Genomic DNA, 144,179 nt, shown 5'->3' on the forward strand with positions numbered 1-144,179 from the left:
AGCCTAGTACTGAATTATGAACTGTTTCATTCAGATCAGTTTTCTGGCAATGTTAAAACAAAGTCACACAACTTTCCCTCGGATAGGTGTTACATACCAAACATTTGTCATTTTGACAGAAATTCAACAACACTCAGACTTTAATACCCTTCAATAAAAGTGATATTTACATGCTTGCAGCCAGTGGGGGTTATATATAAAAACTGCTGCAACATAGAACTGTGCAATAAAATGAAAACATCTTTTATTTTTGAAAGCTGCGCTTACAGTAAACGTGAGCATTGTAATATGATCGGTTGCTACAGGTAGATATGAATTTCCACCAACTGAAGCTTGCGCTAAGACTGTCCCGTGATTGTGAGTTGCAAATTCCCGAAGTCAATTTAGCCACTGAATCAATATTTCCCTGCATGTCTTAAAAATAGAGGAACCCCACTAGCCCCTTGGGAGCACTCTGCTACTAAATAAATTGGAGCGCCATCTGATGATGTAGGTCTCGCAGAACTCAGATACTCCTTAGCGGAACTCAGATACTCCTAATATTAAGTTATGTTTGTGCTAAACTACCAATCATTGCATTTGTTATGGTATTTGGCATAATGCCAATGTACTGCATGTCTTGGTAAAACATGGCTATTCCAATGATTCCGGTGACAGGAGACCTAAACAACCCCAACATTTTTGGAACACTAAGCATGTACTGTAACTGTAATATGTACTATTGTCACCCAGGTCACCTATCACATATTAATCTGGCATATAGCCTAAATAGTATGATTATAGCCCAATCATGATAACTACAGTATAAAAATATATTGCCAATGTTGTCTATTCTGAAATCTGCAGATATTTGTGTAAGAAAATAAGAGGCTAATGTGTTTTGACGAATGAGCCAGACATACTTCAAAGGTCTGCTTTTCATTGCGTTACTTTCTATTTAGTGATTATTTGCTCAGGGTTGCCATCAGAGCTGTAACTAGACTTTTTGGTGCCCTGTGCCATAAAGAGCATTGGCGCCCCCCCTCCCCTATTTTTCAAATAGGGACATAAGACGCGCAATCGAAAAAGGGCCATAGCCCCATAGGGAAGGGCCAGGGAAGAGATAGGAGAGGCCAGGAGATGCTGGGGATAAAAGAAGAGGAAGCTACAAGTGAGAATGATAATAAACAGAAAATTGCCAGGCCCAAACAGCGCCCCCTGACCTGCGGTGCGCTGTGCCATGGCACTGGTCGCACTACCCTAGTTACGGCACTGGTTGCCATGTTATCATAGTAGGGCAATCATTTTTGTTACCCCGTTAAGCCAAGGATTACATTTCCTTTTTCCAGGAATACCAGGGATAGACCAGGAATAAACTCTAACTTGGGACAATCCAAGTTCAGTATATATTTCTCATAGGGCATATAAACTTAGATTAATAATGTGAAGACCTCTGTATACATCTGTCATCTCTAAAAGCAATAGCCTAACATGTCAATGACACAATGAGTCTTAATGGACTGTATTTATCCTACAGTTTAATATAACCAAATAATGTTTCTTATGAATATGTGCAGAAAAGTATATAATGTTTAGTGGTAGAAGGAGCATATCTCTGCTGTGTTCCTGCTGTGTGTGTTGTGTTCCTGAAGGTTGTTAATGGTATATTATCAAGAACCAGTGGCGGATTTTATCTAGGGGCTACGGGCCTGCAGCCCCCCCAGTAAAATCCACCACCTCAATGTAGTCAGTGCAGTCCGTGACTGCACTGGCTACACTGTGACTGGCAGTGGCTTCCTATTGGAAGTGCTTTCTGCCAATCATGCACATGACATGTAACACCAGGGGAAGGTTTCTCTTCGACCTGGGACTTTCAGTGGAAGCTGCTGCTCTGCCTTTTGGGCAGCCCTACAAAGCTTCTAGGGGCTGCAGCTGATGGAGGACCCCAACCTCCCGATTTGAACACCCGCGGGCCACTTCAGCCCTCTCCCATCACAGAATGGATGTAGACTTCGGGGTCCGGCACTGCCGCACAGATGCGGCGGTAGGGGTCCTCAGCCTCCAGATTTGACCACCCGCGGGCCACTTCAGCCCGCGGGTGGAACAGCGGGACAGCACTGTCCAGCTGAAATCGGGATGTTCGGGAGGGGTGCGCCCTCTATGGGTGGCGCCCCTGTTCGGCCGCACTGGTCAAACACCCCTAGAGCCAGCCCGTTAAACAGTGGGGAACAGTTGGGAGAACAATTGCAAAAATGCGGCGTAATGCCACCCCTCCCATTGGAGTTGGTTGCCCCCTTTCCCGAAGTGGGCTTAAATAAAGTCATCAAGTATGTTTCTGCTTGATGCACCATTCGATGTGTAGCACACTTGCCTACTCTCCCAGAAGGTGTGGGAGACTCACGATTTTTCAGGTAGTCCCACGCACCCCCTGGAAGAGTTGCTGGAACTACCGTATTCTGCCCACTTTCTAGTGAAGTGGGCAGGTTGGGGAGATAATACCGGGAATCGCCATTTACAATGGAGGGCCGGGGCTAAAATGAAGCGAATTGCATAATTTTAGCTTCGCCCCCTCCCCACAGACATTTTGCCTTGATGAGGGCTGGGGTAAATGACATGAGAGTCTGGCACCGCCCCCTAAAGTGGTCATCTGCATCTCTTCCCAGAGAGGAGACTTTAAAAGTGGGTAGTATGATGTTGTGTAGTAATAATCAGTAATTGCTGTACTGGGCTTTATGGTGTTATACACAGTATGGACATTTTAGAAACAGCGTCTATTGTAAGTTTGTTTTCTTCGGCAAGATATTCATCCTTGTGACATTTTATTGCATTTATGCCTCTCGCAGTCGCCTCTTTGGTTTGTTATGGACACTGCTCTCCCAATTATATACTCCAAACAGCAGGAGACACAGCTTTTCATCAGGACAAGCAGAAATAGAACAATGTGACATGTGAGCAGACATCTTGGCAGTGACTACTTTATCACATCTGCTTGCGTCTCAATCCGGTTGAAGAGAAAGAGAAAAGTTTGGTTTGGACAGATGGCCAATCACAGCTGTACAATAGAGGACTCTTATCCTAAGCTAAAAGGTACATTCACTCAAAATGTTCTGTCCTGCTCAGATCTTTAGGGCTGTATAAGTACAATAGAAAGAAACAAAATGAATGCGATTGTGATTTTCTCTGCATTTCGGGAATACTTCATTACTTTAAGAACTAGAGATGTGCACCAACCCCGTGTTTTGGTTTTGATTTTGGATCCGGATTCTTCTTCGTGTTTTGGTTTTGGATCTGCATTTACAAAAAAAATTAAAAAACAGCTTAAATTATGTAATTTTGACCTGTTTACATGCAAACCAAAACCCGAGTTTGCTTTTTAAATCCAAGTTCCAAACCGCGGGAAAATCCGAAAAGGGACTCGGTTCGTCTCAACACCCCAAATTGGTTCCGAACTCAGACTCGGTTCGACTTGGAATCCCTAAATTCAGTTGCTGTTGGTTCTCTGGGAACCGAACAAGCACATCTTTAATAAAAACTCATGAATTGGGCTAAGCAACATGCTCGAGTTGCATTTAAAAGGTAAATAATGATCTAGTGAAACTGCTCTCTGTCCCATTACCTTTCATAAATGTAGTCTTTTAAAATACGTGTAGGCTGGTGACAATTCTTCATCTTCCATCCAGGCCTGGCAACAGGGGTCCAAAAGGGGAACCCTGTACCGGACCCCGAGATTAAGAGGTACCGTGGCCCCTCAGTAATCCTGGGAGCCCAATTCCCCTGCCTATACCATCTAAATATCCTTCCTATAAACCTCTAAGAATAACGCTAATTTGCGTACGCAGTCTGACCGCAATTAAAGACAGGAGTGGAATCTGTGGTTCCAACGCACAAGTATTATTCAGGTAAAAGTACAGTCAGTTACACGCAATTGATACATACACAATTTAGGCGTAAAAGGAAATATTACAGACCCAAGTACAGTATACATACGCTGCGCCTCCGGACCCAGAGATAGACCTCAGGCTAGAGACCCTCAGTACATACAGCATTCAGCATGGACTAAAAAAACAGTATTCGGGCACATGTATTTATCCCCCCCAGACTAAAACAGGACAAAGGGGAAATTTCCTGCTGATGTCATTGGTTCCCAGAGGAGAACCATATGTTACAGCACATTTAACAGGCTGGTTCAAATAGACTCCCCCTGCCTCTAACAGCAGGGGAATCTTTCTAATAACGCCTCCTGTAACATTCCAACAGCTAAACATTTTGTTGCTTGTAAGTTCTGCAATCCGTAACTTGAGTTTGCATGATGCGATCTCTTCACCGATAATACCAGAATGCTGTAAAAGACGTACGCATCAGAACAAGACCAAACAAAACTTGCTTATCATGTATAATACCTTAGTTATCAAAAACCTTTATTTCTCAGCATTTAAACTAAAATAACCAACTTAAATCATACATTTTGATGCTTATGGAACCTTATGTGTGAATATGAAATGTGTGAGTATTCGGGGTTTGATATAAAGACATATTTAATGTGTGTATGAAGATGAGTGCATTTGTCTCTAACATTTTAGCATGCTGTGCCAGATAGTTCTACATGTCCTGTCAGCAGGCCCTCCCACCTTTCCTGTGTCCAAAGGGAAAAACCTATTTTGTTCTCCTAGACTCTTGTGTGGAATGCAAATGTATTATCACCTCAAGCTGTGAAATTTGGGGCCATCCTGTCTAGGATTCAGACAAATCCAATTGTGTATATCAATGCCTGGATTATATTACAATTGCCACAACTTTACTTTATCTGCATCCAGGGATTCCCAATTTGTATGTAAAACTACCCATTGTCTATTTCTATTTACTTTTACTCAGAAAGCTTGTTTTTCCAGTTGCCCTTGGTAGATTAACATTGCCATCTGTTCTTAGCTCTTGAGTTGTAACTTGAAATGACGTTGGTCATAAAATGGCGTCTTGCAGATTCTTGTTTCTAAAATGGAGACTAGCTGCCATTTGCAAGATGGTGTCGCGCACGCTTCTATTTTAAACTGATCTTGTCTCAGCTAATAATCCAGTTTTGACATCAGCAGTGCATAGCCACAGGCAGAGAGAGGGAGGCTGGCAGCGCGCATGATGTCATGCCGCTGGATCAGAGAAGAGCTGGGCCTGAGCCACCAGGGAAGAGGAACAGCGGGTAGCAGGTAAGTGTTGGCTGGGCTGGAGAGACATGGGTCAGGTAGTGGTTAGGGGGGCTGGAGATGAAGTGGCAGGGTATGGAGCTGAAGACACGGGATGGGGCTGTTAGACACGAGGTGGGGTGAGGCTGAGAGACACAGGGGCTGGGGTTAGGCTGAGGGAAAGGGGCTAGGGTGAGGCTGAAAGACAGGGGCTGGGGTGTGGCTGAGAGACAGGGTGAGGAATGAATCTGAGAGATACAAGGTGAGGAGTGGAGCTGAGAGACACAGGATGGGGAATGAAGCTGAGAGACATAGGGTGGGAAATGAAGCTGAGAGATACAGGCTGGGGAATGAAGCTGAGAGACATAGGGTGGGGAATGAAGCTGAGAGATACAGGCTGGGGAATGAAGCTGAGAGACAACATGGGGAATGAAGCTGAGAGACACAGGGTAAAATGAAGAAGCTGAGAGACACAAGGGGGAAGGGTATGGGTGAGGAATGAAGCTGAGAGACACAGGGTATGGAATGAACATGAGAGATGTGGGGAATGAAGCTGAGAGACACAGGGTGTGGAATGAACATGAGAGATATGGGGAATGAGAGACACAGGGTTGGGATAGAAGCTGAGAGACAGAGGGTGGGGAATGAAAAGGAGAGATACAGGGCAGGGAATGAAAAGGAGAGATACAGGGCAGGGAATGAAGCTGAGAGACACAAGTTGGGGAATGAAGCTGAGAGACACAGGGTGGAGAATGAAGCTGAGAGACACAAGTTGGGGAATGAAGCTGAGAGACACAGGGTGGGGAATGAAAAGGAGAGATGCAGGGCAGGGAATGAAGCTGAGAGACACAGGGTGGGGAATGAAAAGGAGAGATACAGGGCAGGGAATGAAGCTGAGAGACACAGGGTGGGGAATGAAGCTGAGAGACACAGGCTGGGGAATGAAGCTGAGAGACACAGGCTGGGGAATGAAAAGGAGAGATACAGGGCATTGAATGAAGCTGAGAGACAGGGTGGGGAATGAAGCTTAGAGACACAAGTTGGGGAATGAAGCTGAGAGACACAGGGTGGGGAATGAAAAGGAGAGATACAGGGCAGGGAATGAAGCTGAGAGACACAGGGTGGGGAATGAAAAGGAGAGATACAGGGCAGGGAATGAAGCTGAGAGACACAAGTTGGGGAATGAAGCTGAGAGACACAGGGTGGAGAATGAAGCTGAGAGACACAAGTTGGGGAATGAAGCTGAGAGACACAGGGTGGGGGATTTAAAAGGAGAGATGCAGGGCAGGGAATGAAGCTGAGAGACACAGGGTGGGGAATGAAAAGGAGAGATACAGGGCTGGGAATGAAGCTGAGAGACACAGGGTGGGGAATGAAGCTGAGTGACACAGGCTGGGGAATGAAGCTGAGAGACACAGGGTGGGGAATGAAAAGGAGAGATACAGGGCATTGAATGAAGCTGAGAGACAGGGTGGGGAATGAAGCTTAGAGACACAAGTTGGGGAATGAAGCTGAGAGACACAGGGTGGGGAATGAAAAGGAGAGATACAGGGCAGGGAATGAAGCTGAGAGACACAGGGTGGGGAATGAAAAGGAGAGATACAGGGCAGGGAATGAAGCTGAGAGACACAGGGTGGGGAATGAAACTGAGAGACACAGGGCATTGAATGAAGCTGAGAGACACAGGGTGGGGAATGAAGCTAAGAGACAGAGGGTGAGAGGATGAAGCTGAGAGATATAGGGGGAAAGGGGGGGATAATGCTGAGAGAGTTTGTGAGAAGTGTGGGGAGGGAATTCACAGGGACAGAGCTTTCTCGCAAGCTCCGTCACTGCATGCAAATTTTAATACATTTATGTGATATTTTCTAAATTTGCAATGCAAACATAGGTGAGTACAGTATATCACACCACAAGCACATTTTACATGTGGATTGTGGTGAATAGGCTGCTAAAACACTTGGATGAATTACAGTGTACCAGACCTTAGTTTGCTCCTTAGTTTACTGCTTTGCTGAATTACCATACGCCAGTCTTTGGCTTGCACTTGTCTACCCTTATATTAATTTACAGTCCCATGTGCCAGTACTAGTCCTAGGCTGGCATCTGACTACTGTTATAACTATAATCTGCATACCAAACCTCTTTTCTGCACAGTCACCCATTCATTGCGACCAGCTCCAGACCAGATCTGCACTTACTCTTACATCTGCGTAAGCCGCATAAGGGCTTCTGGCCTAAAACACAATACTATAGGGGACATGTATCAATAAAGTAGAGTTCATAGATACACGCTCCTATCGCACAGGTGTTCCCATGGTCCCTATGTAGCTGATCAAATTATGAAGATACCCCTATTATCCAATTATTTAGTTTATGTTAATACAGGTTGAGTCTCCCATATCCAAAATGCTTGGGACCAGGGGTATTTTGGATAATGGAATATTCCGTATTTTGGAATATTTGCATACCATAATGAAATATCTTGGGAATGGGACCCAAATATACACACAGAATGCATTTGTATACACCTTATACACATAGCCTGAAGGTAATTTTATACAATATTATTAATAATTTTGTGGCTCAAGCAAAGTTTATGTACAGAAATGAAATTCATTTATGTTTTATATACAATACACCTTCTACACTCAGCCTGAAGATAAGTTTATACAATAATTTGTGTCTTAGACAAAGTTTGTGTACACTGAACCATCAAAAATCAAAGGTTTCATGATCTTAGTCATGCCAAAAAAATTCCGTATTTCGGAATATTCCGTATTTCAGGATATTTGGATATGAGAGACTCAACCGTATATTCAAGGGGGTGCTACCACTGGACACAGTACAAGTTACATAGCACAAGGAGAAAAAAGTGTGTACGGTATTGGATGCACTAAATTAAAACATACCTTTTAATTCAAACATCTAAAATTCAATCAATTCCATATAATATACCAGCGAGTTTTAAAATAATTTTTTTTTTTTAAATTATAAAAAATTATAGAAAAAGTGGAAAAAGAAATAAAAAATGTTAAATATTAAAAAATTTTTACAAAAAACTGTGTGTCTTTAAATTGTCTTCTTCACAATTCAAAAATATAAATTAGTCTGCTCGTCATTTATATATGTGAGGTAAGTATCTAGTGTTTATTCATCTGTCCTTTTAAATTAAACACATATATGAGATTCAAAAAATGTTCTTTATTGATATCCTCGATATTATGGCAATTGCCCACCAGTGGTGTCATGGGTATGTATATATATATATATATATATATATAAGGAGAACATGATATAGACATCTCTGAAAGCTTATAATAGCAAATTCCTATTTCTCCTTTATTTATATATTGCACATAAAAAAGTTTCCCTTGGGACAGAGGGCCTGATTCAGACCCGGTCGCAAGTGCTGAGCGTTCGCAACCGGGTCGATGGTGGCCCAGAGCGCATGCGCACGACGGAGCCGGCTCCGTCGTGCGCATGCGCGAGACCCGGATAGCGACGGGCAATCCGTCGCTCCGGGTCTCGCACCAAAGGGGGCGTGCTGTTGATGTTGAGTGACAGCACGCCCCCTTTGGTGGGCGGGTCGGGGGGTTCCTGCCCAGATGGAGGCGTTCCCATGAGAACGCCTACCATTTGGGGGCGGCCCCACTGACATCACAAGTGATGTCAGTGGGAGAGCTTTCGGCTGTTTGAGCCGAAAGCTCTCTGGGACTTGCGGCCACGAGACCCTACCACAAGGGTCTCGTCGCAAGCCAGATGGTCGCGATGGTCTTGACCATCGCGACCATCAACTTGGCCGCTCGCATTAGTTGTGGGTGGCAACCCGCAGCCATGCGAGCAGCCAGGAGGCCGCTTAATAAAAAAAAAAAAAGACGCCCAGATTCAGAGCGAGCGCTCTGTCAGAGCGTCCGGCTCTGAATCAGGGCCAGATTCCTCTAATATAGAGTAGGTTTTCCAATTAAATAATATGTAATAGTCCACTCAATATTTACAATAATATAATATATTCCTAGATGTCTGCTATATATGTTGCTCTCAACATTACAGTCCACCCTATTGTAATAAGTACTATAGATTATATCACTGTGTGGGTTGTTTCAGCCTGAAACAATATACATAACAGCTCACACAGATCAGCTTGGAGCTGCTGGTGACTTGGGAGACACCGCATTGCTCTGCAGGTTGGGAGTACAGATTCTCTTAGGGCTCTTACTACAATCATCATTTGTAATGCAGATTGTAGTGTGATATTACCGACTGAACTCGCATTGCAAATTCAGCCAATATCACAGGGATTTACTACAAATCTCTTGCAGGGACAGAGCTTGCGATAAAGCTCTGTCCCTGCGAATCCACTCCGCACACTTATCACTGTATTTTCACAAAAAATACCGTAACAAGTGCCCACGCATGCGCCGTCCGGCCATCGCTAAGCCCTGCCCTCCACGATCGCAAACCCCCCTCCCTTAATTACACTTACCTGCAGTGATCGGTGCTCCGGTGATGTCCTCCGTGGCTCCAGTCAGCTGACATCCCATCCTGCACTGGGACCCGGTCAGGCAATGACCGGGCCCCAGTGCAAGATGGGAGATCAGCTGACCGGAGGCAGGACCTCACTATAGATCTGATCAGTGGTCCCTGGACTCAGGTAAGTTTTTTTTTTTTACAAATTTTTTTTTCCATTTTTTTGGCAGTGATCAGCGTGTGGTCTGTTTAGACTACACAGTTGATCACTGGGGCTGGCTCCGGGCTCTGCCCATTAGAGCAGAGCAGGAGTCTGGTAACTGGGGAAGACCCAGGATAACGCCACCTCCAGGTGGCGTTATTATCACAGGGCTTTCCCAAGTATTTTTTCACAATTTATTTTTAGTAACTTTGGTCAGATCACATTTCCCATTACAATTATGGGAAATGCGATCTGATTACTAAAAATAAGTGATACTTAGGGCTTGGAGTAGAATTTTACGAATTCTTCTCCAATTGCCCTTTAGTAACTATAGGTGATACTAAAATAATGTGAAAAGGGTGTGAAAACACAATACAGCCTTTTTCACTTTATTTTAGTAAAAATAATGTTAATAAATAGAGCCCATAGGGCTCTATACCCAACCCCTCCCCCCCGTGGCTGTCCACTGCGGCGCCCGGCATCTGCTCCATCGGGATGCCGGGCGCCGGTCTCCCGACATCGGGCAAATGACAGGCGTCTAGATTTAGACGCCTGTCATCGTCCCTAGTCGGGATAAAGCAGTCTGGAAGCCGGCGGTCTGCATTTAGACCGTCGGCTTCCAGACTACATCCCAACTGTAGTGTTGAGAGCAACATACAGTATAGAGCAGACATCTAGGAACATATTATAATATTGTAAATATTGAGTGGACTAATACACATTATTTGATTGGAAAATCTACTCTATATTAGAGGAATCTGTCTCAAGGGAGACTTTTTTATGTGCAATATATTAATAAAGGAGAAATAGGAATTTGCTATTATAAGCTTTCAGAGATGTCTACATCATGTTCTCCCTATGAATGAGTATCACACATATATATACATACCCATGACACCACTGGTGGGCAATTGCCATAATATTGAGGATATCAATAAAGAAGGTATTTTGAATCTCATATATGTGTTTAATTTAAAAGGACAGATGAATAAACACTAAATACTTACCCCACATATATAAATGATGACGTGCAGACTAATTTATATTTTTGAATTGTGAAGAAGACAATTTAAAGACACACAGTTTTTTGTAAAAATTTTATATTTAGAATTTTATATTTCTTTTTCCACTTTTTCTATAATTTTTTTATAATTTTTTTTTCTTTTTCTTTTAAAACTCGCTGGTATATCATATGTAATTTATTGAATTTTAGATGTTTGAATTAAAAGGTATGTTTAAATTTAGTGCGCCGAATACTGACACACTTTTTTCTCCTTGTGCTATCTCACAGCTACCAATCAGCTTTTATCTGTCATTATCTAGCACAGTCTATACAATGACAGTTACAGTAGAAGCATATATAGGTCAAATCGGCAGAACGGGGAATCGGTACTGTACATGTAAAGTACGGGATGCCTGCGCAGGATCCGGTGGTCAGAATCCCAATGCCGGCATCCCGACAGGGTTAGTATACCGACACCTGTCGGTCGGTATGCTAAGTACCCTCTCCCTACACCTAACCCTCCATTCCTGGTGCCTAAACCTAACCTCCCCCCTAGTGCCTAAACTTAATCTCCCCCTCCTCACACCCTAAACCTAACTCTTCCCACTTAGTGCCTAACCCTAACCCTCCCCCTAGTGCCTAACTCTAAGGGCAGTTGGGATGACGCGCTGGGATTCTGACAGGTGTCGGGAGTCTGGCATAGACATTCTGAGCAGTCGGTATTATGACTGTATCTCCATCAGGGAACAAGAAAAAAATAAAATGGAGGAGAGGGGGGTTTAAGAACTCCAAACTATAAAGAGGGAAATCACTCTCCATTCCAGAATATAAGACTGAACATGAAACAACCCCTGCTAAATCCTAATAGGCTACACACAATCCTCAGACCTGTCAATTAAAGGACTATCCTAACCATAACTCCTAATAGCCCCGTCTGTATTGTTGCTACGAAGCCTATGTGTCTTTGTGCCTCCAAGCTCATTACAGTAACCCAGTTAACTTTATTATATATATATTTCACCCAGACCACTGGTGGCCATTACTACCATTCATTTCGCTAAATAGTGCAATATGACGTATCACTTTTACAGTAATACCTGCACTTATAGGCATCAGCAATCACAGAAACACATCTCATAGTTTATCAATACCAATATGTGCTTTCAAACTCTCTTACTGCAAACGACTCTGGTGTCCTCAAGCTCCCCCTAGCTGTCACCTTCATTATCACACTGACATTTTTCTAAGCAGAACAGATGAGACATTTTAGAGTTTTATTGCTAGATGTATCAAACCTGTAGCAACCAGTCAATTAACTTCTAGTACCTATCTTTTTATATAATGCACTGGATAAATGCTAGCTAAAAGCTGATTGGATGCTATGGGCATTGCCCCATTTGTCCTTTTTAGGTTTGAGACATTAATTCCTTGTGTTCCAATACCTTTCAATGGCCTTTCTTCAGATGAGATATTACAGGGTAAACATTGAGGGGGATATGTATAAAATCTTGGAGAGAGATAAAGTGGAGAGACTTAAAGTACCAACCAAAGCTCCTAACTGTCATGTTACATACTAACTGTAATGTTACAGGCTGTGATTGAAAAATTACAGTTAGGAGCTGATTGGTTGGTACTTTAGCTCTCTCCACTTTATCAATCTTCAAGGTGTGTACAGCAATATTGAGGTAATAAATTCTTGTGCCAATCCTGTTCCAAACATATGGATCCGTCTTAATAAGTCCACCAATTCCTTCCAACACATAGAGTTCCACTAAACTCCCCATCACCTGATGGGTGTCCCCTCCTGACAGTACAGGGTAAACCGACAATATTATGGGGTCTATTAACTAAGCAGTGATAAGAGACAGAGTGAAAAGTGATAAGGTGCCAGCCAATCAGCTCCCAACTGTCATTTTTCAAACACAGCCTGTGAGATGGCAGGTAGGAGCTGATTGGCTGGCACCTTATCACTTACTTATCACTTTTCACTCTGCCTCTTATCACTGCTTAGTACATAGACCCCTATACCTTGAAATAACGACACTGAGACTTGCGTAAGGGGAAAGGAAGGTCCGCTTTATTTATTTATATATAGGCTAAAAAGCTATTTGAACTATAAAATGACCTGTAATTGAACTAGCTAATAAGAGAAAGAAAAGAGACAGACACAGTATGGTGGCACAGAAAGAACGGCCCCACAATGCAATATCACCAACTGCATACTCACACCCATCTTCTACATAAGAGGCGATCCGCCAGCACATTATCCTGCCTAAGGTACCCACCTCCCGCCCAATAACACAATGTGAGGCCCACCTGGACCGGTGGTACCACTGACCCCATTAGGGTATAATCAGCCTAAGTGTATTGAAAGGGAGACACCTCAAGGCAGATGGCGACTACACCCGTTCTTTCCCGCCACTAGAGAGCTGACACCACAATAAAGGGAGGGAGGGCGTCAACGAATCCCGGAAGGCTGCCTAAAATGTCTGACAAGCAGCAAAAGTAAAATGGCTCTTCAACTCCGCCCCCAACACACTGAAGGCTGAGAAGTCTATGTACTAAGCTGTGTTAGGGGATAAAGTGAATGGTGATAAGGTACCAGCCAATCAGCTCCTGTCATTTTTCAAACACAGCTTGTGACATGGCAGTTAGGAGCTGATTGGCTGGTACCTTATCGCCGCTCACTTTATCTCCTAACTAGGGATGTGCGCCGGACCATTTTTGCCGGATTTGGATTTGGTTCTAATTCGTCGTCCGGCTTTGGATTTGGATTTGCCAAACTGCGGTGACTGGCTTTGGATTTGGATTTGGATTTGGATTTGGATTTTTTTACAAAAATTGACAAAAAAAGCTAAAATCACATAAATTGGTCTTTTTTTTCTTCCTAGAGTATTATTAACCTCAATAACATTAATTTCCAGTCAATTTAGACCATATCACAGCTTATAATATTGTTTTCAACATTATTGGCCAAAGGTTGCAGTGAGCTGACTGGTTACTAAGCGACAAAGCAGCGGCACAACGACACAGACACCACAGTATAAAGCACATCTATGACACATTGCCACACAGCAGTGGCAGAAATGAAAAGTAGTGCACCCACCCAGTGGGGTACGGCCAGCAGAGTCACAGTACTTGTTTACAAAGTGGGCTACGGCCCTAGGAGTCACAGTGCACAATCTTATTAGCATTACACCGCACATAGGGCCTGATTCACATTACACCATAAAGTAGTGTCTCTTATTTATGTTACGACACACAGTAGTGCCCCTTTTACACAATGCCCACAGTAGTGACCCTTTTACACAATGCCCACAGTAGCGGTGTCCCTTACACAATGTCCCCCAGCAGTGGTGCCCCCTATGCAGTCCCCTTAGTAGTACGGTCCACTATGCAGTGCCCCCAGTTGAATGCTCCCCAGTAGTATGCCCCCCATTAGCAGGCCCCCCCAGTAGTATGTCCCCCATTAGCAGGCCCCCCCCAGTAGTATGCCCCCCATTAGCATGCCACCCAGTAGTATGCCCCCCCAGTAGTATGGCTCCCCCAGTAGTAGGCTGCCCCAGTAGCAGGCCCCCCCAGTAGTAGGCTGCTCCAGTAGTAGCCCCCCCTGTAGTATGGGCCCCCCCTGTAGTATGGCCCCCCCTGTAGTAGGCCCCCCCAGTAGTATGGCCCCCCCCAGTAGCAGGCCCCTCAGTAGTATGGCCCCCCCAGTAGCAGACCCCCCCCCAGTAGTATAGCCCCCCCCAGTAGCAGGCCCCTCTGTAGTATGGCCCCCCCAGTAGTATAGCCCTGCCCAGTAGCAGACCCCCCCCCAGTAGTGCAGACCCCCCCAGTAGTATAGCCCCCCCCCAGTAGCAGGCCCCTCTGTAGTATGGCCCCCCAATAGTGCAGATCCCCCCCAGTAGTATGGCCCCCCCAGTAGCAGACCCCCCCCAGTAGTATAGCCCCCCCCAGTAGCAGGCCCCTCTGTAGTATGGCCCCCCCAGTAGTATTGCCTCCCCCAGTAGCAGACCCCCCCCCAGTAGTGCAGACCCCCCCCAGTAGTATAGCCCCCCCAGTAGCAGGCCCCTCTGTAGTATGGCCCCCCCAGTAGTATAGCCCCCCCCCAGTAGCAGACCCCCCCAGTAGTGCAGACCCCCCCCAGTAGCGCCCCCGGACCTTTGACAAGTAAAAAAATAAAAAAAATAAAACTTACCTGTATCCCCGCTCCCGCGCCGTCCGCTCTGTCACACGCTGAGGAGGGAGCCGGAAGACGGAGCTCATGTGTGAGCTCCAGCCGGCTCCCTCCGTGCAGCAGCCAATGAGAGTCTGTGTGACTCTCATTGGCTGCTGTAACAAACACACAGCTGCCGCTGGCGGCTGTGTGTCTGTGTCTGTGTAGGGCAGAGCGCTATCACTGCGCTCTGCCCTACACGCGAGGAGACCTGATGTCGGATTCTCTAGTGAGAATCCGACATCAGGCGGCCGCCGTTCGGCCCCGAACGGGGATCCGAGTCAGGCGGTGAACACCCGAACAGGGTTCGGGTGGACTCGGATCCCCAATGTTCGGAGCGGTTCGGATTCCACAGAATCCGAACCGCTCATCTCTACTCCTAACACAGCTTAGTAAATAGACCTCTAAACTCCTAACCCCACCTGCAATCTCAGATCCTTCACAAGTAACCCTTTCCTGGACGGCTGTGATCACCCCTAGTTTCGGGTGTTAAATCACCCCCGTGCACATTAAATGCACTAAGTCTCCCTTCCCAGAAAAACGATAGTTCTCAATAAGGAAAGTATGTCATGAAAAATAGAAAACAATGTATTAGGGATGATACTGGATCCTTATATACACCTCGTGTAGAATCTGAAAATAGCGCCGATCCTACAAAAATGAGGAGAGGGGTGTCTTATGTGTAAGATTAAGTATGGTCATCTGTAGTGGTCATCAGAACACACCTCAACCCCAATGGACACCACCACGAGATGTAAAGTAAGTAAGGTAAGTAGGTGATATTCACATCAAGGCTCCTTTTCACCACAGAACGAATGTTCACCACACAGATAAAATGGCGTGTAGTGCTCACACTGCAGCTTACATGCAAATGGCCGATGCAGGCAGATAAGGGATTCTTTCCAGTCCATGTAGATACAGTATGTGGATTCACAGTACACTTATAGGGAAAGGAATAAAACACTTCTCATAGGGGAGAATATCCAAACTAAAATACAATTTATTAAAACATACACCAAATGGGGAGCATTTCCTGTACCAGACAGATGTAAACAATCCCTGTATGCATGAAAGTGGTTGGCAGTGCCCATGCAGTCCCTATAGAATGTTATGGAGCTGCAATGTGCCAGTAGCAAAACTTTCTAGAGCTTATGCCCAATACAGGCTCCAGAGAAGTTTTGCCTATGGTCTTCTTACCTTGTGAATTCCCTGAGTGGGTTCAGAAGGATCCCTCTCTGTTCCCCCTATGGATTGCACATGCGATAGAAGTTCTCTATTTGTAAAGGATAGCTCTTATCAGAAGATGGCGTTAATAAACGCCGGTATGCATACAATTAGGGGCGGGATGTATTGTATTGAAAATGCGATACATGATATATATCGTCCTCAGTGTCATGGCAAGGCACACCTGGGCATGCGTGACATGTGAATGTGAAAGGGTTAATCATATTCAACATATATCCATGTGGTCTAAAAAATTCTAATACCTCCCAAAAATCTATTTCACCCTCACTATTAAACACAAAGGGCCTCATTTATTAACGAGTTTTATCACCAAAACGAGTGATAAATGTCACTGTGTATGATAAATGGTGCTCCAGCCAATCAGCTCCCAACTGTCAACTGTTAGAAAAATGACAGTTGGGAGCTGATTGGCTGGAGCACCATTTATCATACGCAGTGACATTTATCACTTGTTTTGGCGATAAAACTTGTTAGTAAATGGGGGCCAAAGTCCTGCCACCAAAGAGCTGACTTCAGCTACTCCCTGACCAGGGACTTAACTCGACCTAGGGGCAACATTTTCACAGGTCCTCCTAGGGCCCCCCTCCCCCTCAGCAACCCCCCACCCCCACCCCGCACTCTCTCCTTCCCTCTCCCGACTTATCTCTGCTCCGTGGTCTGGTCGCGTCTCCCATCAGCAGTGTGCTGCGCAGGCAGGCATATCTCTTCTCCCGGTCGGTTCCATCTCTGCTCACTGACTGATGCTAGGAGGAGCCATGGTGAGCCTGCAGGGACATCCCTGGATCACGGTCACTCCTCCTCTCAGTATCAGTCAGTGAGGACAGACAGAGACAGAGCCGTCCGGGAGGGTAGATGTGTCTGCCCTGTGCAGCGCAGCACACTGCTGAAGGAGGACGCAAACACAACTGGCCTGGCACCGTAGGTGTAGGAGGAGGGACGGGCCCCGGAGGTGGCCTGTGCCCCATAGCAGCCGCACCCCCTGTACCTGCGGTAGTTACGCCAGTGTCCTTGACTTATCCAGCAATGCAGATACAACATAATTTCATCAGAGGTAGCGTAAACTAAACAATTCCCTGCAGAAATGTATCACCAGTGTTTTACCATACAGTGTTAATATAAAAAGTAAAACAACTACATAATATAGTGGTCCCTATTATAGGGGCATAGACAATTGGGTGCGATGTTTAGCGAGGAAAAATCCTCGTGCGAAATTTAGGAATATCGTTGGTATGCGCGCTCCCGATACCAATGGTATTTAATAAAAAAAATAGTAGTCGCAGGGTTTTCAGCTCAGAAAAAAAGAAAAGAAAGAAAAAAAAAATCTTCACCCACCTGGCCGGGGGTCTCCGGTGGTCTCTGCGGCTCCCTGTGGCTTCCCCTCTCTCTTCTTACTGGAGAGGGGGCTGCTGGGAGACCTGGGGGCTCTTCGGAGGCTCCAGGGGCTGGTGGGAGGGGCAAGGGCTGCTGGGAGATGTAGTTCTCCCAGCACTCATTCCAGGGGGGCCACACATACACTGGGGGTCACACACACACACACAGTCACTCACTCATACACAATTACAAGCACCACACACACTGCATACTCACCCTGCTGCAGAAGAGATGGCTCCCGACGCTGGATGCAGAAGACAGCACTTCGGAAGGTGAGTGATTAAGGACTAATTAAGCTAATTTGAAACCTCCAATTGCTTAATTAGTCCTCAAGCGGGGGGTGCCGCCGGGGTCCCAGAGCAAGTCCCACTGATTTTTCCTAAAATTAACGATTTTAGGAAAAATCACGCTTGCTCTGGTGGTGCGAGAATAAAAACCTCCTGGCATGAAAACAAAACAAAACACGCACCTAATTAAATAGCAAAAACCCACATCTGCAGGAAAAACCTCACAGGTGCGGGTATTTTGCTATTCTTGCAGCCAATTGAATATGCCCCTTTGAGCTCATGACACCATTTTTTGATTGTTATGGCCCCCTCAGTTAATTGATAAATAAAAATATTGCCTCCTTTAATGTTTACAGTACATAATAATGCTCCCTGCTAATTAAAAAAAATATATATATTGTTCTCCATTAAAAAAAGTGGGGGAGGGGGGTGTAGTTGGGGGCCTAAATCAATTACCTTTACTTTTATTCTATCTCTATCAAAACACAATCCGTTGGGTTTTAAAACAAAAACACACTGAACGCATGGACTGAGGCCCCGATTCAGAGCCGGACGCTCTGACAGAGTTCTCGCTCTGAATCAGGGCCGTCCTTCCTGATTTTAGAGCGGCCTCCTGGCCGCTCGCATAGCTGTGGGTGACCACCCACAGCTATAGCGAGTGGCCAAAAGATGGTCGCGATGGTCAAGAATATCGCGACCATCAGGCTTGCGACGAGACCCTTGTGGTAGGGTCTCATCTGCCGCAAGCCCTGGAGTGCTTTTGGCTCTATCAGAGCCAAAAGCACTCCCACTGACATCACTTGTGATGTCAGTGGGGCCGGCCCCAGACGGTAGGCGTTCTCATAGGAACACCTCCGTCTGGCCAGCCACGCCCCCAGCACGCCCACCAAAGGGGGCGTGCTGTCACTCACCATCGACAGCACGCCCCCTTTGTAACGAGACCCATACTGACGGCTTGCCCGTCGCTATCCAGGTCTCGCGCATGCGCACGACGGAGCCGGGTCCGTCGTGCGCAAGCGCACTGGCCCAACATCGACCCGCTTGTGAGCACTCAGCGCTCGCGAGCGGGTCTGAATCAGACCCTGAGTGTTTTGGCTTCCAGTCGCAGTAAGAGTTAATGACAAGGTGTCCTCCTATATTACAGTATAGATGGCCAGTAAACCTGGAACCATCTCAGTTTTTGATTAATGAAACGTCAATTTTCCAGCAATTTTCAAATCTGCAGCTTGATACTATAAATCTGTTGGGCTCTATTCTTCCCTGGCAAAAAATCATGATGGTGAGGTGTCTTGTAGGGGTTTCTAAACTTAAAATTTTCAAGATTTTGGTGCTTTTGGGTTTAGTAAAACAACTAAAACTTATAAATATTTTAGCAAAACCACCCTTCAGTAGATTTACCATATGTTCTTGATTCAATTAAACATGGTAGGATTTTCTGAACATATACATATGAAACATGATTATGTTATCGTTATTACTAGGAGTGAAACATCATCCCTATATGTTCTTTATGGGGCTTGTATATGTCATTTACACATGTTATTTAGTATTTTGTTATTTCCAGAGGTTACACATACTGTATTGTAGGTATTCAGGGGTTTAACTCTATTTGAAGGAGTATTGCTTTGTCAGTTATGTTTCCTCTACTGAACTTGAATTGACCCAAATTTGGTTCTCTCTGACAAATTGACTTTTAGCCAATGCTTTCGGGAACGCTTAACTGGGTAAAAAAATGGTGCCAGGGTAATTAAAAATATTGCAATTGGGGTCAGGGTAATTAAATATATTTTAACATCAGCAGTTATAAGTACTCTAAAGCTAGGTACACACCATACCATGGTGTGATATGATGTATCAATACAACGTGCGTGCCATGCACACTGCACAGTCCATTGTATGACAGCGAGATTCCTCTTTACATGCTGCATGTAACTGTACCACGTCGTTCATTGCATTGTCCCAACTGTGGTGCAGAACAGCAGATTGGATTGATTCGATGAATGAACACTATGCAATGTGTACAATATATCGCTCCGATCTGCATAGGGATACATCGTATAGTGTTCAAGGCACCACTCACACACCCTACTTACAACCATGTGATAGTGGAAGAATACATGTACTGTAACCATGACAGCAGGATGGGTTAATTATTTTTCAGTGTAATGTGTAATGGTTACATGTGGTAACTGGTAATTAGCATTGTAGTGGGTGACAGCAGCATGAGATAATTATTGCACTCATAGGTGACGATGGCAGCATGGGGTAATTATAATGAAATAATATGTTATTTTGCCGTAATATCTTATTTTGCTATACTCAACTTTGTACCTTGGTTATGAGATGAATAATTCAATTCCTCCAACGTCCTAATAAGTATATATTGCACCTCTCCCATTTTCCTTGCTGCGGGAGATATTTAAGGATGTATATGTTCTCTGTGGTGCCTCAGAACCAGGACCATATTTTTATGAGATTATAAATATGGACAGTAATCTTACAACCACATGTTGGATATGTAAGATAAGTAAAGATATCCTGTCATCTACTTTATTATTATATTTTATTTATTTAGCACGGCTAAGTGTGTGCAACACTGCCCAGAAGCTTTATATGTAAATTAGCAGAGCCACATCCACAAATGATGATTAGACAAAACAACTGTTATGGTTGATAAAAACAAAAAAAGGTTGTAGCTAAAAGGAAATAAGTAAATAAAATCATTATAAAACAATAGTAAATTGCCCCCAGAATAGTGCTTTGAGACATATCTGCCTACACCTGTATAATAAGCGAGAAAGCCTGTTTGTCTGTCTGTCTGTTTGACTTTTTGTCCTTTATACACGGCCAGAGTTTTGGACCTAGCTCCACCAAATTTGGCAGGGTGGTGTAGTTTGACCAGGATTAGTTTTTTTTTTTTGCCAAGGTTTGAACTTCGTTAGGGCCACACATTCTCACACAAACCCAAAAAATGGGGACACTCTTAAATTACACAGGTTCCAGTGCTGGCCCCAGTGGAAATGGGCAATCTGGCAAATACCTGTGAAAAAGCTACAAAAGTATCATTTTAACCTCAGTCTGAGCAAATTTCATGACTCATGCAAGTTCATATTAAACTCAGAGCCTCTGTGTGTGCATGCAAGGGCGTAACTACAACTTTGTGGGCCACATAGCAAGATCTTAAAAGGGCTCCCCCGAGAAGTTAAAAAAAACTCATACATTTGTCCCTACACAGAGCCCATTCATATTATGTACAAAATTCCTTTATTGCGAAAAGCAAAAAAAGAAGAAAAAGACAAATATGTCTTTGTGGGAGCACTCGTATACAAAAATTAAAAGTGTGATGTATACAGAAATGAAGTGAAAATAAAACTTAACATTTATTGAACTACTTATTAAGATGAATTCCCATCAAGGGTGAAAAAAATGTAAATAGGTATCAATCCAATGAGAGGTCAACGTACCTATATGAATCAAAAAGTATCACAAAGCATGTGTAAATAAATTGAATATCATGCTATATATAAAAGTGACCTTATACTCGATCTAGAATGACATGAAGTGTACACACATAGCAACGTTTTGTCATAATAAACCCTGAAGGAAGAGAAAGCAATTAGCATAAATTGAAAAACATATAATATATATATATCTCCTGCAGGGATATGATATGAAGTGTGCACACGCGGCAAAATTATTCAGATAATAAACCCTGAAGGAAAAGAGACAAAATTCTTGTGAAAAACATAATATATGTCTCCTACAGGGATAAATGCCTACTCCAAAGTCTAAAATTGTATGACAATGAACAGCCTCCAATTGTGTTCACCTGAGGACAATGACTGGCAACATTAATGGCTGTTACACAGAAGGTTTCCCTTGTTAAAAAAGGGAGTTTCAAGATATACAAATGTAACAGATAATATTAGGCAGTTATTCAGAGCCGCAATGAGGTAACAGCAGATATTAATAATAAGACCTCTTGCTGAACTCTGTTGTTATAGACACGGTATAAGGTGTAATGTAACCAATATTGGATGTATATATCACGTGTTGGAGGAAAAAAGTTAGATCCAGGGAGATGAGAAAAGCGACTAGCCAATTCTGCTTTCCCCTGTCTTGGGATCAAACAGGGGATGAGAGAGAGGGAGTCGCTTGCCCTGGAGGAAACAACAGAAGTGCTTCTGCTGTCTGGGGAATCCGCCGCGTCTATCTCCTGTTAACGCTGGGCATTGCAGGAGAAGTCGCCGACTTCCTCCCAGATGAGAGAGCACTGCGAGGGAAACAGAAGTAAGTACCTTAGTTAAGGTCCGTGTGCAGGGGGGCTGCTGGAGTGGTGTGTGAAAATGATGCTGCTGGCGCAGTAGGACGTGCGTTTCGCCGGGAGGCGGACGATCAGGTGACCAAGCAACCCGGCGAAACGCGCGTCCTACTGCGCCAGCAGCATCATTTTCACACACCACTCCAGCAGCCCCCCTGCACATGGACCTTGACTAAGGTACTTCCTTCTCTTTCCCTCGCAGTGCTCTCTCATCTGGGAGGAAGTCGGCGACTTCTCCTGCAATGCCCAGCGTTAACAGGAGATAGACGCGGCGGATTCCCCAGACAGCAGAAGCACTTCTGTTGTTTCCTCCAGGGCAAGCGACTCCCTCTCTCTCATCCCCTGTTTGATCCCAAGACAGGGGAAAGCAGAATTGGCTAGTCGCTCTTCTCATCTCCCTGGATCTAACTTTTTTCCTCCAACACGTGATATATACATCTAATATTGGTTACATTACACCTTATACCGTGTCTATAACAACAGAGTTCAGCAAGAGGTCTTATTATTAATATCTGCTGTTACCTCATTGTGGCTCTGATTAACTGCCTAATATTATCTGTTACATTTGTATATCTTGAAACTCCTTTTTTTAACAAGGGAAACCTTCTGTGTAACAGCCATTAATGTTGCCAGTCATTGTCCTCAGGTGAACACAATTGGAGGCTGTTCATTGTCATACAATTTTAGACTTTGGAGTAGGCATTTATCCCTGTAGGAGACATATATTATGTTTTTCACAAGAATTTTGTCTCTTTTCCTTCAGGGTTTATTATCTGAATAATTTTGCCGCGTGTGCACACTTCATATCATATCCCTGCAGGAGATATATATATATTATATGTTCTTCAATTTATGCTAATTGCTTTCTCTTCCTTCAGGGTTTAATATGACAAAACGTTGCTATGTGTGTACACTTCATGTCATCCTAGATCGAGTATAAGGTCACTTTTATATATAGCACGATATTCAATTTATTTACACATGCTTTGTGATACTTTTTGATTCATATAGGTACGTTGACCTCTCATTGGATTGATACCTATTTACATTTTTTTCACCCTTGATGGGAATTCATCTTAATAAGTAGTTCAATAAATGTTAAGTTTTATTTTCACTTCATTTCTGTATACATCACACTTTTAAATTTTGTATAAGAGTGCTCCCACAAAGACATATTTGTCTTTTTCTTCTTTTTTTGCTTTTCGCAATAAAAGAATTTTGTGCATGTGTTCAGCACAAATTTTGAGGAGGCACCACCAACCTAGAATCATTTGATAATTGTATCTCAATTATTATTATGTTGGTATTTTTTATTGCGTCATAGTGACTCTCTTTAAGCGTCACTTGAATTTAATTACTAGTGCGGTCTCATCCCTCTGTTTGCATATCCCATTCATATTATGTCACACAGAGCCCATTCAAGTTATGCCACACAGTAGTACCCCTTATACACATTATGTCACACATTAATGCCCCTTACCAGAGCCATAACTAGACTTTTTGGTGCCCTGTGCCATAGAGAGCATTGGCGTCTCCCATCCCCATTTTTTAAATAGGAACATAAAATAGTGCACCTGAAAAAGGGCCATGGTCTCACGGGGAAGGGCCAGGGAAGAGATAGGGGAGGCCAGGAGGTTCTGGGGATGAAAGAAACAGAAGCTACAAGTGAGAATGATAATAAACAGGAAAATTGAAAGGCCAAAACAGCGCCCCTTGTGCCCTCTGCCATAGCACTGGTCGCACTACCCCAGCTACGGCCCTGCCCCTTACACATTATACCACACAGTAATACCCTTTACAGATTATGCCACATAGTAGTAGTGGCCCATATAACACTTTTTCCAAACACTTGTAGTGCCCCTTACACATTATGCCCCCCCCCAGCAACTCACCTCCCTATGACCCTCCAGGAGCCTCTCACCTCCCCCTGTATGCCATCAGTAGCCAGCAGGTATGGATTACAGCTGGCACACCGGCAGGCAGTAGCTCGCATGGACAGACAGCACTGGCACAATTTGAATCTGGCCCCACTGCTGATTCCCTGCCAGTCAGCAAGCTCTGATTGCCTCGCGACCGGCGGTGCTGTCTCTCCGTGACTGCCTGCCCAGACAAACAGACAGACAGATACGCTTTCTCACTTATTATATAGATTATTATTGTATATTTATGTTTATAGCTGAATTTAATTGTAACATCTCTCTGCATATTTAAATAAAACTATGCAGATTGAAATGATAGCTATTGTATTATTGCTGGATTCCATGTGCCAGGAATCCTTCCACCGTAAGCCCATTGTTTCCACTAGTTTCAAACAAATGTGATTTCTTATCGACCTCTCCCCCCTTCCTGCCCAGTGCTTCTCCGTAACACGCTCTCATACCGACGCGGCCTCTTTTGTTCCTGTCTCCAAGTGCAGTGTTTAAGCAGGTGTGGTAGGCGCAGATTAAGCTGGCAAAACATTTCACCAGTTCATTCAGTTTAACAGCTCTTTGTAACAAAGTTCACGGAGATGAAACGACTCCTGAATTAAACACTTTGCCTGCATCCGTCTACCGCTATCTACCTGGGAGCCGTAAATTGTTTCTGAAAGGCAGCAGATTATCTGATATTAGGATATTACAATAATACATACCCTGGAGACTGGCTGAAAATAGATTTAGACGAAGTATAATATTCTCTGCTCTTGTGTGTTATCCTCAGTGAGGAGTGGACCCACGACCCAGGTATTGTGTTGAACAATTGCATTTATAGAAAGGAATTCAGCTGCTGACGGATGGGTATTAACCCATGAATTACAGGCCATTGCAGCCCATAGAAGAAATGAACAATCCCACGTTAACTTGACTTTTTAAAGTAGATTTTGTTTTAAACCCCAATGTATGAGATGTACACCTACATGAAAGTAATTAATTGGTATTGTTTAATTTCACAATGAGTTCACATCACAGACCTCACATGATTGGGAGCTGGGTGATGCTTCTGCTGATATATTTAAGGCACAGAATTATGAATAATGACCACTTACTAAAATAAATGCAAGGAAGACCACTGCTGCCTACAATGTTACCAACAGGGCTGTAAACAGGGTCAGGGAGTGGCACACAATTTTTGGGAGGCTCCCGAATGAATCGGGAGGGTAGGCAAGTATGGTCTAGTCACCTGAAATTTCCAAATGAATTTGAGAGAAATCTGCAGGCTCCTGGGACACTGGGCAACACTCTTGCCACATGCCCACTTCTCCTGTGAGTCGGCGATGCAGGTCAGTGATTACATGGGGCCAGATTCAGAGATGTAAGCTAACCTGATGGTTAGCATACATCACCAATGGTGAGTGGTCTGCGCAAGCGCAGGACTCATTCAGCACATGTGCAGAACGGGTCCTGCGATCTCGCTCGCAGTCCCTCCCAAGCCAATGACTGACATGTTGTGGCATTTGGGGGGGCAGGTTGGGGGCATGGCTGGCCACCGTTCCAGGAAGTTGGGGCGTGTCGTCCCCATTTCCTGAGCGGGACAAGGCCAGGGTCTGCATCGGTGGACGCAGATTTCCTGGACCCGCAGCTGCCTGGACCCGTTCAGGCTGTGGTTAGCTTCAACTACCGCAGCCTGGCCAAAGAGGCAACTATTGGTTGCAATGGTGATCCCAAGCAGGCTGGGTTGGCAAATGCAGCAAGGAGGTATCTGTTTCCTACAGACACCTCCTTCTGCATTAGCATTTTTGATGGACGGAGTTGGACAGCCTCTTGTTTGCGGCTCTGCAATCCCGTCCATCTCTGAATCAGACCCATGACTCTCAGTGAATGCTGCTATGAATGTGATTCGCAGCCTTTCATTTCTAGGAACGATGATTGAATTTATAGCACCATGCTCCCTCCCCACCAACCTTGGCTTTCCACCACCTTGGGGGTGGGATGCATCAAGCCCAAAATGTGGTTAAAACTCTGAATAACACCCCATGTGCATCAAGCTCCTGAAAGTTTTGCCCCATAGGCAACGCCTAATAGAAACATATTGGCTTCTCTCTGCTGCATTCCCCAAGAGGGTCCCAATAGGATCCCTCCCAGTGTTCCCTGTGGCTCGCGCATGTGCTGACTGATGTCCACGCACGCGCAGAAGGACTCCCCGGTCATAAACCTCTCTTCGCAAAGGACAGCTCCTCTCGGATTTAATGCCGCTCTGTATGTGGTAAGTGGCAGGATGGATTGCATTCAAAATGCGATGCGTGATACATCCCACTCTTGTTAACAATTTATTGTGCAATATAGAGCACGGCTAGACCCAACCTGTAGGAAATCGCAGCATTAGACCATTCTAAGAGCTAGACCAGTGTTTCTGAAACCCAGTCCTCATGGCCCACTCACAGTCCAGGTACTAAGGAAATCCATACATGAGCACAGGTGGAGTACCTTAGTCAGTTTGATTTACTGACCTATGCTGAAGCAGGGTTATCCCTAATGTCTGGACTGTGAGTGGGCCATAACTAGGTTTGAGAAACATTGAGCTAGACCAACCTGCAGCCTATTAGTACATTTAGAACAATATCAAGCCTAGACCAAACTGCCGGCAGAGAAGCATTAGAACATACACTGAGTTACACCAACATTGTGGGGTCAGACTATATAAAGAAGATCCAGGAGGTTGATATGTTGCATCAGTGCCCTGTGCCAGTCCCACTCCCTTTGAGTTTTCCAGAGTCTCTTCCCCTCATGTCACGTCTCCCCAGCGTTCCCTTTCTCTCAGGGTTCCAGGCGGCATTTTGAATTTGGCGCTTGCCCTGCGGACCGGCAGCCAATTAGGGGCGGGGAGGTGAGTGCTGCAGATGGGAGTGCTGCAGAGGGGAGGTGAGTGCTGCGGAGGGGAGTGCTGCAGAGGGGAGGTGAGTGCTGCAGAGAGGAGGTGAGTACTGCGGAGGGGAGTGCTGCAGAGGGGAGGTGAGTGCTGCAGAGAGGAGGTGAGTGCTGCGGAGGGGAGTGCTGCAGAGGGGAGGTGAGTGCTGCAGAGGGGAGGTGAGTGCTGCGGAGGGGAGTGCTGCAGAGGGGAGGTGAGTGCTGCAGAGGGGAGGTGAGTGCTGCGGATGGGAGTGCTGCAGAGATGAGTGCTGCAGAGGGGAGGTGAGTGCTGCAGAGGGTAGTGCTGCAGATGTGAGTGTTGTGGAGGGGAGGTGAGTGCTGCAGATGGGAGTGCTGCAGAGGGGAGGTGAGTGCTGCGGATGGGAGTACTGCAGAGGTGAGTGCTGCAGAGGGAAGGTGAGTGCTGCGGAGGGGAGTGCTGCAGAGGGGAGGGGAGTGCTGCAGAGGGGAGGGGAGTGCAGCAGAGGGGAGTGCTGCAGAGGGGAGGTGAGTGCTGCAGAGGGGAGGTGAGTGCTGCGGAGGGGAGTGCTGTAGAGGGGAGGTGAGTGCTGCAGAGGGGAGGTGAGTGCAGCGGAGGGGAGTGCTGCAGAGGGGAGGTGAGTGCTGCAGAGGGAAGGTGAGTGCTGCAGAGGGGAGTGCTGCAGAGGGGAGGTGAGTGTTGCGGAGGGGAGTACTGCAGAGGTGAGTGCTGCAGAGGGGAGGTGAGTGTTGCGGAGGGGAGTACTGCAGAGGTGAGTGCTGCAGAGGGTAGTGCTGCAGATGTGAGTCTTGAAGAGGGGAGGTGAGTGCTGCAGATGGGAGTGCTGCAGAGGGGAGGTGAGTGCTGCAGATGGGAGTACTGCAGAGGTGAGTGCTGCAGAGGGGAGGTGAGTGCTGCGGAGGGGAGTACTGCAGAGGGGAGGGGAGTGCTGCGGAGGGGAGTGCTGCAGAGGGGAGGTGAGTGCAGCAGAGGGGAGTGCTGCAGAGGGGAGGTGAGTGCTGCAGAGGGGAGGTGAGTGCTGCGGAGGGGAGTGCTGCAGAGGGGAGGAGAGTGCTGCAGAGGGGAGGTGAGTGCAGCGGAAGGGAGTGCTGCAGAGGGGAGGTGAGTGCTGCAGAGGGGAGGTGAGTGCTGCGGAGTGGAGTGCTGCAGAGGGGAGGTGAGTGCTGCAGAGGGGAGGTGAGTGTAGCGGAGGGGAGTTCTGCAGAGGGGAGGTGAGTGCTGCGGAGGGGAGTGCTGCAGAGGGGAGGTGAGTGTTGCGGAGGGGAGTACTGCAGAGGTGAGTGCTGCAAAGGGGAGGTGAGTGCTGCAGAGGGTAGTGCTGCAGATGTGAGTCTTGTGGATGGGAGGTGAGTGCTGCAGATGGGAGTGCTGCAGAGGGGAGGTGAGTGCTCGGATGGGAGTACTGCAGAGGTGAGTGCTGCAGAGGGGAGTTGAGTGCTGCGGAGGGGAGTGCTGCAGAGGGGAGGGGAGTGCTGCGGAGGGGAGTGCTGCAGAGGGGGGGTGAGTACAGCAGAGGTGAGTGCTGCAGAGGGGAGGTGAGTGCAGCGGAGGTGAGTGCTGCAGAGGGGAGGTGAGTGCTGCAGAGGGGAGGTGAGTGTTGCGGAGGGGAGTGCTGCAGAGGGGAGGTGAGTGCTGCAGAGGGGAGGTGAGTGCTGCAGAGGGGAGTGCTGCAGAGGGGAGGTGAGTGTTGCGGATGGGAGTGCTGCAGAGGTGAGTGCTGCAGAGGGGAGGTGATTGCTGCAGAGGGTAGTGCTGCAGAGGGGAGGTGAGTGCTGCGGAGGGGAGTGCTGCAGAGGGGAGGTGAGTACAGCGGAGGTGAGTGCTGCAGAGGGGAGGTGAGTGCAGCGGAGGTGAGTGCTGCAGAGGGGAGGTGAGTGCTGCAGAGGGGAGGTGAGTGTTGCGGAGGGGAGTGCTGCAGAGGGGAGGTGAGTGCTGCAGAGGGGAGGTGAGTGCTGCGGAGGGGAGTGCTGCAGAGGGGAGGTGAGTGTTGCGGATGGGAGTGCTGCAGAGGTGAGTGCTGCAGAGGGGAGGTGAGTGCTGCAGAGGGTAGTGCTGCAGATGTGAGTGTTGTGGACGGGAGGTGAGTGCTGCGGAGGAGAGGGGAGGTGAGTGCTGCGGAGGGGAGTGCTGCAAAGGGGAGGTGAGCACTGCGGAGGGGAGGTGTCCTGCAGAGGGGAGGTGAGTGCAGCGGAGGTGAGTGCTGCAGAGGGGAGGTGAGTGCTGCAGAGGGGAGGTGAGTGTTGCGGAGGGGAGTGCTGCAGAGGGGAGGTGAGTGCTGCGGAGGGGAGTGCTGCAGAGCGGAGGTGAGTGTTGCGGATGGGAGTGCTGCAGAGGTGAGTGCTGTAGAGGGGAGGTGAGTGCTACAGAGGGTAGTGCTGCAGATGTGAGTGTTGTGGAGGGGAGGTGAGTGCTGCGGAGAGGGGAGGTGAGTGCTGCGGAGGGGAGTGCTGCAAATGGGAGGTGAGCACTGCGGAGGGGAGGTGAGTGCAGCGGAGGTGAGTGCTGCAGAGGGGAGGTGAGTGCTGCAGAGGGGAGGTGAGTGTTGTGGAGGGGAGTGCTACAAAGGGGAGGTGAGCGCTGCGGAGGGGAGGTGTCCTGCAGAGGGGAGGTGAGTGCAGCGGAGGTGAGTGCTGCAGAGGGTAGATGAGTGCTGCAGAGGGGAGTTGAGTGTTGCGGAGGGGAGTGCTGCAGAGGGGAGGTGAGTGCTGCAGAGGGGAGGTGAGTGTTGCGGAGGGGAGTACTGCAGAGGTGAGTGCTGCAGAGGGGAGGTGAGTGCTGCAGAGGGTAGTGCTGCAGATGTGAGTGTTGTGGAGGGGAGGTGAGTGCTGCGGAGGAGAGGGGAGGTGAGTGCTGCAGAGGTGTGAGCTGTAGAGGGGAGGTGAATTGAGTGCTGCAGAGGGGAGTGCTGTGGATCTGAGTGTTGTGGAGGTGAGTGCTGTGAAGGGGAGGTGAGTGCTGTGGAGGAGAGGGTAAAGGTGAGTGCTGCAGTGAGGTGAGTGCTGCTGGATGAAGAGATTTAAGACAAAATGAGAATAAAAAAGGTTGTGAGGATATTGTTTTTCTTTATTTTTATTGTTTTTTGCTGTGAATTTCCTTCCCATTGCCTCATTTAGAGGTATTAAAAATTTGGCACCATTGCAATAAGTAGATTTTGCTGTAGACTGCTTGGCATAGGTGAACTTTAATTATAGACAGCCTGCATATAAATAAATAATAATGTGAGCACTAGAGGCGCTGTTGCATAGCAGGTAGGTGCGCTGCAGCTGCAAGATTCGAAGAGCCAAGTTTAGGCCTGATTCAGAGATGTATTTATGTATTTACAGTTTCTTATATAGCGCAGTATATTCCATTCGGCTTTACAATTGGAAACATTAATAGAACAAAGCAGGGTAATAGCAGACAGATGTATAGGTAGGAAGGCCCTGCTCGCAAGCTTACAATCATTAATCCGAGGATGAACGCACATCTCCGATGTTGAAGAGTCTGCGCCAGACCCATTCTGCGCATGTGTGGAATGGGTCCTGTGATCTCAATCAAGCAGTAGCGTGATTGACATGCTGCAGCATTTGGGGGGAGGAGTGGGGGTGTGCCTGGACGCCATTCCTGGAAATGGATGTGTGTCGCCTCCGTTTTCTGGGAGGGACGAGACCAGGGTCTGCGTCGAAAGGAATGTAGATTCCTGGCTTCTTGCATGACCAGGCACCGGACAGGCTTCAGTTCCCGCAGCCTGACCAAAAGAACAACCATTGCGACCCTCGGTCTGGCTGGTCGCAATGGTGATCCCAGACGGCGACGGCGGTCGCAGGGCTGGGATCGCAAACTCAGCAGGGAGGTGCCTGACATCTCCTTCTGCATTTGCATCTGAGATGGACGTATTTGCAAAGCCGCTTGTGTGCGTCTCGTGTGTCAAATTCATTCATCTAAGAATAAAGCCCCATGTCTGCAGATTACAATATGGGCAGCCCACCACTACAGTGTGTACCTGCTATATTGAGCATCTATCATCAATGGATTATAGGTAAACCAGACGTCCCAACACTAGCAGACAGGGCCGGCTCCAGGGGTCGGAGCACCCTGTGCCGGCTCTCTGTAGTTACCATAGGTCATGCCTCCTACGTGACGTTATTTGGAGGCGTACCTGCATTGGCACGTCTCCAAACAACGTCAGGCTGGGGGGGAGCCTCACTAGCTGGGCTTCCCCCAGCCCTCTCCCATCGCTGAATGGATGCCGCGCACATGCACGCAGCATCCATCCAGACTCCGGGGTCTGGCACCGCCACACAGCTGTGGCAGTGGGGGTCCCCAACCTCCCGATTTGACCTCATGCGGGCCACTTCGACCCACGGGTGGATCGGGATGTTGGGGAGGAGTGCGCCCTCTATGGGTGGTGCCCCTGTTCGACGGCACTGGTCGAACACCCCTGGAGCCGGCCCTGCTAGCAGAATACCAGCATTGTTGACCGCTAAAATAGCAGCAGATGATATACAGCCATTCGATTGATTGTACACTACTGAAATGCACGATAATGTTCTTTTTTAAGTACATAATTTGATACAGTAACTTGGAATTCGCCACAGGTAATAGCTGCAGTTGTTTACACTGCATTTTCTATTGTAAATGGCTTATTGCGGTAACTACAGAGCATATTAAATTGCCATTCAAGGGCCCCCAATGAGTCTTTGTTTTTAATTTTACATGGCTTTAATAAGATGATGTTTTTGTTTTGTTTTTTTATACAAAATGCTATGAGCAATTCTCTGGGGAATATTACAGTTTTAAAGTGTGGAGAATATAATATATATATTTCTAATCCTTGCATTTTTATTTTTTTAGTTTATGACACTGCAGTAGCCAAAGTCTTAGAAAAGCATAAGCAAAAATTCTGCAAACTAATGACCAAATTCAACACGAACTCCAATTATAAAACAAGACTTTTAAAATGTTCTAATTCGCGACTAGAACAAATTGACTGTGTGGGCTTAATATATACAAAGCAGAACTCTGTGGTAAAGGACCCTAAATGAACCTCACACCAAGGGGCTGATTCTCAGTCTCCTGCAAAGTGGCCGTAGTTGCGGGCACCTGCGGAAGCCTGATTTACTAACATATGTTGCTATGATGAACTGTAGGGCTGTGCGTCTGCAGCTGGAGGCTGTGCTGCTTATTGGTTTTACATCGGCTGCCGCAGCCAACATCAGGAGATCAGGAACCGGCGTCCTTTCCCCGTTTGCATGGCTCAGAAACACACGGAGCTCTTCATATGCGCACCAGGGGAGCAGAGAGCCGTCCGGACCCGGGGCGTGGTCTAATCATGGGAGGCGTGGTCACGTCCCCACAAGATAAAAAATTGCAATAACAAAATAATTTTTGCCCCCCACACCCACAGGCATGTGAGACTGCTGCACCGTGAGCATTCCCCCAAGTACCCGCTGCCCCCCCCTCTCTGCGCCCCTGCATGACACTCCTACAATACAGGGCGGTCTGTTCGTTCACATTGTTGCTGTCAAGTTACCACCCTGAAATTCCCAATTTCACGGATAGACAGATCTGGCCGAACTTCGCTCGAATAATAATAGGATGGAGAAATACAAAAATGCTTCAAATCGCACCTGCGCAGGTGATGTATGCAAAAGCTTACCATTTGCGTCAATGCACAGAGGGCCTGATTCAGACCCGGTCGCAAGCACTGAGCGCTCGCAACCGGGTCGATGGTGGCCCAGAGCGCATGCGCACGATGGAGCCGGCTCCGTCCTGCACATGCGCGAGACCCGGATAGCAACGGGCAGTCCGTCGCTCCGGATCTCGTACCAAAGGGGGCGTGCTGTCGATGTTGAATGACAGCACGCCCCCTTTGGTGGGCGGGCCGGGGGAGTGGCTGCCCAAACAGAGGCGTGCCCATGTTAACGCCTCCGTTTGGGGCCGGCCCCACTGACATCACGAGTGATGTCAGTGGGAGAGATTTCGGCTCTGTAAGAGCCGAAATCTCTCTGGGGCTTGCGGCAACGAGACCCTACCACAAGGGTCTCATCGCAAACCCGATGGTCGCGATGGTCTTGACCATCGCGACCATCTTCCTGGCCACTTGCTATATCTGTGGGTGGTCACCCACAGCTATGTGAGCGGCCAGGAGGCCGTTCAAAAAAAAAATAGCCCGGCCCTGATTCAGAGCGAGCGCACTGTCACAGCGTCCAGCTCTGAATCAGGGCCAGAGATCCATCTGTCTAACTCAGAATCAACCCCCAGATGTACACACTGATTATATGCAGCAAAGCTCAGGGTGGGCCGAGGTGGAAAGTTTGATGCTTGGACTCAACTCCTGCTCCGTCACCAGTTGCCCACTCATGAACTGGAGGGGTTCATTAAATGATGACGGAGTGGTTCAGGAGTAAAGCGTGGTACGCGTCTTACGACGGTGCGACCCAGCGATGCGGTAATGTTATGTAACGATTCACAGAGCCGAAACAGGGAGGGGAGCAGCTGCAGAGATTAAGGGGCACAGCTACAGGCAATAGGCAGCGTGCGGCTGTGCACAGGAGTGAGAGTGCTGGGCCCCAGTCATCAAAGTAACCAAAATAAATGCTAAATGTAGATGAAATTCTGAATAGAGTTGAGGATAAATAAGACTGATGTTTTTTTGCTGAATGTTGTAGGTATGACAGCCTTGTTGCTGGGTAAGTTTCTGTGGTCAGCCGGTGTGATAAGCTAATGTCAGTGAGGGAGGAGGAGTTTTAGGACCTCATTCAGAGTCAGTCGTTGCGGCCGCACGGTCATACGCATACGATGTTTTTCTTTCTGCGCCTGCGCACGGCTAGCAGTGCGCATGTGCGTACGAGCTCTACCGATCAAAAATACTGTCGGTCATAGGGCTTCCGACACGGAAGTGTTGGTAAAGTTGATTGACAGGAAAGACCGTTTGTGGGAGTATACGGGGGTGGTGGTCTGCAAACGGAGGTGTTCTTCAGCGTTTCCAGGCATTTTAGGGGAGTGCATAAATTACCTGCTTCGTACGACCAAGAATTGCGGATGCATGAAAACGTCACTCTACGAACAGGCTGATCGTCCAGGCTAAGGTAGGCAAGAAGCGTCCGTAAGCCACAACAGTACAATCGTTAATCTGATGTTTCCTGCGATGTTTCGATTTGGAACCACACAAACCAAGCCGCTAAGATTGCTGCATTGTAACTATTAACACTGCTAATTACCTTGTAACTCATTTCACTTGCGTGTGCATTAGGGAATTCGTAACACAAATGTTTCTTTGTGCTTTTTAAACAGTTTTTGGATAAAACAGTTTTTAAAGCATCTAGCATTGTGTTTTGTGTAGCAGCCTTTTCAGATACCACACTTTTTAAACCCTGTATACATTGATATAGTTAAAGATAGACATTTTTTTTTTACATTTTGTTTTTTTATTTGGAAATTTGCCTTTCATCACAATGTAAATAAAAATTGTTTCGGCAACATATGCAAATAATTATTTTTTTAATTTTTAATACATTTTTTTTTTAAATTTGTTGAATAAAAAAAAAAGAGCTTGAGACATTGGTGACAAGAAATATGGGGACTGGACAAGAGGTGATGGAGGAGATATCCAGGGCTACTTGCGTCGTTTGGCCCGACTCGGAGGAAGAGGTAAGCTATGGACAGCTGACTGGCGTGTAACACGCCGACTGGCCTGGCCAGAGGTAGATGGGATTTCCTCTGGCCTAGGCATAGGGCTCTCCATACTTGCGGGGGTGGCTGTCGGGCTGCCAGAGGTGGTGGTCCTGGGAGGAAGGGAGTCTCGCTCCATCATGGCAGGTGGGTTGGCCTGCTCCTGGGTATTGGCCAAATGATCTAGGGCCCCAGCAATGGTCACCAGGGCCACCGCCACCCTCACCAGAGTGGTCTCCATCCTCAGAAGAACACATCTGTTCTCCTGAGTTTGGGAGACCAACCTGGTGAGGAGAGGCACTGCTCGGTCTGATGGTTGCCCTGGAGTAGACTCCACAGGGTCCCCAGATGGAGTACTTGGATCCTCCCCTGCAGAGTCTCCATCTGTGCTGGACCCAGACCTGACCTCAGGAGCAGGCACTACCTCCTCGGAGTCTGGAATATAAATTAAAATAAAAATTATTTGTTTTTCCCAAAAAAAAAGCATAGACGTTTGAGCTTTATACTTTTTGTCTAACAAAATTAAATTACCTTCTTGCACATGTGGAGCGTTGAAGTCAGCCATGTCAGTGTCCATAGTGGACACGCCGACTATCTCCTCTTCCATCACACATCCCTGAGCCAACGTCTCCAACCTTGTCAAGGCCAGCTCCTCAGGGATGGGACCACCACCTGTACCAGCATCATGGTCCACCCTACTCCATAGCTTCCTCTTCAGTTGGTATTTGAAATCCGTCCATCTGTCAATGTTATTTTGGAAATGTAAAGTGTTAGTTTTTTTAAATAAGATCAAGCTTTGGACTTCAGTACACTCACAATATCATTTTCTTACCGTTTTTTTACGACTTTCTGTGTTCTGTAGGTTGGCCCCACAGCATTAACAGCCCTGGATATCTCCTCCCAAATCCTGTCTTTGGCTCCAGCCCACATATTTCTGGGTGCATTGACTAGGTTCTCCATTGTCATGGTCACCAATGTCTCAAGCTCAATACGTGAAAATTGCAGATTTCTTGGCCTTGGCCTCCTCCTCCTCCTCTACTGGTGGACTTTGATTCCCAGCACCTACAACAATTTTTAAAAATTAAAAAAGTTTTTACATTTTTAAAGGGAAATATGACCAGTTCTTGTGTTGTGTAAAAAATGTGATTTGCACTTACCTGGCTCAGTTGGCCTCTGCTCACCATGCTCCTCGCTTGACATTCTGCTAACCTGTGAGAGAGCATGAAGAATACTGCTTGTGCAGACTTTTTTATAGATGTGATCGCATCCCTGGATTGGTTACCCATGCATCCTCATTTCCCTAACTACAAATGCACACCTTACCTGCATTCCGTAATCACTGCGTGGGTTGTGCTAGATGTGAGCGCATCCCTGGATTGGTTACCCGTGCATCCTTATTTCCCTAACTACAAATGCACACCTTACCTGCATTCCATAATCACTGCGTGGGTTGTGCTAGATGTGATCGCATCCCTGGATTGGTTACCCGTGCATCCTTATTTCCCTAACTACAAATGCACACCTTACCTGCATTCCGTAATCACTGCGTGGGTTGTGCTAGATGTGAGCGCATCCCTGGATTGGTTACCCGTGCATCCTTATTTCCCTAACTACAAATGCACACCTTACCTGCATTCCGTAATCACTGCGTGGGTTGTGATAGATCTGATCGCATCCCTGGATTGGTTACCCGTGCATCCTTATTTCCTTAACTACAAATGCACACCTTACCTGCATTCCGTAATCACTGCGTGGGTTGTGCTAGATGTGATCGCATCCCTGGATTGGTTACCCATGCATCCTTATTTCCCTAACTACAAATGCACACCTTACCTGCATGTTTCAATAATTGGGGTTTGGTTTCTTTATTTAAGGCAAAGCCAAATGTTCCCTTACTTGTGGGTTGTAGTTGGAGTGTTTGGTGGTGCAGGAGGTGTTTGCTAATAGTTAAATAGTTTGAAGTTGATTGAGAGGTGCTTGTGTGTGTTGTTTGAGAGGTGTTTGTTTGAAGTTGATTGAGAGGTGCTTGTGTGTGTAGTTTGAGAGGTGTTTGTTTGAAGTTGATTGAGAGGTGCTTGTGTGTGTTGTTTGCGAGGTGCTTGTGTGTGTTTTTTTGAGAGGTTCTTGTGTGTGTGTGTTTTTTTTTTTGTCATTTATTTTGGTTGTGGTTTTTTGTTTTTTTTTTAGGGTTGGTTTTTTTTTTGTGTTCCTTTCTTTTTGGTGGTTATATTTTGTGTTCCTTTCTTTTTGGTGTTTGTTTTTTGTGTTCCTTTCTTTTTGGTGGTTATTTTTTGTGTTCCTTTCTTTTTGGTGTTTGTTTTTTGTGTTCCTTTCTTTTTGGTGTTTGTTTTTTGCGTTCATTTCTTTTTGTTGGTTCTTTTTTGTGTTCCTTTATTTTTTTTTTGTGGTGTTGGTTTTTGTGTTCCTTTATTTTTTTTTTGTGTGTTTTTTTTTTGGTGGTGGTTTTTGTTTGACAAATTTGATTGGTTCGGACTTTGAAAAACCCCGTTAATTTTTGTGCTTGATCCGGTGACTTGTTTGGTTTGGTTGGCCGGGCTTTTGTCTTCTTCCAAAATCCAACGTTATTCGAAGAGTCAAGTAAGTGTGCCAGCCTACTACATTTTGTTTTTTATTTATTTGGGATCAACAATCCTAAAAATCTTTCATTTTTTGAGACTATTTTTTTTTTAAATATTTATTAAAGGTGCTTAACACTCCATTTTGGACTTGAATCAGGTAAGTGTCTATTTATTCTAACCTACACTTATTTATATTTTTTATTTCAATTTTCTTAAAAATTTTATTTGGAATATTGTTTATTGATCTATTTTTAAAATGTAAATGTGTACATTTAACAACAATTCATATTGATGATTTTAAAAATTAAGCATGGTTTTAACACTAAAAGTAGTAATATTGGTTTGACCTAAAAAAATTTAATATTTTTTTTTTATTCCCTCTAATTTTAAAATCGTACAACAAATATACATGTAGTGATTTCCGAAGATGGCACTGCCCGACCCTGTAAGAATATGCACCATTATTATAAAGCTAAGTATTTGTGCACAAAAAAACAAAATACACTCTGTAGAACCAATTAAAAATATTAATTTAACTTTACAGAGCAATGTTGGACAGCTAATAGTGGCCATGTTGACTCCCACCAACCTTCCTCAGCCTCCTCCTGGGTGTAGGCATAGGAGGCGTGCAAGGGCCAAGATATATAGAACACGTGTCACCCTTTTCGGAATGCCTGATGATGTTGTTGTAACCACTTATCGCCTGCCTCCAAATATTATCCTAGACACTCTTTCAATAATAAAGAATGATCTAGAAAGTCAGATTAACATTCCTACAGCAATCTCACCACTTACAAAGTTGTTGGCAGTGTTACATTTCTGCGCCTCAGGGTCCTTCCAAACCACTGTGGGGCTGGTGGGTGGCCTCTCCCAGCCCTCATTTTCACGGATCCTAAGGCATGTGCTAGATGCATTTCTCAATCATCTAGCACATTTTATTAGTATGCCTTTGGATACAGAAGCCCTTGATGTGTAAAGCAGAAGTTTTTTAAAATTGCAGGCTTTCCACACATCATAGGGGTAGTGGATGGCACTCACATAGCACTTCAGCTCCCTGCATGCAGGGAACAAATATATAGGAACCGCAAACATTACCATTCCCTAAATGTAATGGTGCTATGTGATGCCTCCCTCCAGATCCTCTCCCTGAATGCCAAATTCCCAGGCTGCAGCCATGATGCATATGTGATCCAGCATTCAGGGATTTGGGCCAAATTAAGCACACTGTAAGCTGGTGATGCATGGATTCTTGGTAAGTAAAAATCCAGTATGTAATTCTAGTAATAGTGTAAACAGGTTCTCATGGTAAATGTATGTATCTTTTGGTGTCCCATTTCCATCAGGTGACAGTGGATATCCTTGCACGCCCTGGCTGCTGACTCCTTATTTGACTCCCACACCAGGGCCCCAAACTCAGTATAATGCCACATTTACTGCCACCAGGCATGTGGTGGACCGCTGTATCGGCCTTTTAAAGGGCCGGTTCCGGTGTCTCCATCACTCTGGTGGTGGACTCATGTACTTGCCGGATATGGTTTCTCGCATTGTGGTCCTGTGTGGGATTTTACACAACATTGCAATAAGGAGTCGAGTACCCATGCAGCCAGAGGATGGCCCCTGGAGGAAGGTGCTGTGATGCTGTCGGGGGTGGGGGCAGATGCGATGATGTCGTTTCATGTTTTTTTAGGTAGGCATATTTACATTTTTGGAAAAAGAAAATACAATTTTGCAAAATGTATTTTAATGTGTACCTTTTTCTTTTTTTTTTTCCTACCAACAAAATCACAACACTTTCCAAAACCTGCTAAATAAATGGAACCCATTGGCAATACACTGTATGTTTTTGGACAAATAACACATTTTGCACGGATATCCCCCAACATGTTTAGTTAATTTGCCTTTTGTTTTAGTAATTGATATGTTTCCCATTCAAAAATCTGTTTGTTTTTTACTATAGTTGTTTATGTTTGACTAAGCCAGATGTTTTATTTGCCCAAACCATGAGGACATTTGTTATGTGTGAATCTGTTATGAAATTTTTGTTACCATTAAAAGCCTGTTGGCAACATGTTTGTTATGTAATAAATGTTTTAAATGAATTAATAATGTTGTTGTTTGTTTGTTTGTTTTAAAAAATTGTAAGCCATTTTGAGGTGTATATTGTATGCCAACCCATAATTGAAAAATAAACAACATTACTGCAAATGTTCTTAAGGTTTACTAATACATTTTTTAAGTTCTTACACTATGGAAAGGCACCCACCTTTGGTCCCCAATTTTTTTACATGCAGAATTACACCCTTTAATGTGTGGCAAAAAAGAGGACAAATGTTGGGAATACAAAACTTTATTTATTTTTTTTAAAGTGTCATAAAAATGTAAATACAAACAAAAAAAAAACTACACATCCTCCAAATGCCCCAATAATCTTTGTAGGCAGCAGAAGGCCTGCATTAAATAGCCTGGGGTCTTTCTCAGCTCCTCCCGAATTTCCCTCAGGATGTGGGTTAGATCTGTGGAAAATATAAAAATTTTGAGGATTAAATACTTCATTACAATTAGAAACATTTGAACATTACACATTATTCAATGTACCAAAAAGTGTTTAAAGACACTGATTGTACGGTGTGTTTGTAAGTATCAGACACACAACATTATTAATAGTTTTCAACTTTTATGTCGTTAAACTAATTTGAAACCCTAACTATGTGGCATAAGCCAAAATCCACTATGATGATGTTACAAATAATGGGAGGTGTATTCTTAAGTCATGATGGCCATATCCTTAAAACACAATGCACGTATTCACTTCTAGAATGTTGTTGATAAACCAAAAATAGAATGTGTTTGTTTGCTATGTAAAACATCACTTTGCCTAAGTACATTAGTACATTTTAAACACAGTGTACACAACATCAACAAGGGTAGTCTGGTTCCTAGCACCTTGCCAAGTTTGGTGACATGTTTTTTTATATTGTAAAATACAAATCCAAATGTAATCTTTATTTCCTAAAACTCCAAAACATTTTTTAAAAACCACTAAACCTATATTTTTGTGGTCCCCAAATAAAAAAAGGGCCAGCCACTAAACATAAGGTCGTAATTCTGAAAAACAGCATTACTGCGCAATGATGTTGAACCCCATACAGCAAATTTTTAAAACAACAAAAATAGGTCAGAAATTTGTACAATTACATGGATAACAACAACACCCAAAAAAAACCCCCCAAAAAACATACCCTGAGAGTGTTCCGACACAGCAACAGATGGTGCCGGAGATGCTTCGGGTGAGGGAGAATATTTGGGAGTGGGGAGAATGGTTGAAGGGGAAATGGAGCAGGAAAGATCACAGGGAGGGGAGATTTGCGACATTTGGTATGAGTGGGCAGGGGAGGGAGGAAGACTTGGGGAGGATTGGAAGAGGGAGGGCGGGTTACTGGGGGAGTATGGTAGTGGGGAGGGAGGGCTGGGTTGAGGAGATGCAAGTGAGGGCTGCTGGTTTACACTAGCATGTCTTTGCACTCTGCGTGCCCTTCTCTGTCTCCGCTGTGCTTCTAAAATGTAAACATAAAATCAAAAATAAAAAGTTTAGAATTTCGGCTACACAATACAAGTACACATTCTGTACAATAGGGACAAAATACAGGAGGGTTTTTTAACATTGACTAAAATAATTGGCAAAGGAACATACATTACTTTTAAACAAACGCATACTTACGTTTGCGTATTTGCGCCCGCAAATTCATGAGGAGCGCAGGCGACCGGCGGTGCAGGTCCAACCAGCGCCTCTCTAATTGGGCAATGTTTCGCCTATACCCTGCTGATCGGAGGGCTCGCCTCACCTCCGCATAGGCCGCCCGCTTTGTGTGATTCTAAATGGGCGGCACAGCCTGGGTAATACGCCTGTCCAGGATGTTTACAAGGACAAGCAACTCTCTCCTGGTAAACGCTGTGGCTCTCATGATGGCAATGGCCAATTTTACAGAAAACATGAAATATACATGGGGTACAAAAAAGATGATTGGCTAAAATATTTACACTTTCCTCAAAAAAAACACTATTGGCCAATCCTTTAATCATGTGTCCCGAAAAATAAGGTCACATTTGATTGGCTACAACATGCAGTGTGCAATTGCAAACATAAGCGTGCAAATGATCCTAACGCAAAATGCACATGCATTTATAAATTTTACAATATTAGCAAACGGATATTCACAGTTAATAAACCTTACTTTGTTTTTCAAATTGTGTGAAAAAAAAATAAATGGAGAAAACAACCACGAAATGAACAATTTTGAACGATTTTGCATGCCCCCTATTAGTTGCTCCCTCCAGGCCTTTATCCCCCATCCCATCCACATCCCTTTTAGTGCTTCCTTCAGAAACCCAGTCCGTCTCCCCCCGTGTTTTAGTCCCAACTGGGGCGGCGGTGGTTCCCGCGCCCGTCATGGCTGCAACGGGTGCGGGCATGGTCCCGGCATCCCCCGCTACCCTGGGTCTCCCTCCACCCATGCTGCATGGGGTTTATCACTTAGACCCTCTGGCCCGCCCCCCCCCTCTCTGCTGCTACATCGCCTGCGGCGGGGGATCCGCGCCCATCGCTGCTGCAGTGGGCATGGTCATGGGTCGGGCATCATGGAGCTCGGGTATAGCACCCCCAGTTTTTTCCTCCGCTGCTGTACTTCCTACTGCCCCCTATTTTGCCACTCATGCTCCGGCCTCTACTAATGCCTATGCGCCGTACTTTCAGCAGCCCCTTCTGTTCTACCCATATTTCCCACCCTGGTAGGGTTACGCCTTTCATAGGGATTACTCTCATTCCTTGATACCTGCAGTGTCTAGTTCCGCGCAGACGTGAGCGACCCTAGCGACTCCTCCTCCCCTACCACTTGTCACTCCAAACCCGTGCCTCACCCGTCTCCTCCAGTAGCAGGTTCTTAAGTCGCAGGAGATCGCAATGGAGAACAGGCGGCGGTTCAAGTGGTTCCCGTGACAGGTCCGAGCGAAGTGAATAAGTCGGCGATGCAGTTAGGACTCCTCAGATGGCAGTGGATGAGGCGACTCCGGGACCCTCTGGTTCTGGTGAGTATGATGCGGTTTGTTCTTTATCCTCTGATTCTTCCTCTGATTCTTCCCACTCTTCTGGTTCACCAGCGGGCCCACGTAAGATAGGCAGAATGGTTGCGCGTCGCTTGGCCAAGAAGTCAGGTAGTGCTGCTAGAACGGACGCAGAGATAGGGAGTAAAGAACAGGAAGCTGGGGCGGACACAGGGCCTAATTCAGACCCGCTCGCTCCAGAACCGCCCACATAACCTTCATAGCTTCCATGTCTAATTACATCCCCTTTCACAGTCCACACACAACCTCACACATTGTCTTTCTTTCACATCCTCCTGACATTTGGCCGACATTCCTGTGTGACTGGATCATGCAGCCCACCAAGAAACTCTGCAGTCTGCCTGGACCAAATTGCAATATATAGCACCTATCCTTGTGTATCAGTGCCTATTTCCTTATAGATTGCAAGCTTGCGAGCAGGGCCTTCCTACCTATATATCTGTCTGTTATTACCCATCTTTGTTCTATTAATGTTCCAATTGTAAAGCGCAATGGAATATGCTGCGCTATATAAGAAACTGTTAATAAATAAATAATAAAATAAATAACTGGTTAAGGCTGGCCCTCCCATTTGTTTAGCTTCTCTTAGCAGATGGCTTCAGTTATACCCATGTAGGGAAGATTCCTTGTTCTTGTTGAACGGTTTTTCATTTGGTTTTCAACTGCCTATAGAGGGTCCGTTGATAGTTAGAGCTTCTAGTAACTTGCGCTCCGACAGAGATTTCCCTGAGGAATTAAAGGATAAAGTAGGAAAGGAGGTCCTGCTGGGTCGAATGGAGGGTCCTTTCCCCTGTCCTCCCTGGCAGGATGTCTGTATTTCTCCGGTAGGTGTTGTTCCCAAGAAGGTTCCAGGAAAGTTTTGATTAATTCAACATCTTCATATCATATCCTCCTGGTAGTTCGGACAATGATGCTATCCCTGATATTTTCTGTAGAGTTGTGTATCAATCGTTTGATGAGACTTTGGATTTGGTGCGCAGTTTTGGTCATAGCGCCTTGTTAGCGAAATTAGATATAGAATCAGCCTTCCATTTATTGCCAATGCATCCGGAAGCTATGAAGTTTATGGGTTTTCGCTTAGATTCAGGTTATTTTTGGATAAATGTTTGCCAATGGGCTGCGCGGTTTCCTGTGTCTATTTTGAGAAATTCAGTTCCTTTTTACAATGGTGTGTTCAGGCCGGAACAGGGCAAAGTGGCATGGCTCACTATTTGGACGATTTTCTCTTTATAGGTCCATGAAATAGCGAGATCTGTTCTTATCTCCCTTTTTCTGCTCAAGCTTTGTTTCAGGTTTTGGGAGTACCAGTTGTGCATGATAAAACAGAGGGTCCTGTTTCTTGCTTGACCTATTAAGGGATTGAGATAGATACAGCTGCGGGTTGTTGTAGGCTGCCCCGAGACACGGTGGATAAATTTCTAGCTGTTTAGAGGTGAAATCAGTTAGGCTAAGTAGGGTACAGTCACTGCTAAGTTCCTTTAACTTTGCTTGTCGGATAATTCCAATGGGTAGAGTGTTTTGCAGAAAATTGGAGAGGGCCACAGCCGGAGTAGTCAGGCCACATCACCATGTTCGCTTATCAAGTGAGATCAAAGATGATCTTCATGTTTGGACCAGGTTTTGGGTTCATTTCAATGGTGAGCGTATTTGGCCTTCACCGCCGCTAGCTAACAGCATGTTGCAACTGTTTACTGATGCGGCCGGATCGTCCGGTTTTGGGTCCTTTTTCAATGGGGAATGGTGTGCTGCTCCATGGCCGCTAAATTGGCGCGAGGAAGGTTTGACGAGTAATTTGTTGCTGTTAGAGCTGTTCACGATTGTTGTAGCGGTGGAACTTTGGTCTGCGTGACTGAGTAACCATCATGTAGTTTTTTGGTGTGACAATTTGGGTGTGGTTCATGCCATCAACAACCAACATTCGTCTTCACCCGTGGTGTTGTGTTTACTCCGCCATTTAATATTGCGCTGTTTGGAGGCTAATATCAGATTTAGGGCCAGGCATGTTCCGGGGGAAGTGAATGAAATTGCGGATGCTCTCTTTCTTTCGATTTGCACGGTTTTGAGCGATTGTACCATCAGCTTCTAATGTTGGTTTGGTGTGCCCTTCCTTTGTGTGGCAGATCATCAGGCCGGCTTAAAAAGTTTGGCACTACAATCGTTGGCTCCATCCATGCTATGAGCGTACTCTGCCACCTGGCGTGACTGGTGTGCTCATGGTGCACTCCCGAGCATGGTTGGTAAGTCTCCAAGTGAGGTGCTTTCCTCCTTTGTTTGGGAAAAGTACCAGCAAGGTAGATCGAGGGCCTTCATGGGATCGGCTCTGGCGGGTGTCTCTTTCTTTTGTAAATTGAAAGGTTTGCACGATCCGACCAAGTCTTTCATTCTTGTTAAGGCATTAAGGGGATGGTCGAAGGGGTCCCTTCGCTTGAGTCGACTCACGTCGGCCTGCTGACGTTCAGTTGTTATCAAATCTGTAAGCAGTTATGGAGCGGGTGGCCTTGAGGTTTCCCTTTTCCGGCTAGCTTTTTCAGTAGCATTTTTTGGGGCTTTCAGGGTGAGTGAATTGTCGGCAGTCAATAAGACATCCACTTCCTCTGGGCTGTTGTATAAAGACATTGTTTTTAGAGAGGCGGTGGTTCTTTGCAAACTACGTTTCTGTAAAACAGACCAGACAGGAAGGGCTAAATGGGTTACGCTTGCGCAACATAGGGATTTGACTATCTGTCCTGTACAATTAGCTTCAAAGTACATGGAGTTGCGTCCAGAAGGGGGTCACAGTTGTTGGTACATTTGGACCTTAAGCCACTCACTAAATTTCAGTTTGCCGCTGTCTTTAAACAAGGTTTATCGGAGCTAGGTGTCAATCCGACAGACTGTGGTACGTATTCATTTCGGATTGGTGCGGCTATGGCCACAGCGCTGGCTGGAGCATCTCCCACGTCCATTCAGCTGGTAGGGCGTTGGCAGTCAGCTGCATATAAGAAGTATGTGCGTTGCGATAAGCTGTAGGTGCGCACCTGGCGACAACCCAAAAACTTAGTTTACCTGTCAATCGTTGAACGGCTAGCGTTCGACAATTGAGGATGTGAGGGAATTTTTTAATTTTTCCTCCCAGTAGCCATGATCTGACCCATTTTGGTTCCCGGGTAGGTTTTTTAGTTTTTCTCCTTCACTTGGGTTACTGTTTTCTCCCTGTTATGCATCAGAGCTAGTTAGTTGCTATATGTTACTCACCAGATAATTACTCACCAGATAGTGAAAATGAAATGTACAAAATCAAGGTGTTTTGCAAATTGCTTCACTGCTCTCTCGACATTTTCCAAAATCAAAGCATATGTGTACCCATACAAATGTAGCCAGCATCAGACTGACATAATTTCTACACTGGCGGAATGCAACAGTAGGGGTGTGCGCCACCGTGGCACTGACAATGGATGTTACCACCCGTTGGAATTGATGTATGTTCAGGTGTTGATACTGCAGAGTTATATAGGCACACACCAGTGGATGACTCAAACTATGATCAGCCCAGTGACTTAACCACCAAGTCACTCACACAAGTATATGGTCCTTGGACCTGATTCAGACCCACTCGCTACATGCGATCGCTCGCACCCAGCGAATGCAAATTCGGCTAAGAGACGGCATGGCAGGCACTCACTCAGAAAGGCATGGGCTGTGCAGCTGTCAGTGAGGCAGGGATATGCCACTGTAAGTAAGGCAGGGATGTGCAGCTGTCAGTGAGACAGGGATGTGCAGCTATCAGTGAGACAGGGATGTGCTGCGGTCAGTGAGATGTGCAGCTGTCAGTGAGACAGGGAAGTGCCGCTGTCAGTGAGGCAGGGATGTGCTGCTGTCAGTGAGGCAGTGATGTGCAGCTGTCAGTGAGGCAGTGATGTGCTGCTGTCCGTGAAGCAGTGATGTGCTCCTGTCAGTGAGGCATGGATGTGCTGCTGTCAGTGAGGCGGTGATGTTCCGCTGTCAGTGAGGCGGTGATGTGCTGCTGTCAGTGAGGCAGGGATGTGCTGTTGTCAGTGAGGCAGGGATGTGCAGCTGTCAGTAAGGCAGGGATGTGCAGCTGTCAGTGAGGCAGGGATGTGCTACTTTCCTTAGAGTAATGTCTGTATGAGTGATGCTATTGTTTACAGTTGGATTTGTCATATGACAGTTTTTAATTTAAGCAGTAACGATGGGAAGTGTGCGGCCATTTGGAAATAATGCTCAGTCATGTGATCTAGTGTATCCAATCATGTTAGTGGGAATGCTGTCATTATAACACACTACTTTACATGGGAATTTTGCCTCTAGGCCACGCCTGAACCATTGCTCCAATCTAATTTTTCCCTTTGACTGGCACATCTACATAGTAAGACCTTTATTTTGATACCGCAACAATATTTTTATGTTCAGCCTTAATATTTCTCACAGTAAAAAAACCTTATAGAATTAATATAGAGATTTTGATCAATTCCATTTATTGAGTTGGTTGGATTGATAAAGAGAATCATTATAAAAGGATCATAGAGAGGTGCAGTAAAATATAATTTATATAATATAATATGATTCTACTGTACGAGTTTTTTTATCAATGTGTCCAACTTACAGTACTGTAAATTAGTGATCCCTATAAATGCTCCTCCACTTGCGTTAGGATTCACAAGGGGAAGGGATGGGATAAGCAGAATGTGGCGATGGCACCCGTTTTAAACGTACCCGATTGGATGACTAACAAGACTCTGCAAATGATGTCAATCAACAATGCAAGTACTGCCCATGTTTTAATCCATAGAAGTTTCATAAATCTTTTCCCCTGTGCAAAATGTTTAATGACAAAGTTGCCCAAATATACCCATTAACAGGGCTGTGGTATACAGTATGCCTAATGGTTTAGCATTCAGGAGTGGGCAATAAGCGACCCTACAGGTGTTGCTGAACTACAAATCTCAGCATGTCTTGCAACAGTTTTAGCATGGTGAAATAGCAAATCTATGGAAGGACATGCTGGGTTGTGTAGTTCTATAATAGTTAGAGGGCGGCTTATTGCCCACCCCTAGTTTAGATGCTCAGTATGACCGCTATGGGGGGGAGAGTTATGTTTAGGGCACCCGGGGGGACTTAGGGTTAGGCACCCCCCCAGGAGGTTAGGGTTAGGCTAGGGGGAGGGATGGTTATGGTTAGGCACCCCCGGGGGACTTCGGTTTAGGCGTTGGGGAGAGGGGTTAAAGTTAGGCACTTAGAGGGGGTAGGTTAGGGTTAGGCATTTGGTGGGGAGGTTAGGGTTAGGCACCCCTAAGGGAGGGTTAGGGTTAGGGGGGTTGGTTAGGTTAGTTTATACTTACCTTAAGGACGATCAGGATTTCCAGCGCTGTCGGGCTTCCGCTGCCGGGCTCTGCTCTTTTGTCGGGCTGCCACAGCTGGGAATCGATCTGCCGGTCATGCGGCAGCCGGGATCCCATTCCGAATGCATCTAAAACAACAAAACAAGTCAAAGCTCAGTGGTCGGTGAATGGTATATTTCTAAACGACAGGGGAACCCAGCATTTGTACCCCTACCCTTCAGATGACTGATAAAAAAGAGTAGAATAGACATCTCTTTTAAAACACATCACATCACGCTTTGGTGCTATCAGCTGTCACAAGGACAATATAATTTTATATATTAATTCTTTTCTCTTGAGAAGAATTGAAGCGATCATATGACTTTGGAAATCATTGAATCTCATGTGTATTCATATTTTAAAAAATGATTATGGGGTTTAAAATGAAAAACCAAAGAAGTAATAATTGATTTATGAATCTCTTGGAGAGAATGCTAAAGTTAAATATATTAAATTTTCACAGGTATTTGAAGCCTATATTAAATACAGATGACAAAATGTATTGAGCTTTATTTTGAAAAATAATATTGTGTGCACACGGAGTTTCTTCTGAATTTTAAACTTTGCTGCAAGAAAGTTTCTAAACCATTTATAGATAATGTATGTACATATGTGTTTCCACTTTCCATATAGGATATATAAAGCACAGACGGGAGGAAACAGCTTGGTACAGCAATAGAGGGCTGTCCATGTTCACTTCTGTTTATTAGATTGTATTTGCCCTCCTTCAACTTTTACTTAATAATCACATGTCACCTTCCTTACTTCCTCGCACCATGGTCTGTCTACCGAAGAGAGCAGATTTCTGACACATCCAAAGTCAATACAATCATAAATCATATCATAAAAGGTCCTTGGTGAAAACATAGGAAAAGATAATTGACTATTATTTATTAAATAGATATGAGATAGATAGAAAGATAGGTAGACATGAGATAGATGGATGGAAAGATAGATCAGTGGCGTAAACAGGGTATTTGGAGCCCAGGGCAAGATGAAAAATGGAGCCCCCTCTAAGGCGCGCGCACCAATGGATGAGGTCACATGCCACAAGGGGCGTGGCCACTGAAAAATGGGGCCCTTCAACATGACACACACCCCTTTCTGGTCACTCTGGGAACATTCCTTTTCATTCCATATGCACCTTAATACCTGAGTAGTAATGCCCCTCTTGCAATGCCCACTGTAGTAGTGCCCCTTATGCAATGTCCCCAGTAGCAGTGCCCCATGTAGTAGTGCCCTTTATACAGTGCCCCCAGTAGTGCCCTTTATACAGTGCCGACAGTAGTGCACCCTTATACTGTGCCCCCCTATGCAGTGCCCCTTCTACAGTCCCCCTATGCAGTGCCCCAGTAGTGGTCCCCCATATGCTGGCCCCCAGTAGTGCCCTTTATACAGTGCCCCCAGTAGTGATCCCCCTATACAGTGCCTCTTATACAGTGCACCACGTAGTGATCCTCCCTATTCAGTGCCCCCAGTAGTAATCCCCCCTATGCAGTACCCCCCGTAGTGGTCCTCCCTGTTCAGTGCCCCCAGTAGTGATACAGTGCACCCGGCCAGTAGTGCACACACACACAGACACACAGACATACATACACAAACTGACTTACCTGAATCCCTGCTCCTGCTGCGCCCGTGGCTGTCTCCTCCTCCATCCTCCCGCTTGGTACTATGGGAGAGACGTCATAATGTCTCTCCCATTACCCACTTTAAGGAGCCGGAAGGCGGAGCTCATGTGCGAGCTCCAGCCCGGCTCTGGCAGTGGGCACAGCAGCCAATGCTAGTCTGTCTGACTCTCATTGGCTGCTGAAACACACACATCGCCACAGGGTAGTACGAGTGTACTACCCAGTGCCAGCGGGGATGTGTGTGTAACTCTGTAGTGCGGACCGCACTCACTGCCGTTTGCACTACACTGACCGACTAGGGTGGATCTGTACTGTGGCTGGTGGCACACACACACCCCCCCGTGCCGCCGGTTCCACGACGCCCAGGGAACGAGCTCCGGTGGCCCTGCCCTAGTTAGGCCACTGCGATAAATAGATAGATATGAGAGATAGATAGATATGAGATAGATAGATAGATAGATAGATAGATATGGGATAGATAGATAGATATGAGATAGATAGATAGATATGGGATAGATAGATAGATAGATAGATAGATAGATAGATAGATAGATAGATAGATATGAGAGATAGATAGATAGATAGATAGATAGATAGATAGATAGATAGATATGGGATAGATAGATATGAGATAGATAGATAGATAGATATGGGATAGATAGATAGATAGATAGATAGATAGATAGATAGATAGATAGATATGAGATAGATAGATAAATAGATAGATAGATAGATATGGGATGGATAGATAGATAGATAGATAGATATATATGAGAGATAGATAGATAGATAGATAGATAGATAGAAAGATAGATATGAGAGCTAGATAGATATGAGATAGATAGATAGATATGGGATAGATAGATAGATAGATATGAGATAGATAGATAGATAAATAGATAGATAGATAGATAGATAGATATGGGATAGATAGATAGATAGATAGATATGAGAGATAGATAGATAGATAGATAGATAGATAGATAGATAGATAGATAGATAGATAGATAAATAGATATGAGACATAGATAGATATGAGATAGATAGATATATATGAGAGATAGATAGATAGATAGATAGATAGATAGATAGATAGATAGATAGATAGATAGATAAATAGATATGAGAGCTAGATAGATATGAGATAGATAGATATGAGATAGATAGATAGATATGAGATAGATAGATAAATAGATAGATAGATAGATAGATATGAGAGATAGATAGATGGATAGATAGATAGATAGATAGATAGATAGATAGATAGATAGATAGATAGATAGATATGAGAGTCCAGAGCACAGGGCTAAGGAGGCGGCATCGTCACTTCCTTGTGGCACCAGCATCTGGCTTCCAGGCTGCCTGGCATAACACCTGCAGCCTTGAGAACCACTGCAGAGTTGCTCAGCTCCTTCCTAGTCCCATCGGCACCTCTCCATGTTGTGACATCACATATTTGCAGGCAGATTAGCAGAGAGCGGCTTTCAGTGTGGTTTTGACCGTATTTCTCACATTGCTGCATCCCACCCCCTAACCAACAGCGATTTCTGTCTCTGAAAGCCTGAAGCCTCTAATTTACATACTGTACTTTGTGACAATGTTTCACTACTTGAGGGCTCATGCCCAGATTGCTAGTTTTCTGCACATCTAGATTTGAAAGGGGGAGAGACTGCACACCCTAATTTTAAACATAATAAGAGGTGCTACCAAGCTGAGACTTGTAGTACAATGCAGGGGACAAAGAACACAGGTGCACACTCTAAATACTAAGAACAATGATAATCAAAATAATCCTGATACACTCTACAATTAAAGTGGAGTATAAGGGCTCTATTTACTACAGTACATTGCGAATTCAGGCAATATCACAGGGATTTCCTACAAATCCCTTACAGGGACAGAGCTTGCGATAAAGCTCTGTCCCTGTGAATCCCCTCCGCAGCCTTATCACAGTATTTTTGCAAAAAATACTGTGACAAGTGCCCTGCACATGCACCGACCGGCCGCTGCTGCTACTCCCCCTGTTGCCAAGCCCGGCCCCAGTTTCTAAGCTCCCCTCTCTGCGAACACAGACCCCCTGCGACCCCCCCTCCCTTAATTACACTTACCTGTAGTTATCGGGCCTCTGGTGATGTCGCTCCGGTCAGCTGACATCCCATACTGCACTGGGACCCTGTTAGGTGACAACTGGGCCGCAGTGCACCATGGGAGGCCAGCTGACCAGAGGGAGGACATCACCGGAGCCCCGATCTCCGTTCCCTGGACTCAGATAAGTTTGTTTTTTTTTATAATTTTTTTTGTTTACTTCTTTTTACAGTAATCAGCTTGCGGTCTGTTTAGACCACACAGCTGATTACTGGGGCCGGCTCCGGGGTCTACTCTGCCCTTTATAGCGGAGCAGGAGTCCAGTAACCGGGGGAGATCCTGGATAACGCCACCTCCAGGTGGCGATATTATCACAGGGCTTTCCCCGGTATTTTTTCACACTTTATTTTTAGTAACTTTGGTCAGATCACATTTCCCATTACAATTGTGGGAAATGCGATCTGATTACTAAAAATAAGTGATACTTAGGGGTTGGAGTAGAATTTTACGAATTCTACTCCAATTGCCCTGTAATAACTATAGGTGATACTAAAATAATTTGAAAAGGGTGTGAAAACAGCATTTTTCACTTTATTTTAGTAAAAATAATGTTAATAAATAGAGCCCTAAGTGAGGTTCTTAGTACATGTTTGCCCATCCACCATGTCAAGGTGAACCCCATAAGATGGGTCCATAACATCCCTAATACTAACACATTAAGTTAATTTATCCAGGACTTACCTATACTAGTACCCATTCTAATATGTAGGCAGCAATGTAGGAACCTGTGCAGATTATTAAAAACACCTAAGGGCAGATGGGTGGGTTGCAATTACCAAGCAGAAGGAGTCTTAGCCTTCAACTGTACAATAAAGACAAAAATATAGTAGAAATGGAAGGGGGCTTGGACTGCACACCCTAATTTTGAACATAATAAGAGGTGCTACCATGCTGAGACTTGTAGTACAATACAGAGAGCAAAGGGCCTAGTGCCTAGCATAGCGCTCGCAAGCGGGTCGATGGTGGGGTACTGTGCACGCACAGCATGCGCTGTGTGCATACGCAAGCCCCGGAACGAGAGAGAATTTCTCTCGCTCTGGGGCTCAATATGTTGATCGACAGCTCGCCCCATTTTGTAGGCGGGGAAGGGGGGTGGCTACACAAACGGAGGCATTCCCGAAGGACAGGAGCAGCTTAGCGAGCAGCCAGGAGGCCGCAACAACAAAAAAAACGCCCTGATTCAGAGCAAGCGCTCTTCAAGAGCGTTCAGCTCTGATTCAGGCCCAAAGAATGCAGGTCCACACTGAGTACTAAGAACAATGATAGTCAAAATAATTTTGATAAACTCTACAATTGAAATGGAGAATAAGTGAGGTTCTTAGTACATGTTTGGCCCATCCATCGCGTCAAGATGAACCCCATTAAATTTAAAGCAAGACAAGACATGTAAAACTGGAATCATTATATAGTGACTAGAACCTTAAATTGTGACTTGCTCATTAGGGAGAGATAATGTTTGTGATTTCCTTCTACACTGTGGGCACCTCAGGTTACAGCAGAGAGCAGCTGACTGGAGTCACAGAGTTGCTCATCGGATCACCAATCGCGATCCACTGGGTGCAGGCACTGTAAGTATTTTGTTTTTCTTTTAAAAAACATTTCTTTTACAGTGATCAGTTTGTGGTGTATTTAGACTCTCAAAGCTAATCACAGGCGCTAAAACTCTTAGTAAGGTCAGGGCGTCATTTCAAGCGTGAAAAGTAAAATTTACCCGCCAGGGTCCGGGTGACAAAAGCCCTAGACCGACCAGGGACATCTAGTCCCGATTTAAAAGATGGCATCGGGTGATGCCTGCTCTCACCTTTGTATGTCTGCAGCGCTGGAGGAGATCTTCCCAATCGGTCAAAGCTTTCTGATGGGACCTGAGTGTGCCAGAATCGAGGGACCACTCACCAACTAAACAAGTGTCAGGTGCCATAACCTGTCCCATTGTTAGCGTCATAGCACACCAGCAATCATACTCTCGGCACCTCGCACAAGATGGTTTGCAGGCAGCGCAACACGAGTTGAGAAAGCAAGCGCAATACAAAATGAGGCCCATTGACCATTTATCGTATGCACTACCCCCAGGTTATCACACCTTAAGGTAATTCTCTTATTGCGCAACCCCTAAGCTCCAAGAAACAAATGGTCTCTAGTAACACCTCTTGCAAACCACTCATCAGGCCAAGGGACAGCACACCAGGCCCCAGGGTCAGGCTGCAGGGGGAGACAGGGTAAGGCTGCGGGAGAAGAGGCTTAGGGTTAGACTGCGGGAAAGGTGGGTTAGGGTACTTACCTGCATGTGTCGGGATTTTCATGGCCGGGATTACACTGCCGGGATTCTGACCTCCGGCATTATCAGTGCTGGGAATGCATACCCAGGCATCCTGCACAATCACTGCAAGTCTCGTCGCACGCAGTGAGTACTCAAACTGCGTATTCCGTCGCATTGGCTAGTTTATGCATGCCCATGCAGCGGCGTTCAAACAGACAGACACACCTGCGTTTCTATGACCACTCCCCTGTCACCACCCCCAAACGCTCACCGCCTGTCACTCACTCTGCGATGGATGCCTATGTGTGTACGTTATCGCAGTGCGATCACAGCGCATGCGCAGTGTGGTGCGGTGCATACGCATGTGCCGCACTGAACAATTGGCCGATCTGCGTACACGGTTGCAGTTGCACAAGGTCTCTTTCCACTGTATCACTCTCCACAGCTCAGTACATCTTCCCCACAATGTTTTACAAGAAGCATCAATACTAAGCAGTATGTGAATAGGAAAATGTTTTCATTAAGGAAGCACAGCTGTCCTCATACTTAGGGGTCTATGGGCCTGATTCAGAGCCGGATGCTATTTGCGCTCGCTCGTTCATAAAAAGGGGCCAGCTATTTAAATTGAGCGCTCGCTCTTTGTGTTCTGTTGACGCCTCTATGTCTGAGTGAGCGAACGAAACATGCGCTCGCTATTTTGTAAAGACGCCCCCTGGCCGCTCGCAGCCTACGTCATCTCCGCTATTTATTTGATTAATCGAGTACATCAAAAGGCATCTGAACTGTTCGCAGTGCTTGTGGTAGGATTTTCCTACCGCAATCATGCGAACAGTTCAGAATAAAAGACAACCAAGTGACGTGGTCGATGACGCTGCTTTGTTAATTATGCACACCCTTAAAACACCCGTTTTGACCGTTTGGCACGCCTGCGTTCGGATCACCACTCCCTGTTTTCAAGCACCTTCCCCTGTTACCACCCACAAACGCCTCATCCTGTCACTCAAATTAGCAGGCACTCGCTATTTTGCGAGCGCTCGATTTCCGAACGCAATGACTGGTTGGCGCATGCGCATTATGACCCATACGCATGCGCAGATGTGCCAACATCACTCGGAGCGAACGAGCGGCCACTTATGAGCGGCTCTGAATCAGGCCCTATATACTAAGCAGTGTTAGGAGACAGAGTGAAAACTGATAAGGTCCCAGCCAATCAGCTCCCAACTGTTATCTCACAGGTGTTTGAAAAATGACAGTTAGGAGCTGATTGGCTGGCACCTTATCACTTTTCACTCTGTCTCCTAACACTGCTTAGTAAATAGACCACATAACCTGTGGGCCAGATGGACTAAGCTCTGAAAAGTGATAAACCACCAGCCAATCAGCTCCCAACTGTCATTTTTCAAACACAGCCTATAACATGACAGTTGGGAACTGAGTGGCTGCTCGTTTATCACTTTCCAGAGCTTAGTACATCTCCCATGAGTATGATCAGGACTTTGCTGCCAGCGGTGTCCGATGTGATATACCTATCTGTAAGGCAGCTAAATTGTAACCAGAACTGAGGTTTTATTAGAGAATGGAGAAAAGACATTCCTTCAATTTTGCTAATTGTTTAATGCAGAGATAAAAAAAAAGAATAAAGGTTTATTTGCAAAGCAAAAATGCGGTCTATCCTCGAAAACATCTCTCTGTGTACGGTTGCCGCATTTTATAGTAACGGAGCCATTTAACAAGGAGGTACCACAATTAGATATCGGAGATATTTGCCACGGTTCCCCTCTCTATACTTGCAAAAGCAGTAACTGTTTTTTCTAAGCAGACTGCAAAAAGGCCCCATTTCTCAAGTTCCGAAATGCTTATCTTTACAGAGCCTGGCCCCGTTGAAAACGCCATTGTAGCCTATGAACAAAATGTATGCATTATTTTTTGGATGGCTGCGCATGGAACCTGGGGGTAAATTTACTAAAATTTGATTTTGTTTTCAGTTCGATTTTGCATTCGATTTTTTATGAAAGGATTTACTAAAGGCAAAATCGAATGTCAAATCGAACAGAAAAAGGAATTTGAAATGAAATAGAATATCTGAAAAACATCGATGTTTTCACATAGAGGACAATAGGATCCCTTCATTTACTAACATTTGATTGGTAAATCGAATGAAAAACGAACTCAAACTCAAACTGCAAATCCCCAAATGAATAGAAGAACTTCATGCATTCATTTTCAGCATGAGCAGTTCGATTTGACACAGATACATGCATACATCAGCAGCCTGCACTGTTTTTTACTTGATTAGTGCTCTCTTGGCGCCTGGTAACTTTATTTATTTAATATATCAGTGAGATGCATGTATGTATCTTACTGTAAAAAGCTTGGAAAGAGTTAATGTTAAAAAAAAAAAAAATGACTCGGGGTCCCCCCCTAAATAGACAACCAGCCCCAGACTTTTCATAGCCAGTCCTGGTTGTGTAAGTATAGGGAAAAAATTGCATAGGGTTCCATCCGGTACTTAGCACAACCAGCACTGGGCTCTGATCCAGTCCTGGTTCTGGAATTACAGGGGGGAAAAAAGCGTAGGGTTTCCCGGTAATAGGGGCACTGTGAAAGGGCTACCCTGACTGTGGCAACAGCCTCCCACTAGGAATGGTCCAATGCTGGTTGTGGAAATTACAGGGGAAACCTATGCCTTTTTTCCCCTGTAATTCCAGAACCAGATCTAAGCCCAGTGCTGGTTGTTCTAAGTACAGGGGGAACTCTACGCAATTTTTTCCCTGTACTTACACAACCAGGACTGGCTATGAAAAATCCAGGGCTGGTTATCAAGCTTGTTACAGTAAGATACATGCATGCATCTCACTGATGTACGCATGTATCTTTGTGAAAAAGAACTGCTCATGCTGGAAATGAAAGCATGAAGCAGTTCTGTTCATTTGGGGATCTGCAGTTCATTTTGGAGTGGGATTTGCTGTTCGATTTGGACATGAACATGCAAAATCGAACAGCATATCCCTTCTTAAACTGAAACAAGATCGAATTCGAGTTGAAAATCGAAATCAAAATCCATTGTTAGTAAACTTGAGATTTGCTAAGGGAATTTGCTGTTCGAGTTCAATTCGATCTTAGGAGATTTCAGAGATTCATAAAAATGAATCTCAAATCGAACCATAGTAAATATACACCCTGGAAGTAAAGTCATAGCGTGAGATGTGTTTTCCGAGCAGATTTTTCTGCGTCTATCCCATCATTAAAAGCCTCAAAGATTAATTCCAAATTCCTATAATAAACATCATTAAGAGATGTTACTTTTCAGGGCTTAAAGGCAAAAAAATCATAAATAGGCCCCTAGGGGCAATTAGCAGAACATATTACTTCCATTGTGCCAGCTGAAGTGTTAGGGCTCGATAGGTAATTAGCCAGCTGCCTCTGTACGTTATACAGTACATAGTGTGGAGTATAGTATATAACATTGCAGCATAGTGAAAAAAAAACTCACCTGGGTACGTTTATAGTCTTTCATATATCACTGTGGCATACACTGCAATTAATCATTTAACACAGCAAAGCACACATGACAGTTTCTTGCAGAAGTTGCAGAAGTAACAAGGTGCTTGGAGGAATGACAGTTTCTTGCAGAAGTTGCAGAAGTAACAAGGTGCTTACTCCGCTGCATCATGTGTAGAGTCTAGGGGGTAAACTTACTAAGAATCGAGTTTGGTTGAGTTGTGTTTTTTTTAAACTCGATTTGCATCGCCAAAACTCGGGTCAGTTTTCTTTTGTTTGTTTTGCAAATTTACTAAGAAGTGAGCTTAGCTGAAAGTGAGTTTTTTGATGGTGAAGCAAATCGAGATTTCTCCCCCCGAGTTGCAAGTGAAGATGAGATTACTCCCCCGAGATTGCAGTGTTTCCTCTCTGCAAATCTCTCCCGAGCTAGCAGCCTGCACATATCAGTGAAATATGTGCTTGCTGCTTGTGTGTTAGACCTGTAAAAAAGGATTAATTTTTAGTAAAAAAATGACATGAGGTCCCCCTCAAAAAGACTAACCAGCCCCGGAATTGTCAGCCTGTCCTGGTTCTTAAAATTACAGTGAAAAAAATGTGTGGGGTTCCAATGTAAATTAAGAACCAGCACCAGGCAGCAGGGCCAGAGCTGGTTTTAAATATATGGATAACATTCTTGCATGAGGTTCACCCTATATTTAAAACCAGCTCTGCACCCTTTCTAGTGGGGAGACTGATGCCGCAGCCAGGGGAGCCCTTTCACCTGGCTCCCCAGCTGAAGCATCAGCCCTGACCGCTAGTCAGCCCAGGCCAGGGATCCCTGGGGAGTTGGGGACCCCCCCAATAAAGCGCTCCATTCAGAGGGGGAATGGTCCCCCTCTCCAGGGCACCCTTGGCCTAGACTGATAGCCCAGGGCTATCCCCGCCACTCCTGGGCGGTGGGTGACGGGTTGATAGTATAGGTGTATTGTGTCAAAATTAGAATATTTCACATTGTCTATACAGTGGAACTACAGATCCCAGCAAGCCTCCCCCACATGCTGGTACTTGGAGAACCACAAGTACCAGCATGCGGGGCATTAAGGGCTCAATGGTAAGTGTAGTTCACCTATAAAGAAATGTGTAAAAAAACACAACACACACCTTGAAAATAAAATTTTATTACATTGGCTAAGTCCACGTGGGTCCCAGCCAATGAGCGGCGGCTAATGGAAGCCGCCGCTGATTGGCTGATGTCCCGGCAATAATGATAGCTGAATCCCTGAGCTCTCATTAGCGTTACTGTATCAACATGCTGATGTATGTATATTAGATAAATATGTTTGATACTGAAAGTTTGTTCTTGGACTCTCTACTTCACCATATACTATAAACCAGTGACGTTATACTGTATACAGCAGTAGGGTCAGCCATATATAGTGCATATAGTCCAATTATAGTGTTTATTATTAATACTGTATTAATTACATAAACTATCCAGTGTATAAGGAGTCCAATGTAAACATATATGTCAAGGGCGGTGCTAGGATTGTGGAATGGTGCCTTAATCAAGAAAAAAATAAACATTTATCTGAGACGGGCAACTGCTCTCTTGACGCATTTGACGGATTACTGTGGTCGTTGGCAATGTATACAGTATGTGTGGCATATTACCCACACACTGTGGCTCTAGTCATGGCAAATAGCCCCTTATTAACATGAATAAAACTGGGAGCAACAAAACTAAGTTGTTATATTGCACTGCACAATTTGATGTGCGACATTTGTGCATCTGCGTGCGACTGAGTCTGACTATGTACGAAGCGGTCCCACCTTTTTCTCACGCCAAGCTCGCTTGTGCTTCAGAATCATTTGTGACTTTGTACATGTTTAAAACTAAGGCCCTCATTCAGAGCTTCTCGTAAGCGGCAGTACGCTCGTAGCGGTCCGATGTTGTCAAACCACGCATGCGTCGGTGTAACAGTGCATATGTGCGTACGGCTTATTGCGATCATTTTTCCAGTCGTTCGTCGAATAGCGAACAGGAAGTGACATGTCAAATGTGATTGACAGAACAGTCCGTTTTGGGGCGGTGACGGGGGTGGAGATGGGAAAACGCAGGCGTGTCGAGGCATTTTTTGGGCGTACATACATTATCTGATGCGAACGGCCAATGTGAACGGAAAAAGTCATACGTCACTGTCTGATCCACTTTCCATTCAAACTGCTCGCTCAGCTTGTGGTCTGGTATTCTCTACCACAATGGCGATGGTTTGCCGATTTATCAATTGAGACCACAAAAACAATCAACTTAGAATTGCAAACAAGCTTGTAATGTGTTTAGCAAATCTTTTTTTTTTCCAAGCACAAAACCGTACGCAGGTGAACTACTCAGCTGCTAATTTCTGGATTAGACAATCAATTAGCTTACCAATTTTTGTGTAAAATATGTGTATTGGTTTATATTGTCAGCATGTTTAGGTTATTGCTTCATTTTTAAGGGGCCAAGAAAAATGTTTTTTTTTTAGGTTTGCAAAGTGTTCTTTAAAACTCCTAAATAGATTTTAACCCTTTGGTTTCTAAATCCAAAATAATGTTTAGATTTCCCAACTATTGTTTTTGAATTTTTATGCAGGATTACCTATTAACCAGCTTTTGAAAAATGTCACAATACAATTGAGCAGATTTGACAGATGTTTTATTTTTCATACACATTTTTTTTTTATGTGTAATTTGCATATTTCACATCAGAATAACGTAAATAAAGATAAAAAATAATAACAAAACACACAAACACAAATAGTGGCAGTTGGCCAACACAAAATAACACAAATTAAAAACAATTCACAAGGAGAGGGAAGTTTTGGCCCTTAAGGAATATGGGGCAAGCACAGAAGGATTGTGGGAAAATTAGCCAGTGCTGTCATTGCCTTTTGCCACGTTTGGCAGGGGTAGGGAGTGAGCCTGACTGTGTCCGGGAGGTCCTTCGGCTGGCCTGTCCAGAGGCAGATGTTGTGGCCTCTGGACTAGGCATAGGGCTAGGCACATTTGGAGGGATGGCTGTTGTTGTGCCCGAGGGGGAGGGACCTGATGTTCCGGCATGTGCTGGCGAATGAGCTGCTCCAGGGCATTTGCAATCCTGATGTTAGCCCCAGCATTGTCGGCCAGGGCCTGAGCAATGGTCACGTTGGCCACAGCATTTTGCTCCATGGCCTCCGCCACCCGTAGCAGACTGGCGTCCATCCTCTGCAGAATCTCCGTGTGGTGATCCGATTTAAAATTGAGATCCGTGAGGAGGACCACTGCCTGCGAGGGGGATTGCCCTGGACTGGCTTCTGCAGGGTCCCCAGTCGGATCTACTGCTTCCTCCCCTGCAGAGCCAGCAGAAATTCTGACTCATCCGCCTGTGTCTCTGTTGGAAAAATGAGAAAAGAGTAACATTACAATCTACGTAGTGTCACAAACACATTTCTGAGTTGGTAACATTACAACATTTACCAGGGACAACATGAGGAGCCGCAAAGTCTGGCATGTCCGTATGCATGTTGGACACGCCAAACACCTCCTCAGGCTGCACACACCCCTGTGCCAGCTCCTCCAAATCATTAAGCTCCAATGACACAGGGGTGGGACCCCCACCTGTCCCCCTTGCATGCCTAGCCCTATCAGACAGTTTTGCTTCAGCCGATATTTGAAGTCGCTCCATCTGTGGATGACAAAGTTGCCGTTATTCCTGCTGTATTTGGCCCTGTAACCAATTTTTTTTTAATGTCGTTTTTACGTACCGGCGTTTGACCTCCGGGGTTGTACGGACCAACTCACCCACCCTATTGACAGCACTGGCTATATCATCCCACATTTTCCACTTCTGGCTTGCACCCATATTCCTATCTGCCTGTGGCAGGATGTCAGTGCACCTTTGGACTAAAACCTCCATCTCCTTTCTTGTGAATTGTGGCTGCCTTTTTTTTTTCGTAGATTTTGTTGGCCTACTAGGCCCAGCAGCCTCTGACATGGCATCCTCCACTCCTTGTGTATAAAACAGATTTTAATTTGTGATGTCAAACGTTCACAAAAGTAAGGTTTAAAATAATCCTTTTACCCCAAAAATCCCAATACTTACCGTGCGCCTCTTGCCCCGTGCTTTGCTGCTAATTAGACATTTTTGTCTTTCAAGTCTCACTACAGAAGACCGTTTTGGGATTTCCGTGACGTATTTATACCTGCGTCCGCATTACTCGTCCGCATCATTGATTGTGCGCTCCTATTGTCCGTCCTTAATTTGACCGGGAAAATAAACACTATTTATGGCTTTGGGTGACTGGAGTCGTGGTGGCGGGTGGCGAATGGTGGATTGTGTTTGTGGATTTGGCGTTAGTTGGAGTTTGTTGGAGTTTTTGGGAGAAGTTTCGGATTTTTTTTAAATTTTTTTGGTACAGTTTCTTTTTTTTTACGTACGCTTTTTGTTTTTTGGATTTACATTTTTTTTACTTATTTGAGTAAGTATTTTCCATAAACTCCTTTAAAAATAATCTTTTTTTAAAAAAAATGTTAGTACTTATTTTTTTATTTTTTGTCTGTTACCAGTTATTTTGGCATTGCCCCCGTGAAGTTTTTGGACTTTGGTTTATTTGTCAGTTTTTGGTAAGTCATTTTTAATGCCTGAAGTTACAGTTTCGATGTGTTGGTGTTCGCATATGTTTGGCTAAGTAATTTGTAATTGTTTCTTTAACCAATCCTGTCTTAACACGAAATATAGCGTACTCTTTGGTGTAATATTGTTTGAGTTGTATGTAATTTTGACCTCCTTAAAAAATTAGCGCACTAATGTCTCCTTATTCCCCATGTAAAAATGCAAACTATTTAGCGCACTAATGTCTCCTTATTCCCCATGTAAAAATGCAAACTATTTAGCGCACTAATGTCTCCTTATTCCCCATGTAAAAATGCGAACTATTTAGCGCACTAATGTGTTTTTTGCCTAAAATTTGGACATTCTTGTTTGTCCACTAAATGTAGCGTGCATTTCCTAACTAATGTGTGCTCCCTTCTATCTTTTAACGCATTAAAAAAAGTGTTTGGATTCAGATCTGACAAATAAAAATTCTAAAACGTTTTTCTATTTTGGAAATGTAGGTTGTTGGACTCATGACAATACCCCGGCCTGTAAGCATCTTTGGCTTTTTGGCAAAAGATAAGTAGTTTTTTAGTTTCACATTTGACTCAAACATTAACTACCTGGCTTTCCATTTCAGGTTGATGTTGGTCGTATTATCTTGGCCATGCTTCCGGAACCCGACCAAGCTCAACCTCGTCCCAGGCATAGGCATCGTAGGCGTGCAAGGCCCCAGATATATAGAACACGTGTCACCCTTTTTGGACTGCCCGATGATGAAGTTTTAAGACGATACCGTCTTCCTCCACAAATCAACATAGACACTCTCTCATTAATAGAGAGTGATCTTGAATGGCAAATTGACAGTCCTATAGCAATACCACCACTTACTCAATTAATGTCGGTGTCACATTTCTGTGCCTCAGGATCCTTTCAAACCACGGTGAGAATAGTTGCCGGAATATCCCAATCCTCCTTTTCAAGGATCCTGAGGGCAGTGATGGAGGCCCTTTTCAAACACCTCCATCATTTTATTAAAATGCCATTGGATATGGGTTCCCTTAGTGTGGCGAAGGCCAATTTTTACCAAATAGCTGGCTTCCCACACATCATAGGGGTTGTGGATGGCACTCACATATTTAGGAACCACAAGCACTATCATTCACTGAATGTAAAGGTGGTATGTGATGCCTCCCTCCAGATCCTGTCCCTGAATGCCAAATTTCCCAGGAGTGCACATGATTCCTTCGTCATCCGGCAATCAGGGATTTGGCCTAAATTAGACAACCTACAAGCTGGTGATGCGTGGCTTCTGGGTGAGTGGACACCTTTAGTTGAAACAAATGCAAAGCTTGATACACAATGATCCTGATTGTTGTATTTGTTTTTTCACAGGAGACAGTGGTTACCCTTGCACGCCCTGGCTGCTCACTCCTTATTTGGCTCCCACACCAGGGCCACAAAGTGAGTATAATTCCACACTTACAGCCACCAGGCAGGTGGTGGAGTGCTGTATTGGCCTTTTAAAAGGCCGATTCAGATGCCTCCATCGCTCTGGTGGCGAACTCATGTATTTGCCGGATATGGTTTCGAAAATAGTGGTCCTGTGTGGTATATTTCACAACATCGCCATAAGGACTGGTGTCCCAATGCAGCCAGAGGATGCCTTGCCTGAGGATGGCCCCCCCGAGGTTGGTCGGAGGTCAATATGTGGGGGGGCCATACGTGATGATGTGGTGGCAAGATATTTCAGGTAATTATAGTCAAACATTTACTTAATTGACACAATGTCAACATGTACGATTGTAATATGCCTTTTTAATATTTTGATATTTTTCTTGTCTTCCTTTAAAATCCACCATAAACCGATGACTACTACCTGCTCCACTAAATTGTGTACATGTGGCCACATTGGATCAAACTTTGGGAACAATTATTTCATCACCTCATTTGTGGATTTATGTTGGCCTGCTACTTATTTCAACAGTTCTTGATTGTTTCTTTTGTTGTTTGCTTTTGGTGTTGGTTGTTTTTTGTAGTGTCTTTTCACTGTGTGAATTGCTTGTCACAATTCACTTTCTGTATGTGTTTGGTGTGTATTAAATTTTTGTTTGCCCTTAAAAAGACTGTTTTTTTAATAATTACAAGCACGTGTAACCTGGCACAAAAAATGCCACCCTTCGTAATGCCTAATCCTGTAATGTGTGAAATGGTTGTCTTTGAACATGCTTTGGTTCTTTCAAAAAATAACAAAGGTATTATGTTGAATCAGAATGTTTTCTAAACTAGGCCTAAGCAGGTTTCATTTTCTATTTACATTACCCACCCAAAGAAAAACAACAAAATGTTTGAATTTCTACAAAACTATTGGTATGGTGAGGTGTTTAATGTGGCAGCTTACATACTTACTAGCGCTTTGTACAATCTAATTTACCTTACTTTTCAAGAACATGATCAAATAGTCGACTTATGGAAGGTTAAACAATGTAATATTTTCAGACAAGGAATGAGACTCGAGAAAATACAACACAATTTTAATTACAAAAAACACTTGGGCATAATAACAAATTAAAAACAAATCAGCTCCGAAGGACCGCCGCCATGTGGTCAAGGACCACTAGCATGCCTATGACGTGGCCACGCAAGGCGGCCAATCCCTCCTGCATAGAATGCAGCCGCCTCTGGTCCTCTGTTGGGAAAAAAAAAGGGATCCTTAATAAAATGACACCTTACATTATAATTTTACAAAACAAACTAAACCAAAAAAACTAGTTTAAACAAAGATCCAGTTGTGGTGAAAAAAACAAAGTACTGGCAAATGCAAAGATGGTATAAATACTAAATGAAAAATGAACATACAAAAAGGCGACCACAAAAAGGACGAAGTACCCTTGGTAGGGTAAACAATAAATACCCAAGTATGAGTGTTTGGACATGTGTGATATGTATCTGTGGAAAATAAGACACAATAGACCCCTAAGTGAGCCAGTCCTGGTTTAGGAAATACAGGGGAAAAATAGTGTAGGGGTCCCCTATTTTTCAATAAACCAGTGCCAAGCAATTGAGCCAGTCCTGGTTGAGGAAATACAGGGAAAAAATTAATAGGGTTTCCCCGTATTAATTTCAACCAGCACTCGGCTCTTACTAGCAGGGGTGTAATGTCACATCCAGGAGACACACTTGATGGGGTCCCCTGGCCAAAGCATTAATCACCCCACACTAATCTGCCTGGGGTACCCTGGCCAGAGATCCCTCTCTAGGGTACCCTAAGCAAAGGCTGAAGCCATGGGCTATTCCCCGCATCCCCGACCGCTGGATGCAAGGTTAATAGTGTTAAATAATAGACAAAAATTAATATTGTCTTTTATAGATAGAGTACAGGTCCCAACAAGCCTCCCCCGCATGCCGGTACTTGGAGAACCACAAGTACCAGCATGCGGGGCATTAGGCGACAGCTGGTCCCTCTAGTCCCCCTGTGATAGAAATATTAAAATGATGACAAGACACATTGTAAGTTGTAATATTTTATTACACATGTACTCACTCACACTCACATTCACCTGCACTCACACTGCATACTTACCTTGTCTCTTACACCAGTCTGTCTCCTTGTCCAGTAGAATCCACATTCGCTGTAAAAAAAACAAACACACTCACCCACCCCTTGTGTCAGGACCCCTCCGGTCCATGTTGGCATCCATGGACTTCGAAAAATAAAAAAAACGAATACGCGGAAGGTACTTACCGAATGACGGGTCAGCCGCCGCATTTCCCATAGACTTCACTGATGGGAATGATCTAGAATAACCCCATGATTCCCACCATTTCAGTCTATGGGGGAAGCGTTCATTGGCTAATTTGCCTCTATTAATTTTGTGCATTAATTAGTGATTTGGGTGCGAGTTTGCAAACATGAATCTTTGTAAATTTGTGCTTTGCAGTGATGTCAATGTTACTCCAAGGGTGTTTGGTTCGATGGTGAGATGCAGTGGTTTTTGCGAATTAGGGTTTGATAGTCAAGCGATATTACATACACTGCACTATGTATGGCTGGCCCTACTGCCGCATATAACAGGATACTGTGATCACTGGTCCTGTATATGTCTGATGTATTACATACACTGCACTATGTATGGCTGGTCCTACTGCCACATATAACAGGTTACTGTCATCACTGGTCCTGTATATGTCTGATGTATTACATACACTGCACTATGTATGGCTGGTCCTACTGCCGCATATAACATGTTACTGTGATCACTGGCCCTGTATATGTCTGATGTATTACATACACTGCACTATGTATGGCTGGTCCTACTGCCGCATATAACGTGTTACTGTGATCACTGGCCCTGTATATGTCTGATGTATTACATACACTGCACTATGTATGGCTGGTCCTACTGCCATATATAACGGGTTACTGTGATCACTGGTCCTGTATATGTCTGATGTATTACATACTCTGCACTATGTATGGCTGGCCCTACAGCCACATATAACATGTTACTGTGATCACTGGCCCTGTATATGTCTGATGTATTAAATACACTACACTATGTATGGCTGGTCCTACTGCCTCATATAACGGGTTACTGTGATCACTGGCCCTGTATATGTCTGATGTATTACATACACTGCACTATGTATGGCTGGTCCTACTGCCACATATAACAGGTTACTGTGATCACTGGTCCTGTATATGTGTGATGTATTACATACACTGCACTATGTATGGCTGGTCTTACTGCCACATATAACAGGTTACTGTGATCACTGGCCCTGTATATGTATGATGTATTACATACACTGCACTATGTATGGCTGGTCCTACTGCCACATATAACATGTTACTGTGATCACTGGCCCTGTATATGTCTGATGTATTACATACACTGCACTATGTATGGCTGGTCTTACTGCCTCATATAACATGTTACTGTGATCACTGGCCCTGTATATGTCTGATGTATTACATACACTACACTATGTATGGCTGGTCCTACTGCCTCATATAACAGGTTACTGTGACCACTGGCCCTGTATATGTCTGATGTATTACATACACTGCACTATGTATGACTGGTCCTACTGCCACATATAACGGGTTACTGTGATCACTGGCCCTGTATATGTCTGATGTATTACATACACTGCACTATGTATGGCTGGTCCTACTGCCACATATAACGGGTTACTATGATCACTGGTCCTGTATATGTCTGATGTATTACATAAACTGCACTATGTATTGCTGGTCCTACTGCCGCATATAATGGGTTACTGTGATCACTGGCCCTGTATATGTCTGATGTATTACATACACTGCACTATGTATGACTGGTCCTACTGCCGCATATAACATGTTACTGTGATCACTGGTCCTGTATATGTCTGATATATTACATACACTGCACTATGTATGGCTGGTCATAGTGCCGCATATAACGGGTTACTGTGATCACTGGTCCTGTATATGTCTGATGTATTACATACACTGCACTATGTATGGATGGTCCTACTGCCGCATATAACAGGTTACTGTGATCACTGGTCCTGTATATGTCTGATATATTACATACACTGCACTATGTATGGCTGGTCCTACTGCCGCATATAACGTGTTACTCTGTTCACTGGTCCTGTATATGTCTGAGGTATTACATACACTGCACTATGTATGGCTGGTCCTACTGTCACATATAACAGGTTACTGTGATCACTGGCCCTGTATATGTCTGATGTATTACATACACTGCACTATGTATGGCTGGTCCTACTGCCGCATATAACATGTTACTGTGATCACTGGTCCTGTATATGTATGATGTATTACATACACTGCACTATGTATGGCTGGTCCTACTGCCGCATATAACATGTTAATGTGATCACTGGCCCTGTATATGTCTGATGTATTACATACACTGCACTATATATGGCTGATCCTACTGCCTCATATAACGGGTTACTGTGATCACTGGCCCTGTATATGTCTGATGTATTACATACACTGCACTATGTATGGCAGGTCCTACTGCCACATATATCAGGTTACTGTGATCACTGGTCCTGTATATGTCTGATGTATTACATACACTGCACTATGTATAGCTGGTCCTACTGCCGCATATGACAGGTTACTGTGATCACTGGTCCTGTATATGTCTGATGTATTACATACACTGCACTATGTATGACTGGTCCTACTGCCGCATATAACGGGTTACTGTGATCACTGCTCCTGTATATGTCTGATGTATTATATACACTGCACTATGTATGGCTGGTCCTACTGCCACATATAATGTGTTACTGTGATCACTGGCCCTGTATATGTCTGATGTATTACATACACTGCACTATGTATGGCTGGTCCTACTGCCGCATATAACAGGTTACTGTGATCACTTGTCCTGTTTATGTCTGATGTATTACATACACTGCACTATGTATGGCTGGTCCTACTGCCGCATATAACGTGTTACTGTGATCACTGGTCCTGTATATGTCTGATGTATTACATACACTGCACTATGTATGGCTGGTCCTACTGCCGCATATAACAGGTTACTGTGATCACTGGTCCTGTATATGGCTGATGTATTACATACACTGCACTATGTATGGCTGGTCCTACTGCCGCATATAACAGGTTACTGTGATCACTGCTCCTGTATATGTTTGATGTATTACATACACTACACTTTGTATGGCTGGTTCTACAGCCGCATATAACGTGTTACTGTGATCACTGGTCCTGTATATGTCTGATGTATTACATACACTGCACTATGTATGCCTGGTCCTACTGCCGCATATAACATATTACTGTGATCACTGGCCCTGTATATGTCTGATGTATTACATACACTGCACTATGTATGGCTGGTCCTACTGCCGCATTTAACATATTACTGTGATCACTGGCCCTGTATATGTCTGATGTATTACTTACACTGCACTACGTATGGCTGGTCCTACTGCCGCATTTCACATGTTACTGTGATCACTGGTCCTGTATATGTCTGATGTATTACATACACTGCACTATGTATGGCTGGTCCTACTGCCGCATATAACATATTACTGTGATCACTGGCCCTGTATATGTCTGATGTATTAGTTACACTGCACTACGTATGGCTGGTCCTACTGCCGCATTTAACATGTTACTGTGATCACTGGTCCTGTATATGTCTGATGTATTACATACACTGCACTATGTATGGCTGGTCCTACTGCCCCATATAACAGGTTACTGTGATCACTGGCCCTGTATATGTCTGATGTATTACATACACTGCACAATTTATGGCTGGTCCTACTGCCGCATATAACGGGTTACTGTGATCATTGGTCCAGTATATGTCTGATGTATTATATACACTGCACTATGTATGGCTGGTCCTACTGCCGCATATAACATATTATTGTGATGACTGGCCCTGTATATGTCTGATGTATTACATACACTGCACTATTTATGGCTGGTCCTACCGCCGCATATAACATGTTACTGTGATCACTGGTCCTGTATATGTCTGATGTATTACATACACTGCACTATGTACGGCTGGTCCTACTGCCGCATATAACAGGTTACTGTGATCCCTGGTCCTGTATATGTCTGATGTATTACATACACTACACTATTTATGGCTGGTCCTACTGCCGCATATAACGGGTTACTGTGATCACTGGTCCTGTATATGTCTGATGTATTATATACACTGCACTATGTATGGCTGGTCCTACTGCCGCATATAACATATTACTGTGATCACTGGTCCTGTATATGTCTGATGTATTACATACACTGCACTATTTATGGCTGGTCCTACTGCCGCATATAACAGGTTACTGTGATCACTGGTCCTGTATATGTCTGATGTATTACATACACTGCACTATGTATGGCTGGTCCTACTGCCACATATAACAGGTTACTGTGATCACTGGTCCTGTATATGTCTGATGTATTACATACACTGCACTATTTATGCCTGATTCTACTGCCGCATATAACGGGTTACTGTGATCACTGGTCCTGTATATGTCTGATGTATTACATACACTGCACTATGTATGGCTGGTCCTTCTGCCGCAATAATGTGTTACTGTGATCACTGGTCCTGTATATGTCTGATGTATTACATACACTGCACTATGTATGGCTGGTCCTACTGCCCCATATAACAGGTTACTGTGATCACTGGCCCTGTATATGTCTGATGTATTACATACACTGCACTATGTATGGCTGGTCCTACTGCCACATATAACATATTACTGTGATCACTGGTCCTGTATATGTCTGATGTATTACATACACTGCACTTTGTATGGCTGGTCCTACTGCCACATATAACATATTACTGTGATCACTGGTCCTGTATATGTGTGATGTATTACATACACTGCACTATGTATGCCTGGTCCTACTGCCGCATATAACGTGTTACTGTGATCCCTGGCCCTGTATATGTCTGATGTATTACATACACTGCACTATGTATGGCTGGTCCTACTGCCGTATATAACAGGTTACTGTGATTACTGGTCCTGTATATGTCTGATGTATTACATACACTGCACTATGTATGGCTTGTCCTACTGCAACATAAATCAGGTTACTGTGATCACTGGTCCTGTATATGTCTGATGTATTACATACACTGCACTATGTATGGCTGGTCCTACTGCTACATATAACAGGTTACTGTGATCACTGGTCCTGTATATGTCTGATGTATTACATACACTGCACTATGTATGGCTGGTCCTACTGCCACATATAACAGGTTACTGTGATCACTGGTCCTGTATATGTCTGATGTATTACATACACTGCACTATGTATGGCTGGTCCTATTGCCGCATATAACAGGTTACTGTGATCACTGGTCCTGTATACGTCTGATGTATTACATACACTGCACTATGTATGGCTGGTCCTACTGCCGCATATAACGTGTTACTGTGATCACTGGTCCTGTATATGTCTGATGTATTACATACACTGCACTATGTATGGCTGGTCCTACTGCCGCATATAACAGGTTACTGTGATCACTGGCCCTGTATATGTCTGATGTATTACATACACTGCACTATGTATGGCTGGTCCTACTGCCACATATAACAGGTTACTGTGATCACTGGTCCTGTATATGTCTGATATATTACATACACTGCACTATGTATGGCTGGTCCTACTGCCACATATAACAGGTTACTGTGATCACTGGTCCTGTATATGTCTGATATATTACATACACTGCACTATGTATGGCTGGTCCTACTGCCGCATATAACAGGTAACTGTGATCACTGGTCCTGTATATGTCTGATGTATTACATACACTGCACTATGTATGGCTGGTCCTACTGCCGCATATAACAGGTAACTGTGATCACTGGTCCTGTATATGTCTGATATATTACATACACTGCACTATGTATGGCTGGTCCTACTGCCTCATATAACATGTTACTGTGATCACTGGCCCTGTATATGTCTAATGTATTACATACAATAAATAGACACAAAAAAAACATCTTGCAAAAATTACCCATTTTCTGGGATTTATGGCTTTGATACTTTGATAAATAGACCCCAAAATACTTTATTTTGCATAATGAAAATCATGAGAAATTGCGTGTTATTTTTCTGTTATATAGACATTGATGTCTTGAATCATCAAAATCCAACACGGGACTAGTGAACTAGAAAGAGTTAAATGCCTTCCCTTTACTATCCCCTTTCTAGAGTAGAGTAAAGCCTTTCTTAACATTCCAGTCTGTGATTTGACAGGACAGGCATTGAAACTGGAGAATGCTACAGTGTTTGTAGTTCTGCTTCCTACACCGAGTTCAAATGTAACTATTCTCTGCTAGATTATGGTAGCAAAGGATTATGCTAATGTGGCATATAGACAGAAACTGGCATTTCTCAGAGACGGGCTCGGCAGTCGGGCATGAATCAAAGGCTGGAAACGGAAAATCTCTACATGAATTCAGGGGGAAAAGTCTGTTGAAAAGATAAATGAATTGCAAATTTGTTATGAAATGGTTGAACATTTAGATACAAGCACTTGAATTCAATATTTATCTATGCTCGTAGCCAGCTCCAGGTATGTCGAGATGAGCTGACATTTCTACAAAGTATCCATCACTCTTTGACTCATTTGCTGATCCACAAAGGGCGAGGCCGTATATTATAATGGCTGCTCCGGTACAGTAGCCAAACAAAAATCCAGCTTCCTTTTACCGCTATTCTTGGGAGCTCAATGGGTTTTCTCAAGAGAGCTCAGGTGGTTGGAGCAGATAGGGAGATTAACAAAGAGTAATGTGAAGCTTCGGAACATGTTTTACGTAACAATGACAAAAATCGTCTGTTGTTTCCTAACTCAGTATAAGCAGCGGTAATAGGTAATACTTTAATGCACAACACACAAAAGTGGCACGCTTCAATTTAAATGTGCGCTCCGTCATTCTGTATTATGTTTGCTCATATCTAACTGTACGCATGGGTCACATGCCTTGGAGTCTAATTTCAATGCAAATACTGTAATTAAATTAAAGCGTAATTACATAATAAGCAATTCAAATGTTACCATGCGCACCATCATCTAATATGTTCCAAGGGCCTGATTCACGGCCGCTTGCGTTTTTTCTTATTTTTGTTTCGGCCACCAGGCCGGTCGCAAAGCCGTGGGTGATCATCCACAGCTAGTGTGAGCGGCCTGGCGATGGCCACGATTATCGCGACCATCAGGCTTGTATCAAGACCCTGCGGGAGGGTCTCGGCTCCTGCAAGCCCGAGTGGACTTCATTCTCTAATAGAGCAGGAAGTCCACTACTGACATCACGAGTGATGTCAGTAGGGCCGCCCACAAATGCAGGCGTTCCTAAGGGAACGCCTGCATTTGTGCAGCCACCCCCCCCTCCCCAGCTACAAAATGGGGCGAGCTGTCAATCAATATTGACATCCGCCCCGTCTTGCAGTGAGGCCCGGAGTGATGGAGCTGCCGTTGATCGCTGGGGCTTGCACATGTGCACGCCAGTGGTGGCGCATGCGCAGTGGGGGAACATCGACCCACTTGCGAGCGCTGTGCAGTGGCGAGCGGGTCTGAATCAGGCCCCAAATGTCTAAGCTTAATATCTACAATGTGGAAGAAGCATGCCAGTTTTTCTGGTTACTTAAGAGGAATGACTTATAGGCGTAGCTTTATTCATGTACATACTGAAATGGTTACCAGGAATGCGATATATACAGTAGCAATGCTTGTAGCTAAAAACTTACATGTCCGCTGAAGTCCTCCGATAAATGGCCGCTCTGTGATCCCGAGAAGCAGTGCGAAGACAGACATATCGGGAGCCCGGTAAGTTTTCTTCACCCTGTGCATGCGCTGGCAGTGCTTTGTGCTCCAACATCCACTCGCGTCATAGTCTGGACATTGGACACTATGGGCAGTGTTCAATTTGAGACATCATTTTTGCCTATTGTCTTTTTCCCCGAATTCAATTACATTGACTTTCGCCAGTGCGAAAAGTCAATGTAATAAAACGGGAATAATTTTACGCTTGCATTTAGCAGGCAAAAGAAAGTGCAGAATTGGGGTTTAGGGGTGCAGGCTTAAAAAATAATAGCCTGCACCCCTGTGAATGGCCCCTAAAAAAAGATCTATGTTAAAAGAAGTTTTTTTTTTAAATCGGGACACTCCAAAAAATTAATCTCAATTTTAGGGTAAAAAAAAAAAAGTGGGAACAAACCCTAAACTACCATAATAGATTCCAGAGGGGTTCCCAGGTATGCGGCAGGTGCTTTCTACATTGCGGGGAGTTGCGGCAGGTGTATTTTTGAAGAATTTTAAAAAATAATTTTAGGGACTTAAAAATATGCTTGCACCCATTTTCATGTACCCCAAATTTGATGGCCATAGTTATTACTCCCCAAAAAAGCTAAGTGCTATTCTTCACTACTTCTTCATAGCCACATTTATGCACCTGCGGCGGCTATTTAGAAAACCGACTTCCTTCTGCAGGCAATAATGGGGGGACCCATAGTGATCCCCATATGTCTGTACAATGTAAGGGGGGTCCTAGGATGATTTCCTGAAAATTCACGTTTTTTTTCTCGCCAATCCAATTATTGCCGGTTACCGTTTTCGCCTACTTTGGAAATGAATACGGGAAATAGCGGGCACGTGCATGATACTTTTCTGCCTGGAAAACAGGTAAAGGAGGCGAAAAGTCCAGCAGGCAAAATGTCTGGACTTTTCGCCTCAGATTTAGTACGGGCACGCACATGTATATCACCCTTATCCCAGTGAACCACCCATATGGGGATGGAACAAGTCACTGGGGACTGTGTCATAAAACATCCATAGCGTTTTATAACAGACTGGAGGCACAACAATAGCACTGTGAGTCTGCTACATTGTATAATGTACTCTGATTCTAGTGACCAATGTAGCGAGTCTGCTACATTGTATAATGTACTCTGATTCTAGTGACCAATGTAGCGAGTCTGCTACATTGTATAATGTACTCTGATTCTAGTGACCGATGTAGCGAGTCTGCTACATTGTATAGTGTACTCTGATTCTAGTGACCAATGTAGCGAGTCTGCTACATTGTATAGTGCACTATGATTCTAGTGACTGATGTAGCGAGTCTGCTACATTGTATAATGTACTCTGATTCTAGTGACCAATGTAGCGAGTCTGCTACATTGTATAATGTACTCTGATTCTAGTGACCGATGTAGCGAGTCTGCTACATTGTATAGTGTACTCTGATTCTAGTGACCAATGTAGTGAGTCTGCTACATTGTATAGTGTACTCTGATTCTAGTGACCAATGTAGCGAGTCTGCTACATTGTATAATGTACTCTGATTCTAGTGACCAATGTAGCGAATCTGCTACATTGTATAATGTACTCTGATTCTAGTGACCAATGTAGCGAGTCTGCTACATTGTATAATGTACTCTGATTCTAGTGACCGATGTAGCGAGTCTGCTACATTGTATAGTGTACTCTGACTCTAGTGACCAATGTAGTGAGTCTGCTACAATGTATAATGTACTCTGATTCTAGTGACCAATGTAGCGAGTCTGCTACATTGTATAGTGCACTCTGATTCTAGTGACTGATGTAGCGAGTCTGCTACATTGTATAGTGTACTCTGATTCTAGTGACCAATGTAGCGAGTCTGCTACATTGTATAGTGCACTCTGATTCTAGTGCCCAATGTAGCGAGTCTGCTACATTGTATAGTGCACTCTGATTCTAGTGACCAATGTAGCGGGTCTGCTACATTGTATAGTGCACTCTGATTCTAGTGACCAATGTAGCGAGTCTGCTACATTGTATAGTGCACTCTGATTCTAGTGACCAATGTAGTGAGTCTGCTACATTGTATAATGTACTCTGATTCTAGTGACCAATGTAGTGAGTCTGCTACATTGTATAGTGTACTCTGATTTTAGTGACCAATGTAGCGAGTCTGCTACATTGTATAGTGCACTCTGATTCTAGTGACCAATGTAGGGAGTCTGCTACATTGTATAGTGTACTCTGATTTTAGTGACCAATGTAGCGAGTCTGCTATATTGTATAGTGCACTCTGATCCTAGTGACCAATGTAGTGAGTCTGCTACATTGTATAGTGCACTCTGATTCTAGTGACCGATGTAGCGAGTCTGCTACATTGTATACTGTACTCTGATTCTAGTGATCAATGTAGTGAGTCTGCTACATTGTATAGTGTACTCTGATTTTAGTGACCAATGTAGCGAGTCTGCTACATTGTATAGTGCACTCTGATTGTAGTGACCAATGTAGCGAGTCTGCTACATTGTTTAATGTACTCTGATTCTATTGACCAATGTAGCGAGTCTGCTACATTGTATAGTGTACTCTGATTCTAGTGACCGATGTAGCGAGTCTGCTACATTGTATAATGTACTCTGATTCTAGTGACCAATGTAGTGAGTCTGCTACATTGTATAGTGTACTCTGATTCTAGTGACCAATGTAGCAAGTCTGCTACATTGTATAATGTACTCTGATTCTAGTGACCAATGTAGCGAATCTGCTACATTGTATAATGTACTCTGATTCTAGTGACCAATGTAGCGAATCTGCTACATTGTATAGTGCACTCTGATTCTAGTGACCAATGTAGCGAGTCTGCTACATTGTATAGTGTACTCTGATTCTAGTGACCAATGTAGCGAGTCTGCTACATTGTATAGTGTACTCTGATTCTAGTGACCAATGTAGTGAGTTTGCTACATTGTATAGTGTACTCTGATTCTAGTGACCAATTTAGTGAGTCTGCTACATTGTATAGTGTACTCTGATTCTAGTGACCAATGTAGTGAGTCTGCAACATTGTATAGTGCACTCTGATTCTTGTGACCAATGTAGTGAGTCTGCTACATTGTATAGTGTACTCTGATTCTAGTGACCAATGTAGTGAGTCTGCTACATTGTATAGTGTACTCTGATTCGAGTGACCAATGTAGTGAGTCTGCTACATTGTATAGTGCACTCTGATTCTTGTGACCAATGTAGCGAGTCTGCTACATTGTATAGTGTACTCTGATTCTAGTGACCAATGTAGTGAGTCTGCTACATTGTATAGTGCACTCTGATTCTAGTGACCAATGTAGTGAGTATGCTACATTGTATAGTGCACTCTGATTCTAGTGACCAATATAGCGAGTCTGCTACATTGTATAGTGTACTCTGATTCTAGAGACCAATGTAGCGAGTCTGCTATATTGTGTAGTGTACTCTGATTCTAGTGACCAATGTAGTGAGTCTGCTACATTGTATAATGCACTCTGATTCCAGTGACCAATGTAGTGAGTCTGCTACATTGTATAGTGTACTCTGATTCTAGTGACCAATGTAGCGAGTCTGCTACATTGTATAGTGCACGCTGATTCTAGTGACCAATGTAGTGAGTCTGCTACATTGTATAGTGTACTCTGATTCTAGTGACCAATGTAGCGAGTCTGCTACATTGTATAGTGTACTCTGATTCTAGTGACCAATGTAGCGAGTCTGCTACATTGTATAGTGTACTCTGATTCTAGTGACCAATGTAGCGAGTCTGCTACATTGTATAATGCACTTTGATTCTAGTGACCAATGTAGCGAGTCTGCTACATTGTATAGTGTACTCTGATTCTAGTGACCAATGTAGTGAGTCTGCTACATTGTATAGTGTACTCTGATTCTAGTGACCAATGTAGCGAGTCTGCTACATTGTATAATGCACTCTGATTCTAGTGACCAATGTAGTGAGTCTGCTACATTGTATAGTGCACTCTGATTCTAGTGACCAATATAGCGAGTCTGAGACATTGTATAGTGCACTCTGATTCTAGTGACCAATGTAGCGAGTCTGCTACATTGTATAGTGCACTCTGATTCTAGTGACCAATGTAGCGAGTCTGCTACATTGTATAGTGCACTCTGATTCTAGTGACCAATATAGCAAGTCTGAGACATTGTTTAGTGCACTCTGATTCTAGTGACCAGTGTAGCGAGTCTGCTACATTGTATAGTGCACTCTGATTCTAGTGACCAATGTAGCGAGTCTGCTACATTGTATAGTGTACTCTGATTCTAGTGACCAATGTAGTGAGTCTGCTACATTGTATAGTGCACTCTGATTCTTGTGACCAATGTAGCGAGTCTGCTACATTGTATAGTGTACTCTGATTCTAGTGACCAATGTAGTGAGTCTGCTACATTGTATAGTGTACTCTGATTCGAGTGACCAATGTAGTGAGTCTGCTACATTGTATAGTGCACTCTGATTCTTGTGACCAATGTAGCGAGTCTGCTACATTGTATAGTGTACTCTGATTCTAGTGACCAATGTAGTGAGTCTGCTACATTGTATAGTGCACTCTGATTCTAGTGACCAATGTAGTGAGTATACTACATTGTATAGTGCACTCTGATTCTAGTGACCAATATAGCGAGTCTGCTACATTGTATAGTGTACTCTGATTCTAGTGACCAATGTAGCGAGTCTGCTACATTGTGTAGTGTACTCTGATTCTAGTGACCAATGTAGCGAGTCTGCTACATTGTATAATGCACTCTGATTCCAGTGACCAATGTAGTGAGTCTGCTACATTGTATAGTGTACTCTGATTCTAGTGACCAATGTAGCGAGTCTGCTACATTGTATAGTGCACGCTGATTCTAGTGACCAATGTAGTGAGTCTGCTACATTGTATAGTGTACTCTGATTCTAGTGACCAATGTAGCGAGTCTGCTACATTGTATAGTGTACTCTGATTCTAGTGACCAATGTAGCGAGTCTGCTACATTGTATAGTGTACTCTGATTCTAGTGACCAATGTAGCGAGTCTGCTACATTGTATAATGCACTCTGATTCTAGTGACCAATGTAGTGAGTCTGCTACATTGTATAGTGTACTCTGATTCTAGTGACCAATGTAGTGAGTCTGCTACATTGTATAGTGTACTCTGATTCTAGTGACCAATGTAGCGAGTCTGCTACATTGTATAAAGCACTCTGATTCTAGTGACCAATGTAGTGAGTCTTCTACATTGTATAGTGCACTCTGATTCTAGTGACCAATATAGCGAGTCTGAGACATTGTATAGTGCACTCTGATTCTAGTGACCAATGTAGCGAGTCTGCTACATTGTATAGTGCACTCTGATTCTAGTGACCAATGTAGCGAGTCTGCTACATTGTATAGTGCACTCTGATTCTTGTGACCAATGTAGCGAGTCTGCTACATTGTATAGTGTACTCTGATTCTAGTGACCAATGTAGTGAGTCTGCTACATTGTATAGTGCACTCTGATTCTAGTGACCAATGTAGCGAGTCTGATACATTGTATAGTGCACTCTGATTCTAGTGACCAATGTAGCGAGTCTGATACATTGTATAGTGCACTCTGATTCTAGTGACCAATGTAGCGAGTCTGATACATTGTATAGCGCACTCTGATTCTAGTGACCAATGTAGCGAGTCTGATACATTGTATAGTGCACTCTGATTCTAGTGACCAATGTAGCGAGTCTGCTACATTGTATAGTGCACTCTGATTCTAGTGACCAATGTAGCGAGTCTGATACATTGTATAGTGCACTCTGATTCTAGTGACCAATGTAGCGAGTCTGCTACATTGTATAATGCACTCTGATTCTAGTGACCAATGTAGCGAGTCTGATACATTGTATAGTGCACTCTGATTCTAGTGACCAATGTAGCGAGTCTGATACATTGTATAGTGCACTCTGATTCTAGTGACCAATGTAGCGAGTCTGCTACATTGTATAGTGCACTCTGATTCTAGTGACCAATGTAGCGAGTCTGATACATTGTATAGTGCACTCTGATTCTAGTGACCAATGTAGCGAGTCTGCTACATTATATAATGCACTCTGATTCTAGTGACCAATGTAGCGAGTCTGATACATTGTATAGTGCACTCTGATTCTAGTGACCGCTTTATGAGCTTCCTGTTAGGGGATGGAGCGGTGCACTGAGAACCAGTGCCTTGAATCTCTGAAGCAGTGTCACTTGAAGTGTCCTTAGGATGCTTCAGACATGCACACCGCTGCCCTAAAAGCCCCCCGGAGCACTCTGAGGATCCCAAGGCATTGATGTAATTCCCAGCTATTTTCATAGCCCCCCCCCCATATGACCTCACTTGGAGGGGGCATGACCTGGGGTGGTGGGACTTTTTGTTACGGTGCTATTGTTACTTATGAGTAGGCTCTACAAACACAGCACTATTTGCGTCATGTTTGACGTCAATTGCTCTTCGCGGCAATGACAAATTCGGTTTCGTCCAAATGCAAAAAACCATACGCAGATTCAGGAAAGAAAGGAGCCCCTCCATGCAATGTGTTAGAAGAGAAGAGATCACTGATGAGATCACGTCACCTCTTCTTCGGGACCTCGCAGCGCTACTGCGCATTTGCGATGTGCTGACCACACAGTCAATGCTGGGGAGGGTTCATAAAGAACACTCTCACGGTAATTTCTGCAAAGTGTAGTCTATAGGCTGCAGCAGCTAATGCCATCTGAAGATGGTGTTAGCTGGAGGGCGAAGCTCCGGAATACTTGTATTCTGACAGTCTAAAAGCCCCCACAGAAGCTAAGAGCTGCTTCTGCTGTTGTAAATGGAGGGGACCGCGGCAGGGGATACTTGATATGACTATAGCCTGCTTATATCTAATTCTCATATTTAGAGCTGTTAAACTCTAAGGCCAGTTTTTCTGTAATAATATCTATTGACAGTCGGTTCTTTTGAGGGCTATTCAAAATAGCGTTGGACCCACCTCTTTGTGTCTGTCATTGTGTCTGATAAAAAGGGGAACACATTACTAACCGTCTTGCCTCTCTGATTCACTTGAACCTGATCCAATAGTAACTTTTGGTTATTACATATATACATTATCTTCTATTCTCCCTTCTTTGGGGTTTGGATCAATATATTGTTAATATAATAGTGTAATAAATTATGGGCTCTATTCATTGTGTTAATTATCGGAGTCTGAACGGACCCACGATAATTAAGATTCCAACTCATGGCAAGCGCCGGAGCAATTCATCATTGCTTGAGTGTGGACACAGCTGCTATGAAAATCAGCTGTCTCCCTGAATCTTTTCACTGCTACTTTTGATGAATTTCTGTCCCCATACTACTGTATGGGGACATCAGGAGAGAAAGGTAAGCAGGAGATATATGTGACACTAGTGTATGGGGACAGCAGCCATTCCGGGAGAGGAAGGTAAGCAGGAGGTAAGCGTCCTTAGGATGCTTCAGACATGCACACTGCTGCCCTTACAGCCCCCCTGGAGTATTCTCAGGATGCTAGGGCATTGATGCAATTCCCAATAATTGGCACTGCCCTCCCCCCATATGACTTCACATAGTATCTATGATACTAGTGTATGGGGACAGAGGGCCATTCCGGGAGAGAAAGGTAAGTAGGAGATATCTGTGATACTAGTGTATGGGGACAGCGGGCCATTCCAGGAGAGAAAGGTAAGTAGGAGATATCTGTGATACTAGTGTATGGGGAGAGCGGGCCATTCCGGGAGAGAAAGGTAAGTAGGAGATATCTGTGATACTAGTGTATGGGGACAGAGGGCCATTCCGGGAGAGAAAGGTAAGCAGGAGATATCTGTGTATGGGGACAGCGGGCTATTCCAGGAGAGAAAGGTAAGCAGGAGATATCTGTGATACTAGTGTATGGGGACAGCGGTCCATTCCGGGAGAGGAAGGTAAGCAGGAGATATCTGTGATACTAGTGTATGGGGACAGCGGGCTATTCCAGGAGAGAAAGGTAAGCAGGAGATATCTGTGATATTAGTGTATGGCGACAGCGGGCTATTCCAGGAGAGAACGATAAGCAGGAGATATCTGTGATACTAGTGTATGGGGACAGCGGGCCATTCTGGAAGAGTAAGGTAAGCAGGAGATATCTGTGATACTAGTGTATGGGGACAGCGGGCTATCCCGGAAGAGGAAGGTAAGCAGGAGATATCTGTGATACTAGTGTATGGGGACAGCGGGCCATCCTGGAGAGGAAGGTAAGCAGGAGATATCTGTGATACTAGTGTATGAGGACAGCGGGCCATTCCGGGAGAGAATGGTAAGCAGGAGATATCTGTGATACTAGTTTAAGGGGACAGCGGGCCATTCCAGGAGAGGAAGGTAAGTAGGAGATATCTGTGATACTAGTGTATGGGGACAGCAGCCATTCCGGGAGAGGAAGGTAAGTAGGAGATATCTGTGATACTAGTGTATGGAGACAGCGGGCCATTCCGGGAGAGGATGGTAAGTAGGAGATATCTGTGATACTAGTGTATGGGGACAGCGGGCCATTCCGGGAGAGAAAGGTAAGTAGGAGTTATTTGTGATACTAGTGTATGGGGACAGCGGGACATTCCGGGAGAGAAAGGTAAGCAGGAGATATCTGTGATACTAGTGTATGGGGACAGCGGGCCATTCCGGGAGAGAAAGGTAAGCAGGATATATCTATGCCACTATGCATTTGTTAGTTGTACAGCAAGTCAGCGGGACGCCAAAGGTAAAAAAAGGCAAATCAGTAGTAGATATTGTTGTGGGCTCACATCTAAGGCAGAAGCATTGGCATGTTCAAATATATAATATTAATAGCATTTCCTTCCATAGCCACATAGGAAAGCACAAACACATGCAGACCTACAGCGTAGCTTCCACCTTACAATCGCTCTGAGATTAAGCTCACAGGGTCATGCACTTCTTAAGAAAGGAAGAAAGCTGTTCTCTATTTATAATACATGGGCTTAGAGCCATATTCACGTTTGGGCACTTTTAAAGAATTTCATTAAATGCCTTTTAAAAGCTTACAGCATTAATGTATTTACTCACATTATTTTATGAGCATAGCCATTCCGCAAATTGAGGAAACCAGAGGGCTCCCTTTTAAGAATGTATCTCTAGATACAATTAAAATGTTATAACAATTTAATTTCCCAGGGAGAAGTCGCTATATTTTGCATTTATACATATTATTTGCCTCTACTAGAGGAATAATCATCAACATTCGCATGCCGATAAGTCCCATATTTTTCCTATTCAGAAATTGATTTTTTTAGAAACCTTGGTATACAATGCCACAGTAAATAATGATTATTTCCTATAGTAGAGCCTGGGAATACAACGTGATAAATCTGCAAATATGATTAGTAAGTAGCTGCGATCCATCATAAAGGAAACGTCTATGAAATATAAACAGAAGGCAGAGAGCCTGGTGTATTTTACTGTGATTCCATTTGCAAGGCCAGGAGGGAAATTTTGCATAATGGTTTCGGTCAATAGCGAAACGTCGCCTATAGGCTTTATTATTATTATGTTAATAAATAAGATTCATTAATTGTATCTCATATTATGCCTGCCACTATGTAGGTAAATAGCCGCAGTCTGCAATGGGAATATCAACGTGGTTGAAAAGTATTCAGAATTTTTTTTTTGTACAAATAAACCTTATTGGGGAGATGTACTAATCCTTGGAGAGTGATAAAGTACCAACCAATCAGCTCCTAACTGTCATGTTATAGGCTGTGTTTAAAAATTGACAGTTGGGAGCTGATTGGTTGGTACTTTATCACTCTCCAAGGCTTAGTGAATCCTTAACTCACTTGGGATGGGATGTACTGGTGCTAAAATGTGGCAAAACTCAGAATACTGCCATCTAAAGATAATAGAAGCCTATAGGGTTCTCACTACAGACTCCTCTAGAGGGATCCAATAGGATCCATCCCAGCGTCCCCCGTGTCTCATGCTGTGCAAGACTTCCGCGTCATAAACCCAGAAGTCCTCTCTTTTCAAAAGAGCTGTCCTTTGCGGTTTTAATCACAATCGTACATGCATACCGGCATTTATAATTCCACTATGTATGTGGTAAGTGGCAGGATGTATAACATTCAAAATGCGATGCGTGATACATCCCACCCTTGTAAACAATCAATTGTGGAACGGCTAGACCCAACCTGTGGGAAATCACAGTATTGGACCATTCAAAGAGCTAGAACAGTGTTTACGAAACCCAGTCCTCATGGCCCACTCACAGTCCAGGTACTAAGGATATCCAAGCATGAGCACAGGTGGCTTAATTATTACCTCAGTAGTCAGTTTGATTTATCCACCTGTGCTGAAACAGGGATATCCCTAATGTCTGGACTGCAGGTCGGCCATAACTAGATTTCAGAAGCACTGAGCTAGACCAACCAACAGCCTATCAGTGCATTAGAACAATATCAGGAGGACTAGACCAAGAAGCAGGCAGAGTAGCATTAGAACATTCAGTGAGTTAGACCAACATTGTGGGCATAGGCGAAACTGGGTGGCGGTCCGGGGGTGCACTGGACCACCTGTTAGCCCTGTACATTGATCTGCCATATAGTATCAGGGACGCCATCAGGACTGGAGTCCCAGGCTCGCAGAGAGAGGGAGGCCCAGGAGGCAGCAGTGCAAATTTCAGCCAGGCTGTCTGCTGCAGCTGGGCATGGTGAAAGAGTGCCAGCGGCACTTCCAACATAGCGCCGGCCGCGAACCTGCCCTGTGCCACTCTCCCACCATGTCTAGCCATCCCTGTTCCCCCAATAAGTCCAGCCTTCCCTGTCCTACACTACCCCTTTGTCTAGCCCTCCCATCCCTGTGCCCCAATAAGCTCCAGCCTTCCCAGCCCTGTGCCCCCAAGGTCTTGCCCATCCCTAACCTGTGCCCTCCCATTAAGGTCCAGCATTCCATGCTCAATGCCACACCCACCGTGTCTAGCCAATCCTATGCTCCCAATAGGTCCAGTCATCTTTGTCCTGCACTAGCCCTTAATCAAGCCCTCCCTGCCCTGCATCCCCCTGGTCCTGTCTTCCATGTCCTGTGACCCTTCAGTTGCAGCCCTTCCTGCCCTCCCATATCCAGACATCACTGGTCTCTAATATATTGCCACCACCACCCATATTTCCCCTGTGCCCTTCAAAAACCACTTTTTCCTTCTTCATCCCTTACCATCCTCCTCCTCGTCTGCTGAAGGTGATGGAGTCCTACTGGCCAACAATTAGAAGCGACATGGAGAAACCTAGGCATAGCAGGTAAGCGCTATCTTCTGACTTTAATATTTTTTTCACTCTTACGCTGCTATCGCTGCTATCTCACTAGCAGGCCACCTGCCCCCTGTAATGCTAGTATATATATATATATATATATATATATATATATATATACATAATATGTGATAGAATTTTTTTTTCCAAGAAACAGTAACACAATATCTGACATGGTTCTAAAACTGGGACCACCCATTACCATATCTCTAGTTTTGCCTATGATTGTGAGGTAAGACTATATAAAGAAGTTACAGAAGGTTGAGATGTTGAAGTTTTGTAGTTGAGGTGAACCATTTTCCTCCCTGTAAAATGACCTGAACATTACGAGTAAAGATGCTCCCTGACCCCCGAGTTTTGGTTTTGGATCTGGATTCATCTTCATGTCTTGATTTTGCAAACCTACCCTCAAGTGTTTTGGTTTTGGATGTTGTTTTTTTTTAATGGATACAAAGTTTTCAAAAACAGCTAAAATTGCAATTTTAATTTTTGCAATACAAAACCCGAAATTCAGATTTAAAATCCAAATGACAAAACTGCAGATAGATCAGAACCGCGACTCGGATCTTACCGGATGCACGAAATTAGGGTTGGATTTGGATTTCTGGAGAACCGGACTGCACATTTCTAATTACAACTTACAAGTACCCAAGAGGTGCTGTTTAATAAGAGTTGCACTGTGCTTTTAATGGGCCGCCTTTACACCCACCAAATACACTTTCATGGGAAAGCTCAGACACATTTCTATCAATGTAATAAATACATTCCTACACACAAACCTGACATGTGATAAAGACTGATTTCCTCTCATTCTCATGCTTAATATAAGACATAAATGAGGCCAAGGTGAGCAGCGTTTTAGGAGAAAAAAATGTATTAAACGAATTATGTGATCTTTAAGTGGCAATAAGCAGGACAATAAAGTAATACAGTAACCCTTGTAAAGGCCGGTACACACATGGCCCCTGCTGATGATATCGCCCATTGGACCTGCATGCAGGTCCGACGAGTGATGTCACTGACAACGTGCGGGAGATCGCATTGCCAGCGACATAGCAGGTACCCACTGGCAGTCTAGTGTGTACCCGGCTTAAGGCCCTCATTCAGACCCACTCGCGAGCGGCTGTCCGCTCACAAGTGGGTCGATGGTCCCCACTGCGCATGCGCATGACGGAGGGAGCTCCGTCGTGCGCATGCGCGAGATCCGACGAGCGAAGGACTTTCCTTCACTCGGAGTGTCTCATCAAAGGGGGCGTGCTGTCGATGGTGACTGACAGCACGCCCCCTTTGGTGGGCATGCCGGGGGCGTGCCTGCCAGACGGAGGCGTTCCCAAGGGAACGCCTACCGTCTGAAGCCGGCCCCACTGACATCACTAGTGATGTCAGTGGGAGTGATTTTGGGTCTGATAGAGCCAAAATCACTCCAGGCCTTGCGGTTGAAAAACCCAACCGCAGGCTTTTGCTCGCAGTTTTGATGGTCGCGATGGTCAAGACCATCGCGACCATCATCCTGCACGCTCGTATATGCTGTGGGTGGTGACCCACAGCTATACGAGCGTCCAGGAGGGCGCTCCATATTAATGGAGGTGGGCCCTGATTCAGAGCGAGCGCTCTGGTCAGAGCGTCCGGCTCTGAATCAGGGCCTAAGTCTTTTCACATTCAGTCAGCACACAAAGTAGTATAACACTAAAATTCCTGGCGCTGGTAATACATATAAAATATATTAATTGATACCTGCTGCAAGTAATTTAGGGTCTAGTTAGGACCCAAAAGATACAAAAATCTCTAGAAAGTACACAATAAAAACAATAATCACTGCGCTGGTATTAATTAATCTATAATCCAATGACTCCAGAATAATATGGTGAAAAGTCTCCTCTCTATTATGCAAACAGGAGGCTGGTTTCAATTATATCACATAGGTTTTATTCAAACACAAAATAAATAAATAAATAAATATATGCACACATATATCTCAATTAAAGGTCACATAAATAACAGCAATAATCTCATGAGATAATTTGCATTCAATTACATGAAAGCATAAGGTATGAAAAGATTAGGACGCTGATATAATAGCCAGTTCTTGGGCTCTCTAAAAGTGACATATCATATATCACGTTAGGTCTTTGTAATTAGCAGCAAGTCTGCAATATAATTTGTTAATGTGTTAGGTTTAGAGCAAGTAGCAGAAATGTTGCTTTTGATTTCATTGAGCAAGTCTGGTAAGCCGGTCAGTTAGTATGTAGTTATTAGTAAGTAGTCTGTATGATACTGGCATCCCAGTATAAATATGGTTACTACCACCCGGTAGATCGCTTAGTAAACGTTAAGTTACCTCTGTCTCTGTGGCTCAAATAAATTTGCGTACCTTTGTTGGTTAAAAATCCGTTGGTATCTCCTGTATAGAGCGGTGGCTGGAGGTGCTTCCGCGGCTGATGTGAATGAACGGTTGCTGCCGCAAGCCGGGTACTGAAGCGCGATCTCTCTCGGTGGAAAACAACAGGTGACTGGAGCCGGAGTAGTAATAGAGGGGGGGATCCACAATCAATGCATTTCGTCCCGTAGGATGCCGGGACTTTCTCAAGACGGTCTCACATTCAGTCAGGCCTGAATTTCTGCAGCAGGGGCGCAGTTTTGGTTCTCCGGGGTAGTTACAAAGACAACTGGCTGGTGGCATTGCCGGGGACTTGGATTGTGGAATGGTGCCCACTACTGAAAAATACAAAACATTTAACTCAGACGGGCTATTGCCCAACTGCCACATCTAACGGTTACTGTGATCGCTGGCCTTGCCTACGTTTGAAGTATTGTGTACACTGCACCTTCCGTGTGGCAGACACTAACTTGTTAGTTGTTACGTACTTATGCCCTCGTCATTAGCTGCCCACTTTCACCCTAAAATCAAACATTTGGAACCCACCTCCCCTCTATCGAAATCCTGTGTTTGCCCTGCACTTTTGAATTACTGTAATGCGCTACATGTGGAATTATATTTTTGGAAATACAAAGACCGCTTCATTTGTAAACCTGCAGGTTGTTAGATATAGTCATTTGATTATTGAAGCCTAGAACTTACAGTAATTAATAACGGATTCTGGAGATGGAAAATGTAACCCCAATCCAATCTGTGGGAAGGAAAGGAAGAGATCTATAAACTATATTCCTTGATCTGACAATACCACTGCGTATTACAATGGATATTGATCTACTGCCATAGAACGATTTTCATTTGCTGAAAATTGCTGTTTTCCAAATCAATCAGCTATATCTAATAATAACCTCTGAAATTCTCTTTCCAAGACAGTCCCTTCTATAATCAGGGATTTGCTTGGGAGATTTTCAAAACTATCTGCAGTTCAAGTTAATGTACTTTTGTAACCTAAAAATATTTTTCTTGATAAAGGTCTCAGTAGCCAGCTCCAGTGCGAAGGTGGTCTCTAACCCTACAATTCCAGTAAGTGCAGCAATGTCCTGTTCCCTGTGATTGACTTGTGCTGTGGACAGCAATATGGTAGTGGATTTATTTAGGTACAATATATTCTATCCCAACAGCAGAATGAGGAAATGTCCTGAAGGATACGATATTGAGGACAGGGATCTTGATATGGGAGGTAAAATGCAGTGATATGGATGATTATTTATTGCTATTTATCAGGAAGAGCGATGCTTAATATCCCCGACCAGTAATGGTTAAATCACCAGCTTGCACATCTGCAGTGGCAATGACATCCCAGATTTGGAGAATTAGTTCTACTAATAAAATCATGTGTATATATATATATATATATTAGGGGTGAGCGGGTTTGGATTTCTGAAATCCGAACCCCCCCGAGCCCCCCCGATCCGAGTCCGATCCGAATCAGGCTCGACTTTTCCCGCCTGACTCGGATCTGAAATCGAGGCAAAACGTCATCATCCCGCCTTCCGAGTCTCGCGGGTTTTGGATCCTATATAAGGTACCCGCGTCGGCGCCATTTTCTCACTCGGCTGTGGACAGTGAAGAGGGAGGGTGGGAGTTAGGGCTGGCTGGGCTGTGTAGTGTATTGTAGTGCAGTGTAGTGTTGTGCTGCGCTGTGCTGCTGTTGTCCATAGGGGCTGTGTCCACTCCTTCAAAGTCCATAGGGGCTGGCTGGACTGTGTTGTGCAGTCAGTTGTCCATAGGGGCTGTGTCCACTCCAAAGTCCTGTGCAGTGTCCCAGTCCTAAAGGGGTGCTGTAGTGTTTTCCAGGGGTTGCTCTGTCCATCAGGGGTGCTCCCCCCAAGTGCAAAAAAAAATAAAATATTTTTTCTGTGTTTGTGAATTGTGTGCACTGTGGCCGCACGTGCATCAACAAAGTAGTGCCAAGCGTGCGCCTGTGTCATAAGTAAAGGGCCAGCTGGCTTGACCGTTAAAGGGTGCTGTAACCCCCAAAGTACACTCCAAACAAAATAAAAAAATATTTTCTGTGTTTGTGAATTGTGTGTGCAGTAGCCGCACGTGCATCAACAAAGTAGTGGCAAGCGTGCGCCTGTGTCATAAGTAAAGGGCCGGCTAGCTTGACCGTTAAAGGGTGCTGTAATCCCCAAAGTACACTCCAAACGTCACCTGCAGCGCATTCATAAAAAGTTACTGTCAAGTTCAGAAACTTTGGGTAAGACTGTAAGCACTCCAGGGACACCTAAATCCCTTTTTCCTGTTTTATCCAAGGAATCGGTGGATGAGGAGGATGAGGACGACATCTAGCCTCCATAGAGCCAGTTTGTGCAGGGACACATTAATTGCCAGCTTGTTTTGTGGGGGCCCAAATGAACCAATCATTTCAGCCACAGTCATGTGGCAGACCCTGGCGCTGAAATGATTGGTTTGTTAAAGTGTGCATGTCCTATTTATACAACCATAAGGGTGGGTGGGAGGGCCCAAGGACAATTCCATCTTGCACCTCTTTTTTTTCTTTGCATTATGTACTGTTTGGGGCCTAATTTTTCAAACTGCCATCCTGTCTGCCACTGCAGTGTCACTCCTAGATGGGCCATGTGTTTGTGCCGCCCACTCGTGTCGCTTAGCATAGTCATCCAGCTACCTCGGTGCAACCTTTTGTCCATAAAAACAGTATTGTGAGGTGTGAGGTGTTCAGAATAGACTGGAAATGAGTGGAAATGAAGGTTATTGAGGTTAATAATTGAATAGGAGCATAAAAACACACAAATTCTGTGATTTTAGCTGTTTTTATGCTTTTTTTCAAAAAAATACAGATCCAAAACACAAAACCCAGAACCCAAAACACGGAAGGGTGGTTTTGGCAAAACAAATCCAGATCCAAAACACGAAGAAAGATCCAAATCCAAAACCAAAACACAAAACACGAAAAGTGGCCGGTGCACACCCCTAATATATATTATAGAATAGATATTATATAATATAATATATATTATAGAATTTTTAATTTTTTGTGGAGCGCACTTTGAGGGTTACACCACCCTTTAACAGACAAACGCACGCTTGTCGCTGCTGCTTTGAGGATGCAGGTGCGGCTACAGCCCACACATTTCACAAAGACAGAAAAAAAAGAAGAATTTTTTTATTGTTTGTGGAGCGCACTTTGAGGGTTACACCACCCTTTAACAGACAGACGCACGCTTGTCACTGCTGCTTTAAGGATGCAGGTGCGGTTACAGCCGACACATTTCACAAATACAGAAAAAAAAGAAGAATTTTTTTATTGTTTGTGGAGCGCACTTTGAGGGTTACACCACCCTTTAACAGACAGACGCACGCTTGTTGCTGCTGCTTTGAGGATGCAGGTGCAGCTACAGCCCACACATTTCACAAAGACAGAAAAAAAAAGAAGAATTTTTTTATTGTTTGTGGAGCGCACTTTGAGGGTACACCACCCTTTAACAGACAGCCGCAAGCTTGTCGCTGCTGCTTTGAGGACAGTATCATATGCAGTGACAGTAGACTTGTCAGAAATTGTTGGCACGTCCTTCAGTCCGGACCAGATGTCCAAACCGGCCCTTGACTTATGACACAGGCGCACGTTTGGCGCTGCTACTGTGTTGATGCACATGCGGCTACATCGCACACAAGTCACAAACACATTAAAAAAATTGTTTTTTATTTTTTGGAGCACTTTGAGGGTTACACCACCCTTTAAAAGACAGACGCAAGCTTGTCACTGCTGCTTTGAGGATGCAGGTGGAATCTAGACGGGATTTGGAACCGGGGACACACTACCTCCATCAATTGTCTAAATCCCACTGCACTAATGGCGGATACCGGACCCATGTCTAACACCAACATAGCAGTCAAGGCCTCAGTTATACGTTTTGCTTCAGGATGACTGCTGTCGTACTTCATCCTCCTCGCTAGGGACTGTTGGAGGGTCAATTGTTTAGTAAAAGTAGTGGTGTTCCTACTTCCTCTCTGGGATGATGAACAACTCCCAGCAGCAGCAACAGCACTAGGAGGAAGTGGTTCTTGATCTTTCCCTATTTTATTTTTAGCGGAGAAAGTTTGGTCCTCCATTTATGTTATATTGATATATACGTGCGGCTAAGGCGCACACAAACACAGAAAATATTTTTTTTATTTTTGCTGGAGAGTAGTGCACTTTGTGGGTTACACCACCCTTTAAGAAATGAGCCAGCTGGCCCTTTACTTATGGGACACAGGCACACGCTTGGCGCTGCTCCTTTGTTGATGCACGTGCGGCTACTGCGCACACAATTCACAAACACAAAAAAATATTTTTTTTCATTTTGTTTGGAGTGCCCTTTGGGGGTTACAGCACCCTTTAGCGGTCAATCCAGCCGGCCCTTTACTTATGGGACACAGGCGCACGCTTGCCACTACTTTGTTGATGCACGTGCGGCTACTGCGCACACAATTCACAAACACAAAAAAATATATTTTTTTATTTTGTTTGGAGTGCCCTTTGGGAGTTACAGCACCCTTTAACGGACAAGCCAGCCGACCTTTTACTTATGGGACACAGGCGCACGCTTGGCGCTGCTCCTTTGTTGATGCACGTGCAGCCACAGTGCACACAATTCACAAACACAGAAAAAAATATTTTTTTTTTGCACTTGGGGGGAGCACCCCTGACGGACAGAGCACCCCCTGGACAACACTACAGCACCCCTTTAGGACTGGGACACTGCACAGGACTTTGGAGTGGACACAGCCCCTATGGAGAACTGACTGCACAACACAGTCCAGCCAGCCCCTATGGGCTTTGAAGTAGTGGACACAGCCCCTATGGAGAACAGCAGCACAGCGCAGCACAGCACCGCACAACACTACACTGCACTACACTACACAGCCCAGCCAGCCCTAACTCCCACCCTCCCTCTTCACTGTCCACAGCCGAGTGAGAAAATGGCGCAGACGCGGGTACCTTATACAGGATCCAAAACCTGCGAGACCCGGAAGGTGGGATGATGACGTTTTGCCTCGATTTCAGATCCGAGTCAGGCGGGAAATTTCGAACCTGACTCGGATCGGCCTCGGATCGGGGGGGGGCTCGGAGAGGTTCGGATTTCAGAAATCCGAACCCGCTCACCCCTAATATATATATATATATATTAGCGATGTGCGGTTCGGCTCTCCAGAAATCCGAATCACCCAAATTTCGTGAATCCAGACAGATCTGAGTCGCGGTTCTGATCTTCCCGCCGTTCAAAATTTGCATTTTAAATCTGAATGTATGGTTTTGGGTTGCAAAAATGACACAATTTTAGCTGTTTTTAAATACTTTTTATCATTTAAAAAAAACACTCCAAAACCAAAACACTTGAAGGTGGATTTGCAAAACCAAAACCAAAACCCGAAGATGAAAACAGATCCAAAACCAAAACACGGGTTTCTTCGCACATCTGTAATATATAGTATCTATCTATCTATCTATCTATCTATCTATCTATCTATCTATCTATCTATCTATCTATCTATCTATCTATCTATCTATCTATCTATCCTGTATATACAGTATGTTATATATATAGACCCATTAAACATTGAATTAAATATTTGATTCAAAGGATTTTAATAATAATTTTTACCTGTTAATACCATCTGGAGATTTTGGTTCTCCATGTAAAGTCGCATCTTGTTACCGACGTAACCTTTTCATGTATTGGTTATTGTGAAGATACATTGCCCTATTACCAGCCAAGACAAATATTTGTATCCGCGTAAACACTTTTGCCCTTTAATATACTGTACCTATAATCTTACTCCCATTATGGGGAGATGTACCAATCCTTGGCGAGAGAAAAATTGGAGGAGTTACCCAAAGCAACCAATCAGCTTCTGTCATTTATCTAGCACAGTTTTGGGGCAACTACTACACTAGCTCTCCTCAAGGCTTGATACATCTCCACTCAACCACTTAACTTGTCCCTGGGGTTGAAAGTAGGGGCTCTGCCATGGGGACCTATTACCCCTAGGGGGCAGGAGTTGATATGGCTGGGGATCTTTTGACACTGGCGGGGACTGTCTTTGAATGGGGTGGTGAAATTACAATGTGGTCCTATGGACACTTGGGTTGGAGGGGCAAAACATCCTCTAGGTATATATATTTTTTTAAATAAAATAATTAAATATATTTTAAAAATACTTTTAAAACTTAATTACGTACAAAAAAAACCCTACAATTTCCGTGCAGTTTTGACTAAAAAAAATGTTGTCAGTTAAGTGGTTTTGGAACTCGGAGCTTTGCCCATTGATTTAAATTAAGCAGAAATTTTAATTCAAAGTATTGTATAGACAATTAGTGAAGGTGCTGAATCTGCCTGTCCCCATGTACTCCAGGCCTTAACCACAGGTTTAATATTAGAGCAAGACCTAATCCCTACCTCCTAACAGAAGTTTGATTTATCCTCCCCAAATTCTGTAATGTACAAAAACTCATCACATTGTGATTTGTACCCATGAATATGTCTTGTTTCATTCTTGGGTAACCTGTAGACGGAGGGGTCACCGGGTCTGGTGACTCCCGGAGCCCACTCTGATGATCCCTGCGTGTCGCCCGCAGCCCGAAAATGGCCTGTGTCCTAAAATAAAGGGACATGGCCTTGCGGGGGATCCTGATGACTTCACTCTGGGGGCAGCCCAGCATCGCCGGATCATCAATGCTGGGCTGCCCCCGGAGACTGGACAGTCTGTACTGTAGGCTCCTCTTCTATGACAGGACCCGGGTTCTGCAGGAGAATGCCACACTCCACCACCCTGGTCCTGTCACTGCACAGGAGCCAGCATTTTGGTGTCAACCTGGTGTGGCCCGCATCCCACTCATGACGCCAATGCTTATAGAGGCTCATCTTTTGGGACAATACGGAAATTTAAACTCCTGTTTTGCAAATAGGAAAACACACCAAAAATATATGAGACTTGCATTAGGCCCCATAGTAAGCCTCCAATGAATTCAAATAATAATAATAAAGCCTTCAAGCTCTTTTCCTAACCCACCGCCCCATTCTCCTCGCTCACTGCAACCGCGGCATTCCCTAACTAAATTCATGGAATATCTGGCGCAAAACGGAGATCGCTTTCTGAAATATGATTGTCGACGTTTCCCTCTGACTCCCCTTTTTGTGAATTTGGATTTTTATGCAAAGCCTCCCATTGTTTCTATTTCATCCCTATCAATAAATATTTATGAACTTGAAAACACCGGGGACCGGAACTTTTCTGGTAGAGATTCAATAGCCTGAGCTGACAATGGTAACCAAGCAATGACATTAGTAAGATTGACGTTTGCACAATCCTTTCTTACGTTTTCAATGGTTAATTAAATTTCATTTGAGAAAAGTGTCTGATTTATCCTCTTCTGCTGTTCCTTCAGAGACTGATGCAAAGTTGTAGTTTAATCATTTTCCTGCAACTTCATCACTTTATCTGAGACGTCCTTGACACGGTGTTATCACACAGCAGCTGCCCGCAGGCTTCTCCATTTTTTATTTATGTTAGAACTTAGACAGGAACTTTAGCTATTCTTTCTAGTCGGCCGTTTATTGCAATTATTTGCCCAGGCAGGTTACGGTTTATAATTACTCCTGAAAAGTTATGTACGAGTAGGGAGAAATCTGTTTGTCTCCTGAAAGTCATTGGACTCAATCCAATTAGGTGCGAGTAGCGAGTTTGTTTCTTGAAAACTCCTACACTTCGCAAACAAGCGCGCTCCCAAGAATTCTCCAATCCAATTAAAAATGTCTATTCTCACTACTAGCAGCAGAGGGGTGGGAATTGACTGCCAAATGAGATTTGCGAGAAATGCATGAAAATGTGGGGAGACCATCCTGGACCCCCCCAAAATGGATAATTCCATTAGCAGGACTGTATAGACGGCTGTTTGTGGCCATTAGGAAGGTAATGTAGGTTTTTAAATGGTGTCTGATTTGTGTTTTTTTTTAAATGCAAGAAAGTGATAAAAAACAAGCTTTTTTCATTTAATCTCAAACTAACTAAAATAATAATGAAAAAAAAGAAGGAAAAAGACCATCGTGATCATCGGGGCTTACGACGAGACCCTAGGGTAGGGTCTCCCTTCTCATAAGCCGCGGAGAGCTTTTGGCTCTGTCTGAGCCGGAAACTCTCCACTGACATCATTAGTGATGTCAGTGGGGCCGCCCCCAAACGGTAGGCGTTCTCATAGGAACGCCCCCGTTTGGGCTGCCACCCCCCCGGCCCGCCTTCCAAACGGGGCGAGCTGTCAATCAACATCGACAGCTCGCCCCCTTTAGATCGAGACCCGCTACGACCGGCACTGTCGGTCGTAGCGGGTCTCACGCTTGCGCACGACGGCGCCGGCGCCGTCATGTGCATGCTCCGTGGGGGGCCATCGACCCGGTCCGAGCACATCGGCGCTAAGACCGGGTCTGAATGACCCCCAGTGTCCCGACATTTTAACCTTAAAATAAAGATTTTCCTTTCCGTCTCTCACCCGCAGGGAGGTGCGAGTGGAAAGTTGCGAATTCTGTATGACTGGTTCAGTGCGAGTTGCTAATTGGATTGTAAAATGTATTCGCTATGCAAATTCGAAGTGAAAATAGCAATTCGCACCTCGCCATTCGCACCTAATAGGATTGACCCTCATGTCCAGTTATTTGGTGCATTTATACGTGTCTACTTCACCAGGAATGGACAAAATAATGTAGAATCCAATTGTTAGTTAAATTTAATAAAGTTAGGAGGCAGGAGCTTTTTCAAGGGTACAGTACTCATTTGGAGGCGTGACCTCCGACCTGATGACATCACCGCTGGTCTACTGCCCATGTACAGCTGGCACCATCATTACCACTTAGAGTGTCGCAGTACTGTGTGGATGCACAGTACTTAGCTCCTGAGGTCAGACACCTAAATACCCCTGTTATCCCCGCTGGTGTATACTATTACTCTGTTATTACCATCGCCAATTGTACACACATATTCAACAGGGTTTTCTGTTTAATTTTTCCTGAAGACCATTAGAACACTACATGGACAGGAGAGAAGCTGATCCAAGGGACCGGCGGGTATGATTTTTCTTTTTAAAATAAGATTCCAAATTTCGGTATGCGAGTCCCGTCTTTAATTCATACTTTCTTTGTAGTCGGACTACAGGTGCCAGCTGGTCTTTAATATTTGACCATGCTGGCACTTTGCCGGCATGTTAGGGCAGGCTTGCTGGTACCCATAGTCCACCTGTGAAGAGTTATATTATGACTTATTTCTGGCACAATAACCCTGCACCCACCACCACCAGGGGTGCGGGGAGTAGCTGGCAGTTGTTCGAGAGGTGGGCCGCGTTTTATTTTTGGGGTTCCCGCTTTCCGAGGAATTCCACCCCTGGGCTGACCAGTTTGGGACTGGTTAATGTTATGGCAGGGGGACCCCACGCTGTGTGTCTACCTGCTATGGCATTATCCCCCGGCTGGTTATTGGAGAATACGGGAAACCCCATGCAGTTTCCACCCCTATTTTACTACCAGTCCAGGCTGAAAGGTCTGGGTGGTTACTGATTTGAAGGGGAGGGGGGTGCATTTTTAAAACATTCAACCCACTATCGTGGAGATTTACATGGGAACGCCTCCATCTGGCAGGCACGCCACCGGCACGCCCACCAAAGGGGGCGTGCTGTCAATCAACATCGACAGCACGCCCCCTTTGGTGCAAGACCCGGAGCGATGGAGAGCCCGTCGCTCGCCGGGTCTCGCGCATTCGCACGACGGAGCTCCCTCCGTCGTGCGCATGCGCAGTGGGGGAACATCGACCCGCTTGCGAGCATCCTGCGCTCGCGAGTGGGTCTGAATGACCCCCAATGTTCCAAATAATGACCACAATAGGGCATCTAAATAGATGAATGTAATTCAATTTTATTACAGTTATTCTGAATAACATATACCAGAGTCCAATTTGAAAATACATGGTTGTAAAATATATATATATATATATATATTGCCCACCACCCCATATTTTTCATTTAAATCAACTTACAATTTAGGTTTATTGGTTCTTTAATAAGTTTTATAGACTTTAATACCCACCAGCAAATATGACAATGAAAATTTCAGCAAGGCCTCATTTAGAATTAAAAAAAAATATACATTTCCATCTGCTATAGGAAAGAAATAAGCGTTGTTATGTTATCATAATACAGAAATTGTTTTCCCCCTGTAAATTGAAAGCAGTTATTTCTGTGTATTCTGTCTGTAGAATAGGCTCGATGTAGTAAGCCAGCCGACTTCTGTTATTTTCCTGTTACTGAAATTAGCATAATAGTTTTGTAAGAATGCAAATTGATTATATTGTAATGTAAATGCCCGTTTCAGGGTAGAACTGTGTGCTAGCGTTCACAGACAGACAGCATTAAATCTGCTATCTTGAAACAATAATGGATTGCAAAGTCACCCAGCTTTTAAAGGTTACACTGTATGCCATTTGCAAATCTAGGCACCCAGGGTAGAACCCTGTAACGCCCTCCCGGGTTGCAAACCTAAATGATCTAGATTTCACTACACAGCTCACACCATACAATACGGAATGGCCGGAAGGCTTATGAAAATCGTCCCACACCCGCCTACATACCCATCCCCCTCTGCAGCCTCCCACTTAACAATTTAAAGGGGGCTGATTGCATCATTGTAGCCGCGTTCCTGCATTGATGTAGCAGGGGGTGGTGTCAAAATTGCGCGATCATGACCCAATGTCCCCAGGACCACCCACCTATGCTGCTGCCACGCCCCCTAGTGTGCCAACCTGGCTTCCCCTTCCCGAACGGGGCAGCCAGAAAGTCAACAAGTATGGTCCACAATTGACTATATGTTCTCTACGGGCAGTACCGTCGCACAACCCGTTGACACCAGGAAAGCATTGCTGGCTGGCCCGATAAGATAACCGAGGTTCGGATAGAACAGAGGGCACATAAACCCCTAGGCAGGGATGCGTGGTTAATAAAGTTACGGGAGGTAGGGGAGTGTTAGTGTTTTATGGTCAGATTGACATTAGGTTAGGATTGGTGGAGTGTTGTGTAAGGGGTGTGGTTAATAGGAGTGTGGGTAGGTCAGCAATGTTATACTGCCTCTTTGAAATCTGATCTGCAAGCTGCACAGTCAAAAGGTTGTAATACTCTGGTCTTTGTTTTTGGTATTTTTCCCCCTTTTTCTTCTCATACATGTCTTTCCTGCCTTCATCTTTATCTCTTATTCTTCTTATTCTGATCTATTCTTTCCTGCTTTGCTGTTTCTTTATCCTATCCATTCCTCTCTACAGTATACCTTGCCCCGGGCACGCCCGTTTTTTGTCCCTGGATGATGCTGCAGATCTGGGTTTCATAGTCCCCCCCCCCCCTTCCCTCCTCACTGTGTGAGCTATAACTGCTTGATATATCTTTAGATGAGCTATTACTGCATGGGCTATCTCTGTGTGAGCTGTTACTGCATGGGCTATCTCTGTGTGAGCTATTACTGCATGGGCTATCTCTGTGTGAGCTATTACTGCATGGGCTATCTCTGTGTGAGCTATTACTGCATGGGCTATCTCTGTGTGAGCTATTACTGCATGGGCTATCTCTGTATGAGCTGTTACTGCATGGGCTATCTCTGTGTGAGCTATTACTGCATGGGCTATCTCTGTGTGAGCTATTACTGCATGGGCTATCTCTGTGTGAGCTATGTTTATGTGAGCTATTACAGCCCTGTACCCCTCACAGCACAGCAAGGCATGCTTGCTGCCATGGGTTTCCCATTGCCTTCAATTGTAATATAGTTCCAGCTGGTAGCGCTGGTGCTGCCGCTCTGGATTCTGGGTCTATTGCCGGACAGCTGGTGGCAGTGGGGGTGCCCTGACACCCCTACGGTCTCCGCAGTCTGGGGGTGTGGGGGTAAGACTTAGCACCTCGGCTGCACCTGCGGCATACGTCACACGGGCTCAGCAGTTAAAACAAAATTCGTGTGGCCTCTCCCTCCTCCTTTTCTTTTATACAAGCAAAAACTATTAGCAGTGCATGCATATTCAGTAATAACAGGCTGAATTATACGCACAGTGTAAGGGCGCTATTAAGTTGGTCCTTTCGGGCATTAGGTATATGGTTATGAATGTGGTAAGTTATGTATCGATAAGCCAACAGTTTAATATATTAAAAAATTACTTTAGGTAGGCAGCTGTATTCATATCTGGTTGCAGGCAAGAAGCAGTTCTCCAGCGCTCATGTCAGCCGCAGCTCCTGGGCTAGGGAATATGTAATGTACAGGACTGGGAGGTTCCCTCGCTGCTCCGTGTCAGGAGACGGCCGTCTTATGCTCGCTTGCTGTTTGTGTTATTGTGAGGGCTCATTTCATACATAACCCATGACTACAAGGCCGTGGCGTATCTCGTTTCTCGGCCATATGCCGTTTCCTCAGAAGCTTACCAGCCCACCTCCGCACATCTTTTTATTTGGTCTATTCACAGCCGCTGGTCATTGTCAACAAACCAGTTTTTTATTCATCTAGTCATACAAAACAGTTTTATTAATCAATACTATTGGTAGAGCACTTATTTCATACATAAATGCAGTGCATTTTTTATACATGTTAAATGCGTTACAGCACATGTTATCATTATTACCAGTTATTATTATTACCAGTTAGTTATATAGCGCACACATATTCCGCAGCACTTTACAGAGAATATTTGGCCATTCACATCAGTCCCTGCCACAGTGGAGCTTACAATCTATGATCCCTACCACATGCTCACACACATACACACTAGGGTTAATTTATGTTTGGAGCCAATTAACCTACCAGTATGTTTTTAGAGTGTGGGAGGGAACCGGAGTATCCGGAGGAAACCCACGCAAGCACAGGGAGAACATACAAACTCCACACATGTAGGGCCGTAAGCCAGCATGTCAGAAACCACGGTGCCTTTGGCCCTTTGTTCTTCGGTTCTTCTGCATGGTTCCTTATTAGATTATTGCGTTAAGTTTTTGTCATATGACCTACATTTATTACAGCAAACATTCATGTTATAGTCATGCACATGGTTGACATTCGAAAATTATAAATCAGTACGCACAATGAAATTATATAAAACACTCACGTTTAGTCATGCACATAGATAAGAAAATAAGTGCGGCAGAGAAGTGTGGATAAGGAAAATATGTATCATGGAGTATTCATCAGTTAATCGCTCACAAATGTGTTCTTGCACACTATTACTAATATCACGCTATTACATACTTTCTATTTCATAAATGTACTAAATTACATTACATGGGTATCCCTAAGTTTCATAGAGTTTGGGAGTGTCTTGGGACCCTATGACCACGTAGGGACTTGAAGCGTGTGCCGCTCCCCCTCCCACCATGCACTCAAGTTGGAGTCAGCTTGTGAATGGTATCTTGGGCTCATAGTCTAAAATAAAGTATTAGGAGCCTATCATCTCCTATTCTGTTATTCTTCACTTGTTTACTCTCTTTCTCTGTTATAAAATGTTGGGACCACCCTTTTGGTCATAAGTGTGCATGCATAGGAACACCACGTGTCAGTGCGTCATTTTTCTTTTGCCCATATGATTTACCCTTATACTTTCTGTAGTTGAATTGTATTAATCCCTGTACAGTAATTTATGCTCTTTACATGTAGCCGGTGCTCGTGCATGCATAGGACCACTTCGTTCTGGGATAATTTTTCTTTTGTCCGTATAATTTTCCCTTATACTTTCGGTAGTTTATTGCATTTTATTCACGTAGGGTTTTCTGGCCCTTTCCCTATAGCCGGCGTCTGCGGTTGGTTTTTCTTACCCATGAGTGGGTGCTTTTCCATACCGTTTTAATTTGAGAGCTTTGTCTAATACATTGTGAAGTCATACATAAGGTACATTTATGCGATAACTGCTGGTGTGATTTCAATTATCCCCTCAGTGGTCCAGTTCCTCCTCAGACTCAGTATCTGGCCTTTGGGAATATTTGTTTTATACTTTACTTTTTGGTGTTGAAAATGTTTTATATGCCAAATATGGTTCATATGATTATGCGAGCTACACATTTTTGCATGGTAGTCTCATCCCTATTCCAATTGAGACCTATACATATATATTTATTTTATATACAGATACAGGTTCGAACCGAGTCCACCCGCACATGCAACGCTCTTCAAAATACACCATATCTTATACACGCACACCCCCCCCCCCTTTTTATTTTACAAATACATGTTCATAGGATTTAGGTGAGCTACACAGCTTACATTGCATCTGATCCCCATTCATATATACCTAATCGTATATTTTTATATATAAATCTTACATAGGGAAACAGGTTTGACCCGAGTCCACCACCCCCACATACAACGTTCTTCTAAGCACACCATATCTTATACACAGCCCTATGTAATAATGGGGCACGCCCCTGGCTTGGGTTTCCCCGGGCTGTGGGTTGTGGTCTCCTAATGGCTTAGAGAAGCTCGGTCAGTGTTTATGTGGGGTTGTCTATATCGGGGAATACTACATCCCTGGATTCAGGAGCCATCGCTGTGTTGCTTGTGTCAGTGGGGGTGTTTTTGAGGCCCCTGCTGTCATAACAGTTGGAGGCTCTGTTTACAACAAGGGTTTGCATTGTTTGCTCCCCCAGCATCCGATAAGTCGGCGTGCTGAGTCCACTAATTAAGCAGCAAGGTATGATTTGAGGCTGTTGTTCCTTGTGCTCGTTTGCTCTTTACACTGCTGCGCCTGCGCATACGGTTCATTGCCTAATGCAAAGGACCCTGAATTTCGATACTGCCCATGTTTTTCTTTTGTTTCAGACATCGATGTGGCCGGATCCCCTCCTACCACCACCCCAGGGATCGATATTGTCGCTTCTGTGGTTGCCAGGAATGGAGTCATCAGTGCAAATGATACCCTGTTCAATTCTCAAGCCGCCATGGAGAGTTTTTGCATGTCGGTCCTTGGCTCCTCAGTCCTATGATTGCCTGTCAGACTTTGTGGCAGCATTGAGAGTCTTTCTGGCAGTCTCAGCTCGGCAGGAGATACAGGCTCTATGATGATGGAAGTCCTATGCCTATATTCATGTGGACTAATGATGCGTAATGTTTGTTGTGGACTTGAGTGCTCCGGCCAACTTGCCACCTTTCCGGTGGGGGTCTCGAGGGATTTTGCCCTATTTTTTGCCCTGCTTAGGACAACGTTTGGCTAATGCTATAGTTTAACTTCGTGTAAACAAATAACAAAAATATGAGAATGACATTACTAAGCAATATAAAAAGATCCAGCAGGTTTTTTGTAGGTTTTTACCTCGGGTCAAGTCCTCCTTCCCCCCCTTTCCCTCCCCCATCACCTTCCTCTGCAAAATGTCATTACCACCATACTCATGTATGTTTCATGTATTGCAGGTGGTTTATAGGATTATAGCTCATTTTGTTTATCGGACACTTGTTTATATTTTGGGCGGGTCAATCCCGCTTGGCTAGTATGAGTTGGGAGGCATTAGTGCCCTGTATATGGATGTCAGCGGAGGACTTTGGTTCTCCTTTGGTCTTGGCAATTCACCTGGGAGGGAATGATTTGTGCCGGCAGATGTCGCATTACTTGCGGCACACTATTTGTTCATGATTTGGGTGGGTTGCTTGGCTTTGGCCAGATGTCGTGATAATTTTGTCCGATATTGTGTTAGCCTTTCCTGGTGATGTAGGTGCATGGTTGGGGGGGGTTATATTTGTGGAGCATCACCCTTTAATGGGGTACAAGATGCCTAGCAGGGACAAATTTCATTAATAGAGTGTTTTTTGTTCGGTGTTGGGAGGTTTTAGAGGGTAGGTTGTATGGTGGCGGGCACGTCCCATCATTGGGAACTTGCGTGGCGGGAAAGAACGGCAGTATCTATAAAGCGTCCACCTTGCTGCAGTATGAGCGGTGCGCCTTCTTCAATGCACTGGTTAGGCTGATTTTACCCTACTGGGGTCAGCGGCACCTCTCGTCGGAGTGGGCTAATAATAGTGCATTGTGATGGGGGCTGGATACCGTCTCACTTGCCAGAGAGGGATATCGGCCCTTGCAAGTTTTATATCACTATTACACTTGAATTGGGATTTGGCCCGTTCAGTGAGTGTTTTACATCCTTGCCTAAGTCAAGTGGGGCGTCAGATTACTGGCCGTTCTTTCTTATGCCACCATACTCTGATTGTAAAATAAATAAAGCTGACCATATATTTTTGATCGCATATATACTTGGTCTGTCTCTTTATTTTATTTAAGCTTGGTTACATAACTTTGTGGTTGCACGCATTATCTGCCGATAGGGAGTTTAAGATAACCGAGGTTCGGATAGAACAGAGGGCACATAAACCCCTAGGCAGGGATGCGTGGGGTTAATAAAGTTACAGGATGTAGGGGAGTGTTAGTGTTTTATGGTCAGATTGACATTAGGTTAGGATTGGTGGAGTGTTGTGTAAGGGGTGTGGTTAATAGGAGTGTGGGTAGGGCAGCAATGTAATACTGCCTCTTTGAAATCTGATCTCCCACCCTCCCTCCCTCTCCCTTTTTTCCTCTTGTGTCTTGTATCGGCTTTATTTCAAGGGCGGGAAAGAACGGCAGTATCTATAAAGCGTCCACCTTGCTGCAGTATGAGCGGTGCGCCCCCTTCTATGCACTGGTTAGGCTGATTTTACCCTACTGGGGTCAGAGACACCTTTCGTCGGAGAGGGCTAAAATAGTGCATTGGGATGGGGCTGGATACCGTCTCACTTGCCAGAGAGGGATATCGGCCCTTGCAAGTTTTATATCACTATTACACTTGAATTGGGATTTGGCCCGTTCAGTGAGTGTTTTACATCCTTGCATAAGTCAAGTGTGGGGCGTCAGATTACTGGCCGTTCTTTCTTATGCCACCATACTCTGATTGTAAAATAAATAAAGCTGACCATATATTTTTGATCGCATATATACTTGGACTGTCTCTTTATTTTATTTAAGCTTGGTTTAATAACTTTGTGGTTGCACGCATTATCTGCCGATAGGGAGTTTATGAAATATGTAGCACTTATCCTCATGTATACATGCCTTTTCCCCCATAGAGTGTAAGTGTTTTAAGAAAACTTAAAGGCAGACTGGGAATTTAGGATTAGTATGAATCACTGGAGCAGAGAAAATATACTAGTGACACAAAGAATTATATTTACTAAAATGAGGGTTTTTAGAAGTGGAGATGTTGCCCATAGCAACCATTTAGATTCTACTTAACATTAATCTAGCACCTTCTAGAAGATAATAGCTAGAATCTGATTGGTTGTTACATCTCCACTTCTATAAACCCGCACTTTAGTAAATATACCCCAAAGGGTGTAACAGGAAGTGACAATAAGCCATACAGGGAACCAAAAAGAATTCTTGCAGGCTAGTACTGACCATTTTCGTTAGGACAAATTGAAGGGCAAGCTCAAGGCAAAAGCGAACTCTAGGGGCTGCAGTTGGGTTGATCAGAATCATTTCCTAACATATGCATAGAGTGTATAGATGATGAGTGACTCATGATGGTTTCATTATGCATCACCTGTAATTCCCACTTGTAACTCATCCCTCATTTCTTGTCACTCGTTTATAATCACTGATCACTCATCACACTCTTCTTTGATTCTGACAAATGATAATGTTGAGTCTGACATATTTGAATATTTTATATCGACAAATGTTCACGGCAAAATTATTGGTATTATTATCATTATGTTAAACTCACATTTTGATGTCCTACAATTGAAAATATACAGTCACTTCTAAACAGCCATTAAAAGATATCTACATATTTGTTAATGTCCATAGGTCAGAAGAGGATAATAATAATAATAATAATAATAGCCATGATTTTTTAAAATGAACAGGATATAATTACTACTATAGCCTCTTGGGTGGTGGTCACATAATATAACGTGTAATCACTACTAATATAGCCTATTGGGGTGCTGGACACATTATATAATTTGTAATCACTACTAATATAGCCTATTGGGATGGTGGTCATATAATATAACGTGTAATCACTACTGATATAGCCTATTGAGGGTGGTGGTCACATAATATAACGTGTAATCACTACTGATATAGCCTATTGGGGGTGGTGGTCACATAATATGATGTGTAATCACTACTGATATAGCCTATTGGGGGTGGTGGTCACATAATATAACGTGTAATCACTACTGATATAGCCTATTGGGGGTGGTGGTCACATAATATGACGTGTAATCACGACTGTTATAGGTTATTGGGGTGGTGGTCACATTATATAATGTGTATTTGGTACTGATATAGCCTATTGGGGTGGTAGTCACATAACATAACTAGAGATGAGCGGTTCGGATTCTGTGGAATCCGAACCGCTCCGAACATTGGGGATCCGAGTCCACCCGAACACTGTTCGGGTGTTCACCGCCTGACTCGGATCCCCGTTCGGGGCCGAACGGCGGCCGCCTGATGTCGGATTCTCACTAGAGAATCCGACATCAGGTCTCCTCGCGTGTAGGGCAGAGCGCAGTGATAGCGCTCTGCCCTACACAGACACAGACACACAGCCGCCAGCGGCAGCTGTGTGTTTGTTACAGCAGCCAATGAGAGTCACACAGACTCTCATTGGCTGCTGCACGGAGGGAGCCGGCTGGAGCTCACACATGAGCTCCGTCTTCCGGCTCCCTCCTCAGCGTGTGACAGAGCGGACGGCGCGGGAGCGGGGAATCAGGTAAGTTTTATTATTTTTATTTTTTTACTTGTCAAAGGTCCGGGGGCGCTACTGGGGGGGGGTCTGCACTACTGGGGGGGTCTGCTACTGGGGGGGGCTATACTACTGGGGGGGCCATACTACAGAGGGGCCTGCTACTGGGGGGGGCTATACTACTGGGGGGGGTCTGCACTACTGGGGGGGGTCTGCTACTGGGGGGGGCAATACTACTGGGGGGGCCATACTACAGAGGGGCCTGCTACTGGGGGGGGCTATACTACTGGGGGGGGTCTGCTACTGGGGGGGCCATACTACTGGGGGGGATCTGCACTATTGGGGGGCCATACTACAGAGGGGCCTGCTACTGGGGGGGGGGCTATACTACTGGGGGGGTCTGCACTACTGGGGGGGTCTGCTACTAGGCGGGGCTATACTACTGGGGGGGCTATACTACAGAGGGGCCTGCTACTGGGGGGGGCTATACTACTGGGGGGGTCTGCTACTGGGGGGGCCATACTACTGAGGGGCCTGCTACTGGGGGGGCTTACTACTACTGGGGGGGCTGCTACTGGGGCAGCCTACTACAGGGGGGGCATACTACAGGGGGGGCCCATACTACAGGGGGGCTACTACTGGGGCAGCCTACTACTGGGGGGGCCTGCTACTGGGGCAGCCTACTACTGGGGGAGCCATACTACTGGGGGGGCATACTACTGGGTGGCATGCTAATGGGGGGCATACTACTGGGGGGGGCTGCTAATGGGGGGCATACTACTGGGGGGGCCTGCTAATGGGGGGCATACTACTGGGGGGGGCTGCTAATGGGGGGCATACTACTGGGGGGGGCCTGCTAATGGGGGGCATACTACTGGGGGGCATTCTACTGGGGGCACTGCATAGTGGACCCTACTACTAAGGGGACTGCATAGGGGGCACCACTGCTGGGGGACATTGTGTAAGGGACACCGCTACTGTGGGCATTGTGTAAAAGGGTCACTACTGTGGGCATTGTGTAAAAGGGGCACTACTGTGTGTCGTAACATAAATAAGAGACACTACTTTATGGTGTAATATGAATCAGGCCCTATGTGCGGTGTAATGCTAATAAGATTGTGCACTGTGACTCCTAGGGCCGTAGCCCACTTTGTAAACAAGTACTGTGACTCTGCTGGCCGTACCCCACTGGGTGGGTGCACTACTTTTCATTTCTGCCACTGCTGTGTGGCAATGTGTCATAGATGTGCTTTATACTGTGGTGTCGTTGTGCCGCTGCTTTGTCGCTTAGTAACCAGTCAGCTCACTGTAACCTTTGGCCAATAATGTTGAAAACAATATTATAAGCTGTGATATGGTCTAAATTGACTGGAAATTAATGTTATTGAGGTTAATAATACTCTAGGAAGAAAAAAAAGACCAATTTATGTGATTTTAGCTTTTTTTGTCAATTTTTGTAAAAAAATCCAAATCCAAATCCAAATCCAAATCCAAAGCCAGTCACCGCAGTTTGGCAAATCCAAATCCAAATCCAAAGCCGGACGACGAATTAGAACCAAATCCAAATCCGGCAAAAATGGTCCGGCGCACATCCCTAAACATAACGTGTAATCACTACTGATATAGCCTATGAGGTTGTGGTTATATAATACAGTATGTATTTATTACCAGTTAACATGTAATATAACATGTAATAAATACTGATATAGCCTATTGGGGTGATGGTCATATAATATAATACTACTACTGGGGGCCTGCTACTGGGGGCATACTACTGGGGGGCATACTACTACTGGGGGCATGCTAATGGGGGCACTACTACTGGGGGAAATACTACTGGGGGGCATGCTAATGGGGCACTGCTACTGGGGGACATACTACTACTGGGGGCATGCTAATGGGGGCACTACTACTGGGTCACTGCTACTGGGGGGTATACTACTGGGGGGCATGCTAATGGGGGCACTGCTACTGGGGGGCATACTACTACTGGGGGCATGCTAATGGGGACACTACTACTGGGGGCCTGGTATGGGGGGCATACTACTGGGGGGCATACTACTGGGGGCATGCTAATGGGGGCAATACTACTACTGGGGGCATACTACTACTGTGGGCCTGCTAATGGGGGCACTACTCTGGGGGGCATACTACTGCTGGGGGTATACTACTGGGGGCACTACTACTGGGGGCATACTACTGGGGGCATGCTAATGGGGGCACTACAACTGGGGTCCTGCTAATTGGGGCACTGCTACTGGGGGGCATACTACTATTGGGGGCACTGCATAGGGGGCCCTACTACTAAGGGGACTGCATTGGGAGCACCACTACTGGGGGCATTGTGTAAGGGACACCACTGCTGGGGGCATTGTATAAGTGGCACTACTACTGTGGGCATTGTATAAGGGGCATTACTACTGTGGGCTTTGTGTATAAGGGTCAGTACTGTGGGCATTGTGTAAAAGGGGCACTACTGTGTGTCGTAACATAAATAAGAGACACTACTTTATGGTGTAATGTGAATCAGGCCCTATGTGCGGTGTAATGTGAATAAAATTGTGCACTGTGACTCCTTGGGCCGTAGCCCACTATGTAAGCAAGTACTGTGACTCTGCTGGCCGTACCCCACTGGGTGGGTGCACTACTTTTCATTTCTGCCACTGCTGTGTGGCAATGTGTCATAGATGTGCTTTATACTGTGGTGTCTGTGCCGCTGCGCTGCTTTGTCGCTTAGTAACCAGTCAGCTCACTGCAACCTTTGGCCAATAATGGTGAAAACTATAATTTAAATTGTGAGGTGGTCTAAATTGACTGTAAATGACTGGAAATTAAGGTTATTGAGGTTACTAATACTCTAGGAAGAAAAAAAGTCCAATTTATGTGATTTTAGCTTTTTTTTGTCAATTTTTGTAAAAAAATCCAAATCTGAAGCCAGTCACCACAGTTTGGCAAATCCAAATCCAAATCCAAAGCCAGACGATGAATTACAACCAAATCCAAATCCGGCAAAAATGGTCCGGCGCACAACCGTAATCACTACTGATATAGCCTATTGGGGTGGTGGTCACATAATATGACGTGTAATTGCTACTGTTATAGGCTATTAGGGTGGTGGTCACATAATATAATGTGTAATTGCTATTAATATAGCCTCTTGGGATGGTGGTCACATAACATGACATGTAATTGATACTGATATAGCTTATTGGGGTGGTGGTCACATAATATGACATGTAATTGATACTGATATAGCTTATTGGGGGGGATAGTTACAATAGGCGTCAGGCGGAATGTGAAAGTCACTGTTAGGTCACACAGAGAGTCCTTAACTAAGATGCTGGGATTATTGTTATCAACAGGGAAACATGTAACAGCGGTAACACAGCAGTAAGCAGAGTAGTGGTATTGCAGGGGTTAACAGCTATATTTAGGTTTCTCACCTCGGGAGCTAAGTACATAGCACTGTGACACTCACACAGTAATGACGGCCCCAGCTGCACATGACCAGTAACCAGCGGTGATGTCATCAGGTTGGAGGTTGCGCCTCCCTCTGACTCTGGGTCATACTTGAAAAACAAACAAATAGATCCTGCACCAGTATACAGTAAACAATTCACAGACCAACAATTGAAATACAATAAATCAATAATAGAATAATCCACTATGTTGGTGGTGCTCCCCGGGAAAAGTATAAATCATATTCATAGTGCACAGAAAACCTCTAGACGGAGGCTAAACAAGAAACTCCCCACCTGGGGCACACTTATAAAATATAGATTATGAAGTGGTAGTAATATTAAAACTTAACCTTTAATATAGTTGTATAAGTAAAATATATAGGGTATATTAGAGACTTAAATTATTGACCATATATATCAGTCTCCCCTATTTAATTGTGATATTAAATAGTATGCTCAGTCAGGCGAAAATATATATAATTATAAACAGCACTCTATAGATAGAAATATATGGGGATTCAATCCCCCCTTACTGAGTGCTATGGCAGCACGCTCCTGCAATAATTAATATTGGTGGATATGGGCTATAGAAAGCTTCCTTGGAAATACTATTTATCATAATAAATTGAGATTAAGCCCATAATATCCACCTAGGTATACCAATTTGAATATTGCACTTAGGCCCTCATTCAGAGCCGTACGCTCTGAGCAGAGCGCACGCTCTGAATGAGGGCCGCCCTCCATGAAAATGGAGCGTCCTCCTGGACGCTCGTATAGCTGTGGGTGACCATCGCGACCATCGACACTGCGAGCCGGAGCCTGCGGTTGAGGTTTTCAACCGCAAGCTCCGGAGTGATTTTGGCTCTATCAGAGCCAAAATCACTCCCACTGACATCACTAGTGATGTCAGTGGGCCGGCTTCTGATGGGAGGCGTTCCCATGGGAACGCCCCCGTCAGGGAGGCACGCCCCCGGCACGCCTACCAAAGGGGGCATGCTGTCAATCAACATCGACAGCACGCCCCCTTTGATCAGACACAACGAGCGAAGGACTTTCCTTCGCTCGGCGCATCTGGCGCATGCGCACGACGGAGCTCCCTCCGTCGTGCGCATGCTCAGTGCACACCATCGACCCACTTGTGAGCGGACAGCCGCTTGCGAGTGGGTCTGAATCAGGCCCTTAGCCCGTTAGACTGCAGTATATATGAATCATTAATAGTTCATAATTATATACATCATATAGTAACAGCGTGCAGTCTTAGTACACAGGGTATCTCAACAATTCATACTCAATGGTCAAATAATTAATTGTACTTTGCCTAATACATATGTAGTAAAGTACTAAGACTGCACACTGTTACTATATGATGTATATAATTATGAACTATTAATGATTCATATATACTGCAGTCTAACGGGCTAAGTGCAATATTCAAATTGGTATACCTAGGTGGATATTATGGGCTTAATCTCAATTTATTATGATAAATAATATTTCCAAGGAAGCTTTCTATAGCCCATATCCACAAATATTAATTATTGCAGGAGCATGCTGCCATAGCACTCAGTAAGGGGGGATTGAATCCCCATATATTTCAATCTATAGAGTGCTGTTTATAATTATATATATTTTCGCCTGACTGAGCATACTATTTAATATCACAATTAAATAGGGGAGACTGATATATATGTTCAATAATTTAAGTCTCTAATATACCCTATATATTTTACTTATACAACGATATTAAAGGTTGAGTTTTAATCTGGGTCATACTTGCCTACTTTTGAAAACTAGTTTCAGGGAGAATATAGGTGGTAGCAGAATGTGGCACGTGAAGCGCGACTCTCCGCTGAGGGGGCGTGTCATGTTCCACCCAAAGGGTGTGTCTAGTTTCACCTATGGGCGTGTCTATTGTCACTCAGGGGCGTGTCCTGCAGTTGCATGTGAAAACTATAGTACTAAGAGCAGCATACCACCAGAGCTAGTTTTTCTATTGGTAGCCTACTACCAGAGGTTCTATAGTCACAGCTGGCAATCATGTATCATGTGTTATTCCTTTTATATATGATTGCAGTGCCCCCATGGTACTCCCCAGTACACACAGTGCCCCATAGTACCCCCAGTACACACAGTGTCCCATATTACCCCTCAGTACACACAGTGCCCCATATTACCCCCCCAGTACACAGAGCACCTCCATATTACCACCCAGTACACAGTGCCCACATATTACCCCCCCAGTACACAGAGCACCTCCATATTACCACCCAGTACACAGCGCCCACATATTGCCCCCCAGTACACAGAGCCCTCATATTGCCCCCCAGTACACATTGCCCTCATATTGCCCCCCAGTATACACACTGCCCCCATATTACTCCCCAGTACACAGAGCACCTCCATATTACCACCCAGTACACAGCACCCACATATTGCCCCCAGTACACAGAGCCCTCATATTGCCCCCCAGTACACAGTGCCCTCATATTGCCCCAGCAGAATGTTACTCAACTGTTTATTATTCTATACCATTCTTAACTTATACTAATCTTTTCCCAGTAGTATAATTAAAGAATTTTACTGAAGGAAAAAAAATCTTTCCTCCAGTCACTCCTACCACCTCATACCCTCAGAGCCCTCCCTTTCATTCTCTACATTTGAGGTTCATGCTAATCCCCTCTTCCAACCTGCTCACCATCGAGTAGCTGTCATTTATCATCCCCATGGACCTATTGTAGCTCCAAATTCCTTGATAACTTTGCTTCCTGGCTCCCCCACTTCCTCTCTTCAGACCTTCCCTCCCTCATCTTACAGTATGTGACTCCAATATCTCTAAACTCTGCCTCTAAACTCCTTATCCTCACATCATCACTTGGTCTCTCCCGATGGACCTCGTCACCCTCGAATGTGAGTGTACAATCACTTGATCTGGTCTTCACTCACCGTTGTGATATATCTGATTTCACCAATTCCTCATTCCCCCTGGGTGTAGTAGGTATTACCGCCAGACGCATGTCCGGCGGTTCAAATCCCGACAGCGGCAGCCCGGCAAAGGTGAAAATCCCGATCGTCCCTAAGGTAAGTATCGCTAACCTAATTCCCCCCCTAACCCTAACCTTTCCTTAGGGGTGCCTAACCCTAACCCCCCCAAGTGCCTAACCCTAATCCCCCCTCTAAGTGCCTAAATCTAACCCCTCCTTCCATGCCACCTAAACCTAAGTCCCCCGGGGGGGTTCCTAACCCTAACCTCCCCCCTGGGGTCCCTAACCTTAACCCTCCCTTCCCATAGCCTAACCCTAACCTCCCAGGGGGTGCCTAACCCTAAGTCTCCCCCGGGAGCCCTAAACCTAACCCCCCCCCGCGGCTGTCCACGCCCGGCGCCCGACATTCCTTCGATCGGGATGCCAGGCGTCGGTCTTCCGGCATCTGGTTAATGACAGGCGTCTAAATTTAGACGCCTATCATTAGTACCACGCCGGGATTAGAACATCTGGAAGCCGGCAGGGTTCCAAACTACATCCCTTCCCCCTCTCTGATCATTATCTTCACTATTTTAAACTATCCCTCACTCCTTCTCCTCCCATGCCTCTCAAGGTGACAATCACTAAGCTTAACCTTTAAGTTATTGACACCATATCCTTATTGTCCCAGCTCGACTCATTTCAATCCCAAATTGTCCCTTTTCCTGCCCTGACCAAGTTGTTTCCCTATACAATGCCTCCCTTACTTCTGCTCTTGACTCTGTGCAGTCACTACTCACCCTCGCAGAGCCACACCTCAACCTTGGCATTCCAAATGCACCAGATATCTGTAAAAATTTTCACAAATTGGCAAGCAACAGTGAAGTTAATTGCGTTCCAATGCAGACTTCCTCCATTTCAAATGTATGCTGTCAACCTACAGTGCTGACCTCTCCCTCTCTAAACAGTCATACTTCAAGACTCCTATCAATCCTCCAACCCCCATTGTCTCTATATCACTTTCAACTCTTCTCTGAACCCCCTACCCTCCTTTCTCTCTGTCCTTGACTTTGTTACCCACATCACATCTAAAATTGACTCCATATAGCTGAACCTCATATCCCACCAGACCCCCAATACCCCATCCCATGCTTTTCCAGCCTACCCTTTCCCTTCCATCCTACCAACTCTGACCTCTCTCTCCTAAGTATCTGTAGATGAAGTCATGGCCCTCATCCAGTCCTCCTTCACTTCCAGCTCCACTTGACCCTATCCCCTCCTGCCTCCTCCACAACCTCTCTCCTGTTTCCTGTTCCCACCTTGCCCATCTAATCAATCTCTCCTTCTCATCAGGCACTTTCCCCTCTGCAATCAGAATAAAAAAACCCCAGTGAACTGCGCTAGTGTCAAAAATATTAAATGAATAGAAATATGTTTGATTAACACAAAGGCTTCCTTTAATTAATAAGTTTATTCACAATACTCTAGTTAACACATATAAATCTTGAAATAAATAATGTAATCCAATTGCTGTAATACCTATATAATATATGATAGATCAACATAAAACCATTTTCCAATATTATGTATAAAAATAAAAACAGAGTTTATCACTCATGTGCTCACCAGCTGGTTGCTACAATTAGTCTGTGCACTGCGTATTAGAAGCAGTCCTCCGATACTTAGATAGATGATAGTTAAGATCTTAACATTTGCATGTTCACCGGCTGGGTCTTTTATAGTAAAAAGAGAGCTTCCTAATCGTGGATGGTATTCCTAATGTGCTAGCACTGTTTTCCCCTCTGCATTGAAGCATACCCTTGTCTCTGCCATTCTTAAAAAAACATCTCTTTCCTCCCATTTGCCTCCATATGCCTTGAGCGGATTGTCTACAACTGTCTTACTGCATTTCTCTCCTCCCACTCCCTGAATGACCCATTTCAATCTGGCTTTCATCCACTCCACTCCACAGAAAGTGCCCTCACGAAAGTCAGCAATGACCTCCTTGTTGCAAATCCAAGGGCCACTACTCTGTTTATTCTCCTTGACCTCTCTGCTGATTTTAGCACTGTGTAGCACCCTCTCCTTTTACAAATCATTCACTCCCTCAGTCTGCATGACACTGCCCTATCCTGGCTGTCCCCCTACCTCTCTGACCATTATTTCTCCATTTCCTCTCATGACTCTATCCCCCTACTTCCACTAATGATAGGTGTCCCCCAAGATTATGTTCTTTGACCCCCCCTCCTAGTCTCCCTCTGTACGTCCTCCTTAGATGAGCTCATCAGCTCTTTTTGGCCTCCTATGTCATCTCTAGGCTGATAATCTACCTATCCTCCATGGACCTTCCCACTCCTCACTCGTATCTCTTTCTGGATGTCCCAGCACTCTCTTAAACTTAACATGTCTAAGACTGAGCTGATCATAGCCCTAACCTTCTTGCATAACCTCACTTCCCACAGTTTTGTTATCTATTGATGGCACAACCGTCTCCTCTAGCCTACACATCCAGCATCTATCGCAGCCCAGCAGTCTCCATTTCAGAAATATCTCTAGTATCAGACCCTTTCACGTCCCAGAGGCAACTAAAACCCTCTTTCACTCACTGGTCGTTTCCAGATTGGACTATTGTAACCTCCTACTTTCTGGCCCCTCTGCCTCCCATTTCTCTCCACTCAATGCTGCTGCTTGACTCATTTTCCTCTCAAAACACACTACATCAGCATCCCCTCTCCTACAAGTCCTACACTGGCACCCCTTCAGAACCCAATTCAAACTTCTCACACTCACTTACACAGCCCTCACTTAATCAACTCACATTTATATCTCTGACCTTATCTCCCTTCACACTCCCGTCAGTCCACTTCACTCCACAAATGCATGTCGCCTCTCCTGCCAACTAATTACTTCCTCACACTGCAGCCTCCAAGATTTCTCCTGTGCTGCTCCCTACCTTTGGAATTCTCTCCCCCTCTCTATCAGACTCTCCACCTCACTATTTTTTTTTAAATGGGCTTTCAAGACCCACTTCATCAAAGCTCTCATCCTAACCCACTGCTTCTTGCTCCTTCCTCACTATCTACCCCATTTGTGTCACCCCTGTCTGTCTATCCCTCCCCTTTAGAATGTAAGCTCTCACAAGTAGGGCCCTCTTCATGTGCTTGTCCTTCCCTTACTTATACTATCATTTACTCATTACATCCCACAACGACACCTAACACTTGGTTGCTGAGGCTCTGCTGCTTATTTAAGTGTAATGCAGCAATGTTTATAAACCATATATTTTTACACAGGGCACCTCAGCTGGTATTATAATAATTATATATGTATTTTGTATGCACATTTCAACAATAGTCTAAAGCTGGCCACACATCTAAAGATTATCTGTCCAACCAGCCAACTAGTTGATTGGTTGGAATGAAAATCTGGTAAAGTCAGCAATTTTCTCCCAAATGCTGGAAAATGGACCAAAACTGTTGTTTGAACAAATAGTTTAGATCAAACATTTAACAAACTTGTCTGAACGACCATTTTCATCTGTTTTCTGGCATTTAGGAGCAAATTGCTGATCATCATTTACTCCCATTCCTTACCAGATTTTCATTCCAACCAATCAACAACTTGGTTGGTTGGATGTAAGTTGGTCTAGTGTGTGGCCAGCTTTAGAATCTTTCTACCACCCATAGGGGTCAATCCAATAAGGTGCGAATTGCAAAGTGCGAGTTGCTAATTTCTCTTCAAATTCGCACAGTGAATTAATTTTGAAATCCAATTAGTAACTCGCACTGAATCAGTCAGACTGAATTTGTATTTTTCCATTCGCACCTCCGTGAGGGTGGTTGATGTAAAGGAACATTTTTATTTTAAGGTTAAAATGTCGGGACACCCCCCCCTAACGAGTAATTAGGCAATTGTAAGTTTCCAATTAGCTTAATTAGTCCAATAATTACATGTAATTTTTTGGGGTAAAAAAAACTGTCCTCAAATTACCCCACAGTCTTTTTCGTTAGTTTAGGCACCCTAAATTGAATTACAATATTTTTTTATTAAAAAATATACATATTTTTTTATAATTATTTTAGAATTTTTCAAGGTGCCCTCAAAGTACCCCAAAATCAAGTTTTTTCAACTTTTTTTCATTTTTCATTTAATTCGTTTGAGATTAAATGAAAAAAGTTTGCTTTTATCATCGTTTTGCATTTAAAAAAAAAGCACAAATCAGCCATTTGACAACATTTATAAACCTTCAGTACCTTATTAATGCCCACAAACAGCCTTCAATAAGGTCCTGCTAATAAAATTATCAATTTTGGGGGAGTCCAGGATGGTCTCCCCACTTTTTGATGCACTTCTTTCACATCGCATTTTGGCAGTCAATTCACAAACCTCCTCTGCGAGTACCGCAAATAGGCATTTTTAATTGGACTGGAGAATTCTCAGGAGCGCGCATTCGATCAAAGTCTGTGAGTTTCAAGAAACAAAATGGCTACTCGCAATTCGCAGCTAATTGGATTGACCCCATAGTTTTAAAGTTTCACCCTCTGTACAAATCTACATTACAATATATAATATAACCCATTTACAGAACATTTGCCATTATTATTATTTATCCTTTATGTATACGGCACCACAAAGGTTCCGCGGTGCCTTACAAAGTATATAAACAGTGGCGGTTCTAGGTGCGGGCTAACAGGGCCGTCGCCCGGAGCGCCGACACCTAGAGGGCGCCACTGAGTCCCCCACCCCACCGAAAAAAAAAACCAGTAGGGGAAAAAAAAAAAATGCGCCGGTTCAATCCCCCCCCAGCCGCCGCCGCTGCCGCAGCCGGGAGGCTGCATTTGCCGGGCGCCTGCTGATATTTGTTATCCGCAGGCACCCAGCCCCCTCCCTGCAGCGGCAGCCGAAAGCCGGAGCTCACTCCTGAGCTCCGGTTTCCGGCAGAGAGAGAGTACTATGGGAGGGACGTCATGATGTCATGACATCTCCCCATAGATCCGAGGAGCCGCCGTCAGACCAGAAGGCAGCAGAAGCAGGAGCGCGGCTAAAGGTAAGTATTGTGCTTTTTTTTGTTTTTCTTACAGTCGGAAGCACCAGCACTGGGGGGACATTACTACTGTGGGACGACTATAGGGGGCCTTACTACTGGGGGATGACTATAGGGGGCATTGCTACTAGTGGGCACAACTACAGGGGGCATTATTTCTGGGGACGTTACTACAGTGGGCACTTCTATAGGGGGCATTACTAATGGGGGCAGTACTACTGGGGGGCATTACTAATGGGGGCATTACTAATGGGGGGATTACTAATGGGGGGCATTACTACTGGGAAGCATTACTAATGGGGGCAGTACTACTGGAGGGATTACTAATGGGGGCATTACTACTGGGGAGCATTACTAATGGGGGGCATTACTAATGGGGGGCATTACTACTGGAGGGATTACTAATGGGGGCATTACTATTGGGGGCATTACTACTGGGGGCATTACTACTGGGGAGCATTACTAATGGGGGCAGGACTACTGGGGAGCATTACTAATGGGGGGATTACTAATGGGGGCCATACTACTGGAGGGATTACTAATGGGGGCATTACTACTGGGGAGCATTACTAATGGGGACAGTACTACTGGGAAGCATTACTAATGGGGGGATTACTAATGGGGGGCATTACTAATGGGGCAATACTACTGGAGGGATTACTAATGGGGGCATTACTAATGGGAGCATTACTACTGGGGAGCATTACTAATGGAGGCATTACTACTGGGGAGCATTATTAATGGGGGCATTACTAATGGGGGGATTACTAATGGGGGGCATTACTACTGAGGGAAATACAATAAGGGACATTACTACTGGCATTACTACTGTGGGCACTACTAATGGGGGCATTACTACTGTGGGCACTACTATAGGGGGCATTACTACTGTGGGCACTACTATAGGGGGCATTACTAATTGGGGAATTACTACTGTGGAGCTTTACTACTGGGGGAACTACTATAGGTGGCAATACCACTGGGGGTACTACTAATGGGGGCACTGCATGGGGGACACCACTACTGGGGCCATTGTGTAAGGGGCAACACTGCCGTGGGCATTGTATAAGGGGCACTACTATTGTGGGCATTGTATTAGGGGCACTACTACTGTGGGCCTTGTGTATAAGATACACAAATTTTGGCATTATGTAAAAGGGCCACCACTTTGTGTCATAACATAAGGGACTACTGTGTGGTGTAATTTGAATTTGGGATAATGTACTATAAAGGTAATTACTGTGTGTGGCACAATGTATTATACAGGTTATTACTACATATAGCATAATGTGTTATACAGGGCATTACTGTGTGTCGCATAATGTGTTATAAAGGGCATTACTGCGTGTGGGATAATGTGTTATAAAGGGCACTACTGCGTGTGGTATAATGTGTTATAAAGGGCATTACTGCGTGTGGTATAATGTGTTATAAAGGGCATTACTGCGTGTGGCATAATGTGTTATAAAGGGCATTACTGCGTGTGGCATAGTGTGTTATTACTGCGTGTGGTATAATGTGTTATAAAGGGCATTACTGCGTGTGGCATCGTGTGTTATAAAGGGCATTACTGCATGTGGCATAATGTTTTATAAAGGCCATTACTGCATGTGGCATAATGTTTTATATAGGCCATTACTGCATGTGGCTTAATGTTATGTTATCTAAAAAAAAAGTTATTTCTTTCTTTTTTTTGGGGGGGGGGCCCTGTATATAAACAAATGAGCGCACAAGAAAAACAGTTAGTATTTAAACAATGCAGGACAAGGACATTTGCTTACCAATATTATTTTCCCCAAATCCTGCCCTAGGAATGTACATAAGGAAAGGATATAGCAGAGCCCCCCCTAGTGGCAATGCCCACCAAGGCATGTCCTGGGTCTTTTTTATTCCAGAGAATGTTTGTAAATAAAGGAACTACCATATTATAGCTCTATTTGGGGATTCTTTGTTTAATTTTACTAAGCCAGCAACCTATTATGCACAAATTAATGAGAATTTCTATTATTCTATCTGTTGTAACAGCATTGTCACTGCTACAATAATAATCTTATTATCCCCGTGTTCTTATCCGTTAATTAACTGTCTACTGCTGCTTTACATACTTCACTTTTTTTTATAGATATATACAATTGAGTTTACAGTCTTTTTATTATACAAATTTTCATTAAAATGTCTTGTTCTGCTGTTACCAGCACATACTGTACAAGCTACAGTTATCTTCCTTTCATTGCCCATCTTGCACAAATCTAACTTTGGGTTATAGGCTGCAATAGCAAAACAAGGAGACTGTATATATATATATTAGGGGTGTGCACCGGCCACTTTTCGTGTTTTGTGTTTTGGTTTTGGATCTGGATCTTTCTTCGTGTTTTGGATCTGGATTGGTTTTGCCAAAACCACCCTTCCGTGTTTTGGGTTCTGGGTTTTGTGTTTTGGATCTGTATTTTTTTGAAAAAAAGCATAAAAACAGCTAAAATCACAGAATTTGTTGGTTTCTCTGCTCCTATGCTATTATTAACCTCAATAACCTTAATTTCCACTCATTTCCAGTCTATTCTGAACACCTCACACCTCACAATAGTGTTTTCATGTCCAAAAGGTTGCACCGAGGTAGCTGGATGACTATGCTAAGCGACACGAGTGGGCGGCACAAACACGTGACCCATCTAGGAGTGACACTGCAGTGGCAGACAGGATGGCAGTTAGAAAAACTAGGCCCCAAACTGTACATAATGCAAAGAAAAAAAAGAAGTGCAAGATGGAATTGTCCTTGGGCCCTCCCACCCACCCTTATGTTGTATAAACAGGACATGCACACTTTAACAAATCAATCATTTCAGCGCCAGGGTCTGCCACACAACTGTGGCTGAAAAGATTGGTTCGTTTGGGCCCCCACCAAACAAGCTGGCAATTAATGTGTCCCTGCACAAACTGGCTCTACCGAGGCAAGATGTCATCCTCATCCTCCTCATCCACCGATTCCTCACCCTCTTCAGTGTGTACATCCTCATCCTCACAAAGTATTAACTCGTCCCCACTTGAATCCACCACCACAGGTCCCTCTGTACCTTCTGGAGGCTGGTCTCCCTGGAAGAGCTGATAATTCATTTTGATGAACATCATCTTCTCCACATTCTGTGGAAGCAACCTCCTACGCCTTTCGCTGACAAGGTTCCCGGCTGCACTAAACACTCTTTCGGAGTACACACTGGAGGGGGGGCAACTCAGGTAAAATAGAGCCAGCTTGTACAGGGGCCTCCAAATTGCCTCTTTTTCCTGCCAGTACAGGTATGGACTGTCTGACATGCCTACTTGGATGCTGTCACCGATGTAATCCTCCACCATTCTGTCAATGGTGACAGTATCATATGCAGTGACAGTAGACATGTCAGAAATTGTTGCCAGGTCCTTCAGTCCGGACCAGATGTCCAAACTTGGTCCTGCCTGCCCTGCATCACCGCCAGCGGGTTGCTTAGGATACCTAAGTTTTTTCCTGGCAGCCCCAGTTGCGGGAGAAAATGAAGAAGGAGCCGTTGACGTGTCACGTTCCGCTTCAGCTGACAGTGTGTTCACCAGCAGGTCTTTGCACCTCTGCAGGCTTGTGTCGGCCGGAAAGAGAGACACCACATAGGCTTTAAACCTAGGATCAAGCACGGTGGCCAAAATGTAGTGGTCTGATTTCAACAGATTGACCACCCTGGAATCCTGGCAAAGCGAATGAAGGGCTTCATCCACAAGTCCCACATGCCGAGCGGAATCGCTCCGTCTTAGCTCCTCCTTCACTTTCTCCAGCTGCTTCTGCAAAAGCCTGATGAGGGGAATGACCTGACTCAAGCTGGCTGTGTCTGAACTGACTTCACATGTGGCAAGTTCGAAGGGCTGGAGAACCTTGCACAACACGGAAATCATTCTCCACTGCGCTTGAGTCAGGTGCATACCCCCTCCTTTGCCTATGTCATAGGTGGATGTATAGGCTTGTATGGCCTTTTGCTGCTCCTCCATCCTCTGAAGCATATAGAGGGTTGAGTTCCACCGCGTCACAACCTCTTGCTTCAGGTGATGGCGGGGCAGGTTCAAGAGTGTTTGCTGGCGCTCCAGTCTTCGGCACGCAGTCGCTGAATGGCGAAAGTGGCCAGAAATTTTTCGGGCCACCCAAAGCGTCTCCTGCACGCCCCTGTCGCTTTTCAGAAAATTCTGCACCACCAAGTTTATTGTGTGAGCAAAACATGGGACGTGCTGGAATTTGCCCAGATGTAATGCCCGCACAATATTGGTGGCGTTGTCAGATATCACAAATCCCCAGGAGAGTCTAAGTGGGGTAAGCCACTGGGCGATGATTTCCCTCAGTTTCTCTAAGAGGTTGTCGGCGGTGTGCCTCTTACTGAAACCGGTGATACACAGCGTAGCCTGCCTTGTAACGAGCTGGCGTTTCTGAGATGCTGCTACTGGTGACGCTGCTGCTGTTGCTGCGTAAGGTGATACATCTACCCAGTGGGCTGTCACAGTCATATAGTCCTTAGTCTGCCCTGTTCCACTTGTCCACATGTCCGTGGTTAAGTGGACATTGTGTACAACGGCATTTTTCAGGACACTGAGGACACTTTTTCTGACGTTTCTGTACAGTCTCGGTATCGCCTGCCTAGTGAAGTGGAATCTAGACGGGATTTGGAACCGGGGACACACTACCTCCATCAATTGTCTAAATCCCACTGCACTAATGGCGGATACCGGACGCACGTCTAACACCAACATAGCAGTCAAGGCCTCAGTTATACGTTTTGCTTCAGGATGACTGCTGTCGTACTTCATCCTCCTCGCTAAGGACTGTTGGAGGGTCAATTGTTTAGTAAAAGTAGTGGTGTTCCTACTTCCTCTCTGGGATGATGAACGACTCCCAGCAGCAGCAACAGCAGCAGCGGCAGCAGTAGGCGTAGCAATGCAGGATCCTCCAGAGGAATCCCGGATAGGAGAGTCAGTCATGCCAGTGACATGGCCTGCAGGACTACTTCCGATCCTGACTAAGGAGGAATTTGACGAGGAGGGAGTTGACGGTGTGGTTTGCAGGCGCTTGGATACAACAGGACAACGGGATTTAGGTGTCCCTGGACTGCTTACGGTCTTAGCCAAAGTTTCTGAACTTGACAGTAACTTTTTATGAACGCGCTGCAGGTGCCGTATAAGGGAGGATGTTCCTAGGTGGTTGACGTCCCTACCCCTACTTATTTCACCTTTACATATGGTACATATGGCAAGACAGTTGTTGTCCGGATTTGGATAGAAATATTGCCAGACCAAAGAGGTGGAATGTTTGGTCTTCTGCCCAGGCATGACCGTGATAGGCTTTTTCATCCCACGGACAACAACTGTCTCCCCCGGAGCCTGATTTAAACAAACCACATCACCATCAGAATCCTCCTCGCCAACTTCCTCCTCAGCGCCAGCTACACCAGTATCCTCATCCTGTTGTACTTCAACAGTGACATCTTCAATTTGCATATCAGCAAGTGGACTGTGGGTGCTCCTTTCAGCACTTGCAGGGGGCGTGCAAATGGTGGAAAGAGCCACCTCTTCCCGTCCAGTGCTGGGAAGGTCAGGCATCGCAACCACCACCACACTTGGACTCTTCTTGGGGATTTGTGATATCTTCTTAGAAAGCACAGTTCTTCGCTGTGCTTTTGCCAGCTTAACTCTTTTGATTTTTTTAGTGGGAGGAGGGCTTCCATCGTCATGTGAAGCTGAACCACTAGTCATGAACATACTAGGGATCGACCTTAGCCGTTCCTTGCCACTCCGTGTCGTAAATGGCATAATGGCAAGTTTACGTTTCTCTTCAGCTGATTTAAATGTCTTTTTCAAGGTCATTTTCCTGAACTTTGCCATTTGGGATTGTATGTGCCCTCTACTATGACATTGGGCATCGGCCTTGGCAGACGACGTTGATGGCATGTTATCGTCTATGTCATGACTAGTGGCAGCAGCTTCAGCACTAGGAGGAAGTGGTTCTTGATCTTTCTCTATTTTATTTCTATCGGAGAAAGTTTGGTCCTCCATTTATGTTATATCGATTTGATATATACGTGCGGCTAAACACAGAAAATAATTTTTTTTTTGGTTTGGACTGGAGTGTACTTTGTGGGTTACAGCACCCTTTAACGGTCAAGCCAGCCGGCCCTTTACTTATGACACAGGCGCACTCTTGGCACTACTTTGTTGATGCACGTGCGGCTACTGCGCACACAATTCACAAACACAGAAAATAATTTTTTTTTTGGTTTGGACTGGAGTGTACTTTGGGGGTTACAGCACCCTTTAACGGTCAAGCCAGCCGGCCCTTTACTTATGACACAGGCGCACGCTTGGCACTACTTTGTTGATGCACGTGCGGCTACTGCGCACACAATTCACAAACACAGAAAATAATTTTTTTTGGTTTGGACTGGAGTGTACTTTCGGGGGTTACAGCACCCTTTAACGGTCAAGCCAGCCGGCCCTTTACTTATGACACAGGCGCACGCTTGGCACTACTTTGTTGATGCACGTGCGGCTACTGCGCACACAATTCACAAACACAGAAAATAATTTTTTTTTGGTTTGGACTGGAGTGTACTTTGGGGGTTACAGCACCCTTTAACGGTCAAGCCAGCCGGCCCTTTACTTATGACACAGGCGCACGCTTGGCACTACTTTGTTGATGCACGTGCGGCTACTGCGCACACAATTCACAAACACAGAAAATAATTTTTTTTTGGTTTGGACTGGAGTGTACTTTCGGGGGTTACAGCACCCTTTAACGGTCAAGCCAGCCGGCCCTTTACTTATGACACAGGCGCACGCTTGGCACTACTTTGTTGATGCACGTGCGGCTACTGCGCACACAATTCACAAACACAGAAAATAATTTTTTTTTGGTTTGGACTGGAGTGTACTTTGGGGGTTACAGCACCCTTTAACGGTCAAGCCAGCCGGCCCTTTACTTATGACACAGGCGCACGCTTGGCACTACTTTGTTGATGCACGTGCGGCTACTGCGCACACAATTCACAAACACAGAAAATAATTTTTTTTTTGGTTTGGACTGGAGTGTACTTTGGGGGTTACAGCACCCTTTAACGGTCAAGCCAGCCGGCCCTTTACTTATGACACAGGCGCACGCTTGGCACTACTTTGTTGATGCACGTGCGGCTACTGCGCACACAATTCACAAACACAGAAAATAATTTTTATTTTGGTTTGGACTGGAGTGTACTTTCGGGGGTTACAGCACCCTTAACGGTCAAGCCAGCCGGCTCTTTACTTATGACACAGGCGCACGCTTGGCACTACTTTGTTGATGCACGTGCGGCTACTGCGCACACAATTCACAAACACAGAAAATAATTTTTTTTTTGGTTTGGACTGGAGTGTACTTTGGGGGTTACAGCACCCTTTAACGGTCAAGCCAGCCGGCCCTTTACTTATGACACAGGCGCACGCTTGGCACTACTTTGTTGATGCACGTGCGGCTACTGCGCACACAATTCACAAACACAGAAAATAATTTTTTTTTTGGTTTGGACTGGAGTGTACTTTCGGGGGTTACAACACCCTTAACGGTCAAGCCAGCCGGCCCTTTACTTATGACACAGGCGCACGCTTGGCACTACTTTGTTGATGCACGTGCGGCTACTGCGCACACAATTCACAAACACAGAAAATAATTTTTTTTTTGGTTTGGACTGGAGTGTACTTTCGGGGGTTACAGCACCCTTTAACGGTCAAGCCAGCCGGCCCTTTACTTATGACACAGGCGCACGCTTGGCACTACTTTGTTGATGCACGTGCGGCTACTGCGCACACAATTCACAAACACAGAAAATAATTTTTATTTTGGTTTGGACTGGAGTGTACTTTCGGGGGTTACAGCACCCTTAACGGTCAAGCCAGCCGGCCCTTTACTTATGACACAGGCGCACGCTTGGCACTACTTTGTTGATGCACGTGCGGCTACTGCGCACACAATTCACAAACACAGAAAATAATTTTTTTTTTGGTTTGGACTGGAGTGTACTTTGGGGGTTACAGCACCCTTTAACGGTCAAGCCAGCCGGCCCTTTACTTATGACACAGGCGCACGCTTGGCACTACTTTGTTGATGCACGTGCGGCTACTGCGCACACAATTCACAAACACAGAAAATAATTTTTTTTTTGGTTTGGACTGGAGTGTACTTTCGGGGGTTACAACACCCTTAACGGTCAAGCCAGCCGGCCCTTTACTTATGACACAGGCTCACGCTTGGCACTACTTTGTTGATGCACGTGCGGCTACTGCGCACACAATTCACAAACACAGAAAATAATTTTTTTTTTGGTTTGGACTGGAGTGTACTTTCGGGGGTTACAGCACCCTTAACGGTCAAGCCAGCCGGCCCTTTACTTATGACACAGGCGCACGCTTGACACTACTTTGTTGATGCACGTGCGGCTACTGCGCACACAATTCACAAACACAGAAAATATTTTTTTTTTTGGTTTGGACTGGAGTGTACTTTCGGGGGTTACAGCACCCTTTAACGGTCAAGCCAGCCGGCCCTTTACTTATGACACAGGCGCACGCTTGGCACTACTTTGTTGATGCACGTGCGGCTACTGCGCACACAATTCACAAACACAGAAAATATATTATTTTTTTAGCACTTGGGGGGAGCACCCCTGATGGACAGAGCACCCCCTGGACAACACTACAGCACCTCTTTAGGACTGGGCCACTGCACAGGACTTTGGAGTGGACACAGCCCCTATGGAGAACTGACTGCACAACACTGTCCAGCCAGCCCCTATGGACTTTGAAGTAGTGGACACAGCCCCTATTAACAACAGCAGCACAGCACAACACAGCCAGCCCCTATGGACTTTGAAGTAGTGGACAACAGCAGCACTACACTACACTACACTACACAGCCCTAACTCCCACCCTCCCTCTTCACTGTCCACAGCCGAGTGAGAAAATGGCGCCGACGTGGGTACCTTATATAGGATCCAAAACCCGCGAGACTCGGAAGGCGGGAAGATGACGTTTTGCCTCGATTTCAGAATCCGAGTCAGGCGGGAAAAGTCGAGCCTGACTCGGATCGGACTCGGATCGGGGGGGCTCGGGGGGGTTCGGATTTCAGAAATCCGAACCCGCTCACCCCTAATATATATATATATATATATATATTTATATATCAAGAATTAAAGCTAACATTTCAATAAAAACAGAACATTAACATGCTGATATGTTGCCGACTTAAAATATTATTTATTTTATGTCAAGACTTATTAATAGATTTACATTTTTTTTTATAATTATTTTAAAGGATTATAAAAAAAATTGCAAAACTAAAAAAGTGAAGTGATTGTAACCTTCGCTGTATATCTTAATCACAAATATATATTTTTAGTGGCTTCAAATATATCCAGGTAGATGTTAAATTTAGAGTACATTGAAATATTTCTTATTTTGAAAACAGAATGGATTATTATTATCAGTCTTCAGGGTGAATAAAACAAGGATATGTGTAAATCTCTGAAGGCATGCTTCACTGTAGTGTACAGCAGGGGTGTACCTGGCCCTCCTGTGGAAGCAGTAGATTGGTTACTGGAGATGCCCAAATTACCAGCACAACATACAATTCGGTTGCTATAATATCATTCTGTGCTTTCTGAATTGCACAGTATTTACTTGATAAAAATGGACTTTATACTATAAAATTGATTTTGGTCCCAACTTCAATTTTGTGCACCCAGGTAAAATTATTTGAAAGTGAACAAAACAAATTCTGTTTTCTATGGGAAAAAAATAAGAGATACTTGATGCCTATAGGGAATATCCTATTCTGCGGCGCAGGAGACTGGTTTATCCCCGAAAAACCTAAGCAGTAGACATGTGAAATAATAACATTCCCCGGCGCTGATTGAATACTATTACAGTGACTTTTAAGTGAGAATGTAACTATTTCTTATACTTTTCTTATTTATTTTTGTTTTTAAGATGTTTGTGTTAATTTTCACCTTTCTTGTTACGGTGATTGAACTCCGGGTAATTCGTGCACTGTTAGACTGATACCGAATTACTCTGAAGGTTCACTTAGTATCCAGTCAGTATTAACAAATTATGTTAGATGCCAGACAGGGCAAGTTCTAGACCAAGTGCAGCACAGGGCGACAATTTATTTTGGCGCTTGCCCACCTAATATGAAAAATCAACATTTCTCAGTTTAAGCCTAAAGATACGTAATGCAAGGTATGGCGCGGGTCACTCTTATCAAACCTCTGACCTTTGCATTGTGTACTGTTTCATGCATTTTGCATCTTAATTCATTAATAGTGTACTAAATACTTGGGATTAGTATTTTTACTGTCCCCTCTAAACCCTACATCACATCACTGTCCCCTCTATACCCTACACTACATTACTGACCACTCTAAAGCACATTATGCAGTCAGGAAGCCGAAGGTTGAAATGCCGACCGCCAGCTTCCTCACTGTGCAATTTCGACAGGGGACTAATGATAGGCGTCAAAATGCTGATGCCTATCATTATCCCTATGCCGAGAGCACGATGCCCGGCATACCAAACAAAGGTAAGCTGGGCGTAGGGCCCAGACAGCCGCAAGGGGGGAGGGTTAGGTAAGGGGCTCCAGTGGTGGACTTAGGGTTAGGCTACGGGAAGGGGGAGTTACGGTTAGGATCCCCCGGGCATGGTTAGGTTTAGGCTGCAGGAATGGCGGGGGTTAGGTTTAGGCACTTACAGGGGGGTTAGGGTTAGGCACTAGGGTGGGAGGTCATGTTTGGCACCCCTAAGGGAGGCTTAGGGTTAGAGGTTAGATATAATTAATTTACTTACCTGTTGGGATCTTCACTACTGCCGGTCTTCCGGCGTCGGAATTTGAAACGCCAGACATAGGTCTGACGGTCATTCATACCGATACCCTAAACCACACACATTACTAACCCCACTATAACTTACATTACATTGCTGACCCCTCCATACCTTTCACTACATTACTGATCCCTCTATACCCAACATCACTGACCCCTCTATACCCTACACTACATTACTGACTCCTCTATACCCTACAATATATTACTGACTCCTCTATACACTACACTACATTACTGACCCCTCTATACCCTACACTATATTACTGACTCATCTATACACTACACTACATCACTGACCTCTATACCCTACACTACATTACTGACCCCTCTATACCCTACACTGCATCACTGACCCCTCTATACCCTACACTACATCACTGACCCCTCTATACACTACACTACATCACTGACCCCTCTATATCCTACACTACATCACTGACTCCTCTATACCCTACACTGCATTACTGACCCCTCTATACCCTACACTACATTACTGACCCCTCTATACACTACATTACATCACTGACCCCTCTATACCCTACACTACATCACTGAACCCTCTATACCCTACACTACATCACTGAACCCTCTATACCTCACACTACATCACTGACCCCTGTCGAAGCTGGTTTAGTGGCTGAGACAGAATCAGTGTAAAATTAGCTTGGAGCGATGCCATCTTTCGAATGGAAACCAGACTCCATCTTAAAAATAAGAATCTGCACGACGCCATTTTGCGAATGGCTATCCAGTGCCATTTTAAGTTACAACTCACGAGCTAAGTACAGATGGCAATGTTTTTGGTAACCCTTTAAGAAGCCATGACAGGCCATTCTGGGGACAACCTTCCATAGAAAAATACCAAAACAACTATAAAAACAGCCTCCTGAGAAAAGTAATTAGAAAAGACAATACACCAGGAACTGTTGGTGTTTTTGCATGTAAAGGGAGAGAACCCACATGTGGACAGGTGTAGCTGTGGCAATTGTAATATGGCCCAGACACCTGAATTTGACTGAATGAACAATGGTAAGAAATCTGCTTGAAAAGAACTGACTCAGGTATCCTAATTAGGCAGAAGAAAACTTTTAAACTCACTGTCAGACAGGATGGCACCAGCAATCGAGTGAAGCTCACTGCCCATAACACATTGCACTTCAGTTTAAAAATGTAGGTAAGGAATGATTATATATATATATGTGTGTATGTATATGTGTATGTATGTATATATATAAAAAAAAACAAGAGGAGAATAAAGGGCGCTTAGATTTTAAATGGAACAAACTTTTTTTTATATAAAAGGCACCAATTGGTATACTCTACTAAAAGATAATAGATAACTATAAAAATGATCAGTCCAATATCAAGAGATGGAATGAAATATTCTTTTTCACTTAGAAGAACTGTTGTTGTAAAACTCTTGTTTCTCCTTTATAGGAATTGTAGATGCGCTGTTCTTTTCCTCGTACACGACAATTCTTTGCAGTTTACACTGAAAGACACCCTCACACCAAAATACACCCAAAAATAGGGCCACAATGGCCACTATCAGTAAATGAAGAACACTTTTTTATTTAAAAATGTATAATTTTAATAGCATAAAACACTTTTATGTCTATAAAAATGCTTACATTCAACGAAAGCATACAAAAATGGAGAACCCTCCATGCGGCCGGCGGTTTGATTCCCGTCAGCGTCAGCCCGACAGGAGCAGAGTGCGACGCAGCGGAAGCTCGACAGCACTGGAAATCCCGATCGTGGATAGGTAAGTATCCACTAACCTAACCTAACCCCCTTAACCCTAACCCTCCTTAGGGATGCCTAACCCTAACTTCCCCCCCAAGTGCCTAACCGTAATCTTCCCTCTAAGTGCCTAACCCTAACCACTCCCTTCCCCGCTGCCTAAACCTAAGTCCCCCGGGGGGTTCATAACCCTAAGTCGCCCCCGGGGGTGCCTAACCCTAACCCTCCCTCCCCCTAGCCTAACCCTAACCCTCCCAGGGGGGTGCCTAACCCTAAGTCCCCCCCGGGAGCCCTAAACCTAACCCTCCCCCCTGCGGCTGTCCGCTCACGGCGCCCGGCATCACTACGATCGTGATGCCGGGCGCCGGTCTCCCGTCATCGGGGAAATGCGGGCGTCTACATCTAGACGCCCGGCATTTCACCCATGCCGGGATAAGACAGTCGGGAAGCCGGCTGCCGGTATATAGGCAGTCGGCTTCCCGATTGCTTCCCTTATCCAAAGCCTTGATTAAATTCAACAAGGTTGTAGTGTCCTTCAAATATGTGGGCTGCGTGGCTATGTAGGGTTGAAGAAGTGTGTCCAAAAATTGTGCAATGGGCTGAAAAAGAGAATTGTTGGCCGATATTATGGGCCTGCCGGGGGGTCGTTCCAGATTTTTGTGGATTTTCGGGACTGTGTAAATTACCGGGACCCTCGGAAACGGTTGCACAAGTTGTTTAACTAAATTGGTGCTCAGATGACCATTAAGTACTGCCATTTGTAAGATGGAATCCAATTCCGATTTGTATGTTAAGGTCGGATCCTGTGATAATTTTCCATATACTGCAGTATCCAGGAGTTGATTATCAAGTTCCAATTTATATTGGAGAATATTTTGGATGACGATTGCACCGCCCTTATCCGCCGGACGGATGATAATGTCGGTGTACTTTGATAAAGATTGCAAAGCTTTTTGTTTGATAGTGGACAAGTTATGATAAATTTTAGGTTGGACAGAGTTATATCTTTGGACGGAGTCATCCATCAAACGTGAGAAAGTTTTTATGGAAGAATTATGTGATGGAGGATCAAAATTTGAAATGTTGTTACGAAATTTATAGATATATCCTTATGCTGAAAATATTCTTTCCGTCTCAACGTGCGTGCGAAGCTGTGATTTTCCATTTTCCATTCAAAGTCTCAATGTTTGTTGGTTGGTATAAACGATAAGCCACGACTTAATACATTCATTTCTGCTTCTGTGAACACTCTAGAAGATAAATTATAAATTACACTTTTTTCTTCTGTGCTCTGGAGGTGCCTTTTGTTTTGTCCACCACGGCGAGTGCGCCTGAGGGCTGGACGTCTATACTTCTGTGTGCCACTGGGCCTAAAGGGACCAATCTGGGAGTCGATGAGTCATCAGATTCCTGGACTTGATAGTCACTGTCACTATTGGAAGATGGATTATTTCTGCGGCCCTGAAATTTCCTTTTGCGCCAAGTTTGACGTTGATTTTTCCGCAAAGTATTCTGTGCTGGGTCTGTGCCGCTTAGCCATCTATAAACATGGTTTTCTTCATAATCAGCAGTAACTGTGTGTAATTTGTTTTCTTTATACTTAATTAGATCTTTCTTATATTGATCACATTGAGTGGCTAAACGATTCCACAATTGTTGATGGGTAGAATCATGCAGGATATCTTTATGCAACTCAGTGAAAGATTCTATTTTAGATCTTGTAATGTTGAGTTCTCTGCCTGCTTCTTCCACCACCAGTACCATGAGGTCAAGACTGCACTTATTTAAGATCCAGCGACGACAAAAATCAGCATTATTTCAACCAATTGTGGGACAGTTCTTTACCCTAAATCCTCTGGGAATCATTTTGGATCGAAAGTAATCAGACAAAGTGCTACCGTGTAGCAAATAGTCCACTTTTCTTTTTTTTTTCATTTTAAGTAATTGGCGATAGACGTCGTCTGCATTAGAAGGTTCAGGGTGCAATGCTTCCGAATCTTTAAACAAGATAGCAGTAATTTGTGCCTCCTTGAAGCTCAGAGTTTCACCTTTTGGAAGCTCCATGTTTACAAAGGACATGGGGTCCATAATTAATGGATACCTGCGTACTCCGGAATAAGTGACTACGTGCTGTATGCAAGAAAACTGCCAAAGTGCACTAGTGCTTAAGTGCTAAGTGAAAAAACAAGTGTCCCGTGCAATAAATAATTAAGAGATAAATTCATACACTCCTGAAGTTCACAGCTTGAGGAAAAAAAAAACCTGATAGGGTGCGTCCACTCATTAGGACCACAGCAGTAGTCCAATATATAGAACATGTAGAGGGGCACTCCCAATTCCAATACGATAGTGCCGGGGTGCCTTCCTTAAAATAATGTAGAAATGCGAGGTTTGTAAAAACAGCAACAGGCGGCACTCCACGGACTTTATAAGTAAAGGATGCCCGGCATACACTTGCATCATTGCGCTACAAGGTCATTGACCATGTTCCAGTACATATTAGGGGAGGTGATCGTGCCAAGAGGTTGTTGCAAGTAGAGGCCAAGTGGATTCATTTATTTGATACCATCCATCCACGAGGGTTAAATGATAAGATCTCCTGGAATGCATTTTTATAGTTTATTTTCATCTATTTATCATCATGCACTAGTTTATCCAAGTGTAGTATCCACTTGGGATGCTGTGATACATCTTTTCATGTTTATTGGTAAATAACTTTCATTCTTTTAGAGCTTTTTTCATTGTAACGTACTGCTTTCCATTCTATAGCACACACAGCATCTAAGTGTTTAGTTAGTCCATATGTGCCATGCAGTAGGTTTATTAATATTATATATATTAGAGTGAGCTTTGAATATTTCAGTGAGCCATTATTTGTTGTCAACTGTTCCTTAATCTCGTTTATGTCATCTATTTGTAGTAACATATTTTCTGGATACCCTCTTGTATGTATGTATCGATATTTTATTTTATTGATGTTCTGGATTTTTGTGGTTATTGTATTGTATTGCATTCTCTGCATACATATTTTTATGCACTTATCATTTACACATACATGTGTTCTTTTTTTGACTCCCCCCCCTTCATGCAGGCAGCCGCGTAGTGTATACTTTTGCCTCATCTCTCTTACCGTATTACCTACAGCGTCCAGTGTTTCCTTGGTTACCTTCTCCTGGACAGCAGCCGGATACGTTTCGTCTTGTGACGTCATACACTGCGCGCCTCCCTGCCTGATGGCGTGTGAGGACGGTCATTGTTACATTTGTTTGTTCACTGCTATTTCAGGTAAGCCTTTTTCATTGTATATATATATATATATATATATATATATATATATATATGAAAGAGCTCCAATATTAACTTATCTCAGTGCCATCATGCAAGGGCCAGAAGACTTAGATTTTAAATAGCTCAAAGCTTAAATAAAGGAACAGACATGGTTGTAATAGGAGCTAAAACAGGATATACCACCTAGCAGAGTCTCTTGTTACAGACAATGTGGATGTGTGGGGGTTTTAGCTGGTGCAATGCATGATGGGAGGAGGTATATAAATGGTAGCAGCCAAAAACAACAGTCTCTCTCTCTGCCATTCCCATCCAAGACACAGACACACACCTGGCTCACTGGACCTCTGACTGTACAAGGTACTCTGTCCTCTATAATAACTTGTCTTCTATAATAACTCTATTGCCTAAACTTTCCTTTCCTGCCTATGTATAAGAGCTAACACTCACACTAGATAAGACAATGAATCTTAAATCCTCTCTCTCTCTCTTTGTCTCAGCTACAGCTCACAGGCTATCAGGCCTTGCCATGAGGTTTCACTCCACATACATAGCAACACAAAGACACAAGGATGACCTCATGGCTACCATGCCATGAGGCTCTAACACATAGCACACTCTCTCTCTATACTCACACACATGTATTTTCACATAATCACATCCATACACACATAATTGTTTTCTCTGATAGATTGCCCTCCACAATTTATCAATAGACTAGTAGTCTCGCCGGATGTGCAGGGGCAACAATTTACCCTTAATTATAGTATCACCCCTACACACACACACACACGCATGTACACTTCTCACATACTTCCAGCCATGTGCTTTCTTATAACACCCCTACACACACGCATGTACACTTCTCACATACTTCCAGCCATGTGCTTTCTTATAACACCCCTACACACACGCATGTACACTTCTCACATACTTCCAGCCATGTGCTTTCTTATAACACCCCTACACACACGCATGTACACTTCTCACATACTTCCAGCCATGTGCTTTCTTATAACACATTCTTATACACACGTACACAGAGGATAGCAAAATATATATAACACATGCATACAGTTTCCTACATACACACATACATATAAACATATATACATATATTTGCATGAACAAGGTTATATACTAGTGAAAGATTAAATCGAATCTGCATTGAAGTTTATTTAGCAACTGCATAGGGTTAATTCATTACTGGGATTAAAGTTAGAAAATCACTTCTGAGGTTATGTACTGTACTGCATACTATATTATCATTTGTATTATTCATATGTAAATCATCTATTATCTTGCAATTCTCATTTATGGAGTAAAATACTTTTTATATCATGTATATGGTGTATAGATAACTGAGTATGATTTCAAGGTTTAATTAATATGCAATGATACATTATGGGTAAGATATGCAGGGGACTTGATAGATTTGTCAAGGAATATTTGGGTGGCATTGGCCCGGTAATAGCTTGCATGTTTATCTCACATGGAGCTTTGGTTGTTATGCATAACATAACAATGGCAACTCTCTGTCTGGGTATTTTATGGTAAAGGACGGAAAAAGTAAAAAGACTGTATGGAAGATTAATAAAGTAATCTAGGAGGTCACAGATGTAGCAATATCAGACAGAGAAAATAGATTAAAGAGGAGAATATTGTGTCATATTCCTATAATTAATTATAACCATCACTATGGATGAGGAGGAGATTTTGTGTAACTATGAGACCCTCAGAGAGGAGTGGAGGTGGCGCGGACACCGGAAAAACTCACTCTAACAATATATATATTAAATCCATCATAAATAGAATCACATGCATAAACACCGCACATTACGCACAGTTGCGCTGTTAACATGTCGCACATTAGCGAATGCATAATACTCCGCATGCGAACGCTGTTTATTAGCTTTGTGCATATGCATCAACTAGTGTCTTTTCCCAAACCCCTAATACTTTCACACTGCACATTCATGTAAAAGGTTCCATAGCTTCAAAGTATAAGATTCAAGTTTTATTGATTTATTACTAATGCTGTGAAATAAAAGATTATTTGGTATCTAAGGTTTAGTACATGATAAGCAAACAGTGTTTGGTGTTGTACTGATCGACTCTTTCTCAACAGCTTTCCGGTATCATCGGTGAGAAGATCGCAACCTGCATTCTCAACTTATGAACAGTAGAGAGTTAAAACACTAAAATGTACTTTGTAAAATTAACAGCTTAGATTTGCATGCAGGGGAAATAGAGGAGACAATAGGCTGTCGGAGGTGACCTGTGTCCATTTGAATCAACCTGTTAAATATCCTGTAACAGATGCACCCCCACTGGGAACCAATGAAACCATGCCAAACTTTTCTATTGTATAGTCTATTTCTGTAAGGGTATATATATGTGCGTTCTGACCCCAATCTGGAGTCTTCATGCTGATGCTGTTGATGGAGGTTTCTTGTTGATGCCGGAATCTGGTCCCAGAGCACATGCGTATGTATAACTGTACCTTGGGTCTTTATAATTTCTTTGCGCTAAATTGTATTTAGATCACAGTGTGTAACTATCTGTACTTTGCTTGAATAAATACCCTTTGTGCGTTGGAACACATTTACTCAAAGTCTGAAGGCATTTATTTACTGTATGACTGCATACGCAAATAGCGTGAATCTTTGAAGGTATAGGCAGGTTTTTAGAAGGTATAGGCCGGAGCGTATAGAGGTTTAAATTCAGTATCCTTAGATGGGGGCTCGCAGAGTGAGGTCACTTACCTATTTACACGATAAACATACGGTTATCAATATCTCACCAAAGGGTGGAGTGTGGCCACACGCAGTTTACTGCAACCACTTGATGCTGAGAAATCGCTACCCGTTATCGTGTGAGTCAAGGTATGCTGACTAGAATCCAGGGACAAGAAAGGAAAAAGTTTGTTTTCCTTTGTTGATAGAATTTCACGCTAAAATGGGTGCCGCAGTATTGCTTACGCGGCTGAGTCGCATTCTTGCGCGCGCAGTAGAGATGCACTTTTGCATACGCAGCTAAGGGTAAGTGATACGGTTGTGTGGTAGTTGCATTATTGTGTATGCGACTAGTCGCACAATAGCGTATACATATTTCCGGTTGTGCTGCCACGTGTTTAAACAAAGCCGTTGTGTTTACTTTATCAACTGTTGCCAATAACTGGGTTAACGTGTATTTTTCTGCGCAGGAAAAAAGTGTGGAACGGTGAGTATTTGTTTAGGGTGTAACACGGGACCTAAATGTTAAGGGTATCGTAGAACCCTTAAGTGCTAGGCGCAGGAGTTGGCCTAGTAACTCGGTAGCAGCTTACCGTTTACTTTACACAAGGCAGGTGTATGGGTTGTTATTTTTGTTAGGGTTCGGCTCCCAGTGTGATTATAGTATTCAGTAATCAGTGTGTATGATCTATTAGGCTTATTTGAGCACTATAATTGAACCGCATAGTTTTGGGATAAACTATGATTGTGAACTAGTGAGAGAGTGGACGAAATCAACTGCCCCCTTGCAGTTGGAAAGTACTCAAAAAGGGATTGCTGCGTGGAAGCGGCCTTTCTTCCATAGGTGAGTGGAGGCATCTAGAGGTCTTCCATAGGGTTCGTGGATACACCCTTTTTCCAAGGCATCCGCAGGTAAGTGAAAGTATCTTGATTGTCTTTCACCAGTTTAAATCTTTATTGAAAAGCATAGGAGTTGTCTCAGAATGGGGGACATGCAAACAATAGAGATGTTAGACAATGATGTGCTGCTAATGGAAGCGCAGCTTGGATCGGCCCATCGTATTATGCATACTAAGTACGGTGCTTATGCAATAAGGTATTGTGACGTATGGTTTAAGATAACGATGAAGAGTGTTAAGCCGTTTTCCAGAATTGGTAGTATTGATAAAGATGTATTGAATAATGTCCGAGATCACATCAGCTCCATGCGTTCTCGAGTGAAAAAGGTAAAATATAACAAATGTTTAAAATCGTGGTAGTATGAAGGGGATGCATGGCTTAAAAATGTGCAAGCGACACAAACTAGCGTTGCGAACACATTACCAGAAAGTACACCCGCAGCGCTAAATTGCAATGCATGCGAGCCTCGAAATAGCGCGCATGTGCAGCAAGATAGCGTTGTGGAAGGTATTGCCAGTGGTTTACGCACATCACCGCCACCTTATGTGGATGGGGGTGCAGGTACAGTTATTGAAAAAACCCATAAAAATTTAACAAGTAATTTGTACCCTCTCTTAAGTAACCATATAAGAACATCTCTAAAAAGAGAGAGACCCAGAGTGAGAAACTAATGGCTGTCAGTATTCAAGCTCTAGAAGGAATGACGGTAACATCACAGCCAGCAGACACATCTGCACCTGAACAGTTACACGTCCTCACTAATCCTACACCACCGCAAACACAGCCCTACCCCACTTATCACCCACAACCACAATTCCCATACTATCCTCTCCCTCAATATGCTTACCCATACCCACCACCTTTCCTGCTCAACCCCCACAACAATCCTTTCATCCAACCCACTCACAAAGATGTTTTAACTGCAAACAAGTAGGACACCTAAGTAAGTACTGCAAAGTGAAGAATGTAGGACTCCCAAACCAGACAGTACCTGTATACCCTCATAAGGGATATACACAGAATACAGAAAACCTCCAACAGGCACAGCTCCAATTGTGGCTGTTAATGCTTTATTGGAGAGAGGGAACCAATGCTAGGAGTCGGGTCATACCTGTGGTCTACAGATAGACAGGTTGACGGGAAGTACTAGGGTAAAACCGGTAATAGTAATTGATGTAACTGATACCCAATCTCTGTTCTGCTTTCTTCCCTGTGTCCTAACACTCTGACTGTCAGTATCTTTTTGCTTTCACATAGGGGGAGGTGTACACTACACATGGACACGGGTGTCCCATGGGTTCATAGACAACCCCAGTATTTTCTCCCAGGCCTTATACGACTGCTTACAATGTTTCAACCTGCCAATGGATCTGTGCTCTGATACAATATGTGTACAATTTATTGTTATGCCCTGTTTCATTTATACCATGTTTAAATTATACTAAACTGTTGTGCTTCATCTCTCACACACAGGACACAAGGTTGCTAAGGACAAATTGCAGCCATGGCAGGCTAAGGTCAAGTACTTGGGTAACTGTCCAAACCCAGGGGCTGAGACACTACCTAGAGTAGTAGCTATTAATAAAAGGGTTTAATTGTACAGAAGGTTGTATGATACGGTATCCCTAGAGTATAGGGATACTCATTTCACAAGTGTGGTCATCCAGAAGCATGTGTAAGGTGATAAGTAATAGTAGCACCAGGATCACCCCCAGGCCCCCTATAAATCTGTCCCCCTTTGAAATACTGATTGGTAGACAACCTCATATGATTATAAGACCGCAGGAAGATTTGAAAGGTAACAACGAGGTAACTGTAAAGTATCTTATATCAATGAGTAAGCAGTTAAAATAGCAGCAACAGAAACTGAAATTGTTGTCACCCCTCTATACCCTACAATACATCACTGACCCCTCTATACCCTACAATACATCACTGACCCCTCTATACTCTACACTACATCACTGACCCCTCTTTACCCTACAATACATCACTGACCCCTCTATACCCTACACTACATCACTGACCCCTCTATACCCTACAATACATCACTGACCCCTCTATACTCTACACTACATCACTGACCCCTCTATACCCTACAATACATCACTGACCCCTCTATACTCTACTCTACATCACTGACCCCTCTATACCCTACACTACATCACTGACCCCTCTATACCGTACAATACATCACTGACCCCTCTATATCCTATACTACATTACTGACCCCTCTATACCCTAAACCACATAACTGACCCCTCTATACCCTATAATACATCACTGACCCCTCTATACTCTACACTACATCACTGACTCCTCTATACCCTACAATACATCACTGACCCCTCTATACTCTACAATACATCACTGACCCCTCTATACTGTACACTACATTACTGTCCCCTCTATACCATACACTACATCACTGACCCTTCTATTCCATACACTACATCACTGACCCCTCTATAGCCTACACTACATCACTGATCCCTCAATACCCAACTATACATCACTGTCCCTTCTATACCCTACAATAGATCACTGACCCCTCTATACACTACACTACAATACTGACCCCTCTATACATTACACTACATCACTGACCCTTCTATACCCTACACAATATTACTGACCCCTCTATACACTACACTACAATACTGACCCCTCTATACAAAACACTACATTACTGACCCGTCTATAAACTACACTACATTACTGACTCCTCTATACCCTACACTGCATTACTGACCCCTCTAGATCCTACACTACATGACTGACTCCTCTGTACACTACACTACATTACTGATCCCTCTATACCCTACACTACATTACTGACCCCTCTATACACTACACTACACTACATTACTGATCCCTCTATACCTATATTACATTACTGACTCCTCAATACCCTACACTGCATCACTGACCTCTCTATATCCCAAACGACATTACTGACCCCTCTATACCCTAAACAACATAACTGACCCCTCTATACGCTTCAATACATCACTGACCCCTCTATACCCTACACTACATCACTGACCACTCTATACCCTACAATACATCACTGACCCCTCTATACCCTACAATACATCACAGATCCCTGTATACTCTACACTACATCACTGACTCCTCTATACCCTACACTGCATCACTGACCTCTCTATATCCCACACTACATTACTGACCCCTCTATACCCTAAACCACATAACTGACCCCTCTATACGCTACAATACATCACTGAACCCTCTATACTCTACACTACATCACTGACCCCGCTATACCCTACACTACATCACTGACCCCTCTATACCCTACAATACATCACTGACCCCTCTATACTCTACACTACATCACTGACTCCACTACATCACTGACTCCTCTATACCCTACACTACATCACTGACCCCTCTATAACCTTCTATACATCACTGACCCCTCTATATCCTACACTACATCACTGACCCCTCTATACTATACACTACATTACTGACCCCTCTATACCCTACACTACATCACTGACCATTCTATTCCATACACTACATCACTGACCCCTCTATAACCTACACTACATCACTGATCCCTCTATACCCTACAATACATCACTGTCCCTTCTATACCCTACAATAGATCACTGACCACTCTATACACTACACTACAATACTGACCCTCTATACAATACACTACATTACTGACCTGTCTATACCCTAAACTACATTACTGACTCCTCTATACCCTACACTGCATTACTGACCCCTCTATATCCTACACTACATGACTGACCTCTCTATACACTACACTACATTACTGATCCCTCTATACCCTACACTACATTACTGACCTCTCTATACCCTACACTACATTACTGACCCCTCTATACACTACACTACATTACTGATCCCTCTATACCTATATTACATTACTGACTCCTCAATACCCTACACTGCATCACTGACCTCTCTATATCCCACACTACATTACTGATACCTCTATACCCTAAACCACATAACTGACCCCTCTTTACTCTACACTACATCACTGACCCCTCTATACCCTACACTATATCACTGACCCCTCTATACCCTACAATACATCACTGACCCCTCTATACTCTACACTACATCACTGACTCCTCTATACCCTACACTACATCACTGACCCCTCTATACCCTACAATACATCACTGACCCCTCTATACTTTACACTACATCACTGACCCCTCTATACCCTACACTACATCACTGACAACTCTATACCCTACAATACATCACTGACCCCTCTATACCCTACACTACATCAATGACCCCTCTATACCCTACAATACATCACTGACCCCTCGATACCCTACACTACATCACTGACCCCTCTATACCCTACACTACATCACTGACCCCTCTATACCATACACTACATCACTGACCCCTCTATATCCTACACTACATTACTGACCCCTCTATACCCTAAACCACATAACTGACCCGTCTATACCCTACACTTCATCACTGACCCCTCTATACTCTACACTACATCACTGACCACTCTATTCTCTACACTACATCACTGACCCCTCTATACCCTACACTACATCACTGACAACTCTATACCCTACAATACATCACTGACCCCTCTATACCCTACACTGCATCAATGACCCCTCTATACCCTACAGTACATCACTGACCCCTCTATACTCTACACTACATCACTGATCCCTCTATACCCTACACTACATCGCTGACCCCTCTATACCATACACTACATCACTGACCCCTCTATATCCTACACTACATTACTGACCCCTTTATACCCTAAACCACATAACTGACCCCTCTATACCCTACACTACATCACTGACCCCTCTATTCTCTACACTACATCACTGACCACTCTATTCTCTACACTACACCACTGACCCCTCTATACTCTACACTACATCACTGATCCCTATATACACTACACTACATCACTGATCCCTCTATACTCTACAATGAATCACTGATCCCTCTGTACACTACACTACATTACTGACCCCTCTGTACCCTACACTACATCACTGATCCCCCTGTACACTACACTACATTACTGACCCCTCTATATCATACACTACATTACTGACCCCTCTATACTCTACACTACATCACTGACCACTCTATACCCTACACTGCATTACTTACATCTCTATATCCTACACTACTGATCCGTCTATACCCTACACTGCATCACTGACCCCTCTATACCCTACGCTACATTATTGACCCCTCTATACCCTACACTACATTACTGACCCCTCTATACACTACACTACTTCACTGACCCTTCTATACCCTACACTACATCACTGACCCCTCTATACCCTACACTGCATCACTGACCCCTCTATACCCTACGCTATATCACTGACCCGTCTATACCCTACAATACATCACTGACCCCTCTATACCCTACACTGCATCGCTGACCCCTCTATACCCTACACTATATCACTGACCACTCTATACCCTACACTACATTACTGACCCCTCTGTAAACTACACTACATCAATGACCTCTCTATAACCTACACTGCATCACTGACCCCTCTATATCCTACACTACATCACTGACCCCTCTATACCCTACACTGCATCACTGACCCCTCTATACCCTACACTACATTACTGACCTCTCTATACCCTACACTACATCATTGACCCCTCTATACCGTACACTACATCACTGACCCCTCTATATCCTACACTTCTTCTCTGACCCCTCTATACCCTACACTGCATCACTGACCCCTCTATATCCAACACTACATCACTGACCCCTCTATACCCTACACTGTATCACTGACCCCTCTATATCCTACACTACATCACTGACCCCTCTATACCCTACACTGCATCACTGACCCCTCTATACCCTACACTACATTACTGACCCCTCTATACCCTACACTACATTACTGACCCCTCTATACACTACACTACATTACTGACCCCTCTATATCCTACACTACATTACTGACTCTATATCCTACACTACATCACTGACCCCTCTATACCCTACACAACATTACTGACCCCTCTATACCTTACACTACATTACTGACCCCTCTACACCCTATACTACATCACTGACCCCTCTATACCCTACACTACATTACTGACCCCTCTATAACCTACACTACATTACTGACCCCTCTATACCTTACACTACATTACTGGCCCCTCTACACCCTACACTACAACACTGACCCCTCTATACCCTACACTACATTACTGACCGCTCTATACCCTACACTATATCACTGACCCCTCTATAAACTACACTACATTACTGACCCCTCTATACCCTACACTACATTACTGACCCCTCTATACCTTACACTACATTACTGACCCCTCTATATCCTACACTACATCACTTACTCCTATTTACCCAACACTACATTACTGATCCCTCTACACCCTACACTACATTACTGACCCCTCTATACCCTACACTACATTACTGACCCCTCTATACACTACACTACATCACTGATCCCCCTATACCCTACAATACATCACTGTCCCTTCTATACCCTACAATAGATCACTGACCACTCTATACACTGCACTACATCACTGACCCCTCTGTACACTACAATACATCACTGACCCCTATATACTCTACATCACTGACCCCTCTATACAATACACTACATAACTGACCTGTCTATTCCCTAAACTACATTACTGACTCCTCTATACCCTACACTGCATTACTGACCCCTCTATATCCTACACTACATGACTGACCTCTCTATACCCTACACTACATTACTGATCCCTCTATACCCTACACTACATTACTGATACCTCTATACCCTACACTACATTACTAACCCCTCTATGCACTACACTACATTACTGATCCCTCTATACCTATATTACATTAATGACTCCTCAATACCCTACACTGCATCACTGACCTCTCTATATCCCACACTACATTACTGACCCCTCTATACCCTAACCACATAACTGACCCCTCTATACTCTACACTACATCACTGACCCCTCTATACCCTACACTATATCACTGACCCCTCTATACCCTACAATACATAACTGACCCCTCTATACTCTACACTACATCACTGACTCCTCTATACCCTACACTACATCACTGACCCATCTATACCCTACAATACATCACTGACCCCTCTATACTTTACACTACATCACTGACCCCTCTATACCCTACACTACATCACTGACAACTCTATACCCTACAATACATCACTGACCGCTCTATACCCTACTCTACATCAATGACCCTTCTATACCCTACAATACATCACTGACCCCTCTATACCCTACACTACATCACTGACCCCTCTATACCCTACAC

At 44.4% G+C, this 144,179-nt stretch overlaps 1 long non-coding RNA gene across 1 annotated transcript; it reads left to right on the plus strand.

Annotated features, from left to right (window-relative positions):
* The first annotated feature begins 133,461 nt into the window (after positions 1 to 133,461).
* On the plus strand, positions 133,462 to 135,764 carry LOC148451037 (uncharacterized). Its single transcript, XR_015875183.1, has 2 exons — positions 133,462 to 133,520; positions 135,289 to 135,764. It is a non-coding gene; the product is annotated as an uncharacterized LOC148451037 (long non-coding RNA).
* The last annotated feature ends 8,415 nt before the right edge of the window (positions 135,765 to 144,179 follow it).

Source organism: Taudactylus pleione, unplaced genomic scaffold (assembly GCF_031769625.1).
Source record: "Taudactylus pleione unplaced genomic scaffold, aTauple2 ptg001202l, whole genome shotgun sequence".
NCBI classification, from domain to species: domain Eukaryota; kingdom Metazoa; phylum Chordata; class Amphibia; order Anura; family Myobatrachidae; genus Taudactylus; species Taudactylus pleione.